This window comes from Monodelphis domestica, chromosome 5 (assembly GCF_027887165.1).
Source record: "Monodelphis domestica isolate mMonDom1 chromosome 5, mMonDom1.pri, whole genome shotgun sequence".
Lineage (NCBI taxonomy): Eukaryota > Metazoa > Chordata > Mammalia > Didelphimorphia > Didelphidae > Monodelphis > Monodelphis domestica.
In genome coordinates, this window is record NC_077231.1 from 131,909,712 (window position 1) to 132,043,489 (window position 133,778).

Sequence of the window (133,778 nt, forward strand, 5' to 3'; positions counted from 1 at the left end):
TTTTTAAAAAATGGCAATGGAGAAACAAATTTATCTCTCTTCACAGATGATACAATGATTTAGTTAAAGAAAACTAGAGAATTAACCAAAAGACTAATTGAAGCAATTAGCAAACTTGCAGAGTACAAAATGAAACCCACGTAAACCATCAGCATTTCTATATGCTGCCAACAAAATCCAACAACAAAAAAACAAAAAGAAAAATTCTTATTTAACATAACTGTAGTCAATTTAAAATATCTGGTAATCCACCTGCCATAAAAAACCCAGGAAATATATATGAACACAATTACAAAATGATTTTCACACAAATGAAGTCAGATCTAAACAACTAGAAAAACATCCATTATTCATGGTTAGGCTGAGCTAATAGAATAAAAAAAAATCTTTTACCTCAATTAATCTACCTATTCCATGTCACCATAATCAAACTACCAGAAAATTATTTCATAGGACTAGAAAAAAGTAATAACAAAATTCATCTGGAAGAACAAAAGTTCAAGAATATCGAGAATTAATTATTTTTTAATGTCAAGGAAGTTGGTCTAGCTGTACAAGAAAAGAAATATGAAAGTTTTTTCCTACATGTAATTGGGAATAAAAAAATACAATGAAAAGAAAAGGAAAAAGAAATGAAATTAGTCTAAGGACCTTGCTTAAAAACCACCTTAAGAAGCTCAGGAAAAGGATAAACTGTCAACAAGAGATAACAAAGATAAACCAGTTGGTGATATGAGAGAGTCATAACACCAGTGAAGCAGAGATTAGAGGTGGCAAGGACTTGGGGATAATTGAATCCAATCTTCTCATTCATAAATGAGATTCAGAAAGATGAAACTGACTGTCACTCAAGTATGATAAATACGAAAGCTGGAACTTCATCCAATTTCTCTGGACTTGAGAGATTTTTCTCATACAACAGATTGCCTTCTATATACAAGAAGAATCAAGAGAATGTGGTGTATCTGAATCCAAGAATGTAGTGGTCATGTGTGTCAAATATTCTGTAAACATCAGGAAAGGATTGAGGAAAAGGCCACTCTATTTAAGCAGTAAGAGATCAGCAATGAACTCTGAGATGTTTTGTTGTTGTTTTTCAGTATCAAGGTGGAGGTAGAAGTCAGACAGCAAGAATTTAGGGAGAGAATAGGTAATGAGAAATTTGAAATATATATATAAATGATTTTTCCATGAAGTTTTGCAGTGAAAAGGAATGAGCTGTAACTATAGCAGGCTACAGTTTTTTAAAAAAAGAACAAAGGAAAGATTTTTGTTTTGTTTTTAGAATTGGAGGGAACTGACCATTTTAACTAGGCATATAGTAAGAAGCCAGTGGAGATGCATGACAAAAAAGAATGACTTTCCAGAGCAGGGTCTCAGAGAAAGGAGTTCAAAGATTCAAACAGAAGCCCTAGCTTTAGTGAAGAACAGGCATAGTCCCATCATAAAACCATAGCATTTCAAAATGCGAAAAGTAGCTGAGAGGTCACAGATTCTCTATTCCTTGGGTCTATGACTTAGTCAAAAATATTTTGATATTTTATAAGTAATTCTTTTTTATTCCTATGTTGTTGTTTTTTTTTCATTTTACTCATTTAAAACTATTATTCTGGGAAGGGATCCATCACACATACAGACTTTACTATAGTTTTTAAATTTGTGAAGAGTGAAGCATGATTCTTAATCTTCACTATCATCACAGGTCAACTGCAATGTCCAATCAACAAACTAAGACCTTCAGTGGTGAAATCAGCTTCTAACAATGTGCAAAGGTAAAGAAGTCCTCTAAGCATGTACATTACACTTAACAAGTAGCTTTTGTTAAAATCATTATTCACTTAGCTAATGTGATTTATCTGCCAAGCTTTTCCTAGAGATAAGCCTCTAAAGATGAATTCATATAGCATATTGGTCTTTTGAAAATGGTAAAATTTTAATCATACTATAGACGAATGAGTAGTATTAGAGACCTTATAACCACTTCTCTTGTGCTTAGTCCTATAAATCTTATTAAGTTAGTTAAATATGTTAAATTAGTTAAATAGTTAAATTAAATAAAAAACCTATTAGTTAAAATATAAAGCATAAAATAAAACTGAGATCATGGATCTTTATGTGTGGTAATATAACAAACAGCTTCTACAACTTCAGAAGATATAAATGAAATTTTCTGTAGGCACAATAGCCCATAATTTCTAATGAATGAAAACTAATTGCACAGATCTAGAGTCCAAATTTCTTCTTCCCATTTTTTCCCATTCAAAGGCATAGTGAATTCATGCTAAGGACAAGCTCCTTGCATGGATAAATAGCCTTCTAGTCCTAGAAAGGAATTGAGTATTTATCAGCATCAGTCTTTGGAACTACAGGATTCATTAAAGTACAGATTTTAATCCTGAATTTATATTTTAAAAATATTTGAATAAATGTATTTCAATATAATTGTTCTTCATAATTCTATGTATTTTATTTTCTGCATTTAAAACCATCATTCTAAGAGGGATCCAGAGGTGTCAGGAAACTCCTCAAATGATTCATAAAAAAAAAAGTTAAAATTCCTACCTTAAGTTTTACTTTTCTATTTTGAGAGAGATGGAATGAATGTCATCTTCTTAAAAATGAAAATTAATTATTCATATATTTTTTCTAATAGCCTTGAATTCTTTTCTATATTGAATGGTTCAAACTATTTGCGATCATCTGAATGAAATACCACCCTGTATAAGAATACAAAGTGACCAGCTAAAATAAGTAAACCAATACTAACCAGTGGTAACTTCCAAATCATTCCAAAATCTCAAGCTTAGTCAGAACAAATGAACAAGTTTCATATTATCAGAAGCTTGGGGGGAAATTTCACCTGATTTGACCTAATTTTAAAATAATTTTGAAATTTGGTGAACATGTAATTATCACTTTTTTTAATAATATAAACTCATAAGACATAGAAGAAGCTGAAGAAGGGGGAAGAGCCATTTTCTTCAAAGTTTGCATTAACTCAGCAATTTATTCCTATTTACCCTTGATTGTGATTAGATAAGCAAGTTAATCATCACTAGAGTGATTAAAATAAAAAAAACAACTAGGAAACTGTCTATTTAAAGACAGGTCACTCAATAACAACAGAAAAAGGGATGGGTGTACAGCTGCTGAAGTAAAAGTCTAAGTCTAGGTAAGAACTTTCTAGATTTGTTCATTAAAATATTTTTTCCTATCCAACCAGTTTTAGCAAGCATTATCAATAATCATGGAAAATATTTTAATTTCCCCCATGAAACTCCTTTTAAGACTTTGCTTTAGTTACTCAAATCTTATTTTAAATGTGTCTATGCTTTGTTTTTATTTTGGGCTTAAATATAAATTTGAGAATTGTGCATATATCAATTTTGAAGTAGGATGTGCTGTTTCTATTCTTTAAGTTCCAAGCAGCTAAGACAAGGAAGGTAGAATGTCTGAGTGTAGTGCCAATTCCTTTTATCCTATTCCTATCATACTCTACCCCATCCCTCGTGTACTTGCATTCTATTCAGTCATCTAAATAATTCATAACAGAAGTTCTTCTTCCCATACCTTGGGAATTGTTTTTTACGGATTGAAAAGCATTTTAAAATATTTTCTTATTTTATCCTCACAACAAACCTGAGAAGTGGAATCTATTGTTTTCTCTATTTTACGTGCGAATAATCTCAGATAATTTCCTCAGATGAGGAAACTGAGGAAGAGGTTGAATGACTTGACTAGTAGAACTACAGTTAGTTTCTGAGGTTGGGTTTGAACTCAGGTTTTCCTGAAAAGAGTTCTATCTACTATGCCACTATCAAGTTCCTCTAGATTTCTTTTGACTCAGGTGCTGACTTTATGGATATTCCTCAGTCACTTCAGACACTTTTTTTATAATTCAAATATATTTTATTTTCTTACTTATATATGATAATTTTCAACATATATTTTCTGAAATTATAAGATCCAAATTGTTTCCCTGCCTCCCTGCCCTCTCCCACTCAAAGATAGTGTAATATGATCTTGATTATATATGTATTACCATGTAAAACATACTTCCATATTAGTCATTGTTGCAAAAGAATACTCATATAAAACCTAAACCACAATATGAAACCATAAATAAACTAATGTGGAAGATAGTATGCTTTGTTTTCATCTGACTCCAACAGTTCTTTCTCTGGTTATGGATAGCATTCTTTGTCCATCAGTCCTTCAGAACTCTCCTGGATCATTATATTGCTGAGAGTAGCTAAGTCTTTCACAGTTGATTATATGATAATACCATATCCTCCTGATTCTGCTTATTGAAATCATTATTGCATCAGTTCATGTAGCTCCAGCTTTTTCCTGAAATCATCCTGCTTATCATTTCACACATATCACAATTTTTTCAGTCATTCCACAATTGATGGACATCCTTCAGTTTCCATTTCTGTGCCACCACAAAAAAGAGCAGCCATAAATAATTTTGTACAAGTAGGTCCATTCCCCTTTTTTATGATCCCTTTGGGATACAAATCCAATAGTGGTATTATAGAATCAAAAGCTATGCACAATTTTATAGTACTTTTCACTAGTTCCAAATTGATCTCTAGAATGGTTGAGTCAGTTCATAACTTCACCAGCAATGTATTAGTGTCCCAATTTTATCACATCCTCTCCACTATTTATTACTTTCCTCTATAGTCATATTGGTCAATCTGATAGGTATGAGATGGTACATCGGAGTTGTCTTAAATTTCATTTCTCTAAACATGAATTATTTAAAAAATTTTTTCATATAATTGATACCTTTCATTCTTCATCTGAAAAATTATTTATTCATATGCTTTGAGTATTTGTCAATTGAAGAATGACTTGAATTATTATATCCCAGGTTAACTATTATATATTACCCTAATTTACTTTTGATACTGCTCTTTATATCTAAATCATGTACCCATTTTTACAGGGTGTGAAATATTAGTCTATTCCTAGTTTCCTCCTTTTCTAGTTTTCCCAGCAGTGTCTGTTAAATAGTTATTATCCTAAAAGCTGGAATCTTTGGATTTACCAAACACTAGGTTACTACAGTCATTTACTCCTGTATATTGTATATCTAATCTATTCCACTGATCTATCATTCTATTTCTTAGCCAGTACCAGACTGTTTTAATGATTAATGCTTTATAGTGCAGTTTGAAATCTGGTACTGCTGGGCTACCTTTGTTCACTTTTTAAAAAATTTATTCTCTTAATATTCTTGACCTTTTGTTCTTGTAATCGAATTTTATTATATTTTCTAGTTCTTTAAAATAATTATTTGATAGTTTGATTGGTATGGCACTGAATAATAAAATTAACACTTTTGAATTGTCATTTTTTTATATTAGCTCTGCCAACCAAAGAGAAATTAACATTTTCCAAATTGTTTAGATATGACTTTATTCATGTGAAAAATATTTTAATTGTGTTCATACAATTTCTGTGTTTGCCTTGGCAACCAGATTCCCCAAATGTTTTATCTTGTGTAGGGTTATTTTATTTCATTTTATTTGTTGATTTTTTTAAACCCTTACCTTCCATCTTAGAATCAATACTGTGTATTGGTTCCAAGGCAGAAGAGCAGTAAGGGCTAGGCAATGGGAGTTAAGTGACTTGCCCAGGCTCACACAGCTAGGAAGGATCTGAGAACAGATTTGAACCTAGGACTTCCCATCTCTAGGCTTGCCTCTCAATCCACTGAGCCACCCTGCTGCCCTATGTAGGGTTATTTTAAATGAAATTTTTCTTTCTACCTCTTAATGCAGTTTCTTATTAATGAATAGGAAAGTTGATGATTTGTTTGTTAATTTTTTGTCTTGTAACTTTACTAAAATTGCAAATTATTTCAAGTAGTTTTTAGTTGATTCTCCAGGATTCTCTAAGTACACTATCATGTCATCTGCAAAGAGTAATAGTTTAATTTGCTCACTGTCTACTTTAATTCTTTCCATTTAATTTTTCCTCTTATTGCTAATGTTAGCTTTTTTAGTACAATATTAAATAACAGAGGTGATAACAGACATCTAAGCCTTAACCCTCGTCTTACTGGGAAGATTTCTATGTCCATTGCAGATGATACCTCCTGAAGGTTTTAGAAATATAATATTTATCATTTTAAGGATTCCTATGCTTTCTAGTATTTTTAATAGGAATGGATGTATTTTACCAAAGGCTTTTTCTGCCTCTATTGAGATAATCATTTGATTTCTGTTAGATGGTTTATTGATATGATCAATTATGCTAATAATTTCCTTTATATGGAAATAGATCTGTATTCATGGTATAAATCTCATGTGGTCAGACAGAATGATCATATGTTGCTGTAGACTCCTTGCTAATATTTTATTTTCATTTTTACATCTAAAATTGGCCTATAATTTTCTTTCTCTATTTTTGTTCTTCCTGGCTTAGGTAACAGTACCATGTTCATGTCATAAAAAGAATCTGATAGGATTCTTTCTCTGCCTATTTTCCTAAATAGCTTATATAATATTGGGATTAATTGTTTTTTAAATGTTTGATAGAATTTACTTGTGAATCCATCTGGCCCTGGGAAATTTTTTCTAAGGGTGTTAAGTGATAGCTTGTTCAATTTCTTTTTTCTGGCATGGTATTATTTAAGTATTTTATTTCCTCTTTTATTAATCTGGGTAATTTATATTCTTGTTAATATTCATCCATTTCACATTGATTGTCAGTTTTATCAGCATGTAATTGGGCAAAATAGTTCCTAATGATGTTTTAATTTCCTCTTCATAGGTGATGAATTCATGCTTTTTATTTTATTACTAGTTTATTTTATTTTTTCTTTCTTTTTTTAAATCAAATTAATCAATGCTCATATCTATATTATTCATTTTTTCAAAAAACTAACTCTTAGTCTAACTTACTTGTTTAGTTGTTTTCTTACTTTCAATTTTATTAATTTCTCCATTGATTTTTAGGATTTTCCAATTAGGCTTTAATTGGAGTTTTTTGATTTGTTCTTTTTCTGTTTTTAATTGCATGCCCAATTTACTTGGCTGTTTTTTCTCTATTTTATGAAATAATGATTTAGAGACATAAAATTTCCCCTAAGTGCTGCTTTGGCTATATCCCACAAATTTTGACGTTTTCTCCTCATTGTCATTATTCTTAATAAAATTATTTATTGTTTCTCTAATTTGACCCACCCTTTTTTAAAACTAAATTATTTCATTTCAAATTAAATTTTCATTTGTCTTTCCATGGATCTTCATTGATTTAATTTTTATTGCATTATGATCTTTAAAAGATGCATTTATTATTTCTCCTTTTCTATATTTATTTATGAAGTTTTTACATACTGATACAGGGTCAATTTTTGTGTATATGCCATGTACTGCTGAAAATATAATTTATTCCTTTCTATTCCCATTCATTTTTCTCCAGAGATTTTTAGTTTTAACTTTTCTAAAATTTCATTCTTCTCCTTCACTTCTTTCTTGTTTATTTTTTTGTTCAATTTATCTATATCTGAAAGGATGAAGTTGAGGTCCCCAAGTAGTATAGTTTTACTGTCTATTTCTTCATGGAGCTCATTTAATTTCTCCTTTAAAAATTTGTAGGCTAAACCATTTGGTGCATGTATATTTAGTATTGATATTACTTCATTGACAAGATGTAATATACTTCCTTATCTCTTTTAATTAGATCAATTTTTGCTTTAGGTTTTTTTTAGTTGTTTTTTTTTAAGATCATGATTGCTATTCTTATTTTTTGTTTTATTTTGTTTTGTTTTTACTTTGGAGAATGCACAATAAATTCTGCTTCACATCTTTATCTTTACCCTGTGTATACCCCCCTATCTCAAAACTGTTTCTTGAAAACAATATATCATAGAATTATTTTTTTTTATCCACTGAACTATCTATTTCCTTATTATGGATGAGTTCATCCTATTTGAATTCATAGTTATGATCACCAATTGTGTATTTCCCTGCATCTTATTTTCCTTCTGATCATAGTCATTCTGTTTTTACTGTCCCTTCTCACAAGTGCTCTCATTTTAATCACCTCCCCTCACTTTTATTATTCCTCCTTGTCTTATTCACCTCCTACTTCTGTATAGGGTAAGGTAGTGTTCTATACCTAAAAGAGTGTGATTTTTATTCACCCTCTGAGCCAATTATGATGAGAGTAAAGTTTAAGCTTTGCCTGTTTCCACTTTCATCTTCCCCTCCAGTTAATAGTTTGGGGGCTTCTTTTGGTGAAATGATATACCCCAATTGACCTCTCCCTTCCCTCTTCTCTCAGTGAAATCCTCTTTTTTCAACCTTTGATTTTTTTTTTTTGCATATCATATGTTATGGTTAAATTTAGGGGTTGAAACTGAGTATAATAATTATGGGTCGCCAAGGATTTTACTTATAAGATCCTAAAATGAAACACTCAAGCCAGAATGGAGTTTTATGGTGATTTAATTACAATGGGGGGAAGAAACTAAAAGAGGGAGAGAGAGAGAGAGGAGAGAAGGAAAGGGAGTTAGCTCAATTGTTCAGGCTCAGACTGAGCTGGAGGCAGGAGCTCAAGGGAGGAGTTTTGGCCTGGGAGCCAAAGGGAAAAGGGGAGTCAGTCCTTATCACTTACCCATGTGACCCATTGAAGGAACGCTGTCTGAGGGGCTCCTCCAAGCTTGAGCTCCAGGATAGAAATAGCCTCTAGCCCTCTCCACAGGAAGTCCCTAGAATGCCAGAGACTGTTCTCTACCTCACTTCCTGCATCTCACATGTGCCAATGGTGGCTCAAGCTTGGCTTAGGACAGCCCAGGGGGGCAGTTAGTTGTTTCTGATTTGTCATTAGCTAGCACATGCCCATGTAGTGTGGGTGTGCACATTCCTGGGTGCTAGACTGAGCAAGATGGAGGAAATTTAAAATTCACACATAACATCCTAATCAGTTTATTCCCACATCCTCTGCCTTTATAAACTCTTAACTACTCTCCTACTGATAAAAAAAAAATTAAGAATTATAAATTTCATCTTTCCATGTGATATTAAACAACTTGACCTAATTGAATCTCTTAAATTTTCTCTTTCATATTTTACCTTTTTTGTTTCTCAAGTCTTCGACATCAAATGTTCTGCTTAGGTCTAATGTTTTCATCAGTAATATTTGGAAATCTTCTATTTTATTAAATGACCATTTTTTTCTCTTGAAAGAATATACTTAATTTTTGTGGTTAAGTAATCTTGGGTTATAAACCGAACTAGTTCTTTTCCTTTTTGGAATATCATGTTCCAAGCCTTCCAGTCCTTTAATGTGGAGGCTGCTAGGTCCTGTGTGATCCTGATTGTATCTCCATGGTATTTGAATTATTTCTTCTGACTGCTTTAAATATTTTCTCCTTGAGTTGGTGTCACTTGAGTTTAGCTATAATATTCCCTAGAGTTGTAATTTGGGTTTATTTCAGGAGGTGATTTGGATTCTTTCAATTTCTATTTTACTCTCTTGTTCAAGAATATCAGGACAATTTTCTTTTATTATTTCTTGTAATATGATATCCCCCTTTATTTTTGCTCATGGCTTTCAGGTAGCCCAATAATTCTTAAATTGTCTCTTCTGGACCTATTTTCCAAGTCCAGAGATATTGAGATATTTCAAGTTTTCTTCCAATTTTTCATTCTTTTGATTTCATGTTTTTGTTTCTTAATGTCTCACAAAGTCATTAGCTTCTACTTGCTCAATCATGACTTTTATGTCACAATTTCCTTCCTTGTGCTTTTGAACCCATTTTTCTATTTGGCCCATTCTGCCTTTTAAGCTGTTATTTTCTTCTTGCATTGGTTTTCTTTCTCTTCTGCATTTTTTCCTCTGCCTCTCTTAAATTGGTTTTTTAAAATAGTTTTTGAGCTCTTTCAAAGTCTGCAACCATTTCATATTTTTCTTTGAAGTTTTGCATGTAGTTGTTTTGCTTTTACTATCCATTTCTGAGTCTGTGACTTGTTCTTTTTCTCCACTATAATTTTCTATGATTAGATTTTGTTTTAATGTTTGCTCATATTCCCAGCCTTTTTCTTGACTTTTATTTTTATCTTAAAGGTAGGCTCTATTCTTGGGGTAAAGAGGGGACTCTTTTAAAATTGTTTGTCCTCATTGCAAACCTTAACTCTGTGGGTTTCTCTAAGTTTTAGTTCTTCCAAGCCTATGGTCTGGGAGTTCTGAAAGCCACCTCCTACTACTGATTCTATCACCCCCTGGGATTGTTGATGGCTTGCAGAGCTCAATGCACTGTAGGCTACTCTGTGCTAGGATTCAGGGTGCATACTGTGGAGGGCCTTGCCCTGTGGTTTGTAATTTAGTCTGGAGCTTAGATAGGGACTTTGGACCTAGCTCTGGGCTTACACAGACCAAGATACCAATCAGACTGACTTATCATGGCAATTAGGAACCTCTTGCAAATTTGCAAGGTTCTTTCCCAACTGCCTTGCATTGGCACTTGGTGTCTCTGTTTGGCCTTAAGTAGGGGCTCAGAATCTCCTTTAGGGCCTCCACCATAGAGACACACTGATGATTGCTATGTGCTAGGGCTTGGGAGCTCACTGAAGGTTTGGACTAGGGCTTGGAACTTTAAGACATGAGTGTAGGGTTCCACTGTTATTAGCTTAGGCAGGGTCTTCAGGTCTCAACATTGGCTTGGCCCAGATTTAGAACCTGGAACTGCAGATGTGTGGGTGGAGGGGGATGCTTGCTGTTGGCCTGAGCTGGTACTCCTTGATGGGGCCTTGTTCTCCCCGCTCACTATAGTGAACCATATCCTCTCTGCCTAATTTTCAAGTTTCGTTGTTGTTGTTGTTATTGTTTTTTCCCCCCTGCAGGAAAGTTGCTTCATTCTCTCCCTTTGTTGGTTTTGTCTCTTCAGAGTTAATTTTGAAACCTTACTTTAAGGTTGTTTGGAGAAAACTCTAGTGAGTCAAGCTTTCTCTCCTTCCACTTGGCCATCTTGACTCCACCCCCTAGTAGCATTTTCTTTTCAGGACTCAAAACAGTCACTAAACTTCCCGTCTAATTACTCCAAGGTTCTCAGGAAATGTGTGTGTATGCTGAGAGAGAGACTTGCATGTTTAATTATACATATGAATGCTATCTGAGAGGAATTTTTGTGCCTTAGAATGAACTGAGATTCCTGAGTATAGTCCCAACCATCTAACTAACTATGCAACCTTTAGAAAGCCACTTAACCTTGGATACCTCAAAATGAGAATAATTGATTAGATCTCTAAGCTCCTTTCCAGATCTAAACTTAAATTACATACCATATCATTCTCAGCTTAGCTAAGGGAAGTTCCAAAGTTGCAGCATTACCTTTGGTTTACCAACTGGAGATCTGAGGGAATCAGAGGGAATATGACCCCCCCCCCATAATTTTTAAGATAAGGAACTGAGCACAACGCATCTCAATAACTTGTCCAAGTTCACACAACTCGTTTGTGTCAGACCCAAAAAGAGCACCCAGGTATGAAAAAGATTTGGGATTTTGGTGAACTGTGAGCTCAGTTTAAGTCAGCAGTGGCTTTGGTAGCTTTTAAAGTTAATGTCATGTAGGATTACTTTAAGAGAGGTAAAGCATCTAAGAATAAGGAAATCAAAATAGACCCTCTGTATTTTTCCCTAGTTAGGCCACAACTAAACTGTGTTTAGATATGGGTTACACAGTTTAAGAAGAACTTTAATAAACTAGAATACATCTAGAGTAGGTAAGCCTAAATATTGAAGAGCCTACATTCCATGTTGTGTAAAGAGAAATAGAAGGAACTGAGAACTTGGAGCATTTAGAAGAAAAGATTCAAGGAAAACATAACTGCTTTTAAGCATTGAAGAGATTTACCTTGGAAGAGAAACTAGAGTGATTCTTTTTGGCTTCAAAGGGAAAACCAGGAATTAGGAGAGGATTTTTTTCCCATTATTTTTATTGCCACAAAAGATATACCTCCATTTTGGTCATTGTTGTAGAAGCAAAGTCACAAATAACCAAAACAGCAAAATAAAATAAAAAATACACTGATGCAAAAGATGAATCCAATAGTTCTTTCTCTGGTGTTTGATAGCATTTTCAGTCATAAGTCTTTCAGGATTGTCTCATTTCATTTCTGAGAACTGCCAAGTTCTCACAGATAATCATCATTTAATATTGTTATTGTATACAATATTCTCCCAGTTCTGCTTATTTCACTCTGGATCAGTTCCCACACAACTTTCCAGTTATTTGTGAAATTGTCTTGTCTATCATTTATTATAGCACAATAGTATTCCATTACCAACATGTACCATAATTTGTTCCACCATTTGCCAATTGATGGATATCCCCTCAAATTCTAATTCTTTGCCACCACAAAAAAGTAGCTATGAATATTTTTTGTACAAGTAGGTTCCTTCACCTTTTTTATTATCTCTTTGTGATACAGACCCAATAGTAGCATTACTGCATCAAAGGATATGCAGTTTTATAGTCATTTGTGTATAGTTCAGAATTGTCCTGCAGAATGGTTGGATCAGTTTACAGTTCCATCAACAATGCACTAGTGGCCCAATTTTGTCCTATCCTTTCCAAAATTTATCACTTTTCTTACTGCCAGATCAGTCCATCTGATAGGTGTGAGGTAGTACCACATGATTGTTTTAATTTGCATTTCTCTAATCAAGAGTTATTTAGAACATTTTTATATGAATATTGATAGATTTGATTTCTTCATCTGAAAAGTGTTTGTTCATATCCTTTGACCACTTGTCAATTGGAAATGGCTTGTAGTCTTATAAATTTGACTTCTTTATAAATTTGAAAAATCAGACCTTTATGAGAGACATTTGTTATTAAAAATTTTTCCTGGTTTGTTGCTTCCCTTCTAATCTTATTTATATTCATTTTATTTATATAAAAGTTTTTTAATATAATATAATCAAAATTATTCATTTTATATCCTATAATTCTATCTCTTATTTGGTCATAAATTCTTCCCTTCTCCAAAGATCTGCCAGGTAAACTATTCTGTGTTTCCCTAATTTAGCTATTGGATCATTCTTTGTATCTAAATCATATATTCACTTTGATTTTATCTTTGTATAAGGTGTGAGATACCTAGCTTCTGCCATACTGTTTTCCAAATATCCGAGCAGTTTTTGTTGAAGAGAGAGTCCTTATTCCAAAAGCTGGGATGTTTGGGTTTATCAAATACCAGGTTGCTAAGGCTATTTACCCCTGTGTATTGTGTATCTAATTTACTCTATTGGTCTACCATTTTATTCCTTAACCAGTACCAGATTATTTTGATGATTGATGCTTTACAGTATAATTAAAGTTCTAATACTGCAAGGCTTCCTTCCTTCAGATTTTTTTCATTCTCTTGATATAATTCGATCTTTTGTTCTTCCAGAAAATTTTCCTAATTATTTTTTCTAGTTCTACAAAATAATCCTTTGGTAGTTTGGTATGACATTGAATAAATAAATTTATTTAGGTGGAATTGTCATTTTAATTTCTTTTTCTTCTCTAATTGCTACTTCTAGTGTTTCTAGTACAGTATAAAATAATAAAGGTGGTAATGGGCATCCTTGCTTCACTCTTGATCTTATTGGGAAGGCTTCTAACTTATTCCCCATTGCAGATGATACTTGCAGATGGTTTTAAATACATAATGTTTATTATTTGAGGAATGGTCCTTCTATTTCTATACTTTCTAATGTTTTTCAATGGAATGTAGCCCATTTCTTCTTGCCCATTTGCTCATTTCTCTTCCCCATCTGCCTCTCTTAATTGATTTTTGAAATCCTTTTTAAGATCTTTGAGAATCTGAGTCCAATTCATATCTTTCTTTTGGATTTTGTGTATGTTTGCTTTGCTTTCACTGTCCCCTTATGTGTCTGTACCTTGCTTTTTGTCTCCAAAAAAATTCTCTATGATTAGGTATTTTTTTTCCTTTTTTTGAGTTTGCTCATTTTCTGAGTCTTTTTAAAGTTAGGTTCTTTTACCTGGGAGTTTAGGGCATTATCTTAAGCTTCAGCCCTTCCTTAATGCTATCCTTAGCCTTATTTCTAGGTTTCTTTAAGTTTCAGTTTTCCCAAGATGTTTATGATGGCCTGTGGGCTGGGAATTCTGAGATTCACCTCCTGCTTCATTTACCCCCTGAGACTGCTGATAGCTAAAATTCTAGCCTCAGGCTTGGGAGTAGGCTTTTGATCTCCTTCAACTCTTGATCAGGTCCTGCAGACAGCACACTGCAACCTGTCCTGCTCTGGGTCTCCACCTTAAGTTTTGGCCAGAGCCAGCCAATCTCCCTCAAGTCTGCCCCTGTCAGAGATCTACGTCCTCACCACAAACCTAGATTGGGTCTTTGGGCCTCACTCCGGGCCCATATAGATCAGGCTGCACTGCACAGACTGCCATGAGCAGGAATTCTGGACCTCACCACAGGTTTGCTTGGAACTTTAAGGGTTGTATGTTGGGTTGGGACTGCAATGGGTCTGGGCTGGGTCTCAGGATCTGGATGTTGGGTTGGACCCAGGTTCAGAACCTGGAACAGTAGATGTGGAGGGCATGTGAATTTTTTTTTGGCTTGCTCCTTACTCCTTGCTATGGCCTAATGGTTGTGCTCTCCTCTCATTCCAGTGCCCCACATGTTCTCTACTGACCTTTCAAGTTGTTCTCCATGAAAGTTGCTTAACTCTGACTCCTTGTTGGTTCTTTCCCTCCTATATTCAATGTGTGGCATTATTTTAAGAGTGGTTGGAGAGGATTCTCATGGTGTTTTTGAGCTTTCCTGACTCTACTCCACCATCTTGGCTCCAGACCTGGCAAAAAATGGACACTTTAAAGAAGAAAATTTAGGCTTGATATCAGGAAAAATGAAAACTAAATAAATATCTATTAAGTAGAGCTTTCCAAAAGCATAAAAGGCTACACAGAAAGGTGTAGTACTCCTTATATCTAGAAATTTTCACAAGAATACTATATGATCATTTGGGGAGGGGGGACAAAAAGGGTTCCTTTTCAGGGATAAGTTGGGCTAGAGGATAGGGCTAAATCTCTACCATCTCTAAAAATTTGTGCTTTTGTGATTTTTTTTTAAATTAAAAAAAATTTGTTCTCAATTAGACACATACACAAAATTTCATCTTTGTTTTTTCAAGTTTGAGCCAAATTTTACCCCTTCTTTCCTCTTATCACTGAGATGACAGACAATCTAATACAGATTTTGCATGTGTAATAATGTAAAACATTTTTCTATATTAATCATTTTACTTTTGGGGGGGACTCCCTGGTCACAATCTAATAAGTATCATTGTAAACATAGGAAAATTTAAATTTAAAAGGGGAAGCCAGAGACAAGTGAGAATAGTATCACTGTTCCCCTTCCTTGAGCATTCTTAGCATCCTATTTTGAAGACTCAAAACAGTAAGTAAACTTCCTTTCCAGTAACTCTGAGGGATAAAAAGATCTGAGATTTTTGATAAACTGAAAGCCAATGTAAGACAGCAGAGATCTGGGCAGCTCTTGGAGTTAATTATTTTAAGAAAATATAATTTCTAAGAATAATATCATAAACCCACTGTATTTTTCCTCTAGTCAGGCCATAACTAAACTGTTTTTAGATATAAATGCTAGAGTTTTGTTTTGTTTTGTTTTTCTCCCATCCTGACATACTTACACCAATTATGATTAAGGGAATGGTTGTCTCCATTGCAATCAAATATATTTTTTCTTCCCTTCCACAAATACAATTTCATGAAAGCAGGCTGAGAATTTTTACCAGTGATACTAGGAAGTCATTGCTGGTTCTCGTGTTCCTTTATATTCCTATAGTATTAGGCACAAATTCATGCTTCAATTCTGACTAAATAATGAAATTTTAAAATTCTTAATTTGATATATTATATTATACATATGCTATAAAGATGTATACATATGGATATTGTCTATGATACAAAAAGGGGAATCACCAGTATAAAACAAATATATAAAAGCATTTGGAAATAAATGTGTAGTCAAATTTCATCTACATGCAATACCATTTGATTTTTATATATGCATATATTATATACAATATATATACAGATATATAGAAACATGTTATAATATACTGATATATGAAATAGTTTCTCAACCAAATATAATTCTAGTATAGAAATTTGCTTTATTGATTCAAATGCAGCGTCTACTCTGCAACTCAGAGTCTTAGAGAATTTCCTGGGACACTGAGAGGTTAGTAGTTTGCCCTTTGTCACAGAGACAGTATATGTCTGGGACAAGATTTGAACCAAGGTATGCTAGATGCTAAGGGAAGTATCCACTGTTGAATAGCAAAAGATTTGTTAGCTCTGCTTGTTGAACTTCTATATATGATATTCAAGACATAACAGAAATGCCATCTCTTCGTGGCTTATTGATTTAGATCTGAAATTATATAGTTCAGTATCTCTTCATTTTAAAGATAAGGAAATTGAGGCCAGGGAGGTAAGCAACTTGTGCTAAGTACAAAAGTAATCTGCAAAATGGAGATTCATAGCTGACTCCTTTGCCTTCAAACCCACTGCTCTATGCAATACACTACAAACATGATGCTGCCAGATGATTTTTCTTTTATACTGAACTTCCTTAGGATATCGCTCATTATTCTCTTTAAGCAGGGAAATGTCACATTCTTTGTATTATGTTCTCATTTCTTTATGATCAAAGATCTGTGATTTCAGTAGTTTAGGAAAGTCCCAGTGAGAGAATCCCCTCTATCACTGCAGATCAGCAGTTGTTGAGAGAGAGATAAAGAGAAAAAGAGAGACATGAGAGTTTAAGTACTTTTACTCAAGTAGCATAGCAAGTATGTGACAGAGGCAGAACACAAATCCCTCAGTATCTTAATAGATGACCACATTTTTCCAAAATCTAGCAAATCTATGTACCAATAGGCAACTCCTCCAGTCTCCACTTATGTTATTAAATGTAAATGGAGGAAGGAAATAAAACTTGCTTAGTGGGGCCACTATAAATTTCAATAACTAATCTGAACTGGGACTTTACTACAACAAAGCAATCATAACTTTTCCCAAACTGATTCTCTAACCTTTTCAACATAGCATCTATCCAAACCTTTTTTTTTTTCCTTCAAGGCTCCCATGGCATTCCATCCTCTAACCATCTCTGCTGAAGACCTTTATCATTTCTTCAGCAAAAATTGAAGTTATTTAGCAAGTGTTCCCTCCTTTCCTTATCATTTCATATCCCTTAGACACCATTCTCCATTACTTCTCCTTCATTTCAGTCTCTGCTCACCAAAATCATCAGCTCTATATGTACCCCTCATTTTATCCCCATGCTTTTTCTCTGTCTGAAGACATTCTCCATCATCCTCATTCCCTCTCACATTAATGTCCTGTTTGAGGGGAGGGGGAAGTTGTGAACTGCTTTGACCATTCTGGAGAGCAATTTAACCTTATGCCTAAAGGATATAACAGTACATAACCTTTAACCTAGCAATTCCAATACTAAGTTTGTATCCCAAAGATATAAAACAAGGAGAGAGACTTATATGTGTAACTATATTTAAAGTAACTCTTCTTGCAGAGGCAAAGATTTGGAAAATGAGCAAATACCTATCAGTGAGAGGGTACGGCAGAGTAAGTTAAAGAATATGATTGTAATGGAAGAATGTGCTAGAAGAAATGACAAGTAAGAGCAGCTAAAATTGGAAAGTCTTTCTAAAGTAGAGTGAAATAAGCAGAATCAAGAGAATGCTAAACACATTAACAGGAGTAGTGTACAATTAAAATTTGAGAATAACAGCTAGGCTCAATAATACAATGATCCAAAACAGTCCCAGAGGACTCATAAAAAATTCCATCTGTTTCTAAAGAAAAGGAGCTGATAGAACCTAAACCCAGACCATAGCAAACTTTTTTTTTACTCTTTCTTAATTTTTCATTTGAGTTTCCTTTCACAAAAGGTTTAATATGGGAAAACATTTTACATGATTGCATATGTAAAAAGTATTTAAGATTGCTTACCAACTCTACATAAGTGGGGGAATAAAGGCTAAAGGAGGGAAAGAGAGAATTCAATATTCAATATTCTTTGAAAAATGTTGGAAACTGTTAAGTGTAATTGGGGAAAATAAAATAAAAATTAGAAAAAAACAAAATACCCACATATTTATAGATATGTAAATATTTTAGTGTTATTTGGTGTTTCTTTAATATAGGGAGATGTATCACAAATGTGGTTTGGGGGAACGAGAAGCAAGTGATTACTTGACTCATTAAAATGATGAAAAATTTTATTTTTTCTCCCTAGATAATAAGTTCAAGACAAAAGAATATGGCAGTCATTGCAGATTCCAGGAAGGACTCATATCAATACTCAACAGATGTACAGTCATCAGTCAAGAAGAAAATTCAGTGCAACCATGGATTGAAGGTTCTGAGTTTTATTCTTTTCATATTTAATAATTAAATTTGTAATTGTTCTTTAAAAGAGAAATTATTAATCTGAGAGGAATAACACTTTTAAGGAGACAGATTTGCAGAATGGGTTGAGAATTAGTCTAGGAGACACAAATCCTCACTCAAGTCTCATTTCAATATAAAACATCATACTATCTGTGTAGCCATGGAAAATCCTCTATGATTCTAAGTTTTAGAGAAGGTAATGTGATCTTCATGGGCAGATATTCTCTCCTTTCTGAAAATGTGTGATGATAATACCAGAGACCCCATTGAAAAATTAAATATATAACCTAAGCAAAACTTTCAATAGTAGTTCTAATTTGAAATAAATTCATAAATACTTAAATCTTCCTTCATAGCTTAGTTTAATTTTACAAGTTCCCAGAACTTTTAAATAAATCTGGTTCCCTGCAGGTAATGATTTATTGGTGAAATTAGATATTTAGAGCTGGCTATGACTGACAATCTGAAGATCAGAATTTTGGTACCTTCATTCTGATAGTTGGAAGATGTCAAAAAATATAGACATAAAATACAGGACATTTTTATATTAATAAATCAAGTGTGAGAAAGAGTTTGGATGGATTTATATACCAGTCAATATGAACAACATTAATTACAATACTGAACACTAAAATGAGTATGATACTTTATCAGAAAGAAGGGGAACTGGATCATCCTATAAAAAGCAGATCCTCTGCTTTAAAGAATGGTAACATAAGCATACAGGTAAAATTAGATGAAAGACCAATAATGGCCAACAGAAGAAGGGACAAAAAATACTTATGATTCCTTTTTGAAGGGTACCAAGATGGTTCATGGCTAGATAAACCTGGCTTTCTGTCTTACTGAGACAGATGTCTGAAAGATTTAATGAGTGGAGGATTGAATGAATAGGTGGTAAATCACTTACTATGGGCCAGAAATGAAGCCTTTCCTATGTGCCAGAAACTGTGCTAAGTGACGAGGATACAAATACAAAAACGAGATAGTCTCTGTCCTCAAAAAGCTAAAATTTCAATTAGAAGAGACAAAACAGGTTGGCCATTGGTGCCCCAGGAAATAAGTTTGGGTTTACAGATAATCACTATAGGGCTAGTTGCAAATAACCAGGGTCCATGGTGGGACTTGATATAAAGCATGATTTGATCTGGGGCCAATTAAATGGAGTGGGCTATGTAAGTTTGTGCACAGAAATTGGAAAAGTGTATATCTGTGTATGTATGTAGGCAGCATGAGAGATTCCAATCAAGATAACTGAATCCCATGGCAGGAGTTCTAAAGCTTAGTGCATTAAGTTCCCCAGGGACTGGAAACATGATTTCTGGAAGCTTCTAACAAATGAGAAAAATCATCAGAAGAAGCAAAGAAGAAGGTTTCACAAGAACCATGTGCTAGTCACAGTTCATAGAGGAGCCTGTGATCAACATAAAATGAACCTAGAACCATGGGAACCAGGAACCAGACTGGCTACCAAAATGAGAAGAATAGATTTATATCTGGAAAGAGAAGATAAAAGTTGAGTCTCCTGATTTGCAAGTTATACTTCAGACCAAATTATCTTTCTTATTCTTCTTCAGCCACTCATTCCATCTCTTTAGGTCTGTTGGCTCCTCTTTCTGCTTCATGAGGACATCAGTGCTAGATGAATGGAACCACATTTTCTGATTTGGAGTATGTTGATTCTTAGGTTCATATGGAAGTCTCATTGCTTATGCTTTGATTTTATCCATAGCTATTTGAGGAAAGTTTTCCTTACTTGACCCATCCTCTATTCAGGTTATGCAGTGTCCTTATTTCATTGGACAACATCCATTATCTTACCCTTCAATGAAAAACCTTTTTTGGCTTTCAAGAAAACATTTTGTTGAAATCATCAAAGAGGAGAGGTGAACATATATTTGAGAAACAATTTGAAATGCTCCTGGAGGTAAGATATATGGATCTTTTCAGCATCGAGCCAGAGACAATAGGGAACAATGAAGATGAACTATGGATAATGAAAGACAAAATGGTACCTGATTTCCTCCACAGAATTATTCCATTTGACCAGAAGCATATTGTGGCATTGTGGAAAGATCTATAATGACATACCTTAACAAGTAAAAGGTAGGTCGAATCAGTGAAGTTTTGCCACTGGTCCTGTCCTAATAGGTGGGCACCCTTAATTTCAAAACTTTTGAGATTCCAAGTTCCTGATAATTCTAGAAAGGCCATAGCAGGAGTCAAAAAATCAAGATAAATTCTCCTTTCACTCACATTGTGCAGTCTGGGGTTCTCCAGCAAGTCCAAAGCTCAGTCTGTTGGAAGTACTGTCCAAGTCCTCAATATGTCATGGTTTCAATGAATAGAAAAGAGAATTAGTAGCAAATTGTGTAAGGCTAATAGATGAAAGCACCCATAAAGGAAAGAGGTTGAATGAAGGGTCCATATCTTTAATGTGGTATAGCATAAAATCTTATCATTTTTTCATATCTACTATAATGGCAGATAATTCAGCAACTGCCAAGATGGTGAAGTGGGTACAAAACTTCCTCTCACAATACCACAAACAATCAAAAATAAATCCACAGAATCAATACATGTATTTTAGGGAAAAAAAATTTTGAACAGGTCTTATGTGAACTTTCTTTTTTTTTTTTTTAAAGCATCAGAATTCAATGGATTTATCAGGAAATTCTACTAGACATTCAAAGATCAACTAATTTCAATATTAAATCATTTGAAATTACAAGTAAAGAAAAAGTTTTACTGAACTCCTTTTATGAAACAAATATTACCTAAATGAGGAATAGTAAAAACAGAGAAAGAAAATTATTATAGGCCAATATTATTAATGAATATAGATGCAAAGATCTTAAACAAAATGCTAATTAGGAGAATAAAACAATATATCACAAAGATTACATACATTGTGACTAAAGTGGATATATACCAGGGAGTGTTTAAAATTAAAAAAAACTATCAATATAATTGGTTATATTACTAACAAAAGTATTTTTAAAAACATATGATTATATCAATGGATGCATGAAAAACCTTCCACAAAATACAGCACTCATTTCTGTTAAAAATACTGGACAGCATAGGCATGAATAGATTATTTCTTGAAATATCACAAAGCTTCTACCTAAATCCATCAACAAGTATTAACTGTAATGGGGTAGAAGCCTTCCCAATAAGATCAAGAGTGAAACAAGAACTCTCATTTTCACCAGTATTATTTAACTAGTATTAGAAATGCTAGCAATAGCATTAGGAGAACAGAAAGAAATTGAAGGAATCAGAATGTGCAAAGAGGTAACAAAACTATCTCTGCTACCATGGTAGTATGTGTAAAATCCTAGAGATTCAACTAAAATGTTAGTTGCACCTATCAATAATTTTAGCAAAGTAGCAGGATATAAAATACTCCGTGTAAATCATCAGAATTTTTATATATTGCTAACAAAGTCCTGTAAGAAATATAGAAATACTCAAATGTAAATAATCATAGGTACTATAAAATACTTGGCAGTGTACCAAGCAAAACAAACCCACCAACTGCATGAACATAATTATAAAACATTTTACATATAAAGTCTAATATAAATCACTGGAGAAACATTTATTGTTCATGGATGAGCAAAGCCAATGTAATCAAAATCACAATCTTACCTAAACTAATATATTTATTGAAATGTCATCCCAAACAAATTATGAAAAAAAATTATTGGGATAGAGGAAAATAACAAAATTCATTTGGGAGATCAAGAATATCAAAAGAATTAGTGAAAAAGTGAAAAAGAAGGAGGTCTATCAGTAGTTGGTTTTAAATTGTATTATGAAGCAGTAATTATCAAAACTATCTTATATTGGCTAAGAAATAGAAAGCTGGATCAATAGAATAGGATAAATACAAATAAACTATATTATAAGGTGATAATAGCCTTGTATTTGAGAAAAACAGATAAAGGTTTTTGAGATAAGAAATCACTATTTGGTCAATATTTTTGGAACAACTGAAAAGTGGTTTTGTAGAAACTAGGTATAGTACAATATTTTATGCCATTCTCCAAGATAAGATCAAAATGGATATGTGATCTAAGCATAAAAAGATATACCATAAGTAATTTGGAATAAAAGGGAATATATTACCTATAAATTTATGTATAGGAGAAAGACATTTTTTATTTGAAATTTTACCTATCTAAATAAAACAAGTATTGCCATATACAAAGAAAAAGGAGATTGTACACAAATGAAATCACATATTTAACTTATTTTTCTTCATATCTACATAATAAATTCCATCCACAAGTGTCCCAACCACTTTGCACACTCCCCACATCACAGAAGGTATCATCCAGGAGATAAACATGTTCAGACACCTTTCGGTTCACTCTTTGGAAAAAACATTCACATCCAATTTTCTTCCAGTATTATTTCTGTAGCTGTGTATAATGTTCTCTTGGTTCTATTCATTCCATTGTTAATTATCTCATATACCAAGTTTTTTTTTAATTAGCCTGCTCATTGCTTCTTATGGAACAGTATCATTCCATCACAATCTTATACCACAATTGGTTTAGCCATTCCCCAATTGATAGACATACACCCGATTTCTGATTTTTTTGCCACTACAAAGAGAGCTGCTATAAATATTTTGGGGAATTAAGGATTCTTTTCCTTTTTTTCCTTGTTCTTCTTAGGAAATAGACTAAGAAATGGTGGTTATAAGGATATTCATAATTTTACAACTCTATGAGTATAATTCCAAATTATTCTCCAAAATGGTTGGATCAGTTCACAATTAGGAGAGGAATTTAAGACTAAACAAGTGATCAAGAGAATTGTCAGATATGTAATGAATAGTTCTGAGTGCCTTGAATTGAAAAGGTTTTATACAAATAAAACAAATGTTGCTAATATTAGAAAGAAATCTGAAAATTGGGGGAAGTGTTTATAGAAAGCCTTTCAGATAGAGGTTTCATGTCTAATTTTTAAGAATAAAAGCCATCCCCTAATTGATAAATGGGCAAAAAAAAATGAACAGGCACTTTTTGGATGAAGAAATCAGTCATATAAAAAGTATATTAAAATTCTCTGAATTGCTACTGATTAGGGAAATATATACTCATACAATTTTGAAATATTATCTCATTCATCAGATTGGCTACTATGACAAAAGAGAAAAATGGCAAATATTGGAGGGGATGTGAAAAAATGGAGATACTAACTATTGGTGATGCTTTGAATTGATCCAATCATTTTGGAGACCAATTTGGAATCACACACAGGGAGTTATAAAATCATTTTTCCTCTTAGATCCAGCAATACCTTTGCTTGAATTGTTTCCCAAGGGTTAGGGTTAGGAAAAGGAAAAGAATTTGTATGTTCTAAAGCATTTATAGCAGCTCTCTTTGTGGTGTCAAAGAATTTGAATATGAAGAAATATCTATAAATTGGAGAACAGATAAATAAATTATGGTATATGACTGTGATGGAATACAACTGTGCCATAAGAAGTGATGACCAGGCTAATGAAAAAAAAAACAACTTGGGCAGAACTACATGGGTTAATGAACAACAAAATGAGTAGAACAAAGAAAACATTACACAGCTACAGCTTTAATATTTGAAGAATAACTTGTGAATGTCATCTCCAAAGAATGGAGTGAAAAATTGAAACATGAAAGATGTTTTAAATAGATAGATGGATAGATAGATAGATAGATAGACATATTATTCTCCTAGGTTCTACCTTCTATGATGCAGAGAAGAAAAGAAGAGATTGAGACACTAAATAAATTCTAATTAAAAAAAATAAAATTCAGCAATTCCCCAGAAATATTGGGTTAATTGATATTAAGGTTACAGAATGGTTTGGGCAAATGGAGCTTCCAATGAATTTACCTATTATAATAGGTAAGATTACAAATTATAGTCTGAACTAGGATAATGACCCACTCCATCTCCACCAACCAATAAATTCATCCCTATTTTCCATATTGACTGATTTATGACTTCGACAGGGGTACATATTGATGATATTACTCCTCTCTCCATATATCTTTGTTCCTTAGGTAGAAGCTCACCAAACATCTCATTTGCACAGGATTTCTATTTTCAATTAAGTGTTGTCCCCAGGGATGATGTTCAACTATAATCTTGTTTCTAACAGACTCCTAAAAGTCTGAAAATCTTCTACCTAATAATCCAAACTCAGGCATAGGGTCTATTATTCCCCTTATGCCTGATGTTAAGAATAGAGAAAATTTATGATAGATGTCCCCATATATCACCATAATCATATTGGAGGCATGTAAAGTTCTGGAAGAGGGGGAGTGGTACTAGATTCCTGATGACTCTCTGCTTCTTTTCTTGGTATTTTCTAAGCAGACAAGTAAGGGTCAAGCCAGTATCTCTTTTAATGACCCCATGTTTTAATAACTAAATTCATCATGTTCCTTTACATAAATCCTTTCTTTCTGTAGATAAAGTCTATGAAGACAATACCACTAAGGTCTGCATAAAATTGTGGAAGATCCTCCTGACCTCAATTTTCAGGAATGTATTTATTCAGTCCAGTAGAGAAATTGACACAGAAAGGCCCAACAGAAACACTTGTTTTCAGGAAGGCAGCTACAGTCCAGGAACTCAATTATAATGACCTATCATCCTGCCTCTGACCAGTCCCACACATTGAAACTTTGGACTCACTTCATTGAATGCTGAGCTGTCATATGTGAATATTCACTTTATATTATCTAAAGCCAGTTCTCCATGTAGCTTCCAATTTAGTTTTTCCAAATAATGTCACAACATGGGTACAAGCCCTTAACTCCTAACTCTTTTCTTTTTTTTTTTCTCTCTTCTTTTCTTTATTTTTCTTTACTTTCCTTAACCCTTACCTTCCATCTTGGAATCAATACTGTTTATTGGTTCCAAGGAAGAAGAGTGATAAGGGCTAGGCAATGGGGGTTTAGTGACTTGCCCAGGGTCACACAACTGGGAAGTGTCTGAGGCCAGATTTGAACCTAGGATCTCTTGTCTCTAGGCCTGGCTCTCAATCCATTGAGCTTCCCAGCTGCCCCCCTTCTAACTCTTTTCTATGTATTCATTTCCTTACTAAAATGTATTCTTTTTGAGGTCAGAATGTATTTGCTTCATATTATTTGAAGTTCACCTGCTTAACACCTTAATACCTACTTAAGGGATGTGTGTATTTGTTGTCATTATTATTCAGTCATTTCAGTCATGTCCAATATTTCATAACCCTATTTGGAGTTGTCTTGGCAAAGATACAACAATGGTTTGCTATTTCCTATTCTGGCTCATTTTACAAATGAGAAAACTGAAGCAAACATGATAAAGTGACTTGCCTATGGTCAAAGAGCTAGTGTCTGAAGCCAGATTTGAACCCAGGTTGTCCTGACTCAAGGCCTTATCTTCCTCCTCTGGGCACAAAGAAAGTGCTTAATATATGCTCCATCTAGCTGTGAATCTGTCTTCTATGAAATGGTTTTCTAAAGAAAAAAGAGCTTTTTAGTGACTTAGTATTGGATGACCACTCATTCTCAAATAGTGAGTGTCATCATAAGGCTGCCTGTATGTTAGAGTAAAATCATGGAATTCATACATCAGGACTGAACTCTCATGATTACTTTCCAAAATTACCAGAATAGAGATGTGATTCTATGTGGATACAAGGTGTCATCTTCCTCCTCCACCTACTCCTTTTTTCTATACATCTTCTGTCCTCTTAATTCTTCTTAATTATTAATATTATTATTGATTTTAGAATAAGCAAAATGTTAATTAGGAAAAATAAGTAATTCAAAGATTTTGGCTAGCTGATTCCTTAATTATTGAGGGGAGGGGAATCATTGAACTTTATTATCTGTAAAATTGTGATAAAGCTTGTCTGCTCCATTTCTTGTGATGTCAAACAATAAAATATAGACTAATTATTTACAGATTTTCAAAAAGAAGTCTATGTATTGTCAGTTAGTACTTTTTAGCCATTCTCTTCAGCTTAATTTGTACCTGAACAATTAAGAAAGGATCCAAAGGTCAGAACAAATTTTAAATAAATGACTTGCACTCTGACCTTTTACCCAGAAGATGAAAAAAAGTTTATTTGCCTTTGGATTAATAGAAAAACCTGTTCTGTTTAAATATTTAAGTAATATTTAAAGACTAAGGTAATTTGTTACCAGGACCACAGGCCTATGAAATATAATGTGCTACTATGCTTCATATTGTGTTCTTGTTGTATGTGCTCATTACTCTGCTTCCTATTACAAAGGCAAGTCTAGGAAAGTAGAAATCAGAGCAAATAAACTTGCTATGATGTACATATATTGTATGTAAAGAGAGAGCAATAGGGTTTACACATTCAATCTGTTAAGAGTGTCTTGAGAAAATATTAGGACTAAGCAGAGTTCCATAGTTCTTCAATCAATTTATAGTCACTGCCTCCACTCTCTATCCCCTGCCTAAGTTTTTCATCAGCTGCACTAGACAATCAGCTATACACACTTCTACCATTCATAAGCAGATGATAGACAAGTAGTCACAGCTTGGCCCCAGTTGCTAATAATCATTCTCTTCCTACACTAAATCCCTGTAATCACTGTGACTGAGATAGCTAAGTCATTAAACAATCATTCTTCACCAGGACCCATCCCAAACTCCCTATAGATGTCTACAGGAAAAATAGCAGGCAGACAAGTGGTTGTCTGTCCTTACCATAGGCTTTAACCATCTAATAGCTTTGAGCCCCCTACTGTCTACTGTCCCTTCCCTCTTCATCTTTTACCCAACCACAGTAGCAACAGAAAACTTCTCATACCTAATATGATCCCAGGCCAGTAGACTGTTATCTGTTATATTCATTTGCCTCTTAGTCTTAGTCAAGCAAGACTTTGTAATATATATATATATATATATATATATATAACCATATGCATATAAACCATATTAAATTATATATACATGCATATACATATAATTTAATATTGTATAATATATTTTCAACTCTAGTTATTTAAAATTAATTTCTATTTACTTCAAAATAAAATTTCCTTAGAAATTGTCCTTTTTTCTTCCAGATGAATTTTGTTACAATTTTTATTCACATACAAAATTAACTATAGATTAATTTGGGTCATTTAATTCTATGTCAGCATAGCTCAACCATGAATACTATGTAATTACTCAGATTTCTTACATATTTCTGAAAAAATGTTTTGCAGCTATTAATATGTGAGTCTTCTGTATAACTTCTAAATATTTAATGTATTTTTCAATATTAATAATATGTTCTATATTAATAGTATTTTCCTTTTAATATCTTCTTCCTTCTTTTCATTAATAATTGTCTTGGGTTTGTGGAAATCGTAAGCTCTCTTTTACTTATTCTCCCAACATTTCATGATGAATGCTATTTAAGTGAAATGCTTTTGAATGAAATGCTTTCCTAAGTGAAACAGAGTTTCATATCTGATCAACTAACTATATACCTTCCATTCTGTGTTATTTTCGCCTTCAGACCAACCTCCAGCCTCCTTTTGGAAAAGGGGTGGTGCCTTCTACTCAGGGTTGAACATTCTCACAGCTGATCATTTCCTTCATATCCATTGCATACCATTATGCAAATATCATTCTCAAGCCCATACCACTTGATTCCTTATTTTCATTTCCCTTCAACTCTCTTATCCCAAAGTATAAACCAAATAACCCCGCCCCAGCCCTTTCACTGTGCTTTGTGGAATGTCTGTTCCATAGACAGCCTTCCCTTTATCATAAATCTTTTCCTCTTGTATACCTTCATATTTTCAGCTATTAATGAAACTTGGCTCCCCCGATGGTGACACAACCTCCCTGTCTACCCTTTCCAGTATTGGCTGTACCTTCCCTCATTCCTCTCAACTGAGTGATTAAGTTGTGAAGTCTGAATACTCCTGGATTCATGAAAATCATCTTTATACCCAATAAAATCCTGGTAGTTATTTTTTACAGATCTCCAAGTTATTCCCCTTCTGCAATGATTTTTGTATACCTTTTCTCTTCCTTAACTTTTGCCCTCATACTAGGGTACTTCAACTTATACATTTATTCTCCCTCAAACACTCTAACTCAAATCCTCAACCTTCTCAATTCCTATGCCCCAGTCTTCCGTTTCATTTCAATAACACATAGAAATGATCAAATCCTTGGTCTTGCCAACACCAAAAGGTATATCAAGTTCAAAGTATTAAAAACTCCTCTTGTCCAAAGTTAACTTTCTGCATGTTACATAGCTTCTTCCCTCTTCTTTCTGTCTTTCCTTACTAAATCCTACCATTCATCCACAATATTACCTCTAATTCCTTGATCTCTCATTCCCTTCCCAGGCTATTTCCTCTATACTAACCATTCAATCCACTTTTTCACTATCTGGAGCCCTTGGAGAAACAATTCAGAGCTATTTTGTCCTACTCTCTAGAGTCTCTAGCTCCCTTATCATTTTATTGATGACATTCTGCCAAAAATTAGCCTTGAATCATTTCCACAATTGGTTGTCTTCACAGCTATCCTGATGCTCCTGAAGTTAGATGGAGAAAATCACACAACTATTGTAATTCGGTGCACCACAAACTTGTGTTACACAGTCTTAATTGATCCTTCATTGAAACTAGACAATATTACTATTACTCTATCATCAACTCACTATCCCACTCTATGAAGTGATTCTTCCAAACCTTTTTTACCCTTCTTTGAACTTCCCATAGGTCTCCCTTCCCTTACTATTCAGTTTATAAAATTGTCTCATATTTTGCAGGAAAAAAATAATGAAATATTTGCCTGGTGCTCTCTTCTTTGCCATTGTTCCTCATCTCATTGATTATATCTCTTCTGCCACTCTCTCTTCTGTAAAGCCTATATCACGTGATGAGATAAACTTACTCCTTATCTCAGCTAACCTTTCATCCTGCTCAACTGATCCAATCCTATTCTGTAACCTCCAACTCATTGTCCTCTCTGCCAGCCACGCTTTATTATTTGTTTTAAATCTCTTCTTGTTTGCTAGATCATTCCCTATTGCCTATAAACATGCCCATACCTTCCAAATCCTGGATTCTTCCATTCCTGCTATCATTTCATATCTCTTCTGCCTTTTGTGGCTAAACTCCATGAAAAGGCTGTCTATGATAGACTCCTACACTTTTCATGTCCCTACCTTCATTTTTAACCTCAGAGAAGCCAGAGAAGTCAGTAGTCAGACTGGAGGATGGAGAATGTTCCAGATATGAGGTATAACTAGAGAGAATATCGAGAACCAATAGATGGAGTATCTTGTTCATCAGATGTCAGATCAATGTCACTGAATCAAAGAGGACATGTCAAGTACCCAGGTGTAAGAAGACTGGAAGAGTAGGAGGAAATTATATTATGAATGATTCTGAATACCAAGCTGAACATTTTGCATTTGCTCCTGGAAGTAATAGGAAGCCACTAAAGCCAGTCTTTTAGAGGAATTTATCTATAAAAGCCAAAAGAGATAGTGGATAACATCAAGCAGGAAAGGAACGTTCAAGGGATTGTTTTTCAGAATGGGGGAAACATAGGCATGTTTGTAGGCAATAGGAAATGATTCAGTAGACAGCGAAAAATTGAAAATGAGTGAAAGGGGGATATCATAGGGACTAATATATTGAAGAATATGAGATGTTATGGAATCTGTTAAATAATTAAAGAGGTTAGACAGTAAAGAGTGGGGTCATTTATTCATGAGATAGGGGTGAAGCAGAAGATGGATGAAACCACCTGAGTGATAAATGAGGAAGAGGGAAGAAGAGGAAGTTCAGGGTGAATGGTCCCAACATTTTCTGGAATATATGAGGAAAGGTCCTCAGCTAAGGGGTTGAGGAAAAGGGAAAATCAGGGGCAGTTTGAGAGGGGATGAAATGATTAGAGAGAGCCACTTTGAAAGTTGGAATTGTGAGCTGATAAGAAAAGTACAGTAGAGTTGTTTAACAGTATTGAGGGCACAGTTGAGGTTACTTAACCTAAATTTGTAGTGGACCCAGTCAGAACAGTTGTGTGATTTTCTCTACCTTCAGTGAGGAGAATATATATAGGAATAAAAGTGATAAATGGTTGGAGAAAAATGAAGTTGGGGCTTAAAAGATCATTATCAGTGATATGATATGGACATAGTGATTTAAAATATGAGATTGAAACTTCTACTTCCAGAAGTCAAGATAGTAGAATAAGAAGTAATCTGAGATCACCCAAATCTACCTCCAAAAAAAACACAAAAAAGCTTCAAAACAAAATCTAGAGTGGCAGAACCAAGGAAAGAAAGAGTAAAGCAGATATTTAACTCAAGAAAATGTAGAAGGAAAAAGAAAGTACCTATCTCATCGAGATAAGAGGGAAGAGCAGTAGAATCTAAAGAATGAAGAGCCACCCAATACATATAGAGAAGCACAATGCATGCTGAGAAGTAGTCCACTACATTCAGCACCTGGAGAACTGGGAGTGAAAGGAACTGTCTAGTAAGTGTGGTGCCCAAGGGATTCAGAAACAAAAGGAGCAGTCTAGCCCATGCTGAGGATCAGTTAAATGCACTCAGCACCAGGAGAACCAAGAGGGAGAGGACCAACTAGTATAAGCACTCCAAGGGGAGCCTTCAAAGGAAGAAATAATCAGGAAAATGTGACATCCAGGTAAGATGCAGGTGAGAAGCCAAATTCAGCTCAATCCAAGGCATATAGCAGCATGGAAAGCCCAAGAACAGTATTCCCTCTATCCCATAAGTTGGTCTGAGATTCAACATATAGCCAAGGTTGTGAAAAAGTGACCCGACCACCATCAAATAAGAAAAGAAAAAGAAAAAGAAAAAGCCTTATCCTGGAAAATTATTTCAGCAACAGAGAACATCAAAATACAGGCTTGGAAAAATATAGCAATGCCAAAAGATAAATGTGTGGAGCCTCAGAGAAAAATGTAGAAGGATATAAAGCCAAAAAAGCTCCTTAAAGAGTTCCAAAATGTGATTAAAAAAACAATTAAAAAAGAGAAATAGAGGGAAAGTTGGGAAAGGAAGTAAGAGATAGATTCAATAGCATTGAATGAAAAGATTCACTGAAGAAAGTGATTCTCTAAAAAAAATGAAGTACAAAAGTTCAAGGGAGAAAATGGCTCCCTAAAAATTATAATTGAACAAATGGAAGCTAATGTCTCCATAAGACATCAGGAAATAAAATGAATTCAAAAGAAGAAAAGATGGAAGAGAATCTGAAATATCTCATTGGAAATTAATTAGCCTAGAAAACATATTGAGAACAGAAAACTTGAGAATCATTGGACTACCTGAAAGACATGACCAAAAATATAGCCTGGACTGTTGCAAGAAATAATCAGAGAAAAATTCCCATATGTTTTCAAGCAAGAAGACAAAATCAAAATTGAAAGAATCTACTTACTACCTTCTTAAGGAGATCCCAAACTAAAAATTACTAGAAAATGTGGCAAGCAGCCAGAAAAAAATTCAAATACTGTGGAGCCATAGTCAGGATTACAGAGCATCTAGAAGTGTCTACATCAAAATGAAAGCGGGCATGAAATATGATATTCTTCAAGGCAAAGGATATAGGATTACAAATAAGAATCACCTATCTATTTAAACTGAGTATAATGATCCAGAAGAAGAAATGGATATATTAAAATAAGCATTCCTAGCAAAATGATATAATCAGAAAAGAAAATTTGATGATCAAATTGAATACTAAAATGAAGTATATAAGCTAAGCAGAAAAAAGAAAACTTAAACTACTCGGTTGGATTAAACTAATTATATTCCTACACTGGGCAGTAATTAACTGGGATACTTAAGATAGCTATGATATAAGAAACACGTAAAGTACTTAAAATATTAAGATACTGTAGGTACTAGGGATCCCAGTGGGGTTAAATCAATCATATTCCTACATAGGAAGATGATAACTAAAAACTTAAGATTTCTATGATACCTAAGGAACTTGAAGTACTTAAGATATTTAAGGTGCTCAAAGGAATAAGTGGGATCAAACCGATTACCTTACTACATGTGAAAGTAATAATTAAGATATCTAAGATATCTATGATCCTGGAGCAACTTAAAATACCTAAAGTACTTAGGATACTGAAGATACTTAAGAAATTCATCAGTTTAAGGACAGTGAATAGGAGCATGCATAGACAGAGGGCAGAGAATAAATTGAATATGATGGAATTATATCCTAAATACAGAATTAAGGAATAAAAAAGAGGAACACACTGGAAAAGAGAGACAGGGATAAATCATTTCATTAAAACATCAATAAACTTGAGGGAAAGATAAGGAAGTATGATCATGCTTGAACCTTATTCCTATCAGATTTAGTATGAAGTGGGAATAATATCCATACTCAGTTGACTAGAGAAGACTCTCTTAACCTACAGGAAAGAAAAGAGGGAAAGGGAATAAGATAAGCAAGAAACAAAAAGGAAGATGAACTAGGGGTGTCAGTTGTCAGAAGCAAAATATTTGTCAACATAGAAAGTTTGAAAGGAAAGTAAGAGAAGGAAAAACAGGTAGAAAATTATATGAAAAGGAATACATTGTAATCACAATTGTGAATTTGAATGGGATGAAATCACCCATTAAATGGAATAAGATAGCAAAGTAGATTAAAAGTCAGAATCCCACAATATACTTTCTACAAGTAATATATTTAAAGTAAGGAGACACACACAGAGTACAAATAAAGGGCTAGAACTAAATCTATTAAAATTCAGCTAAAATTTAAAAAGTAAGGGTTTTTTATGATCTCAGAAAAAGCAAAAGTGAAAATTGGTCTAATTTAAAAAGAGATAGGGGAGAAAATTATATCTTGATAAAAGGTATTACAGACAATGAAGTAAAATCAGTACTGAATATATATTCGCCAAATGGCATAGGGTCAAAATTTCTAAAAAAGAAGTATTATAATTAAAGGAGAAAATAGACAATAAAACTATTTAGTAGGGAAAATTAACCTTTCCTCTCAGAATTAGTTAAATCAAACAAAAAAAAAAACAGGAAAGAAATTAAGGAGGAGAATAGATTTTTAGAAAATTCAGAGATAATAGACCTCTTGATAAGCAGCCAACTTTACAAAAATAACAATAAAATTGATAAATCACTGGCTAATGTGATTTTAAAAAGAAAGAAGGAAACCAAATTACCAGTATTAAAAAATGAAAGGGGTGAATGCACAACCAATAAAGAGGAAATTAAGACAAGTATTATGGGATTATTTTGTAAAACTATACATAAAATTCCTACAATCTAAGGGAAATTAAAAAATATTTTTAAAAATACAATTGCTCAGATTAATAGAAGAGATAATATAATAAAGAACCCTCTCTCAGAAAAGAATTGAATAAGCCAGCAATGAATTCTCTAAGAATAAAGGTCTATGTTCAGATGGATTCACAATTGATTTCTACCAAACATTTGAAGAACAATTAATTCCAACCTACCTAAACTATCTGGGAAAAGAGATGAAGAATTAATTCTATCAAATCTCATTAATGACACAAATATTGTGCTGATACCTAAACCAGAAAGAGGAAAAGAAAGAAAGAAAAAGAAATAAAACTATGAAATCATCTTCCTAATTAATTTTGATACAAAATTTTAAAATAAAATATTATTAAAGAAATTAGAGCAATGTGTCACAGAAATTCAATATTAGGAAAACCATTAGCATAATTGACCACATCAGTAGCAAAATCATATGATAATTTCAGTAGATGCAGGAAAGCTTTTGGCATGACACCACATTCATTCCTATTAAAATCACTAAAGAACTTTGGCATAAATGGAACATTATTTAGAATGATAAATAGCATCTCTCTAAAACCATCAGCAAGCATTGCCTGCAATGAGGATAAGCCAAAAGCTTTCCCATTAAGATTAAGGATGGAACAAGGATGCCCATTATCAACACTATTACTCAATATAAAACTAGAAATTCTAGCTGTAATAGTAAGAGAAGAAGAAGAAAAAATAAAATGGAGGAGGAGGAGAGGGAAAGAGAAAGGAAGGCAGGGAGAAAGGAAGGGAGAAAGAGAGAAAGGATAAAGGGAGTAATGAAAGGAGGAAGGAAAAAAGGTAGGAAGGAAGGGGAAAAAAGAAGGAAGGAAAGATGGATAAAAGATGGATAAAAGAAAGCAAGGAAGGAGTTAAAATAGGCAATGAAAAAACACAATTCTCATTCTTTGCAGATCATATTATAATCTTAGATCTTAGATATTCCTAGAGAATCACCAAAAAAAAAATTAACAACTTTAGCAAAAGTTGCAAGAGTTAAATAAGCCCACATAAATATAAATCAGTATTTTATACTACCAATAAAGTCCAACAGCAAGAGACAGAAAAATAATATATATATATATATATATAATGTAGATAATATAAAATGCCTATAAATATACCTGTCAAGACAAACCAAAGAAATATATAAATACAACTACAAAACACTTTACAAAAATAAAGTCAAATCTAGATAGTTGGAAAGTATTAATTGCTCCTGGGTAGACCAAACCAATATAATAAAATGCTAATTCTACTTAAATTAACCTACTTATTCAGCACCATAAGAATCAAACTACCCAAAAGTTATTTCATAGAGCTAAAAAAAATAAGAAAATTGATCTGGAAGAGCAAAAGATCAAGAAATCAAATAAATTAATTTTTAAAATGAAAGAAGATGGTGTAGTTCTACCAGATATCAAATTGTATTATAAAGTGGCAACCATCAAAACAATCTGGTCTTGGCTAAGAAATAGAGCAGTAGGTCATTGCAACAGATTAGACACTCGACACACATTAGTATATGACAATAGTAACCTAGTGTTTGACAAACCTAAAGATCCAAACTTTTCAGAGAATAACTCACTATTTAACAAAAACTGCTTGAAAATGGGATAATGGTATGGCAGAAATGAGGCATAGACTAATACCTTGTGCCATTTATCAAAATAAAACCAAAATGGAAGCATGATTTAGAAACAATGAATGAGACCATAAAAAAATTAAGGGAACACAGAATAGTTTACCTTCACACCTATGGAAAAGCAAAGAATTTATGACCAAAAAAGAAAGAAAAAATGATAACATGTAAAATATATAACAAAATATGTAACTTTGACTACATTAAATTAAAAAAAGATTTTCCACAAACAACACCAATACACCTAAGATTAGATAGGAAACAACAAACTGGGAGCAGGTGGAAATTTATAACCCTAACAAGGTCCTTATTACTCAAATAGAGAGAACTGAGTCAAATTTATGAGAATACAAGCCATTCCCCAATTGATAGATGGTCAAAGGATATGAACATTCATTTCTCAGATGAAAAAACAAAAATTTTCCTCATTGATATGAAAAAATGCTCCAAATCAGTATTAATTAGAGAAATACAATTTGGCACCATGTCCAAATGGCCATAAAATTATATATATATATATACTTTGACCTAGCAATACCACTACTAGGTCTCCTTCCAAAGAGATCAAATATATGGGATAAGACCCTATTTAAAGAAAACAGTACCATCACTTTTGTGATGGCAAGAATTGGAAACTAAAGAGATGTCTATCAATTGAAAAAATGGTTAAAAAAGTTGTGTTCTATGATTGCAATAGAATATTATTGTGCCACAAGAAATGATAAATAGGATGATCATAAAAAATAACCTGGGAAGACTTACAATAGGTATTGTAAAGTGAAATGAGAGGAATGAAGAGAATGCTGTACTTAGTAACAGCAATAATTTACTGTGATCATTTTTTAATCATTTAACTATTATTAACAACGCAGGGATCAAAAAAAATCATTTAGACACCTGATGAAAAAGGCTATATACTGCCATAGAAAGAACAGATGGGGTTTGAATGTAGGTTAAAGCAAACAATTTTACATGTTATTTCATTCACTATATATATATATACATATATATGTTATATGTGTATATAAATATAGATACATTTTTTTCTTCTTTTTCTTTAGAATATTTTTCTGTGGTTCATGATTTCCATCCCCCCATTTATCCCCTTCCCAGAGTTGACAAGGAATTCCACTAGGGATATCATTGTTCAAAATCTATTTCAATGTTATTCACATTTGCAGTAGAGTGATCTTTTAACATCAAAACCCTAATCATATCTCTATCAAACTACATGACTGATCACATGTTTTTCTTCTGAGTTTCTGTTCCCACAGTTCTTTCTCTGGAACTGGATAGCATTCTTTTCCATAAGTTCATCTGAATTGTCCTGGGTCATTTCAGTGCTGCTAGTAGAAAAGTCTATTACATTCGATTGTGCCATAATGTATCAGTCTCTGTGTACAATTTGCTCCTAGTTCTGCTCCTTTCACTCTGCATCAATTCCTGGAGATCGTTCCAGTTCACATGGAATTCCTCCACTTCATTATTCCTTTCAGCACAATAATATTCCATCACCATCAGATGACACAATTTGTTCAGGCATTCCTCAATTAATGGACACCCCCTCACTTTCCAATTGTTTTGCCAACACAAAGAGAGAGACTATAAATATTTTTTTACAAGTCTTTTTGCTTATTATCTCTTTGGGGGTACAAACCCAGTAATAGTATGACTGGTAGAAGTAGGTAGGTAAATCAGAAGGTAATTCTTTTAAAGCTCTTTGCACATAGTTTTAAGTTGCCCTCCATAGTGGTTGGACCAACTCACAACTCTACTAGAAGTGTATTAGTGTTCCAATTTTGCCACATCCTCTCCAATATTTATCACTTTCCTTTGCTGCCACATTGGCTAGTCTGTTAGTGGTACTGCAGAGTTGTTTTAATTTGCATTTCTCTAATCAGGAGGGATTCAGAACACTTTTTCATGTACTTATTGATAGTTTTGATTTAATCATGTGAAGACTGCCTATTCATTTCCCTTGATCATTTGTTGATTGGGAAATGGATTGGATTTTTGTAAATTTGACTTGGTTCATTATATATTTGAAAAATTAAACCTTTGTCAGTTTTGTTATAAAAATGTTCACTGAGTTTGTTCCTTTCCTTCTAATTTTGGTTACATTGGTTTTGTTTGTACAAACCCTTTTTAATTTGATATAATTAAAGTAATTCATTTTACATTTTGTAATGTTCTCTGTCTCTTGCTTGGTCTTAAATTTTTTCTTTTCCCAGAGATCTGACAGGCATACTATTCTATGTTCACCTAATTTATTTATGATTTCACACTTTATATTTAAATCATTTACCCATTTTGAATTTATCTTGGTATAGAGTGTAAGATGTTGAACTAAACCTAATTTTACCCTTATTGTTTTCCAATTTTCCCAGCAGTTATTTTCAAATAATGAGTTTTTGTCCCCAAAGCTGGGATCATTGGGTTTATAGAACACTAGCTTGCTGAGGTCATTTATCCCTTGTCCATTCCATTGATCCACCCTTATATCTCTTAGCCAGTACTATCTGGTACTGCTAAACCCCAATCCTTCACAATTTTTTTTCATTATTTCCTTTTGATATTCTTGATCTCTTATTCTTCAAGATGAACTTTGTTATAATTTTTTCTAATTCTACAGAAAAGTTTTTTGAAAGTTTTATAGGTATGGCACTGAATAAGTAGATTAATTTGGATAGAATTGTCATTTTTATTATATTAGCTTATCCTACCCAGGAGCAATTTATGCTCTTCCAGTTATTTAGATCTAGTTTTAATTGTGTGAAGTGTTTTATAATTGAGTTCATATAATTACTATGTTTTGGTAGATAAATTACTAAATATTTTGGTAGATAAATTCCTAAATATTTTATATGTAAATTGTAAATTTGTAAGATTGTAAATGAAGTTTCTCTTTCTAACTCCTGTTGCTAAATTTGGTTGGAAATATATAGAAATACTGATGGTTTATGTGGGTTTATCTTGTATCCTGCAACTTTGCTATAGTTGCTAAATATTTCCACTAGTCTTTTATTGATTTTCTAGGATTCTTTAAGTATATCATCATATCATCTGCAAAGAGTAATGCTTTAGTATCCTCATTGACGACTTTGATCCTTTCAATTTCTTTTTCTTCTCTAATTGCTACTGCTAGTGTTTCTAGTACAAGGTTAAATAATAGAGGTGATAATGGGCATCCTTGATTCATTCTTGATCTTATTGGGAAGGCTTCTAAATTGTTCAATTGCAGATGGTACTTGCTGATTTTTTAAATATATACTGTTTATTATTTTGATGAATGGCCCTTCTATTCTTATAATTTCTAGTGTTTTCAACAAGAATGGAAGTTGTATTTTGTCAAAGGCTTTTCCTGCATCTATTGAGATAATCATGTAATTTCCGTTGGTTTTATTATTGATGTGGTCAAATATGTGAATGGTTTTTCTAATATTAAACCATCCTTGCATTCCTGGTATAAATCCCACCTAGTCATAATGAATAACCCTGGAGTCTTTTTGCTAGTATTCTATTTAAGATTTTTACATCTATGTTTATGAAGGAGATTGGTCTATAGTTTTCTTTCTGTTTTTGGTCTGACTGGTTTTGGAATCAATACCCTATATGTGTCATAAAAAGAATTTGGTTAGACTCCTTTGCTTATTTTGTCAAATAATTTGTATAGTACTGGGATTAGTTCTTTAAATGTTTGAATTAATTCACTTATGACTCTATCTGGCCCTGGGGATTTTTTCTTAGGAAGTTCCTTGATGGCTTGTTCAATTCCTTTTTCTGAGATGGTATTAAATATTCTATTGCCTCTTTTGTTAATATAGGCAGTTTATATTGTAAATATTCACCCATTTCACCTAGATGGTGTGAATTTTAGATTTACTCCACCCTGCTTAGTCTTTAAAATTTTAGCAACCAGAAATGTATACACCCCCACTTAAGGATTAAGTGTGGGGGAGGATGGTCTGTGACCCATGTGTTTTAGCAAGTGACAAATCAGAAACTGACTGACCCCCTGGGCTTTCCTAAGCCAAGTTTAAGCCACCATTGGTACATGTGAGACACAGGAAGTGATGTAAAGAACTGCCTTTATATTTCACATCACTTTCTGTGAGGGGGGGTCTTGGGTGGCTCTTTGAGGCAGTTCTTGACTTGGAGGGCTGGAGCAAAGAGACCTAAGATTGCTTTCCTTAGGCAACCACATGGTGACTCTTAAGGCTGAATCCTCTTTCCCTGGCTTTCTGGAGGCACCAGTCTCCAAGGAGGCCCCTCATCTTGGAGGAAGCTTTGTGGCTGGAAGCCAAGCTAGATTTAATCTTCTGGGAAGGCCCCTTGGCTGAGGCCTTGAAACTCCCCCTGGGTCAGGCCAGGCAGGAGTAGATCTTCTAACCTTTTCCCTCTTTCTCCCTCATTCTTAATTTCTTCCTTCTATTGTAAATAAACCACCATAAAATTCTATTCTGTCTAGTATTTCATTAGGATTTAGAATTTAAATCCCTAACGATTATTAAATAATATATTCAATCTCAACTCTACAAATTTATTCTTAATAGTCTGGCTAATTCACGAAAGTTGTGATGACTACCCTCAATCTCACTGAAAAATTTCATTCCTTTTTCTCTCTTTATTACCTCCTCTTAAGCCTACAATTAAAACAGTTGCAGGATCAGGTGAGTATAAAACATTTTTTTCTTTTCTCCTTAAATTGCAGTGAACACAGTCATTTTTAACCTTATATTTATTGCCATATAATTGGGCAAAATAGTTCTTAATATTTACCTTAATTCCTCTTCATTAGAGGTGAGATCACCCTTTTCATCTTTAATACTGTTAATGTGATTCTCTTCTTTCCTTTTCTTATTAGATTAACTAGTACTTTATCTATTTTCTTTGTTTTTTTCAAAGTTCCAGCTCCTATTCTTATTTAATTAGTTCAATAGTTCTTTTGTTTTAAGTTTTATTAAATTTCTCCTTTAATTTTTAGGATTTCTAATTTAGTTTTTATCTGGAGATTATTAATTTGTTCTTTTTCTAAATTTTTAAGTTGCAAGCCCAATTTAATGATCTACTTCCTCTTGATTTTGTTATGCTAGGCACTCAGAAATATAAATTTTCCAAGTACTGCTTTGTCTATATTGCATGGGTTTTGATTTGATGTCTCCTCATTGTCATTCTCTTTAATGAAGTCTGTAATTGTTGCTATGATTTCTTTTTTGACCCTCTCATTTTTAAGAATTAGATCATTTAGTTTCCAATTAATTTTAAATTTGCCTTTCCAGGGATCCTTGTTAAGTATAATTTTTTATTACATTATGATCTGAAAAAGTAGCATTTATTATTTCCCCTTTTTTTGCATTTGATTGCAATATTTATATGCCCAAATACATGTTTGATCTTTGTATATGTACCCTATACTGCTGATAAGAAGGTATATTCCTTACTATTCTTATTCAAGTTTATTCATATATCTATTAACTATAATTTTTCTGGCATTTCATTCATTTTCCCTTACTTCTTTCTCATTTATTTTTTGGTTTGATTTATCTAGTTCTAAAAGGGGAAGTTTGAGATCCCCCTAGTAATATGGTTTTGCTATCTATTTCCTCCTTGAGCACCTTTAATTTTTCCTTTAGAAATCAAGATGCTATGTATGCTATTTGGTGTATAAATGTTTAATAATGATTACTTCATTGTTTATAATACCCTTTAACAAAATGTAATTTCTCTCCTTGTCTTTTTTAATCAGACCAATTTCTATTTTAAATTTGTCTGGTATCATGATTGTTACTCCTGCTTTTTTCAATTTAGATGATCCATAATAAATTCTGCTCCAGCCTTTTACCTTGAATTTGTGTGTTACCCTACCTCAAATATTTTTCTTGTAAACAAAATATAATAGGATTCTGTATTTTAATTCCATCTACTACCTGCTTCCATTTAATGGGTGAGTTAATTTCATTCACATTCAGTGTTATGAATACTAATTGTGTATTGTCCTCCATCATATTATCTCCTTTACATCCTGCTCTATTTCCTTTTTCTCTGTTCCTCCTCAGTAGTATTTTGCTTTTTGTCACCCCAACACTTCCCCTCCCTCTTTCCTTGTCTTATTCCCTCCTACTTCTCTGTGGGGTAAGATAGATTCCATACACCACTGTTACCCTCTCTGAGCCTTTTATGATTAGATTAAAGTTTAAGCATTGCCTGCCACCTCTTTATTATCTTTCCCTCTTTATCTTCCCCTCTCTATAATTATTTTTCACTCCTCTTGATGTTATATAATGTACTGGATTCGATCTTTCCCTTCCCTTTTCTCTTATTGTAACCATCTCTTTCAGTCCTTGATTGATTTTTTACATAACATTCATATGCATATATATCATATCATATGTAAATATTGTTCCATATCATAATATTTACATATATATCATACAATCATAATCAGTTTACTTTTCCACCCTCTTTCTGAACAAATTTTTTCTATCTTCTCTACCATTAAGAGTAGTTTTTGAGAATTACAGAAATTCTCTTTCCATGTGGACTTATAAACATTTTTACCTTAATGAGTCCCTCAAATTTCCTCTTTCTTATTTACCTTTTCAGGACTTCTCTTGGATTTTGTGTTTGGACTTCATTTTTTTTGTTGTTTAAGTCTGGTTTATTCCTCAAGAATGCTTAGAAATCTTCCATTTTCCCCCTGAAAGAGTATTCTCAGTTTTGCTGTACTGATAACTCTGGGTTATAAACCCAGATCATTTGCCTTCCTGAATATCATATTCCATGCCTTTTGATCCTTTAATGTGGAAGCCATTAGGTCTTATGTGATCCTTATTGTAGCTCCACAGTATATGAATGGCTTCTTTATGACTACTTCATGTATTTTTCCCTTGGGTTGGTAGGTCTTGAATTTAGCAATTATATTCCTGGAAGTTGTCATTTGAGGATTTCTTTCTGGAAGTGATCTGTGAATTTTTTCAACTTCAATTTTATTTTATTGTTTGAGGATCTCTGGGCAGTTATTTTTGATAGTTTCTTATAAAATGATATCCAAGATTTTTTTTTTGGATCATGGCTTTCAGATAGTCCAATAATTCTCAGATTATCTCTCTTAGATCTGCTTTCTAGGCTAGTTGTTTTTACAATAAGATATTTCAAATTTTCCTCTATTTTTTCATTCCTTTGATTCTGCTTTATTGTTTTTTAATTTCTAATGAAATAATTAGTTTCTAGATAGACAACTCTGATTTTTAATGTCTGATTTCCCAATGGTGAAATTTCCAATGTTTATAAGTCTAAGAAATTTTAAGGTTTACAATCCCCCCTGATGATCGTTGGGAGACTAGTCTCCCCATTGATCATTTAACATAATCATTTTGTAGTTCTAAATTCACTTCTAACTAAAGATATACACAATATTCAATTTTCTAAGAGAAATTAGAATAGTGAGAGAGGAAATAGAAAAGAAAAGAAAGCAAAACCAATGTTTGCTAGGCGCGTTGACAGAAAGCCAATTTAGGGGCAGTCCCTTCATGGTCGCCACAATGTGACAAGGAAATCACTTTAAAAGACTGATATATATTAATTTAAGGTCGCCAAAGAATTCAGCTATGTAATTCCTAAATGAAAACTCAAGTCAGCCGTCAACCTTTTATAGAGTTTAATTACAAACAGGAGGAAGAAAGGAATTAGAGATATAGAGAGAGAGGGAGAGAGAAAGGGGAGAGAAGGGAATAGGGCTTAAATACCCCTTCTGTTTAGTCTGGGCCAAAAGGCCCTAGCCCTTAGATAGCTGAGGCAAAGAAAGGAGATCAGTCCCTATTACTCACGTGACCAAAATGGAGAAACAGTCTCAGAGGCCTCCACCTCCGGCTTCCTTCAGAGCAGCACAACCTCTCAGAGCCAAAAAACTCTCCAACCCACCACCACCGTCCTCAGACCCCTCTATCTTTAAGGAAACCATCCAAGTTCCCTCCCCTCAGTTCTCACATCTACCAATCACTGTCCATCATTTTCCCTGTGCCACAATTTTTGTTTCTCCTTTTCAATTGACCCATTTCTTTTTGTATTAATTTCATTTCTTCTTGCATTACTTTTACTTCTCCTGGCATCACTTTTATTTCTCTTTCCCACTTCTCCTCTGCCTCTCCTAATTGTTTTTTTTTTAATCTTCTTTGAGTTCTTCCAAAATGTGTGTCCAGTCCATATTTTTCTTTTGGACTTTAAGTGTGTTTCCTTTGATTTCCCTATCCCCTTCTGTGTTTGTCTCCATGAAAGTTCTTTAGAGTTAGATGATTTTTTGCTTTTTTCATTTTTCCTATCTAATTGTAGGTAGGCTTGGAGGGGATGATATGATGGTCTGAGGGTTGAGAGTTCTGAAAGTGCCCTTCCCCTGATGATTAAATTGACCCTTGAGATGGTGATAACTTAAAAACTTGCCTGAGTCTTAGGTGTAAGCTTTTGATCTCACTCTTATCTTGATCAGTACAGGGGCTGGTCAATTTCTAGCCTTAGGTTTAGTTTCAAAATTTTGGTTTCACTGTGTACTTGATCCAATCAGTCACACCCTTGATTGTCCTATCTTGGAGCTCTGCCCTGAACCTTAGACAAAAAGATTAGTACTAAGTACTTTGTTCTATCATCCACCACAAAGTGTGAATTAAGGCTTTGTCCCATGACCAGAGTAGAATTCCTTGGGCTGGGGCTCTAGACTTCCCTACAGGTTTGAAATTTATAGAGGTATTCTTGCCTTATACTCTATTTTCTCAGGCAGGATCTCAGAGTCGAGGGATAATAAAATATATAAAAATGCCAGTCTCAGCATGCCTTTGTCTCCTTAGAAGGTTGACTCCTAGAGTTCTCTACATTCTTCCAGATATCTGGATATAAACTCTATATCTGCCCCACTTATTCCTCTGGTTATTGCCATCTCTAAGGTCATATTGTTTAGAGTATGTGCAAACAGGATTCTGTTATTGCCATTTTATGGGATATCCACCACCATCTCTAGGGATTGTAGTGTTTCCCCTTCTCATAGAGCCATCTAATTTAGAAGCTCTGCTCTATCTCTCATAGATTTCCATTACCATGATTCCCTTTAGAAAGACAGTGCAGATTATCACCTTACACAGAGACCTATTTCCATGCTTAGATCTATTCTCCTCTCTCTCCAAATATCTTGATTGACCACCTGGAGCCGAACTATCTGTCTTCTTTCAATAGCCTGAGCCAATCAAATCATCACTGGTGCTAAGGCTTAATCATTGATATTCAATGAAGAATTAAAGGGGTAACAAAAACCCAATTCCATACATCCCAAGCTTTGTCAATAAAATATCTTTATTCATCTGAATAATCTCTATAAGGTGATCTGATCAAGGTCAGAAACAAATGGTAAAATGGTGAGGTCAAATTTTTGTTTTTTCAAAATCTTTGGAAAAGCTTATAGGTCTCTTTCCAAACAGGCCTACTGTATTAGTTTTATAAATACTAAAATAGGCCACTTTAAAAGTAGAATAATTATTTGAAAACGTCTTTTGGTCCCTTATCAATAATTTTTCCTGATGTCCTTTTCTTCTATCTTACTTTATTTTTGCCGGTCTCCCATTTAACCTTTCCCTACTTTCTCTTCAATTTTCATAACTCTCTTTTCTTACTAGAATGCAAACAAAGCCTTAAAATGTATGATTTAAAAGTTGTTCTGATAAAAAAGATGTATAATAAAAATATTAAATGAAAAAGTGTTTTTCTAGGTTCTGTTCTGTAACTCCTTAAACCCTCTAATAAGATTTTATTTTAACTTTCGTTTTTTTTTGTTTTGAATTCCAAATTCTCTCCCTCCCTCCAACCCTCATCCAATCCCTCCTTCTGACCTCTCCCTCCTCCTTGAGGGAAAAAATACCAATCTTTTGTTTAAGGTGAAATTTTAGCTGGGATTTTTTAAAAGTCATGAGAAGGTAACCCAGGAAAGGCATGAAGTGAAGAAATGGAAGAAATGGAGAAAGAGCATCATGGACATGGGGGAAAATAAGCAAAAACACTCAGAGTGGGGAAATAGAGTATCTTAGTCAAAGAATACCAAGGGGGTCAGTGACATTGAATGTTGAACCGTATATTGAGGGACAGTAAGTGTAAGATGTAAAAAAGTTGGGAGGGCAGGTTATTAATGACTGTGAATTTCAGATTATCAAGTAAGGGAGTGGCATGGTGAGATATAAAATAGGGGAAGATCACTTTGGCAATAGAGTCAAGGATGCAGTCAATACGGGGGAGGGGAATATTAGATGCATTGTGGAGAATAGGAATGATTTCAAAAGTACTCTAGTCACCCTTTCTAAAAAACAGCAACAAAAAAACTTATCTTTCTCTTACTCCAATAAAATACCACACCATTTCTTTATCTATTTGTAGAACAATAGAATTTAGTGCTAGAAGGTGACTTAGAGATCAACTAGTCTAAAGCTATTTTACAGATAAAGAAAATGGGAAAAAGAAGAGAAGTGGTTTTCTATAGGTTACACAGTAAATAATCCTAAGTAGCAGAACTGAAATTTGAACTTAGCTCCTCTACAGTCAAATTCAGAGCTTAAGCTTGGGTTTTTTGACTCAATATCATTTTACAAATGATTTTACGAGGGCAACTGATCTTTAAGATTCTTTATGGGTCTAATGTTCTATAATACTATGAACCCTCAATTCTTTCTGGTATACTTTTAGGTTGAATTCCATCTCTGGTTGTTACTATCTGTATGACAACATTTGATTTGTCTAAATTCCCTCTCTCTGCATATTGCCTTATCTAGATCAGAGTTCAACACCTCACTTGTAAACTTCTAATTCACCCCAAACTTTGACTGCATCCTTAATGATTTCAGTATTCATCTGTGGAAATGCCCCAGCCTTCCAGTTTGTGGGCCTTTATCTTTACCACAGATACATTCAGTGGCGGTCTCATTTTAGATTTAGTTTCTTCACTTGTAAAATGTAAAAACCAGTTGGCCTTTCAAATTCCCTCTAGTTCCATGCCTCTTATCAATCATTGTATTTTTCTTTTCATCCAGGAACTCTAGAATCTCTTGAACAAGCAGATACTTAGAGAAGCATTTCTCAAGCTCTCTTGTCTACTTCTCTAGCAGAGAAATATGATTACATATACAATCTTTGGTTCCCCAAAATGGAAAACAAAAACACATTTGTTGAATAGCACTGGGAGAATTTCCTCAATGTCCATCTCTTCCAAATTTCAGCTTGTACTGTAACCTTTTGTAGTTCCTCTAACAAATTTCCCCTGAATAGTACCATAGAGAAATACCCATTTTTCTCTTGGCTCATGGTTATATATATGATTAGGACTAATTCCCTTAAACCAACTTAGCTTCTTCTCTCACTTCCACTATGAGCTTCAGTTTAATACATTCAGTGTTGGGAAGAAAACATTGATAATTGCCATGGCTGTCTTTGGCCATCTAGTGACCTAAATATTGGTCATAATTGATTTTAAAATAGCATCATCCTGAGTATTCTTTCTGTGAATATGTGAAACTTGAACCAAAGAAATTCTTTACAGGCATGTTTGATGGGAAGGTTCACATTCTTTCATTACAATCTTATTCCAAGCTTGAAAATAATGAGAAAGATAAGGTAATATTTGTGAAAGTGGAGCATGCTTTTAAGAATAAAAACAAATGTCATATTTTGAGAGAAGTAAAGGTTGTCTTAAATTGATATATGTAAACACATAAATACCTCTGCTTATGTATTCATTATATATGTTTTCCTTTCCATTCTATCCCTTGAACAGATGTTCATCCTAGCCCTGTCATTCAGCTTTATTTGCAAATCTCTAGGAGGAGTGCTCATGAAAAGTTCCATCACTCACATAGAAAGAAGATTTGGCACAACATCATCTGAAGCCGGATTAATTGATGGAAGTTTTGAATTAGGTATTTTTTTGTTTGTTTGTTTCATCACAAACAAGTCTCAAGCCTTGAGAAGAAAAATAACTTCACAGTTCTGACTTCCAACAAATTGTTTTTCAGTTCCATGGCAAGTGTTTGATACTTTCTCTACTTTCCTCCCTCCCTCCCTCCCTCCCTCTATTTCCCTCCCTCCCTCCCTCCCTCCCTCCCTCCCTCTGTCTGTCTGTCTGTCTGTCTGTCTGTCTCTCTCTCTCTCTCTCTCTCTCCTGTCCCTCTCTTTCTCCATCTCTTTCATTCCTTTTCTCTCATTTTGTCTCTCCTCAATAACTTCTGCTATTAAATATACACAACATTCCATTTAATAACAACAAATTGTAAAAACACTATATTTCATCCCATTACCATTCTATGTGTCCTTTTTTTGCTCTGCCAGTCTTCTTAAATAAATTTTTAAAATGTTAAAGTGACAGTAATATAAAGATGGTTGTCTTAACAAATAGAATCATATAAAAAATGAATTGAGGGGGCAGCTGGGTGGCTCAGTGTATTGACAGCCAGCCTAGAGATTGGAGGTCTTGGGTTCAAATATGATCTCAGACACTTCTTAGCTATGCGACTCTGGGAAAGTCACATAACCCCCATAAACTAGCCCATATTGCTCTTTTGCCTTGAAATGGAACACATTTGTTGATTCTAAAATGGGAGGTAAGGGATTTTTTTTTTAATTTGATTGAGTTCTCTCAGGATATAATTGATTTCTTCCTCCCTAAAAGTCCTCAATCAAAGGATGTATATGTATGGCAGAGAGAATTCTTATTCAGCTATGGATTAAATAAGATAACCTCTGAATCTCTTTCAAAACTGAAATTCTAGATCAGGAATAAAACCTCTATCATCATTTTTAATCCTCTCAACAAAAAATGGTAAAGGGACTACTACTCTCATTATCCAACCAATTGCTTAGCAACAAAAGTCAGTGACCAGAGAGTTACTGTATTTCTTGGGTGCAGTTCTGAAATCTGTTCTTTCACCACTCTCCTTAAGTTAACCTTCTTCTTACATCAACTAGGTCTCTCTATGAATGATCTCACCTTACCTTTCTGTTAATAATAAAATTCTCATTCCTTGTCTATGATCAGGTAAACTATATTTGTCTCAAATTCATGGAACAATATAGGTAAGTGTGATATAGATAGATAGATAGATAGATAGATAGATAGATAGATAGATAGATAGATAGATATCCATATAGCAAAACCCCAAATCACATATCCAAATAAACAAGTGATAAATCATATTTTTCTTCTGCATTTCTACTCCCACCATTCTTTCTCTAGATGTGGATGGCATTCTTTCTCATAAGTCCCCCAGGACTCTCCTGAATCATTTCATTGGTATCAGTAGCAAAGTCTTTTAAATTTGAAAATCCCATAATGTTTCAGCTACTGTTCACAATGTTCTAATAGTTTCTGCTCATTTCACTCCACATCACTTCATGGAGGTCTTCCCAGTTTTTATAGAAATCAAGTAGTTTTTCATTCCTTTGAGCACAATAGTATTCCATCAGCATCATATACCACAATTTGTTCATCCACCCAACTGAGGGACAACCCCTCATTTTCCAATTCTTGGCCACCACAAAAAGCATGGCTATAAATATTTTTGTACAAACAGTTTTTTATCTCTTTGGGGTATAAACCTAATAGTGGTATATCTGGATCAAAGGGTATGCATTCTTTTAAAGTCTTTTGGACATAATTACAAATTGCCTTACAGAATGGTTGGATCAGTTCACAACTCCACCAGCAAACATTAGTGTCCCAATTTTGCTACATCCTCTCCAATCTTTATTATTTTCCTTTACTATGATATTGGCCAATCTGCTAGGTGTGAGGTGGCACATCAGAGTTATTTTGATTTGCATTTCTCTAATCAGATTGGATTTATATTCCATAACAAATTTACCAAGTATACTAGTCTATCCTTAGACATATGCTGGTAATTGTCTTGACATAGCATTTTTATTCTCATTTAAATCATTTGGTCATCATAAATAACACAACATATTCAGTCTCATTTTTTGTAAACCTTTACTGATTTTCTTTTCTTATTAATACTTTTAACCAAACAATTAACTAATTTTTCTATTTCATATATATTTGTTTGTTACCCTGAATTACAGTCTATATTCCTTGAGTTCAGAGACAATACCTACTATACTTTGTTTTCCATTTTTACTTCCTTTTTTGTTCATTTGTTCTCAGTCATGTTTGTCTCTGTTATTGGGTATTTTCTTGGCAAATTTACTTAACTGAATTGCCATTTCCTTTTCCAACTCAATTTCCAGCTGAGGAACTGAAAAAAACAAGGTTTAGTGATTTGCTCAGGTCAAACAGCTAGTAAGTGAATTCAGATTAAAACTCATGAAGATGAGCCTTCCTGATTCTAGGTCTAACACTCTATCTTCTGTGCCACCTAATTGCCCTCTCCTCCCTTCAGTAACTACCAAACACAATGGCCTCATCTAACAAGTTGTCAAGTCATACTGTACTTAAAGAATTTAATTATGCTGAAATGCAGTTGTTCTTCTTCCAGGCAATTTACTGGTGATTACACTGGTAAGTCATTTTGGAGCCAAATCACACATTCCACGGTTAATTGGAACTGGATGTGTCATTATGGGAATTGGAAGTTTTATAATTGCATTACCTCATTTCTTCATGGGATAGTAAGTGTTAAAGAATTGTTGTTCAGTTGCTTTGATAATGTTTGATTCTTCATGGCACTTTTTGTGGCTTTCTTAGTAAAGATACAGGAGTGATTTGTCATTTCCATCTCAGGCTAATTTTATTGCCCTAAATATTAAACAATAATCATTTACAAATATAGCAAAACAATTCCAAATCTTCAGACTGGTAACAAAATAATTTCTCTTTTAAAATAAATTCTCTAAGTTTATAAAAGTATTTATGAAACTTTGCACATGTTTTAGTATAGATGATAGTTACTTTTATATCCTAACTAGGCTTATGATGGGGGAAAGGAAAAGGTTTGAGGAATCATAGGAAAATGAAGTGTTTATAACTTTCCCTCCAGTATGTACATCATGTCTGTTGTCATGTAGTATTTTAAAAACCAGTAGAACTTGTAATTTGAGTGAGGAGAAAAAAACATTAGTTCAGAAGGGTTTTTTTTGGCAATTAAATAAATCAATACTCATATTAAAGAGAAAGAAATCAGATGTGGTGGTTGGAAAATCTCTAAGATAACTGCTACTATCTAAAATTCTATGCATGAAATTGACAGAAACATCTAATGTTGACAGTTTCATACTTTTTTCTAATGTAGGTTTTGGTAAATACTTTTAAATGTAGGATTATTATATGTAGAGTCTATTGTACCTTTAAATAACCATTTTTTTTGTTTTTAATTTTGTATTTTGACATAGAATATTTATGCCACACTTATGAAGCCTTTAATTTTCAGAATTTATAATGTGGGGTTTTGTTGAGGCATTTAATTTTTTTCTAGTTTTTTAAATTGTATTCCCAATTCATTGACCTGTTCTTTCTCTATTTTATGTACATAAGCAGTTATAGATAACAATTTTCCTCTGATTACTGACCTTTTGTTGTATACCATTAGGTTTGGGTAGGTTGTATTATCATTTTCTTTAATAAATTTGTTGTTTCTCTGGCATTTTTTTAAGGCACTCATTCTTTAAGTTATTGTCTCCAATTAATTTTACTTTGTGTTTTATTATCCCTTATTAAATATTTTTATTGCATGATAGTCAAAAAGGATGAATTAATATTTCTACTTTTCTGTATTTAATTATAAAGTTTTTGTGGCCTACTATTTGGTCAGTTTTTGTAAAGGTATCATGTACTGCTGAGAAAAAGATATACTCTTTTCTGTTCCCACTCAGTTCTCTCCAGATTCTATTAATCAGTTTGATTTTTTAAATTTATTTTTAGTTAGACTTCTCTAGTTCTGAGAGAGGAAGGTCAAAGTCTCCACTATTCCTGTTTTGCAATCTATTTCCTCCTATAATTCATTTTGCTTTTCCTTTAAAAATCTGGATGTTATAATACTTTGTGAATTTAATATGATAGTGCTTTATTACCTGTAGTACCTTTTCATGTAACATAGTCTTTCTCTTTATCTTTTTTAATTAAATATATTTTAGCTTTAGCTTTTTCTAAGACTATGGTTGCTACCACTGATTTTATGTCTATCAACAGAAGTAAAGTATATTCTGTTCCTCATCTTTAGTTTCACTCTATGTGTTTCTTTAATTTTTAAATTTGTTTCTTATAAACTACATATTGTTAGATTTTGGTTTTTGATCCATTCTTTTATCTCTTTCCATTAAATGGGGGTATTCATCTCATTCAAATATAACGTGGGAGAAACATACCTAAGTCTATAGCAGGGTCTTGCCCCAGGAATGGGAGATTCAAACTCCATTCAATACAGAAGTAAGAAAAGAATTTTATTTGAATGAGATGTGATTTTTGGTGGTATAATAGCCTAATAGTTGGTGGCATAGTCTGGAAACTCATCAGGCAGCCTTAGGGCTAATAGATAAGCCCAGTAGCTAGAAAAGTAGCCTCTTTGGAGTTGATTCTATAGAGTAGCATCTTTTTCATAGAATGGCAGCCTTCACTGTAGAGTGGTAGCTTCCACTATAGCATGGGCACCTTCCACTGAGGAGTGGCAGTTTCCACACACCCTATGTATCATGGTTGGCCTATTTATCAGGGTTTAGTTATTTAGCATCTCCCTTTCCAAACTCAGGTGGAGGTATGTATTGATGTTTGTTACCATAGGGGATGAGAAAAATGTGCAAGATTGGGAGATTCTTCTGGAATGCCAGACACCCCAGTGAATAGCTTCCATGTTCCTCCATTGACCACCTAGTCATCATTTGTCAACATGGGAGACGACTTGCTGCCCTTCTATAATGAGGACATGGGGGGGGGTAGTACATTGGAGGACCACTGTAGGTAATTAATCATTTCTAAGAACAATATAAATAATTAATAAAAGAAAGTAGCCAGAAAGCTGATGCCCAGAGATCCAGTACACAGAGTGGGCAATTGAACAATCTACCATTTGTGCTTGACTACTATTGAAACTATAAATTTTGTAGTTGATGTTTAACCAGGGCTGAGAAATGTAAGATTTCAGATTATGAGACTCCTATTCCTCCTATCTGCCCTTTACTGCCTACTGTCAACCCATATCACATTTAAAGTCATAATTACTACTTCGGTATTTCCCTCCATTCTGCTATTTACTCAACTTTGCCCTCTTGCTTTGTCCTATCCCTCCTCAGAAATCTAATTTCTTCTGACCTCCCTGATCAGCACCCCTCAACATGTCCTCCCTTATTCTGTCCCCTTACCCTACTAATTCTAAATGAATCCTCTCTTTTAAGGGTCTCACCCTAATTGCCTCACTTTTTCCTCCTAGTTCTTATTCTGTCCTCTCTTTTTAAAGAATCTATCACTTATCCTCTTACCGCTTTTCCCTATTTCTTGATATGAACTATAGAGTTCTATATTTGAGATTCTAAGAATGTCTTTTTTAATTCTCTTCTTCTTTTTTCTCTTAATCTACATACCTTTCCATTATTCTATAACCTCACCCTCCTATTGCTTTGTAAGGTAAGATTTTATTCCTCTAGTTAAATGTGTTTTTTAATCCAAATCTGATGAGAATAGAGTTATAGCAATACTGGCCATACAGCTCCTGATCCCTTTTACTATAACAGTTTTTCCACTCATACCTCTTTTGAATGAGATAATTGTTCCATTTTACCTTTTTGACTCATTTCATATATTCAATTCAAACTCATGCCTTATAGTCTTTCAAACTACACAAATAGGGACATCATTTCTAAGGGTAATAGATAACATTTTCCCAAACAAAAAGTAAATGGTTTGGCTTTATTAAATCCCTTATAATTAATCTTTCATGTTTACTTCCTTTTGGTTCTTATAGATAAAATGTTTCTACTCATTTCTGGTCTTTTCCTCAAGTACAGTTAAAAGTTGTTAAATATCCACTTTTCCCTCATACTGAGCTTTGCTTGGTTTAATACAACATTTATTGATTGCAAACAGTTTTATAAGATATATGCACACCATGATCACATTGCCATCCCAGATCCTCCCTTAGATCTTAATTAGAAGAAGTAGGATCAAAGATATGCTTGATAAATGATGAAAATGCATCGAATTGGGGGGTAGAAAGGGAAGTAAAATAAGGGTGGGAACTATGGGAACTGATTAAAAACAAACATTGGTGTAGAAGGAAATAGTGAAAGAAGAAAAGGCAGGACCAATAGTAGAAATCAAAATGGGATATACACAACTAGTAATCATAACTCTGAATGTGAATGGAATGAACTCACCCATAAAATGCAAGCAAATAGCAGAATGGATTAGAATCCAAAACCCTACTATATGCTGTTTACAAGAAACACACATAAGAAAGGTAGATATGCATAGGGTGAAAGCAAGAGGATGGAGCCAAATCTATTGGGCATCAACTGATAAAAAGAAGGCAGGAGTCGCAATCATGATATCTGACAAAGCCAAAGTAAAAATAAATCAAGTTAAAAGGGATAGGGAAGGTAATGACATCCTGATAAAAGGCAGTATAGACAATGAAGAAATATCCGTACTCAACATGTATGCACCAAATGGCATAGCATTCAAATTTCTAAAGGAGAAACTAGTGGAGTTCAAGGATGAAATAGAAAGAAAAACTATACTAGTGGAAGACCTGAACCCTCCTCTATCTGAACTAGATAAATCAAACCAAAAAATAAATAAGAAAGAGGTAAGAGGAGTGAATGAAATCTTAGAAAAATTAGAGTTAGTAGACATGTGGAAAAAAATAAATAGGGACAAAAAAGGAATATACCTTCTTTTTAGCAGCACATGGTACATTCACAAAATTGACCATGTATTAGGGCATAAAAGCATTGCAAACAAGTGCTAAAGAGCAGAAATAATGAAGGCAACCTCAGATTACAATGCAATGAAAATAATAATTAGTAAGGGTACATGGAGAGGTAAATCAAAAATTAATTGGAAATTAAACAATATGATTCTCCAAAACCTGTTGGTTAAAGAACAAATCATAGAAACAATTAGTAGCTTCACTGAAGAAAATGACAATGATGAGACATCCTTTCAAAACCTATGGGATGCAGCCAAAGCAGTACTCAGGGGAAAATTTATATCCTTGAGTTCATAGATTAACAAATTAAGAAGGGCAGAGGTCAATGAATTGGGAATGCAAATTAAAAATCTAGAAAGCAAACAAATTTAAAATCCTCAGATGAAGACTAAATTAGAGATCCAAAAATCAAAGGAGAAATTAATAAAATTGAAAGTCAAAGAACTATTGATTTAATAAATAAGACTAGAAGCTGGTACTTTGCAAAAACAAATAAAATAGACAAAGTACTGTTCAGTCTAATTTTAAAAAGGAAAAAAAACCAGATTGACAGTATCCAAGATGAAAAGGGAGACCTCACCCCAAATGGAGAGGAAATTAAGGCAATCATTAAAAACTACTATGCCCAATTTTATGGCAACAAATATGGCAATCTACATGATATGGATGAATAATTACAAAAATATAAATTGCCTAGACTAACAGAGGAAGAAATAAATTACCTAAACAACCCAATATCAGAAAAAAAAAAAAGAACAAGCCATCAAAGAACTCCCTAAGAAAAAATCCCCATGGCCAGATGGATTTACAAATGAATTCTATCAAATATTCAAAGAACAACTAATCCCAATATTATACAAACTAGTTGACAGAATAAGCAAAAAAGGAGTTCTACCAAATTTCACTTTACAACACAAACATAGTACTTATCCTAAAGCCGGGCCGGTCAAAAACAGCGAAAGAAAACTATAGACCAATCTCCTTAATGAATATAGATGCAAAAATCTTAAATAGGATACTAGTAAAAAGACTCCAGAAAGTGATCATGAGGGTTATTCACTATGACCAAGTAGGATTCATACCAGGAATGCAAGGACGGTTCAATTTTAGGGAAACGATTCACATAATTGACCATATTAACAAGCAAACTGACAAAAATCACATGATTATCACAATAGAAGCAGAAAAAGCCTTTGATGAAATACAACATCCATTCCTATTGAAAACACTAGAAAGTATAGGAAAAGAAGGGCCTTTCTCAAAAATAATAAACAGTATACATCTAAAACCATCAGCAAACATCATCTGCAATGAGGATAAACTAGAAGCCTTCCCAATAAGATCAGGAGTGAAACAAGGATGCCCATTATCACCTCTATTATTTAACATTGTACTAGAAACACTAGCAGTAGCAATTAGAGAGGAAAAAGAAATTGAAGGTATTAAAATTGGCAATGAGGACACCAAGCTATCACTCTTTTTGGATGATATGATGATTTACTTTAAGAGTCCTGGAGAATCAACCAAAAAGTTAGTCGAAACAATCAACAATTTTAGCAAAGTTGCAGGATACAAAATAAACCCACATAAGTCATCAGCATTTCTATATATCTCCAAGCCATTTCAGCAGTAAGAATTAGAAAGAGAAATTCCAATTAAAATCACCCTAGACAATATAAAATACTTAGGAATCTATCTGCTAAGACAAACACAAAAACTATATGAACACAACTACAAAACACTCTCCACACAATAAAAACTAGACCTAAACAATTGGAAAAACATTGATTGCTCTTGGGTAGGATGAGCTAACATAATAAAAATGACAATCCTACCCAAATTAATCTACTTATTTAGTGCCATACCCATTGAACTACCAAAAAACATTTTTACTGAATTAGAAAAAACCATAACAAAGTTCATTTGGAAGAAGAAAAGATCAAGGATATCCAGGGAAATCATGAAAAAAATGCAAAGGAAGGAGGACTTGCAGGCCCAGGTCTCAAACTATACTATAAAGTAGTGGTTATCAAAACAATTTGGTACTGGCTAAGAGACAGGAAAGAGGATCAGTGGAAGAGATTTGGGGTTAATGACCTCAGCAAGACAGTCTATGATAAACCCAAAGATCCCAGTTTGGGGGACCAAAACCCACTTTTTGATAAAAAAAAAACTGCTGGGAAAATTAGAAGACAGTATGGGAGAGATTAGGTTTGGATCAAAATCTCACACCCTACACCAAGATAAACTCAGAATAGGTGAATGACCTGAATATAAAGAAGGAAACTATAAGCAAATTGGTTGAACACAGAATAGTATACTTGTCAGATCTTTGGGAATGGAAAGACTTTAAAACCAAGCAAGAGCTAGAAAAAAACCACAAAATGTAAAATCAATAATTTTGATTACATCAAATTTAAAAGGTTTTGTACAAACAAAACTAATGCATACAAAATTAGAAGGGAAGCAACAAATTGGGAAGCAATCTTCATACCAAAAACCTCTGACAAAGGTCTAATTACTCAAATTGATAATGAGCTAAACCAGTTGTGCAAAAAATCAAGCCATTCTCCAAATGAAAAATGGGAAAGGGACATGAATAGGCAGTTTTCAGTTAAAGAAATCAAAACTATTAATAAGCATATGAAAAAGTGTTCTAAATCTCTGATAATTAGAGAAATGCAAATCAAAACAACTCTGAGGTATCACTTCACACCTAGCAGATTGGCTAACATGACAGCAATGGAAAGTAATGAGTGCTGGAGGGAATGTGGCAAAGTTGGAACACATTCATTGCTGGTGGAGTTGTGAATTGATGCAACCATTCTGGAGGGCAATTTGGAACTATGCTCAGAGGGCCATAAAAGACTGTCTGCCCTTTGATCCAGCTATAGCACTGCTGGGTTTGTACCCCAAAGAGATAATAAGGAAAAAGACATGTTCAAAAATATTCATAGCTGTGCTCTTTGTGGTGGCAAAATATTGGAAAATGAGGAGATGCCCTTCAATTGGGGAATGGCTGAACAAATTGTGGCATATGTTGGTGATGGAATACTGTTGTGCTCAAAGGAATAATAAAGTGGAGGAATTCCATGGGTACTGGAACAATATCCAAGAAGTGATGCAGAGTGAAAGGAGCAGAACCAGGAGAACATTGTACACAGAGACTGATACACTGTGGTACAATCGAATGTGATGGACTTTCTCATTAGTGGCAATGCAGTGATCCTGAACAACTTGGAGGTATCTACAAGAAAAACCACTATCCACATCCAGAGGAAACACTGTGGGAGTAAAAACACCGAAGAAAAACAACTGCTTGAATACATGGGTCAAAGGGATATGGCTGGGGATGGAGACTCTAAATGAACATCCTAGTGTAAACAATAACATGGAAATAGGTCCTGATCAAGGACACAAGTAATACCCAATGAAATTGTGCATTGGCTGAGGGAAGAGTGGGTGGAGGGGAGGGAGGGAAATATTGTGATTATTGTAAACAAGGAATAATGTTCCAAATTGACTAAATAAACTTATTCAAATGGGAAAAAGAAGAAAGAAAAAGAAAAGAAAGAAAATGGATAGAATTCAAGTTCCTAGTGCTTACCTCTCCAACTCCACATTTACCATGTATATAGTTTGTACATATTTTTATATACTTATGTGTACATGTTTTGTCCCAAAATATAATGTAAAATTCTTGAAGACAGGAAATGTTTTTATTTTTGCCTTTTTCCCCTTTACTTGAAATACAATAGGCCATTTCATAAATTTGTGTTAGTTGAATCAAAGATCCATCAGTCACTGTAACTGTCACTCTGAATGCTCCCTTCTTTCAAATTTTGAGCAAAAGCTATGATGTCTAATTGGCCTACATCAACTAAAGCAAATTGTACTTTCAGAAGGTTATGCAATTTTCTATTTTTCCATTTTTGTATAATTTTACATCTGGTTATTTGTGAAATCTCTCCAAGACAACTTCTTTGTTCCTCCACTGTCCAAATGACTATGATTTGCCTTTTTGATCAAGTTAATGTTTAAATAAGAACTAATATATTTCTATAAAAGTCAATGAGCATCACCAAATAAAATAATGTTAAAAAAATAATGTTCCTTTTTGTTAAGAGTTAGAGGTAATTGGCAGGTCAAGTACAACCTCTGAGACATATAGGCTAAGTGACAATGGGCAAACCCCTTCAACCTCTCAGAGTTACAGGTAATCATCAGTTAGAGATGAGTTGCCCATTCTAATTGGTGAAAGGAATTTTCATGCCAGGAGAAAATACTAGTACTGAGTGAAAACACATAAAAACCAATAAAGCAAAAATCACTGATGTTATTTTTTTAAAGGCATCCAACTGCAACCATGAAATGGCCACCAAAAATCCTAAAAAAAAATCAATGACCATCCAAATCCTTGGGCCCATCTATATTCCTATATGCCTAATAGAATGTGCACACACACACACACACACACACACACACACACACACACACACACGAAAAAAGTTTTATTTTTATCCTTTCAACAGTGTTTAAGGGTTCCTTTAGTCTAGGGTTGCTGGTTCTACTTAAGAAAAGAAATGATGTTATTCCCGGTGGGCATTCCAAACATATTGTTATCCACCAAATTTACTAATATATGGAAAGGAAAATTAGTGGAATTAAGCCTAATTTTAAGTATGTGGTGGCAATAAAATAGTGTATCATAAAATTAGTCTATATGATGATGGTATATAAAATATAAATAACTTATTTGGTAATGCTTTCTTTTATATTCCTATTGTATTATCATAGTTACAAGTATGAATCAGCATTAAACGTTAATCCATTTGAGAACTCAACAGTAGCCTATGTTCCTTGCTCAACTGATCTCAATTCAATCGGCAACAATAAATCATCCGACATATTAGAGTCAGGTAAGTTTTAATGATTATTAATGCAAAAAATTTTAAGAAAAAATTTCAAGGGCAGACCTTGTTTTATTTTTCTCTTAAGGTAAAATTATTTAATTGAGTATGATATTATTTCTGAGATCTAATTGGACCAATAAAGTTAAGGTTAAATTAAAGAGCTAGAAAGATAGTAATATATTCAAGTATAACTATACATAGGTGCATAAATATATTATACTAACTGATCAAATTTCTTATTTTCACAGGTTGCAAAACTAAATCTGGTTTGCCCACATGGATATATATAATGATGGGAAACATGTTGCGTGGGATTGGGGAAACTCCAATTGCAACCCTGGGAATCACATACATTGATAATTTTGCTAAAGAAGGACATTCAGCTTTTTACATAGGTAATTTTTACTTGTGATGATCCTTTGCCCTATTCTATCCTTTGACTCCATTCCTGTGTCTAGGAACAAATAAGCAAATGATTCATTGGAAAATTCTGTTGTGATTAACTCTTCAGTTCACCTTTGGAAAACAGTTTTCATTTTGCTCTGATCCCTGATCCCTAAAAATAGTACATGAACCCTTTTTTAGAGAAGAGTAAGGAGTATTTAAATGACTTCACTACCAAACAAAGTAAAGAAATATATAGGTGGTAAAATAATGAAGAGCAAATTTTTAGGAGGTATAATTATCAATTTTCCTATATGCATAAATAAGGGGGGAAGCATATTCTTTCTTAATTCTACCTCACTTTTCCTTACCCATTTATTTGATTTATCTAGGCTTAGCAAGCACATCTCATGTAGGCTGGATATTAATATACTTCTATGTTTTTAACTGATAGAAATTAAATTTCACAGGAGTGGTAGCCTTTCCCCAACCATAGATATGTCTATGAGCATTCCAAGACTGAAGGAAAAAAACCTTTTTTTCTTATTTTCACTTTTTCCAGATTACATGTCAATATATTTTTAAACATTTGTTTTCTCAAATTTTGAAATCTATGTTCTCTCCTTCCTTCTTATCCTTTTCCCCTACTCAAGGAAGATAATATGAAATAGGTTGTATATGTATATATATATATTTTCATATAATGTATATTTCCATGTTCATTATGTTGTGAAACACATATTTCTTACACTTGAGAAAAATACATGGAGAAAATAAAGTGACGAATGGTATGTTTCAAACTGCATTCAGACTCCATCTATTCCTTCTATGATGATCAATATCCTTTTTTAGCATGAGTTCCTTGATCCTTGCCTTGTTGATAATAGTAAAGTCATTCACAGTTGATCATCATGCATTATTATTGTTACCATGTACAATGTTTTCCTGATTCTGCTCACTTCATCTTTGTATTGCTTCATATAAGTTTTTCATCTTATTTGTCATTTCTTATAACACAATAGCATTCCATTACAAATATATACCACAATTTGGACAGCATTCTTCAACTAATGAACATCCTCCAGTTTCCAATTCTTTGCTACCACAAAAAGAGAAAAAAAAAATTTTTCATCTCCCTCATCTTGCCTGTCTTTTTCCTGTTTCTCCAAGAATTTTTTTTTCCTGGGCCTCTGGCCTATAAGGAATTTAAAATCAACTTCTTATTCTTTTTATATAATTTACTTGTTTATATTCCTATCCTTTTAAAATATACTTTAAACACACCCCTAAGGAAATTGTAGCCTTGATCCTAGCTCCCTGGATGAAAAAAATCTCCTATATTAAGGAATTAAGCTTCTGCCTTACCCTATTCCTGACAGTCATCCACCAGTACCTCCTGGAGTTGTCCATGAAAAAATATGTAGGAATCTTAAGTTGACCCTTTTTAAACCACATTTATAAACTGTTTGTTAGTATGTGGCTCTGTGTATTGAGAAATAATTGTCTCTGTTATGTACCATTGTAAAGTCATCCCTGAACTCACTACTACTAACTATGCATCCCAAAACTGCGAGATGAACAGTGTCCTCATGATTGAAATGACCCTTCAATATCATTCTCTTTTGCGTTTTTCATCTCTAATGTTCATATCATTATCATATCATTATCATATCATATCATTAACCAAAGGGTAAATAAGAACATTGGTCTTCCACCAATAAGGGGATTGGAAGAAGCTATCATCACAGATTTAGAATGTTTAATAGTGTAATCACTTTTTAAAAAATCTATTCCAACTTGATTACTCTCATAATAATGTTCCATCAATGTGTTTTTCTGATGAAAAATGAGTTGTTTTAAAGTAGCCTATTTCTCTATAGTATTTATTTACATAATGACATGCTAAAGACATGGTAAAACTATATTTCTCATAATGATTAAATTGTTTTATAACGTTTTTAGGCATTTTGCATTCGTTGGCAATGGTTGGCCCAATAATAGGTTTTCTGCTGGGATCATTATGTGCAAAACTATATGTGGACATTGGATATGTAGACCTAAGTAAGTTAAAAAAGATCAAATCAATATTTTTTTTCATTAGTCATTTTTATTCATTAATTTTATTCATTAGTCATCATTCTCCTGAGGTACTTATTAATATGTCTTGTGATAGAAGATAATTATTTTTCTTATTTTACAAATAGGTAAACTACAGAGTTGGTAATAAGAATAAGTTTTGTTGTACATATAATTCTAATAAAAGCAATTGAAAGTAAAATAGTTAAATAATAATTTCAGCACTTTTTATGTCATCCAATAACTAATGTGGACAATTTCTCCTAACCTATATTCATTAGGCATTTGTTTGACTAAACCATTCTTTGGTGGATGACAAGATAATCCAAATATTTCACTTAGCACAGAAAGGATATTAATCAAATATATCATAACACTTAGCATGGGAAGACATGAGTCCCCTTCACTTCCTTGAAGAAATGTGCCTAATTAGCAGGGCAGGGTGTAGTAACTTCCTGGACTTGAGACATCTGCAAAGTCTAAAGGACCCTGACTCTAAATAAGAGGGCCTTTTATGCTCAGACAGTCAGGAAGCCACCTCTATATGAAACTGCATCAAATAAGATATAGCTTGAGCCTTTGCTCCCTGAGCTAATCAAGTCTTGATAACTTCCTTATCTTTTAATTAAAATACTAGCTTTATCTACTTTGGGGGAAGAGGCTAGTAAATAGTGATCCTATTATAAGGTGTATAGTAAAAAGAACACTGGATTTGGCCTCAGGAACCATGGATTCTAATTCTAGTTCTAACACTATCTGTATGGCTTGGAATACATTGCTTCATCTCTCTGGATATTCTCATATATAAACTGGGTGTAATAAATTTCATACTACCTAACTCAAAAAAAAATCCTTGGGAAGAAGACATTTTGTAAACATTAATGACTTTTGAGGAGAGAAATAGGAGGGATTATTCTTATCTATTTTTTCATTGATGTAAAGAGGCTTTGGTGAGGAAACTCCAACCAATTCAGATCAGAAACTATCATTCAATGTATAGTCTGATAATGTATCCTAGGACACTGAAAAATTAAGTGACTTGTGTAGGATCAAAGTCAGTATATGCCCCAGGCAGGACTTTAACTCAAGCCTTTCTGCCTATGATTCTTACCCTCAAATTCATTTTGCCATATTAAATTTATGAAGAAATATACCAATGTATAATTGTTTAACTAAAGAAGTTGTTAAATAATATCTTAAAGGCATTTTCTGTTTCTAAAACTTTATAGTTCTAGGACATTATTTGGGATTTTTACTACTCAGCATTACTTGGGGATTAACTGTTTACCCTCACACAAGCCTGAACCTCAAACACTTGAAGACAGGGGCTGGGTCTTGCTTTATTTGTGTTAATTTGTTATTGTGGGTCACTTTGCACATAGTAGGTACTCCAGAAATATTTGGTGTACTGTTTTATTGAATTGAATTTCATGATTTTTTTTCAAATTTTTCAAATTTCAAAAATGAGTAGAATTATTCATTCCTTTTTCCATATGGATTTGAATTATTGAAGTTTTATTGATATTCACATTTTCTCGGTGTTTTCATTGCTTTTTGTATTCTTCATTAATCTATTATTCACATTAATTTTTGTTATGTGAATGAGTTTTCTCTTTAGATAAAGATAATGGAATGATTTAAGCTTCAGTTAAAAAATGGTAGCAAGTCTTTAAATGACACTGTTCCATTGTAATTTTTTAAAAATTTCATTATAGGCACTATAACAATAAAGCCAAATGATACCCGTTGGGTTGGTGCTTGGTGGCTCGGCTTTGTCATATTGGGAATACTTAGTATTGCTGCTGGAACACCATTCTTTTTCATTCCTAAGAGTCTGAAGAAAGGAATAAAGGAAAGAAAAATTTCAGTATCTTCGGAAGCACCTAGTACCAGTGAAAGTAGAAGGCAAAGGGAGAATTTAAAAAACCTTAAACCAACAAAGGAGTCTAAAGAATTGGCAGGTGAGCACTTCTCACTTAGAATTAACTTTTATTTTTCTATGTAAATTAAGAAAAGCAAAAGATAATTCACATTTACATTAAATCAGTAATATTTTACTGTGGAAAACACTGTATAATAATTATTGTAAACCTAGGCATTCTGACTACAAGAGCTTCTATTAGGCACCTATTAAAATTGGTGTGCATATATGGGCAATGGGAGGGAAGAGAGAATCAATTTTATTTGAATGGTAGGATGAATTTTTTTAAATCTCTCACATAAATGTGTAATTCACAGAGGGAAAGAAACAGAACATGAACTCAGAACCAAAAGTAAGGTAAAGACCATCTATTATGTAGTCTTTTCATTTAAGAAATGAGAAAACTGAAGCCCAAAGAAGATGGTTTGTCCAAAGGCATACCAAATTAGTGGTAAAGTGAGGACTTTGTCCTCTTATACTAAAATAAAGTGAAAAAAATTCAAAGCAACTTCATCTCACAGTCTGTAATTTGACTCAGATGTGAATAAGAACTTTGACTTTTATCCTCTAGTCTGTGAAGAAACAGCTATATATTTTATGTATATTTGTCAATGCCAAGAGAAATATGTTTTGTTTAATATGTATAAAGAATATTATCTTTTCATTGGATCATAGGATCTAGAGTGGAAAGATCATCTAGTCCTGACCAATTTTATAGTCTAAAAAGTTGATGACCAAGTTGCAGAGTAATTTGCCCAAGATGACCTGTGGCAGAACTAGATTCATACTCATACCATCACATTCTAAATCCAAGGCAATTATGACATTGTCATTCGTTAGAGATTGGTTTAAATTTAAACTCAAATTTTTCTGACCAGAATCCATGGTATAATTAGACACATCTGGACAAACAAAATTATTCTTTTCCCCCTGATTCCCCAAACACCAAAAACATTTTAAAAGATGGTTCTCATACTCTTTGTACCTTCTTCTAATTGTACTGATATAATGGATTTTCTTCCTCCTCTTGCTTTCTTACCTCACCTCTTATCCCCCAGAACACACACACACACACACACACACACACACACACACACACACACACACACACACACACACACACACTGGATTCTTTGCCAAAGATGTTGAGCTGTTACATTTTGTCTGTTAAAGGAACTAAAAATCAGGCTATTTAAATAATAGCATAATATTTAATTAATAATAGTAATTATATAATGAAATCAATTGGGTTGCAGTATATTTATAATCATCAAGAAGTGGATGAAGATATAATACCAAGGAAACATATGCCCCAAAATAAGGAGTTTTTGGTGAAAACAAAGAGTTATACTTGAATAGTCACCATGCTGCTCAAATCTTCAAAATACATAGTGTCCCAGAAAAAGGCCAGCTGTCTCTTGTTTGGGAGAGCTATTGAAGAACATGGCCAGAGGCTCACAAAATGAGAATGCCCTTCTAGTCCCCACAATCTGCACTCTAACAATGGCGAGTATCAAAATTAATAGGAATATAGTGGATGTAAGTACCAATATAATGATACCATCCCAATAACTCTCCCTGATGGAAAGACAGAAATATCTAATGATGAACCATTCTACAACAGAAAAAACTATGAAATTGATCTTTCTGGAGCAAATCAAAAGAGATGGATTTTAAAGCTATTATGCCAATTGCTAGTTTCATGACCCTGGGCAAAATATTATCTCTCTGAGCCATAATTTTGTCATCAGTGCAATGAGATAGCTTTGGTATATTTTCTAACATTAGCATATCATGATTAATTAATTGTATTTTCCTGCAAACCTACCAGTAAGCCTACTATAGACAAGAAAACATCTATTTCTTGACTATGCTGAATTACCTTTTCCAATAAAGTCTTTTATTTATTTTCTTCTAGGTTTTTTATATTCCTTGAAACGTATCCTGGGTAACCGGATGTATGTTATCTACTTGATTGTGTCATTCCTCAACTTTAGTGCCTTTATTGGCTATATTACTTTCATGTCAAAATATTTAGAGCAACAGTTTTCACAGTCAGTGTCTAAAACCAACTTTTTACTAGGTAAGTCTTCTTTTTTTAGGTATTAAACTTTATTTTATTTTTCACCAATTGCATGTAATAACAGTTTCCAACATTTTTCAAAGAATATTGAGTCTCAAATTCTCTCCTCTGTTCCCCTCACCCCAACTCTCACTTCCCTTGAGATGGAAAGCAATATCATATAGATTTTTACATGTGAAATCAGGTAAGGTTTTTTTTTTTAAACTCAAATAGAAAAAAAATTAATAAAGTAATAGAAAGTTTGCTTTGTCTGGATTCAGAAGCAGTTTTTTCCCTCTGGAAGCAGATGGCATTTTTTTATCATGAGTCATATGGGATAGTTTTAAAACATTGTATTGCTGAGAATTGCTGATATTCATAGCTATTCTTGTAAAGCATTCCTGTCACTGTATACAATGTTCTCTTGGTTCTGCTCATTTCACTCTGTTTTAGTTCATGTAAGTCTTTCCAGGTTTTTCTGAGCTCCCCTGCTTGTCATTTCTTCCAGCATAATAGCATTCCATTACAATTATATACTGTAACTTGGTCATTCCGCAATCGATGGGTATTCCCTCACTTTCCAAATATCACCCCCCCCCACTAAAAAGACCTGCTTTAAATATTTTTGTACATATAAGTTCTTCCCCCTAGTTTTTATCTCTTTGGGATTCAAACCTAATAATGGTATTACTAGATCAGAGGCTATGTACTGTTTTATAGCCCTTTGGGTATAGGTCCAAATTGCTCTTCTGAATGATTGAATCAGTTCACAACTCCCCCAACAATGCATTTGTGTCCCAGCTTTTCCATATTCTCTCCAAGTTTTGTCAATTTCCTTTTCTGTCATAATAGCCACTCTGATGGGTGAGAGGTGATAGTTCAACTTTGTTTTAATTTGCATTTTTCTAATTAATTGTGATTTAGAGCATTTTTGCATAACTAGAGAGAGCTTGGATTACTTTGTCTGAGAATTACCTGTTCATATTCTTTGAAAACTTTATCACTTGTGGAATGACTACTATTAAATTTGGGCTTATAATTCTCATGAAAGGAGCAGCATTCCAAGCTTCAAGTTCTTTGCACAGCTCCCTCCTGAGCTGGCACTGGGGATCTATCTGATTTCAGTTCTTCAAAGGTGGTATGATGTAAGTAGAGGTATGCTTAATACTCTCCCCACCTACACTCTTTCACCCCTTAGAACTATAACCATAGATCACTGGTCCACTGTGTCTGCAAGTGCTGGTGTATGGTGTTCGTCCTCACCCTGCAAATGTGCCCTAAGGTTGATTCCTCATTCCATTTGTAGAAGTTTTGACAGTGGGCAGTGCCAGGAAAGGAATTCTTGTAATTGTCTACTGAGCAGTTGTCCAACCTCCCAACCATCTGTTGCTAAAAGTTCTAGAAGCCTTGGCTGCTTTCATTGTGCCCAAGACCTGTTGCCATGAAGGAGTGTGCCCAGGGATGCTTTGTCCCACCTCCACCCTGGTGCACTTCTAAGCTGTTGTGAGCTGAAACATTATTCCACCTTGCCTTTTTGTGGGTTATGCTGCTCCACGATTCATTTTGAGGTATTATATCATTGCTTTTGGGAGGGTAATTTGTCAGAAGCCAGATGGATCTCCCTTCAATAATTAGTCTTTTTTAAAAATCTAAATATTTATCTCTTTGGTTGCTATATTAAAACTGCCAGGTATCTCCCATTGACTCTCCTCTCTCTTGCCAACAGTAGAATAGGCATCATCTAAGAAAAAGATATATGTGTATGCAAAACCAAGTCTCACTTGTTTCCATTTACCAATTCTTTCTCTGGAGGTGATATATATAAAAGGCAGTCATCAAATAATATTTCTATTGTTGTATATGTTGTTTTCCTGGTTCTGCTCATTTACTCTTCACATTCTCATGTAAGCCTTTTTTTAACTTGGTAAGACTTACTTCTTTGATTTTACTCTGTGAATCACATAGACAGAGTAAAATTAAAAATTCTGTGCTCTGTATTCAAGGTCCTCCAAAAGCCAATACCATCCAATCTCTCTAATGTTAGGTCATATTATTCCATTCTCCCAAGTATGTGTTCTAACTGTAGTAAGGGAACTAGGATATTGATTAAGTATTGATTAAAATAAGATATTTGAGGAAGATATCTCTGAGGATACAGGCAAGACAGGGCTGTGCATGAGATCAGAACTTGGAAGGAGGAACACAGGGAAGAGTTCTCACAGTTGGTGAGGTTTTCTCACTGAATCACTGACTTTCCCTCTGGCTTTGGGTGAAGACAGACATCTAAGACCTTGCTCTGTGTTGCCTGAGAGGGAAGAGACCTTTGAAACCATTTGAAGAGGTTTCTACTTTCCTGACCAAGAGAAATCATCTCTAAGAAGAAGCTGATAGATCTGGGTTGCTGGAAAAACAGTTTTGCGGGAAGAAGGACTGAAGCCTGTGGGCTTGGGCTCTGGGCTATCTGAGAGTTACCCTCTGTTCAGCTGGCCTCTGGCATTTGGGGCTGATTGACTCTGTGGTTACTTGGAGACATCTTCAACAATGTTAAGTTACTGAATAAAGATTATAGTTAGGTTATCGTCATTTTGGATTTTAGTAAGAAGCTAAGTAGTTTTAGTGTAGCTGGAAGAACTGAAGGCTGTCATAGTGTTAAGGTTTCCTTGTTATTGATCCTTATACTTCTAGCTTTTAATTAATAATAAATAGATTTTTATGTATATTTAGTCTCCAAGTAAAAAAAAAAACATCCTGACCTGGAGAAGGGAAGTCACTCCTGGCTTTCCTTCTGAGAGGAGAGCTGCAAGATATGTTTCTTTTTCAATTTTTAAGAATCATTTTTGAAGTATAAGTATTAACTGTTCCTTCAGAGTTTGATAGAATTCTCCTTTTATCAATTAGTTCCAGTAGTTTTTATTTTTCACTGTTCCTTTAGACTAGATCTATTTCCTTTTGTTTTCATGTTCTTTAAGGTCCAAATCTGGCCTTCTGATAGTTTTGTATTTTATATTTTTGAAAGTATTCCTTTATTTCCTTTGTGTTCTCAGTTTTATTAGCATATACTTGCGCATAATATGCTTTGATTGTTCTTTTTAATTTCTTTAAGTTTTGCTATAGTTTCATCTTATACATTGGCTAATTTATTAATTTGATTTTCTTTTTTCTTTTTCTCATCAGATTAGCTGAAGTTTTATCAATTTTATTAGTCTTTTTTAAAGAACCAGCTTTTAATTTTCTTTATCATATCTATGAGTTCTTTTTCCTTCATAATTCATTGAATTTCCCTCTAATTTTTAATATCTCATCTTTTGTACTGATTTTAAGGATATTTGTTAATTTTCTGTTTTTAAATGCATATTCAGTTAATTAATATTCTCTTTTTTCAACTTTGTTAATTTATCATTATAAGGATATGGGTTCCTCACTGTGTATTGCATTATCTGCCTACCAGAAATTTTAGTATATTGTTTCATCAGTATAATTTTCTTTCAAATAGTTATTAAATGTTTCTATAAATTTTTATTTGACCTTTTCAAGATTTCTTTGTTAATTCTCCATTTAGGTTTTTATCTTATGTTCATGGTCTCTAATGCAATTTCTATTTTTATTAAGCTATTCACGTAATCTGTCCTAGACTTCTTTATGACTTTTAAAATATATACTATATTTCAGATTCCTATTACATTTTGACATCTTCCATTGAAATGCAAGTTCCTTGGGAGCAGTCTGCTTTTCTTTGTGCATATATTTTTATTCCTGGCACTTAACCCCATTGCCTTGTATATAGCAAATGCTTAATAAATATATGTTGACTTACTGACTAGCATGAACTCAAAAACTTTATGCCTTCACTAAAAATAATATTAGAGTGGGCTCATGTTTTAAGGTAGAGATCATTGGGTTAGAGAGAAATGAAAAGAGACTATGGCCTCTATTGGAAGAGAAAAAGCATCTTTTCCTGCCAGTTGGGCAAGTATGACCTATGCCTGTTTACTATCAAATTTGAATAGATTGGTCCTTTTTCTATGTGGAACTAGTTTTTCAGAAAATGTGAAAATGCATTAGTGAGTTGAAGGCTTCAATAATAAAATGGCTGTATTGTCCATCATATGCTAAAGGAGCTATGATTATATACTCACATTTTTCCCTCTTCTCTTCTTTCCAGGAGTAACAAGCATGCCTGTAATTGCTATTTCATTTTTATGTGGAGGATATATTTCTAAAAAATTCAAATTAAGCATCCTTGGAGATGCCAAAATATTCATCTTTACTCAGATTTTAAATTTTGCTATTCACATTACACTTTTTTTATTCACCTGTGAAAGAAGACCTGTAGTTGGCTTAACAGTAACTTATAATGGGTATGTAGCTATTATTGGTCACATATAATAAAATTAATACAGTGATATATTTTTATCAGATTTGATTATATAAGAAAATGACACGTGTATGTATAATGTATAATTAAAATTTTAATATACTATATTATGCCCTATATCATAATATATGATATATTTCATATATTATATTTATAACAGTAAATTATATATCTGCTTAACATATGTTATGATAGGTGACAATTCTATGCAATAGCATGTAATGGCCTCAATTTTTAATATTAAACAGAATGATATGTAAATAATATAGCTTATAAATGCCATATAATTTTATATTATATAATTATTTTATTATATAACATAGCTTATTAATTCCAGAATAAAATAATAAATAAACAGGCAGTTACGTGGCAGTGGATAGGACAATGGACCCTGAGTCAGGAAGACCTGAGTTCAAATCCTATTTGAGACACTTACTAGCTGTGTAACCTTGGGCAAATCATCTACTCTCTTTTTACCTCAGTTTCTTCAACTTTAAATCATTACATTAATAGCACCTGCCTCCCAGTATTGCTGTGAAAATCAAATGAGGCAATATTTTTAAAAGCACTTAGCAAAGTGCCTAACACATATTAAGTGCTAGATAAATGTTATGTAATATGATAGTTTTTTTATTAAGTATATACTATGAAATAAAAGTCTGTATTTTGTACTACATAGTCACAATTAATCAATTTATTTCCATCATAAAATATATAGGAATCATGGGGCAGGTTTTATGCTTACCTAAAACATTTTAAATCAAGAAGAATTTTCAAAGGACACACTATTTACATATTGAATAGAAATATATGGATCTCAGAAAAGATTTTTCATGGTATAAATCTTCTTTCAAGCACCTAATGTACGCATATGGATCACTGTGATTTTTTAAAGTCTTCAAAGGAAGATTCCATCATCACACTATCAGTCCACTTTGTTATTTTTCCCAATATTTTTTCCTTTTCAGTTACATGTAGAATCCATTTTGACAAATATTTTTGACATTTTAAAATTCAGATTTTCTCCCTGTAATCCCCCACCCCTTCCTTAAGGTGGTGAATAGTCTTATGTAGACTATACCCAATCTTTCATATAATACATATTTCCATATTGCTCACATCATGATAGAAGACACATATCAGACATACAATAGAACTCTCAAAAAGAAAATTTAGTGGAAGATATATGGTTGATATACATTCAAATTCCAACAATTCTTTCTTTGGCTATGGATAGAATTTTCATCATGAGTCCCTTGTGATGATGTTAAGAGACTTGCTTTGCTGATAATGATTTAGTCCTTCATAATTAATAATCTTATACTGTTTCAGTTATGGTATAGATCATTCTCCTGATTCTGCTCCCAGCACTTTGCATCAGTTCATATAATTCCAGGTTTTCTGAATCCTATTCATCATTCCTTCTGCCACAAATTGTATTACATTACAATTATTTGCCATAACTAGTTCCTCCATTCCCCAATTGATGGACACCTCCCTCAGGTTCCAATTTTTCAGCATCACAAAAAGACTTGCTAAAAATGTTTTGATATAGATCATCCCTTTTCACTTATTTCTGAACTCTTTGGCATATAGAACCAGTAGTGATAATGCAGGATCAGATTCTGGTTCCATATTGCTCTCCAGAATTGTTTCATCAGTTCAAAGTTCCAACAACAGTGCATTAGTGACTCAGTTTTCCCACATTCCCTCCAACATTTATCATTTTCATTTTTGGTCATGTTATCCAATCTGTTAGGTGTGGGTGATATCTCAGAATTGTTTTAATTTGCATTTTTCTAATCAGCTGTGATATGGAACACTTTATTCATCTATGGATAGTTCTCATTTCTTCCTCTGAGAACCACCTATTCATATTTTTTGATAGAGAAATTCTTTGTATTCTTTTGCATTTTAATCAGTTCTCTATATATCTGAGAAATAAGTCTTTTGTCAGAAACCCTGGCTATACATTTTCCCCAAACTTATTGTTTTCCTTTTAGTTGTGGTTGCATTGCTTTTGTTTGCACAAAAACTTTTTTATTTAATGTAATCAAAATTATTTACTTCATTTTTCATATGTTCTCTATCACTCATTTGGTCATAAATTCTTCCCTTATTCATAAGCCTTAGAGATAAAATTTTCCATGTTCCCCTAATTTGTTTATGGTGCCACCCTTTATCCTGATGTATGGTATGTTATGTTGATCCATGACTAGTCTCTGCCATTCTTCTTTCCAGTTTCTGGGCAGCTTTTGTAAAATAGTGAGTTCTTTTCTCAAAAACTTGGATTTGGGGGTTTATTGAGAACAAAGTTGCTATGGGCATTAACTGTCATATGTTGATTCCTAATCTGTTCCCTTGATCCACCATTTTATTGCTTAGCCTGTACCATATTCTTTTGATCATTATTGCTTTATAATGCAGTTGGAGACCTGGCATACCCAGGCTTCTTTCCTTAATTTTTTTTTTTATCAATTCACTTGAAATTTTTCAGTTTTGTCATTGTCACTTTTTCTAGTTTTATGAAATAATTTTGGGTAGTTTGGATTGGTATGGCACTGAACAGATAAGCTAATTTAAGTAGCATTGTCATTTTCACTATATTGGTTCAGCCTATACATCAGCAATTAATGTTTTTCCAATTAGTTAGATTTGACATTATGTGAAAAGTGTTTTATAATTGTGTTCATATAGTTGCTAGGTTTGTTTCAGTAGGTATATCTCCTGTTATTTTATATTGTCTAGAGTTATTTTGAATGGGGTTTTCTATTCTATCTCTTCCTGTCATATTTTGTTGATCTTAAATAGAAATGCTAATTATTTATGTGACTTTATTTTGTGTATTGTTACTGCTGAAGTTTTAAATTATTTCTATTAGTTTTTGTTTGATTCTCTAGGTATACCATCATATCATCTGCAAAGAATAATAACTTTGTTTCTTCATTGCCTACTATAATTTTTTCAATTTCTCTTTATGGTCTTATTGCTAGAGTAATCATTTCTAGTACAATATTAAATAACAGTGGCGATAATGGGCATCCTTGCTTTACACCTGATCCTTTGGGGAAGGATTTAGTTTATCCCCATTACATATAATGCTTATTGAGAGTTTTAGACATATGTCATTTACCACTTTGAGGAAGATTCCATCTATTCCAATGTTTTCTAATGTGTTGTTGTTTTTTTATATATAAGGAATAGATTTTGTATTTTGTCAAATGGTTTTTCTGCATCTATTGAAATAATCACATGGTTTCTGTTGGTTTTGTTATTGACATGGTCAATTATCCTGTTAGTTTTCCTGATATTGAACCAACCTTGTAGTCCTGGTATAAAATCCCCCTGATTATAGGGTATTATTTTTGTGATATGATGTAATCTCCTTGCTAGTATTTCATTTAAAATGTTTGCATCAATGTTCATTAAGTAGATTAGATTCTGCTGTATGTCTTCCTGGTTTAGGTATCAATTCAATATCTGTGTCATAAAGAGTTTGAAGGGATTGCCTCTTCCCTTATTTTTTTTTATGTTGTAATAGAGTTAGTTGTTCTTTGAATGTTTGGTAGAATTCACTTGTGAATCCATTTGCCCCTGGGGGCTCTTTCTTGGGGAATTCTTTGATGGTTTGTTCAATTTATTTTTTTGTGATAGGTTTGTTAAATTATCCTATTGTCAGGTTTATTGGCATATAGTTATGCAAAATAGAGTCCAGTACTTGCATTAATTCCTTAATTGGTGTGTAGCATGCCTTTTTCATTTTTGTTACTGGGAATTTGGTTTTCTTTTTTTAAAAAATTAAGTCAATGAGGGGTTTATCTATTTTTATTTATTTTTTCACAAAACAACTCCTTGTCATATATATTAATTCAATGGTAACCTTCCTTTCAATTTTATTCATCTCTCCCCTGATTTTCAGGATTTCCAATTTGGTGTTTTATTGGAAAATTTTCATTTGTTCTTTTACTAGTATTTACTTGCATACCCATTTCATTGATTTGTCCTTTCTCTATTTTATTGACATAAGCATTTAGATATATAAATTTCCCCTTAAGTCCCACTTGGATGCATCACATACATTTTTATATGTTGTCACCTCACTGTCATTTTCTTCAATGAAATTGTCATTTCCATGATTTGTACTTTATTCCATTCATTTTTAGGATATAATTATTTAGTTTTGAATTGATTCTTAGTCTTGCTTTCTGTTGCCCTTTTTGAGTATAATTCTTATTACATCATGGTCTGAAAAATATGTACTTAATATTTCTGCTTTTTGACATTTGGATGTGTGGTTTTTAGACCCTATTATGTGGTCAATTTTTTGGAAAGTGCCATGTATTGCTGAGAAAAGGTGCATTCCTTTCTATTCTAATTCAGTTTTCTCCAGAAGTTTATTATTTTCAACTTTTCTAAAGTTCTATTTACCTCTTTTTCTTCTTTCTGGTTTATTTTTTATTGGATTTATCTAATTCTGAGAGGGGAAGGTTGATAATCCCACTAGTAATGCTTTTCTATTTATTTTCTCCTATAACTCAAGTAAATTTCCTTTAGGAACCTGAATGCTATGCCATTTGGTGCATATATATATATATATATATATGTATATATATATATATGTTTAATATTGATACTGTTTCATTGTCCATGGTACCTTTTATAATGATGCAATTTCTGTCCTTATCTTTTGATTAGATCAATTTTTACTTTTTGCTTTGAGATCATGATTACTACCCCTGTTTTTTTTTTTTAACTTTAGCTGTAGCATTGGGGATTCTGTTCCAGTCTTCTACTTTTACTCATTTATATCTCCCTACTTTAAATGGGTTTCATGTAGCCAACTGTAGGGTTCTGGTTTTTAATCCATTCTGCTATCCTTTTCTGTTTTATGAGTCAGTTGAGAACACTAATATTCATATTTAGAATTATGTTTCCCTTCATTTTATTTTTCTCCTTTTTCCTCTTCTTTCTCTCTGCCCCGTCTCTGTCTCTGTCTTTGTCTCTCTCTCTCCTTTTAGTCTTTTCATTTACAGATGTTTTCAATAACTACCTTCCCCAATTAACCCTTCCTTTTTTACATCCCCTCCTCCCTTATTCTCTCTACCCTTCTACTTCCCTATTAGGTAAGGTAGGTTTCTATAGGTGACTGAGTATGGGTGTTATTCCCACTTTGAGCTAGTTCTGAAAAGAATAAGGTTCAATCATAGCCATCCTTCTATCTTCTCCACTGTATTTGCCTCTTATGTACCTCCTGATGAGAGGAAATTTAGGTCATTCTATCTATCCTTTTCTCTTTTCCCTAGGAGTTCCTCTTTCCCATGCCCTTTTTATATTATTTTATTATATTATATACATATTATATATTTTATATTATTTTTATATTAGTCCTCCTTATTCCTTATACACACACACACACACACACACATATTCCTTTTTGTTTCTCTAATAGTGATAAAGTTCTAAGTATCTTAGATATTTTAGGTATCTTGCATACTTTAAGTACCTTATCTTTCTCAAGTGTCATAAATATATTATTTGAAGTATCACTTTCCCAGGTATGAATGTACTCAATTCAATCATTGCAAAACCATTAAGTTTTCAGTTTGTTGTCAAATTTGCTAATCAGATTTTCTTTTCAACTGTGTTTTGTATTTTTTTTGGTTTGTTTTTTTGTCAGGAAAGTTGGAAAGTCTTTTCCATTAAATGTCAATCCACCACCACCACCCCTCAGTGGATTATGCTTAGTTTTGCTGAGCATATGGGCATGTAAGTCCAGGTTGTAATCCTTGATCATTTGCCTTTCAAAATATCATATTCCATGCCTTCAAGTCTTTAATAAAGAAGTTTCTAGGTCTGGTCTAGTGATTGTGGCTTCTCAATATTAAATTGTTTCCTACGAGCAGCCTATAGTACATTTTCCTAGGTCTGGAGTTCTGGAATTTGGCTTCAATAGTCACAGGTATTTTATTATGGTGTCTCTTTCAGAAGGTGATTGGTGAATTCTCTCAGTTTCTATTTTTCTCTCTTGTTTGAGGATATCAGGCCAGTTTTCCCTGATGATTTCTTGTATTATGGTGTCTAGGATCTTTTATTATTATTATTATTATTATGGCTTTCAGTTATTCTGATGATGCTTAGATTATCTTTCTCCAATCTATTTTCCAAGTCAGTTATTTTCCCAGTCAGGTTATTTAGATTTTCTTCTATATTTTCATTTTAAAAAGTTTTATATTCTTATTTCCTGATGTCTTATAGTTTGCTTCTATTAGGCCAATTCTAATTTTATGGAATTATTTTCTTCCTTGAGTTTTTGTATTTCCTTTTCCATTTGGCCAATTCTACTCTCTAATGAGCTGTTTTATTCAGGGTTTTTTTTTTTAAACTTCCATTTCCATTTGGTTCATCCTATTCCTTAGAGAATTGTTTTCTTCAATGAATTTTTGTGCCACATTTTCCTTTTGGAATAGTCTAGTTTTTAGGAAGGTGATTTCTTCAGTGAATTTTTCCATATTTTTCTGTCAATTCTCTTATTATTTAGTCTTTTAACTTTTTTTCAAATTCTTCTATGAATTCTTTTAGGGCCTGCCATCATTTTTACACTTCTCTTTTGAGTCTTCACATATTTTCTTTTTGTCATTGTTGACCTCTTCTGAGTTTGTACTTTGGTCTTTCCTGCCATTAAAGTAACTTTCTAAGGTCAGGGTTTGTAGGGGGGCTGGGGTTGTTTGTTTGTTTGTTTATTTTTGCTCATTTTTTCATTATTTTTTCTTCCTCGTCATGCTATCTATCTGGTGAGGTTCTTCTCTGTTCCTCAAGTAGAGGATGACTGCTTCAAGCTTGCAGAGTAGTAACTTCTCTAGTAGTTAAGATAAACCTTGTTTCTCACATTGGTCTGTTAAGGAGATTGACTTGCTCTGGGGATGCTTGCAGCTGTTTTGTCCAGGTATATTCAGTACCTCATTCTACTAGTTCTCCCATTTCTTCATGGGTTGGTCTGATCCCTAGTCTATTGCTTCCCAGTTTCTGCTAAGTGTCCTCAGATGACCAGGTTCCCTGCTTTGGGATCTTCCACCTCAGACATTCTGCTTCCATATGGGAATGAGTAGGTTCCTGTAGTTCTAGTTCCCCTTTTTGCTCCCTTGTGCCCCCAGGGCTCTGATGACATGTAGGATGAGTAGAGTCCTGCAATTACCATTCTCCCTTATTGCTCCCTTGTGATCACATGATATTTTGTAGGATTCCTGCCTTTTCTGACCTCTATATTTGTGCAGAATTACCCAGGATGGGTTTGTTCTCACTCTGCAGCTTTGTTGCCTCTGGTAGAGTCTATCGGGCTGTATTGGGCTGTTCCATGTGCTACTGGTTCTCACAGATGATATGCTTCCTGGTCTGCTCTAAAATTGCCACATTAAGACTTGTTCCTCCAGATCTCCTTTGAGTTGAGGTGATTTATTTTCTTTTTTCTCTGTGTGTGGAGTGATCAAGGGAGTAGAGCATCATTTACTCTAGCTTCTTAGCTCCCAGCTTGCAAGTGTAGTCCATTCTGTATTAAAGGAAATATTCATAATAATGAGCTAAATTCTCTTATTCTGTCAGATAATACCATTTGCTAATTCGTTTTCCCTAAAAAAGATAATAATAATAAATATCTAAATTTTATATAGCACTTTAAGGCTTATAAATCACTATATGTACATTTATGTGTGCATATGTATAAAAATAAATGTATATTTGTATGTATATTTTTATGTTAAAAATATAGCATCTCATTTGATACTATAACACTCTGAAGTACATATTTTTATAATGTAAAACACAGCCTGAGAATTTAAATTATTTCCTAAGGGTCACATAGCTAGTTAGTGTCTTAAGGAAAATTCAAACTCATGCCTTTTAGTACACAGCATGGTATATATAAGATATTCCAAAATTTTAAATTATTAAAGCTTAAAACATCACTTAGAGTTTAAGGTCATCAGCTACATCAAGCTGAAATACATTTTGAAAATATTCTTAATTGTTCATGGATGGGCAAAGGCAATATAATTAATATGACAAACCTACCTAATCTACTTATTCAATATCATCCCTATCAAATTACTAAAAACAATCTAACTAAGCTAAAAATAAAATTAACTTGGAAGAACTAAAGATTAAGAATATAAAAAGATTAATAACAAGAAATATATTCTAGCAGGACTGGATTCTAAATTGTATTATAAACCAGAAATTGTCAAAAATATCTGGTATTTCCCAAGAAGTAGAAAGGTGAAACAGAATACACACACACACACACACACACACACACACACACACACACACACACACACAAACCAAACAATAATAAAAGATTATAAGTATTTGACAAAAGTACAGAATGAGGTTATTGGGATAAGAAATCATCATTTGGTAAAAATTGCTGGGACAACTAGAAAGCAGTTTGGGAGAAATTAGGTATAAACCAATATCTTACACCATTCACTAAAACAAGATCTAAATGGATACACAGGGAACACATTGCCTATAAGATTTATGGATAGAAGAGGAATTTTTAATGAGTAACCAAGAGATGGAGAGTGTTGTGAGATATAAAATGGATAATTTTAAATATATCAAATTGAAAAAAAGAGTTGCACAAATAAAACAAATGTTGCCAAGGAGGAAAGCAAGAAATTGAGGGAAATTTTTAGAGGCATTCTCTCAGATAGAGGTCTCTTATCTAAAAAATATAGAGAACTTTGTCATATTTTTAAGATTAAGAAATAAATGGACAAAAGATATGACCTCATGGTTTTTGGATGAAGAAATCAAAACCATATAGAGGTATATGAAAAAATTCTCCAAATCATTATTTTTAGGAGAAATGCAAACCCAAACAACTCTGAGATATCACCTCATATCCACTAACTAAAATGACAAAAGGGCAAAGTGACAAATGTTGGAGCAGATTTGGAAAAACAAATACACTAATGCACTGTTGATGAAGCTATGAATAGTTCCAACTATTTTGGAGAGCAAAGTGAAATTATACCCAGAGAGTTATAAAATGATGTATACTCTTATACCCAACAATGATATTTCTAGAAATTGAGAGCATGTCCATCAATTGGGAAATGGCTAAACAAATTGTGGTATATGATTTTGATGAAATACTACTGTGCTCTTATCAAAGGATGAATATGCTGGTATAAAAATACTTGAAAAGAATTGCATGAGATAACAAAAAGTGAAATAAGTAGAACCAAGAGAACATTATATATGTAGCTCTAAAATCAGTATTTGAAAAATAACTTGTAAATGTTCAGCTCCAGAGAAGGACCTGAAAAAATAAAAGCACACAAAGCATAATTGATATATACATATATATTTTGGGAGATCATAATATCTTCTGTAGTATTGGGAGGGGAATAAGTGGCTGAGATACCTGGAAATAAATTCTAATAATAAAAAAATAAATTAAAATTCATAAAACTGTCAAAAAACAAAACCATTCTTAGCTATATTTTAGCCTCCTTTTTCTTGCTACTTAATGCTTTGTGAAGTAATCAACATTTTTTTCTACAATAAATAAGGTTTATATACACACCTTCAACTCCCTTTTGAGGCTCAGGATTTCCTATACCAGTCATGTGCAGAATCAGAAATTACCTGCATAATAATTGTATTATTGGTTTTATAACCTCCTCAAGTATATTCTGCCATTGGCTATTCCTTTTGACTATTCAGATAGAGGAGGGAAATTGCCTAATGAGAGGGTAAAAAATGAAGTCTAGGTGGAGATTTTAACAGCATCATGAAATAAGAGTAGCCCTTCTGGAGAGCTCACAGACTACTTGAATTAGTTTTTCCTGGAGCTTAAATAAGAATCAGTACAAAAATAAAGCAGCAATTTCATTACAATCACCACCATCTCAAATGCTAACTTCATTACTACATTAGCATTTACTTATTTCAGGCAAGTCTTCTCACCTCCCAGCCTAGATCATTGACTTAATGTCATTGGTATAAATGTTTTCCATGGCTTCATGTCTGCTCTGAAAACTACTGCTTTTTGAAGGTCCAATGAATGTTTACTGGACAAATAACTGTTGGTCCTATAGTTTGACTGCAGGGATAGCCGTGTCATTTTAGCAAGGAATCCCTTTTTTCTATGACTCAAAAAGGAACAGATTATCACTATTTTCAGACTACATTAATTGGGCATGGTATTGTGATCTTGTACCATGATTAATTTATGCAAAGCCAGATAATACTCTTCAGGAAAATTTGAACACATTCAATCTCCCCTGATTTTTCAAGATTTATATGATACAGGAAAATGACAGAGGATTGTAAATGAAATCAGGAAAATTTAAGTTTAAATACAGTATGAGATGCTTAGGACTTGATTGATCCAAGAAAATCCCTTAACCTCTGGTTATCTCAGTTTTCCAATCTGTAAAATGGTAATAATAACAGCACCAGCCTCCTCATCCCCACAGATTGTGGAGATAAAATGCAATGATATTTGTGAAATGCTTTGCAAACCTTCAAGCACTAAGCAAATTCTGTTATAATTATAATAGCTAATGATGTTGTAATGTGTTTATATGTTAAAAGCTATTGATTCAAAATACTGTGTCATAGAAATATATTTTATACATATGTATATATGTGTATTTATAAAAATGCATATATATATATATATATATTTCTTCTGTGCAAATGGCATTTATAGAATATTTGAGTTGGATAAGAAGAGAAATTGAGATCCAGTGAAAGGAAATAAGTTACCCAGGATGCTTTATCTCATTAACCTCAGAATGGAAGCCCAAATCCAAGAAAGCCTTATGAATTTGTTACTCCCCTTCTAGGAAAATGACCTCTCTTCAATGATTCATAACCAGTTACATTTGTTTTTCTCCTTAATCACATTTGTTTTTTGTGAGAGTTTTCAGGTTTTTTTTTAAATATATAGTTTTGTGATAATTCTCAACTTTTTTAAAATATAGAGGAAAATAATATTTTTAAATATTGACTATGATATCTTTATCAGCTTAGTTTCTCTGTCAGTTTAGAAAATAACTTTCTTTCTCTTATCTCTGATAACTCTACATTTTAACTGCAGGAGTCAGCCAGAGACACATCCTCCAAACATCTCATTCTCTTTCTGCAACTCAGACTGTAACTGTGATGCCAATCTATGGGATCCTGTCTGTGGGGATGATGGACTCACTTACATATCTCCTTGTTTGGCTGGATGTAAATCTTCAGTAGGCCATGGAAATGACTTGGTATGTGTGGTGATTCTTATTCTCTCTTCTTCTTCATAATTCCAAATCCCTGAAATGTAGTCTGGTTCCACAGCTTTGCTGCCCAATATCTCACAATCAACATTAAATCAACAAATACTTATTAAACATGCACTTTGTACCAGGCAGGGCATCTAGATGGCTCAGTGAATAAAGTGCCAGTCCCAACATCCAGAAGATTCAAAAGGTTTCAGACACTAGCTGTGTGAGCCTGGAAAAGTCACTTAACTCTGCCTCAATTCTTCATATGTAAAATGAGATGAAAAACAGTTCCAGTGTCCCTGCCAAAGAAACTCCAAATGGGGTCAAGAAGAGTTGGACAGACACAAATGAACAACATGTACCAGGCATTGCAGTTGTTTCTAGGAATACAAATACAAAAGCAAAACAATCCCTGCCCTTCAGATTATGTTTCCAAAAGTTTTTAAAATAATATTTAATCATCCCTCCATCAAACCTTGCCCAAGGGCCAACTGGTCCTCATCTAGCAGTTGCCTCTATTGCCCATTATATCTGTATGACTCCAGCCATACTTTACTTAACTCTCTGGCAATTTGCTCATCTGTTGCCTACCTACCAGGCATGTGGCCTCCCCTACCCCTTCTACTTCTGAAACATAACTATCATAGCTCCAGAAATGGGTGTATTAATCTATTTCTGCATTGTTCCATTCAAATTCCCTGTAACTTTCCAAAAATAAATGCCCCTCCTATGTCTTGACTCCCCTTTATTTGTTATATACCACTCTTAGAAAAGAAGTGCCATAAGGACAGAGATAATACCAGTGTCCCTACCGCATCATTACCTTCCCCATCTCAGTTTTGATGTATTGTGGGTTAGCATAAGAAATTAAATGGGATTTTGGGGGTAGTTTTGCAAAAGCTATAATCAACACTCTGAAGTTGAGGAGACAACAAAGAAAACATTTAGAAATTAATAAATGTATGCAATATATGTATAATATTGAATATCAACATATTTTATCTTTTAATACCATAAATAAAAGAATTTCTTTTTTAAAGGTAAAATATGTAAAAAGTTAGAATTCATGAAAATAACATGAAAGCCAACAGATGACACAAAAAGACAAGACATGTAAAGATAGTTTTTAAAGTTTAATAACTCATAATTGTATACAAAGTATTGTAGACACATTATTAAAGAAAACTCATACTTATCTTGTATAAAGGGATTTGTACAAATTTTGTACAAAATTATTCATAGATTTTCAAGATCACAGGGGTGCCACACACTCAATCTCCATGATATAGAAGGAATATATTTATTTCTTCTTTTAAAATTTTATCCCCAGGACTAACCCAATGTTTAACACATTATAAATTCTCAACAAATGCTTCTTTGTTATTTAATCTATTTTTTCATCCATATAACTATATGAAAATCATATTTAACTTAAAAATGAAAAGTCCTAATAACAAAAAGTAGGCCTGAATAAATTATTAAAGAATGAATAAGTTACAGTGATGTTAGATAAAGATGAGATATTAACTGTGAGCAAAAGGGGCATAAAAAGTTTAAAATGATGCAATTTTGACATTTAATAGTAATATTTTATTGTTAATATGAGTAAAAGGGTAATAAGTTTCTTCCAAATATTTTTTCAACAATAGTTTAAAACAAAGAGAATAAAGGAAGGATGCTAGGAAACCTATTTACCTTTCTAGTAAGGCACAGTAGTATTAGAAAGAGCATTGAATTTATAGTCAGAGGACCTGAGTTCAAATCAAATTGCAATCCTATTAATTATTACTTCTATGATCCTGATTAATTCACTTCCCTCTCTGAGTTTCAGTGTCTTTATTTATGAAGTAAGGATTGATTTCTTTTTTGTAGTTTATCTCTAAACTATAAAACTGATCAAATGAAAGACTATATCTATCAAAAGATACTTTAGATTTATCCAGTATACAATAATTGATTGATATTTTATTTTAAATATAAAGAAACATTCTATATCTTTCACTGTGCTTTGCAAATACATTTTATAATGTATTTTTAATATTTTAGGTATTTCATAACTGTAGCTGTGTTGCTGCTAATAATCTCCTCTCTAGAAACACCTCAGCTCATTTGGGTGAATGTCCAAGGAGAGATGATTGTTCCAGAAACTTAATTTATTTTATGGCAGTGCAAGTTTTGAGTTCTTTTTGCTTTGGATTAGGAGGTACTTCTTCAATAATGCTGGTTTTTAAGTAAGTAATATAAAAATCATGATTATAGATATGAATTCATAAAAATTCTATTTTAATAAGAATCAAACAGATAAAAAGATATATTATTTTCATTTAACAAGGAAATGCTGAATTGATAGAATTAAACATTTCTCAAAAGTTAAATTCTAGCTGTTTTTTTCTCATACAGATGTGTGGGGTATTTTTGTTTATTTGTTGGTTTGCTTGGTTATTTTTTTCTTTGTTTTACAAAGGAAGTCTTTCATTAAGGTAAAAGTCCATACTCTGATGCCAGTGATTGCTGGCAAAATCTATTTTCTAAATTATTGAACTATTTTAAATATTATATCATCATCATGATATACCTTTCAAGAACAATAAGTGACCAAAAATTTATATAGATTTCTCAGACACTTCCAGTTTTAACATCATAAATACATCAAGAAAGGAGCTGTGAATGGACTGCATATGTGAAGCACCAAACAATATCTTTGACTAAGAATAAAGTAAATTTCACTAGAAAGGAAAGGATCAGTTGCTTTTTGGCAGTCTCTTTGAAATCACTTATTGAGGACATGGAGATATGCACTGTAGAGAAAAGAAAGTAAGAAGAACTAACTCTTCAAGCATTTCAAAGCATATAGCATGGAAGATGGATTAGACTTCTCCTTAAACCCCAGGATAGAGAACTGGAGAAGAAAGGTGATAATTGCTGACAGGCAGATTTAAAGTTGATATCAAGAATGCCTTCTAAACAATTACAATTAGAGCAATTCATTCAAAAGTATAATTAGCTGCCTTAGAAGACTGAATATTTCCCTTTTCTTTAGAAGACCACATGTTGCAGAATGAGTCCTTGTAGTTAGACAAAAAAAGGTTCTTTCTTTCTGATTCTTATTCTGTGAGCTTGTACAGAATCATACCATTGTTTACTTAAAATGAAGGTTAATATTGATAGCAAACTGAATGAAAGCCTCAATCACTTAATAGTTATTAAGCATGTATTATGATACAAAAACTGTACATTGTCTGGAGGATATAAAGACATTGCAAAAACAGTCCCTGAACTGAAGGTGTTCACATCTTACTGGGAAAGTCAACTTAGAAAAATCAAACCATATTAGATAAATATAAAATTAATGGAAGGTAATCATATAGGGTGGGGAGCTAGGTGACACAGTGTCAGGAAGTCTCATCTTCCCGAGTTTAAACCTGGCCTCAGACACTGGCCCTAGACCTGTCACTTAACCTTGTTTACCTCAGTGTCCTCATCTGCCAAATGAGCTAGAGAAGGAAATAATAAACCACTCAAGTACATTTGCCAAGAAACCCTCAAAAGGGCCATAAAAATTCAGATATGACTGAAAAATGACTAAACAACAACATTTACAATATAACAGTGGAAGACCACGAAAGACCTCCTGGAGAAGATGGCTCTTGACCATTTCTAAGGAGGAATAAGACTCTGAGAAAAAACTTTGGAAAGGAGAATATTTCAGGCATGAAGAAGAAGTGAAAAGTCACTGCAACAAGATAGTATCTTGTGGGAGAGAAGCAGCAAATAGACCAGAGTGGCTGCATCATGAAGGACATAATGGAGAGCTGAATAGAAGAAAACTGAAAAGTAGAAAAGGATCTATTTTAAAAGAATTTTAAATGGCAGGCAAAAAATTATCCTAAAAATAATAAAGAGCTTCTAGAATTTACTGAGTAGAAGTCTCAGGAGGTATATGTGCCTGTGTGTCTATTTGCATGTGAATATATATATATATATTATATATATGTTATGTCACATGGACACAAATGTATATATATATATATATATATATATATATATATATATATATATATATACTCAGAGTCTTATTCCTCCTTAGAAATGGTCAAGAGCCATCTTCTCCAGGAGGTCTTTTGTGGTCTTCCACTGTTATATTGTAAATATATATATATATATATACATTTGTGTCCATGTGACATAATCAAACCTGCACTTCTGGAAAATCACTTTAGCAGCTGAGTGTGGGATGAATTAGAATTGGGGGAGAATCAAAACAAGGAAGTCCATTTGAAGGTTAATGTGTTATTCCAGAGAGGAGATATCAATGACCTGAATTAAGGAGGTTTTGTATGAGTGGAGAGGAAGTGGGTGTGAGATAAGTTGTAAAGAAAGAAATTACATTTGGCAACTGATTAGATATATAGGATAAGTGGGGGTTTCAAGAATAACAGTAAGATTATGAACTTGGATGATTGAAGGAATAGGGGTGCTGACAATAGAAATTGGGGTATTCAGGGGAAGGGATGTCCTGAAAGTAACATAATGAATTCTGATTTGGACATGATGAGTTTGAGATGCCTACTGTAATCTAATATGAAATATCCCAAAGGCAATTGGTACTGAAGGACTCAAGATCAGGATAAAGAATATGACAAAATAAACATCTAAAAATAATATGCATATAATTAAATTGAAGTCCTAGGAGCTGATGAAATTATCAAGTAAGAAAGAACAAAGAAAAAAGAGAACATCTAGTGTAAATTATTGGGGAACATCCACATTTAATTTAAGAAATAGTGATTTAGGAAGAGAAAAAGAAGAAGCAGTTAAATTAACAAGAGAACAGTGGAGAAAGAAACAGCAAAAGAGATAGAAAGACAAAGAAAAACAGAAAGAAACAAAAAGGGAGTGAAAGAGAGAATAGCATCACAAAAACTTTGGATAAGAGGGTATCCAGAAGTATATGAGGTTCAACAAAGTATAATAGAGCAGAGAAGTTAAGAAAGACGACTGTCAAGAAGAATACACTGGATTTTCCAAATAAGGTATCAGTAATTTTCAGAAAGTTAGTTTCAATCAAATTAGGGATTGCATAGGGTTTAGAGGAGAGTAAAAAAAAAAAAGTAGAGGCACTGATTATAGTCTTTTTTCAGTCTTCAACTGAGAATAGAATGAGAGAGAATGATTGCCAAAAACCAAGGTAGGATCTAGGGAATCATTTTTTTTAAGATAAAGAAGAGTTGGTTTGATTATATGCAGCATATATAGAGGGAATAAAAACTAGAGAGTGAATAGAGATAATGCTAAAAGACAAAGCTTTTAGCAACTCCATGCTGGACTTTACAAGTAAGCTAAAAATACTTTATTGAATGTTTTTAAGTGAACCACTTCCAGAATCCTAAACTTGTATATGTGTCCAGTCTTGCTTAGACATTGTCCAAGATTTTATTTTCTTCAGGTCAAATTTCCTTCTCACTTTGTACAATTAGGTATTGAAATGATAAAGTTCAGATGAAGGGGAATGAAGAGTCAGCATTCTGACCCAGCATTTTGGCCCAGTATATGCAACCACCTCCACATAAACTTAGGAAATGTAATCTATTGAATTCTAATTAAAAAAAAAAAAAGCTAAGAAACAATCAGAGAGTTGTTTTTTCCAGTTCAAGGTAACTTGGGAAAACAGACAAAGAAGTCTGAGGGCACTGAGAGTGGAGATTTACTCAGTATACAGGTAGCATAGCAGAAGCAAAGATGTTTTAGAACCCAGAGATAGAAAGGGGTCTAAGACAGAATACCAGGTCTGGAAATATCAAAGCAGAGATTCCATGGGACCCTGAATCCTTGATAGGTATACCTCTGCTAACATGAATGAGTCCCAAGTGGCAGCTGTGTCACCCTTTATGCTGTTCCAAGATGTGATTCCAGGGTTGGGAGTGGGGGATAAGAAAGTGGTCATAGTCCCAAGAAATGGAGGTCTTATCTGTGTGGAGAGCAACAAAGAAGCTCCAAAAAATTTTAGTGTGTATCTGAGTTGAGAAAGGACTCCGTTCTAATCTTAAATGACACACACACATAAGAATACAATAGCATACTCAGGACAAGAAACTAATACCAAAGGAGAATTGAGCATTTTATTCACTAAATCTGCAGAACTCAGGCTAAATCAACCACACACATTTCAACAGTCAGAACCCAGCAAATTCTGTCACATGAGGATAAAAAAATCCTCTCCCCAGAACTAACCACCATGGAAGCATTACAAACTTATAGAGGGGGCAGCTGGGTTGCTCAGTGGATTGAGAGTCAGGCCTAGAGATGGGAGGTCCTAGGTTCAAATCTGGCCTCAGACACTTCCTAGCTGGGTGATGCTGGGCAAGTCACTTGACCCCCATTGCCTAGCCCTTACCACTCTTCTGCCTTGGAGCCAATACACAGTATTGACTCCAAGACGGAAGGTAAGGGTTTAAATAAAAAATAAAAAATAAATTAAAAAAAAAACTTATAGGCCCTAAGACTGAACTGTGAAAATTGCAGGACATAAAAAATAGAAGTTTAGAAGTGATATTCCCTCAGAAGTAAGCAGATCTCTATACTAACATAAAGGCCAAAGTCAATAATAGGCTGAAGAACTGAGAAAACAACAACAAAAAGAAACAGATGGTAAAAAGCTATTATAATCACAAGAAAGCTCAGACACAAACACCAAAGAAGACAATACTTTAAAAACATACATAATCAAAGTCTCAAGAAAAATGCAGTTATAATACAAGCCCAATATAAGTTCTTAGAAGACTTAAAAGAAGAAATGTAAAGAACAAACAATGATTTATAAAACATAACAGAAACAGAAGAGAAAAATTGGGTAAGCCATGAGAGTTTTGCAAGAAAGGTATAACAACTTACTAAAAAATGTATAAAACATAATGAAATAAAATAATTTGTTAAAAATTAGATTTAACCAAATAGTAAAAGAGGTTAAAAAATTATATTGAAGAAAATGACTTCCTAAAAATTCGAACTGGACAAATAGAAGCTGGTAAATCCATGAGATAGTAAGAAATAATTTTAAAAAGACAAAAAGCTAAAAAATAGAATAAAATTTGAAACCTCATAGCAAAAACAATTAACCTAGAAAGGAGAAGGAGGAGGTATAATTTAAGAAACAATGGATTATCTGAAAGCTATAAGCAAAAAAAAAAAAGTCTAGATATCAGATTTCAAGAAATAACGACAGAAAACTGCTCAATTTCAAAGGAAAAAATAAAAATTATCAATAGCTACATTTTTAAAATGCAAGCACCTTAATTTGAGAAATAAAATTAAACTAAGTTTAGGGAACTACCTCATCAGATTGGCTAAAATAAGAATAAAAGAAAATGACAAATACTGGCAGTGGTGTGGGGAAACTGGCACACTAATACACTTTACTGGAGCTCTGAACTAATACAACCATTTCAGAAAGCAATTTGGAACTATATACAAAAATATATTAAAATGTGAATTAAAAGATATTAAAATGCCCTTTGACCAAGCAAGACTACTATTAGGGTTATACGCCCAGTACATCAGAGAAAGAGGAACAGGATCAATATGTACAAAAATATTTATAGCAGCTCTTTTATAGTGGCGCAGAATTGGAAACTAAGAGGATGCCAATCAGTTATGGATGGCTGAACAAATTGTGATATATATGACTGATGAATTACCTGTAAAAAATGATGAAAGAAATGATTTTAGAAAAACTTAGAAAGATCTATCAGAATTGAAGCAAAATGAAGTCAGTAGAACCAAGAGAATAATTTACAATGTAATAGCAATATTATAAAGATAATAAACTTTGAAAGACAGTAACTATGATGAACAAAATTACCTACCATAATTCCAAAAGATTCATGATAAAAAATATGCTTTCCACCTCTAGCTAGAGGACTAATTGACTCAGGGTGCATATTAAAATATATTTTTCTTGCATTTTTAAATTGTGGAATGTGGCTAATGTGGAAATTTATTTTGAGTGACTACATACTCATAATAAAATTTGTTTTTCTTGCCCTCCAGTTGGATGGGGATGGGGAGGGGGAAAATTGGAACTGAAAAATAGGATAAAAATCTTTGTACTTTAAAATACGGCTCAATGAAACAAGGAAACAACATTTTTTTTTTAAGTAGACAGTCTTAGTCCCTGTGGAATACTTAAAGATTTTTAAGTCCTGTCCTACATATGCCTGTGAGAAGTGGAGCATTTTAGAGCATTATATAGTTAGACTATTGGCCCATATTGCATATATGTGAAATGCATTAAGAATGTTTATAATATGGAAATATCTTACTACTCTTTGTCTTTATTTCAGGAATGTTGAGCCTGAACTGAAATCACTTGCAATAGGTTTTCATTTCCTGGTTAATCGAATAATAGGTATGAGATATATATTTTATATATAATATATGCACATAATATGTATGCATATATGTATGTAACACATACATATACTAAATTAATCAGTTCTTAACATGTTTATGAAATTGAATACAATGAATATTTATTAAATGAGAGAATGGTTATTAGAGATTAGAGAGAGGCCAACTTGGACAAAGACAAAGTTCATACCCTCAAGAAGTATATAACCTAATGTTAGATGATTGTATCACACACATATATGAAATTCAAAATAAAATGTGAAGAAGACAAAGTGTGGATTCAAAGTGTTCTGGTAAAATTTGAAGAAGGGAATTTATTGGTTTTTTTAATTGAGGAAATCAATGAAGAACTCATAGAGGTAATTTCTAAGCTTCACCTTGAAGAACAATTTCAACAGTTTTATGAAAGGAAAAATTGAATTTCAATCAAGGAAAATAGCCTCATAAATACCCAGAGGAGGAAGACAGAAAGGCAAGTTCAAAGTTGACCCAGTCAAGAGTTTGTTACTGAGTTAATCAGAATTTGTAGCCTTTTTAGGTTTTCTTTTTTCTTTTACATAATAACTCAAATCATTATATATGACTATTTAACAATCCCTTAATTTTTAATATTCACAATCTCTTATACATCAATTACTTCCCTTTACATTCACAAAGCAAAATTTGTTCAGTCACTCCCCAATGTTTTCAGTTTTTTCCCACTATTGAAAAAGTTGCTACTATAAACATTTCTACATATTTGGGATCATCACCTCTGTCACTTAACAGATGAGTAAACACAAATCTTTGAAGTCAATTGAATTGCAAAATACTCTACATCCAATAAATATAAGTGCTAGATTTTGAAGCTAAGCCTTTTCAATCGAAGACTTATTATGCCAAGAATATTGGAGGGGGGAAATTTTATTAATTTTGTTTTGAATACATTGCATTCAGGTGCCATGACCTTTCAATATTAGGTAGGAGAGTTCCAATGCCAGATATTTTCCAATGAGAGTTGATATAGTAGGTATAGAAGGATTATCTAGTTAAAATTATGCAATATGAATTTATACTGGATCCATTCAGAATGGTTGAATGATTTTCTTTACCATCATTCAACAACATGTATATTTATGAAGATGAAAATGGTGTGAGTAATATAAGGTTGAGGCTTGACTGGCATAATCATTGATAGGATGATGGGCAAGGGGATTCAAGAGAGAAGTATAGTATAGAATTGAATTGGTTCATCAAAGAGTCAAGAAGGGAAGAAGAGGAAAAAGTTGCTTGTGAAGGGGAAATGTCCACAGGTAGAATTGAGAGATCAGGGAATTGGAGGTTACAGTGAGGATAAAGAGTAATGTAAAAGAAGTCAGAGGGAGCTGTGAAAGACCAAAAGCCACTTTTCCTTCTAATTTTCTGTCATTCTGAGGTACTATTCTAAGGTTGTTTTCAGAGGATTCTCAGAGCAGTTCCAGCTTTTGCTGCTACTAAGCCCACCAATTCTACTTTTTAAGGAGTTGTTTTCTTTGGAAAATATTTTATATCTTTCCCCATTTTTTGTGTGTTTTTACCAACCTGTTGAGTTTTTTCATAGTTTTCCTATATTACTCTCATTATTTCCTCCAATTTTTCTTCTTTCTTATTTTATTTTAAAAATCCTTTCTAAGATTTTTATTAGTTGTTTTTTTTTTACTTCAGACCAATTTGTAATTTTCTTTGATGTTTCCCATGTAACTTTTGTTGATGCTATCTTGTTCTATGTCTGTATCTTGAACCTCTCTGTCACCACAGAGAGCTATTGAAAACTAGAATTTTTTGGTTGCTTTTTGTTCATTTTTACCAGCTTATTTTGTGATTTGTTGCCCTGCTTGTGGATTGAAAAGAGTGCTACCCTAAATTCCTTGTTCCGAGGATAAGGGCTTTTCTTCTGGATTACACCAGGATTTAGGATCTAGCTGTTGATTTATATTTGTAGGCAGTCTCCCTGCTGGCTTGCGCTGATAAGAAGCCTCACTCTGACTTGCACTGGTGGGAAATCTCATTGCTGTTTGTATTTAGGGCATAATCTCCCTCCTGGACAGCTCCAGGAGCAGAGACTGTTGGGCAGCTCCAGGGACAGACACTTGCTGTTGGCTGGCCCCATGGGGTGGGGCCTTAATGCTGGCTGATCCCATATATGGAACTTCATCAGGAGGGGGTCTCACTGCTGATAGGGTCTTGAGTGGCCTACTGAAGTTCAATCTGCCTTTGCAAGAGGTTGCTCAGACTCTACTCCTCTCCCACTACAAGGAGAGAGAACTCTTATGCTGGTCCTCCAGCCTGCTCTCATTAGGAAACCCACTTCATTCCTCCAAATTTTGGTATAAGGTTTTTGTTTGGGATTGTTTCGAGGGGCATTTGTAAGAGCTTAGGAAGATGGTTTCCTTACTCTACTATTTTGGCACCAGAAGTGCCCTGTTAAAAATATTCTATATTCTCTTCTTCTGTTATTTATATGTATTTATAATGTAATTATATTATAAATAAAATATTCATGTATTTCACTTATATTATTGGCATACAAGTTGCTTTTATTTCTTCTTCTTTGGTGGCAAATTCACCCTCTTCACCTTTGATCTAGTAATTCTGTTTTCTTCATTTTTTAAAAAAATGAAATTAATCAATGGTTTAATTTATTTTATTGTTCTTGTTTCCCATAAAGCTGCCTACTTATCTTATTTATTAGTTCAATGATTTTCTTATTTTCAATTTTATGAATCTCATTTGACTTTTAGGATTTCCAATCTGATGTTTAATTGGCAATTTATGATTTATTCTATTTCTAGTTTTTCTACTTGCATGTCCAATTTATTGATCTGCTCTTTTTCTATTTACTGATGTACTCATCTAGAGAAATATATTTTCGCCTAAGTATTGCATTGGCTATGTCCCATAAATTTTTATAGGTTGTCTCCTTGTTGTCATTGTCTTTAATGGAATTACCTTCCTCATTCTTTAGGGGAAAAAAGATTATTTAGTTTCCAATTAATTTTTAGTCTTTCTGCCACCCTTAGTTGAATGTAATTTTTATTACATTTAATATTTCTGCTTTTGGGTATAAGGCTTTTATGCCCTTATGTATAGTCAATTTTTGTGAAGGTGCTGTGTAATGCTAAGGAAAAAAGAAAGTATATTCCTTTCTATTCCCATTCAGTTTTCTCCAGAGGTATATTATATATAATTTTCCAAAACTTTATTTACTTCTATAATTTCTCTTTTTTAATTTTTTGTCTATATTTATCAGGTTCTGAATGTTGAAGTTCCCTAGGAGTAGAGTTTTATTCTTTATATCCTCCTGTGACTCATACAACTTCTCCTTTGGGTATTTAGATTTTATGTCATTTGGTGTGTACATGTTTACTACTGATATTACTTCATTGTCTATGGTACCTTTTATGAATATGAAATTTCCTTTTTATCTTTTTTAATTAGATTGTTGGAATTAAATTGTGATTGGACTGATAATATATTAATTAAGTAGTTGCCAGGGATTTAATTTCTAAAATCCCAAATATGAATTACTAAACTAAATGGAATTTATGGTAGTCTATTTACAATATTTTCAAAAGAAGGAAGGTATTAAGGAATGGGGGAGAGAGAAAACTCTGACTTCTTCTTATATCAGTTAGAATTTCTAAGCCCCAGCCAGGGGAAGAGAGTCTCAAGAAGATGGGCCTTACCTGGAGGCTTCATGCCTCCAGAAAGGCAGGGTCACTAAATCATCTAGAATTTCTAAGCCCTAGCCAGGGGAAGAGAAAAGCAAGGTCCACTAAGTCAACCTTTCACTCACCAAAGGTGACAGTCTAAATAGAAAGAAGTCTGGGTGTCGGTCTTCCAGTGGCTCCTCCATCTTTCACTCCAAGCCCAGATGACTGACTGTCCCCTTCAGTCTTTTTTACCTCTATTTAAAGACCTTATTATCTTGTGTCACCTCCTCTAAATTTTCACATAAATTTTCACACAATCACAGCAGATGCTTTTCTCTAGCACTGCCCATTCTTTAGTTCTCAACTTCTCTGGTTAGATTATATCTTTTTGGGTTACTTAATACCTCTTTTGTTAAGTTCACCTTTTGTAGTTACTAAACACCTTTTTGAAGTTAAAATCTAAAAATAGATTGTAGCTTACAATTCTAGCTTCACTATAAAGGAAGAGCTAAGTACCTTCATTGATGAAATCAGGAGATTACAATTCTAGCTTCACAATAATCTCCCTCTTTTCAGTCTTTCCCTATTTAAAAATCTTTTTCTTGACTACCATCTCCTGCAATTCACCTTTCCTGTTGAAATAAACAATCATGGGAGGGATAGCACAGTGGATAGATCACCACACCTGGAGCCAAGAGAACCTGATTTCAATTCTAGCCTCAGATATTTCCTAGGTATGGGTCCCTGTGCAAGTCATATAATCTCAATTTTTCAGTCTATTCTGTCTCAGAATTGATACTAAGAAGTTAAGAGGCTCTTTTTTTAAATAAAAAAATAAACAGTAATGGTATGGCCCCAAAAGATTATTTACAGTATATTTAAACCATTTCTACCTTCTCCATTGGCATATCTGAAATTATTATGTTAAAAGACAGTATGTTGGTTCCCAGAGCTTTAATGCAGAAAATTTTGTCAAAATGCTTTCCTTAAGATGTTGTCCATTTTTATTCCTTCTTTAATTTTCAATTTTCATGCTTGAATGCCCATTAGATAATTTTTCTTAACTTGAGATTTCACCAAATTTTTAAGACTTTTATCATCCACTGCATCACTGTTTTATGAAATCACATTGCTCATAATTATCTTTCATCCTTCATAAAATTTTACAAATGAGTTTATATTTAAAAATTCATGACCTCCAGGAATCCTTCCTCAATGTGGCAAGAAAGCCAAGTGTTTGCTAACTAAGGAGCTTTCAGAGCTTCTTTTTGGTCTTCTAGTTGTGGAAGTTAATTTCATTAGCTAAACATCTAGATGGAATTATTATTAAATGTGGATGTCATTTTTGTTGTCTATTTTTCCATTTTAAGTTTTCAGTTATGCTTTTAATTAATATGAAATATACAAAGAACTTTCAAGAGGGAGAGAGGACAGGCAAATGGAAGCAACAGGATAAGCCTCATGTAGAAGAATCAACAGAATTTTAATGTGTCCTCTGGCTGCCTTCCTTTCTTTCTTACTCTCTCTTGATCTCTCTTGCTCTTTTTCTCTTTCTCTCTCTTATTTTCACCTCTCATTCATTCCTTCTTTTCTTCTTCCCCCCATTCTTTTTTATAAATGCTACTTCATGATACATCTGTTCACACTATTCAAATCACGCCTCATAGATGACCATCTTATCTATAATAGGTCCAAAAATAATCTCTAATGTTTTTGATGGAAACCAAGTTGTCCTAGTTTTCTCATCTATTTGAGTCTGAAAAGGGTAGAATTAATAATTGTTTTCTTATTAAAATTTATGAAGTTAGAATATAAAACAGTTGGTTCTGAAATATAAATCCTTTATTTCAAAAGTTCTTTACCAGGTGTCTGTGAATCTGCTTTTTAAAAAATATTTTTATAACAATGGATTTCCTTTGTAATTGCATATATCTTATCTTTACTTTAAAAAAATATTCTGAAAATTGATCTATAGACTTCAAAAGATTCCAAGAGAAATCATGGCATAAAAAGGGTTAACAATTTCTGCTTTAGTATAATGCTTGGTATTTTTATTTTTACAGGAGGAATTTTAGCCCCCATCTATTTTGGAGCAATGATAGATAGAACATGTCTGAAATGGGCCACCAATAAATGTGGAGGTAAAGGATCTTGTAGAATATATGATTCCATGTCATACAGGTAAGTTAATATTAAAAAGTTTCAAAACCACTTAATTTTCCCATTAACAATGCTTTTTCCAAACAAATGACATTACATATTTTTACATTTAAAGCCATGTTCAATGTGTTATAGCTTGTTTAAAAGGGCTAAAAAAAACCAGACTAATTATGGATTGCATCCTATCCATGAACTTTCAATGAAAGGGCAAATAGAAAACAGATAGCAATAGAGAACTCCTTTCTATATTCATTCCCTACAGCTATTGATTCATAGAAGTCATAAAGATAGATTTCCTCATTTTTTTCCTATCCCACAGAGAGATAATATGTTCTTACAGGAAAAAACTGGCATTTTAAATTTTCATGGTACTTTATAGCATATGAAGTGTTTTCACATTAGATACATTATCTCATTTAAAAATCATAAGAAAGAGGCTAGTGGGGCAGCTGGGTAGCCCAGTGGATAGAAAGCCAGACATAGAGATAGGAGGTCCTGTGTTCAAATCTGGCCTCTGACACTTCCTAGCTCTGTGACCCTGGGCAAGTCACTTAATTCCCATTGCCCTTACCACTCTTCTGCCTTAGAATCAATACATAGTATTGATTTTCTTATAATACACCAAATGTATGACCTTGGAGAAATCACTTAATCTGTCAACTTGTTGTATACCTCATCATTAAAAATTAAATATAGTCCTTCCTCTACATACCTCAATGTATGATTGATTAAATTTAATCCAATGAGGATTTATGAATTGTTTTATGTACATAAGATATTGTACTATGTTCTAGGAATACTAAGATGAAAAATGACAAGTTCTTGCCATAATAGTGGTTACAGACTAGGAAGAATTTTGAGGTAACTAAACAGATTACTTGAAAAAACTTTTAAAAAAGTAATACACACATGGAAGTCAAACAGTGCTAGGGAAGGAAGGCTCAATTCTAGCTGAGGGAAGAGTGAAGAAGAAAGTATCAGGAAGGAAGTAAAACTGAAGCTGAGCCTTGGCAAATGCGAGAGACTGGAAATTCACAGTACTTGGAAGACTGAATAAATGAATGTATGAACAAGAATTTGTTCAGTGCTTTCTATGTGCTGAGCACTTGGACAAGTGTTAGGGATACAAATAGAAAAAAGGAGGGGATAATACCTGTTCTAAAGAAGCTTATTCTCTAACTAAAGAAGATATTATTTACAAGAGAAATCATGTACAGAGTTTATGGACAGCCTTGGGCATTATAAGGGAACAAGGACACAAAGAAGGTTAAGGTTGATGGGTACTCAGGATTCATCAACAAGCCAAATAATAGGGCACTAGGAACACTAGGAAACAGTGACAGATGGTAAAGCTTGATGGCCCTCAATCTCCCATTAGATTTGTTGTTCCTATCAGGTCTGGGTGCCCAGAGATCAGATAAATGGTAAAGGATGTACACAGAAGAAGGCTGCCCTGTCACAAGTTTTCCTATAGCTGGTGGGTAGAAGAAAGACTCACCATGAGCAGAGTCACTCCTCTTTAACTTCCATGATAGGAAAGGGCAGAATAATATCAGGAAAAAAGGAATAGTACAGTTTAGCTAGAGCAGTGAATAGGCAATTACACATTTTAGAAAGCAAAACAATATTATTAATTGAACCTTGATCTTTAGCTGGTTGGGTCAAAGTTGGTGCTTTATTTCAAACCTATAGGTAACACAGTAAATGAAGTGAAGAATTTCCATATATGTAAGATAGAATCAGGGACAGTTAAGAGGTGCAGTAGACAGAGTACCAGGTGTGGAGTCAGAAATACTCATCTTCCTAGCTTCAAATCTGGCCTCAAACACTTACCATCTGTGTGACCTTGGGCAAGTCAGTTAATCCTATTTGCCTCAGTTTCTCATCTATAAAGTGAACTGGAAAAGGAAATGACAAACTACTCCAGGATCCTTGCCAAAAAATTTTCAGAGTGGATCAGGAAGAGTCAGACATGAATAAAATGACTGAAGAAGCAACAGAAAAAGAATGAAACCCCTCTTTGTGGATCAATAATGGCAGCACGAAATCCTCACAATGAAGAAATGGCTACAATAAATCAAGTAAAAGATGTGTGTAGTCATCTAATATGCAACCAAAAATACTAGTATACATAACCTCTACTAAACCACATGATTAAAGAGGAATTCTCTAGATCAGGTATAACAAGTATATCAAAAGTATTTTTTCTTAAAAGAAGTAACAGGGGTATTTCATTTATAAAGAATTAGAAGTAATAAATAGACTCCTCTCTAACAGATAGAAATCTTACAAATAGCCAATCAATAAGTTAAAAACTTAGTCAGTGGTCCAGCTATTTGGACAAAAATTAAATCACTAAATGTAGATCTTTGAGTCTGGTTTTCAGTGGATTTAGGATCTCATTGTTGCACAATGACAGATTTGAATACATGAGTTTAAATGTTGCCTCTGACACTCACTATGTCCAGATAACAAAGTCATTCAATCCCTCTAAACTTCAGTTTCCTCATATGTAAAATGGGGGCATTACTGAACTGTTGGGAAGATCATTTGAGATAACATATGCCAAGTGCTTTGTGAACTCTAAAGGGTTCTATAAATTTCAATGATTCCATGATCCTATACTTTTCTGGTTCTACTCTTAACTATCTGGTGGAACTTTTCTCAATTTCCTTTGCTAGATCTTTCTGTCCTGCCATCTCAACATCTCAACCATCAACAAATACCTAGGATGTGCCTAGGTATCTTTTCTCTGCACATTTTGTTATTAGGGGATCTTTTCTAGTCTTGGGGATTCAGTTATATCCATTCAGATGGCTACAAAATGTATGTATTTAGCTCAAATCTATCTCATAGACTCCAGTTACACATCACCAATTACTGGACAAAATCCATAAATGAGAGAATTTCAATATTGGAAGGGACCTCAATGGGAATCAAGTCCAACTCAAACTCCAAAAGGAATCTCTATTGACAAATGTTCATCATAAATGTATGTGTAGCATCTGCCACAAACCCTGGCCTTTCTCAGGCCCCTCAAACACTATACCAGGGCTTCCAAACTTGAACTTAGCATACCCCTAAGAGGTATGAAAGACTGATCAAGAGAGCATGAAGTATACTTTGATTTAATTTTTTAAACTAAATTCTAATGAGCAAAGTTATAAAAGTTTTTTAAAGCATATCCCATTCTTACTAAAACTGCTTATACGGATTTAATTTAATTGTCTTCTATTTTACACATGATGAACTCTTGGATTTACTTCCTTTCTTATTGAATACAGGGCGCTGAAATTTGTTTTTAACTTTATGGGATACTAAGAGTGAAATAGTTTGGAAACCCTTGCTCTACCTACACTCAGGGACATGGCAGTGTTAACCTTTTCTTCTGGGTTTGCCAGCAAGTATGTCCCAGTTTCTATGCACTCCTGTACAAGTCAACCAGTCATAATTTGAAGACTTCCAATAAGGAGAAATCTATTATTTTCTGACATCCCATTTCCCTTTTGGATATCTCTAAATGTTAAAAAATTGTTTTGTTTATTTCCCGGGGTTCAACTTAAATTTACCTTTGAAATTTCCACTGATTACTCCTAGTTCTTCCTTTGGGACCAGAAAAATCAAATTTAATTCCTTTTACTCATGACAGCCTTTTAAATATTTACTACACCTGCCATGTATTCTCTTCTACAAGTAAATCACATTTTTCCAAAAAAAATTTTATATGGCCTTTACACTGTATTTAATAATCTTTTGCTGACTTTTCTTGCCTTTATCAGAATTTTATTCTTGAAGTTGTCCAACTTATTTTGAGCTACTTTCCATTGTAATGCCTTTGATTTCAGCTCTGCTTCTCTGGAATCTGAATTCTGCTCTATTCATTCCTCTAAAGATTCCTCTTATTTTCACTTTAGCAACTATTTTCTCCTTATTGGTCAAATTTAAGCATGGAATACCAATTAATCTTTCCAAGCTTTTGAAGATTTTCAGATCATTAAGAGATGTTAAAATTTTGTTGGTTACTTTCAACAATAGAGGAAATTTAGTAAAATCATAACATATTAGATTAAAAGTTAAACTTTGAAGATCTTCTGATCTAACCCCATTATTTAAAAGGTAAAGAATTAAGAACTTGAAAAAGTCAATATCAAAAGGGAATTTAGCCAGGGTTTTAATCCAAATTCACTGACTTTAAAGCCAGGAATCTTTTTCCTACATAATTGTCTGAACAGTTAAAATTCTCTCTCCTATTTCCCTTGCTTCTGTGCCACATTTGCAATTTGTTTCTGTCTTCCTTTTTCTAAGTGAGCTATAGTATATTTATACCATAATGCTCCTTTTCTATTGCCAGTGATCTTCACATAAAGGTTACCTACCTCTAGTTGAAAAATTTCTCACCTAACCCTATCTTCCTATTAAACAATGCTACCCTATAACCCCATGACTCTAATTTGTTCATTCTACAACTCAGAGATATTGATGTATCCCTTGGGTTAGAGATGTTCACCACATGAAAATCACAAAATCAGCTTTGGATTTTTTTTTACTTCCTTTGGCAGACACTCTCAAATTGGGGACATTGGAAAATGTAACTATTTTACCACCAAATGCACTGAAAATGATTCTCCACTTGTAAGCACAATATTCACAACATTTTAGGACAAAATAAGTATTATTATAAGGAGAAAAACAAAGTAGAGTTTCATGAATAAGCAAAAATTAAATTAAAAATTATGTGGAGTAGAGTGTCATGGATATAGGATGGATATGGAATAATAAAGACTTGAAATTAAAATCTAAACCAGGCATATTGAGACTATAGGATACAAATTTATCTTCTCTGTACTTTGCTTTATTAAAGGACAGACTAATAATTGAGCACATAGTTCTTGTGAGTATCAAATGAAATGGTAAATGTAAAGCACTTTGTAAGCCAGAAAATATTCTACCAAGTATTCCAGAAATCTAAGGGAATTTTTAACATTCACTAAACACTTAGTAAGCACATCTTGTGTGCCAAGCACTGTGATAAGCTATTAGAACTGAAAACTAGAATTGCTAAAGGACAGAGCCAAGATGGCAGCCAGATAGCAGTGAAAGCTCAAACCACTCTAAGAATCCTTCCCAGTCTCAAAATAGTGCCTCAAAATGACTGAAGTCAAAAAACCAATAAAACAGAAGCTCTCTTATAGAAAATAACTTCAAAGGTAGCCAGAGATAGTCAATTTTCATTGAATAAGGGGATAACAGAAGTAAAACTGCACACATAGGAGTGCTGGCTGACCAGTCCCCCACCTACTGTGCTAGGTTCCAAGTCTGGACAAAGGCCAACTTTGGGAACCCAGGACCCTATCTAATCCAATAGCAAAGCATCCCATACCCACCCCTTGAAGTCCCAAGCTCTATCACCAGCCTGTAGTGAGGCCCAAAAGTCCATAATAGCACTTGTCCCTTTCAAGCATGCATTGTGAAGCCCCTATCCTCATAGCAAAATAGGTCACAGTGCTCTAAGTCCTGCAAGTCATCAGCAGCAGAGACTGAATCAGCAGTTTTCAAAACTCCCAGTCCACAGACATTAAAAAAAAAAAGCTGGGAAAATGAGCAAACAGCAGAAGAAGCACCTAACCTTAGAAAATTCTTATGGAGACAAAGAAGAGCAAAGTACTGATTCAGTAGAGAACAGTGAGAGCAAAGCAACTAAATGTAAAACTTCGAAGAACAATGGAAATTGGTTTCAGAAACAGGAAGAACCCAAAAAGGAATTCAAAAATCAAATGAGAGGTAGAAAAAATGAGGAAAGGGGGAAAAAAGCTATACAGAAAGAAAATAGCAGCTTAAAAAGCAAAATTGGTTAAGTAAAAATAGAGGCACAAAAATCAAATGAAGAAAAGAGTTCTTTAGAAAATAGAATGGACCTACTGGAAAAAGAGGCCAAAAAATTCAATAAAGAAAAGAGTTTCATAAAAAAGTATAATTGACCAACTGGAAAAGAGAAAATACTGCAAGCAGCCTAAAAGAAAAAATTCAAATATCTTGAATTTAGAGTCAGGATTAAACAGGATTTGACAACTTCTACATTGAAGGAACAGAGGGCTTGGGATGTGATATTCCAAAAAACAAGGGAACTGGGTTTACAACTAAGAATCACCTACCCTTCAAAAGTGGCTATATTCTTTCAGGGGAAAATATGATCATTAATAAAATAGAAGATTTCTAAGCATTCCTGAAGAAAAGACCACTTAAATAGGATATCTTATGTTCAAATATAAAATTCAAGAGAAACATAAAAAAGGTAAATAAGATAGAGAAAACATTTTAGGGACTCAATAAGGTCAAATTTTTTATATTCCTACATAGAAAGATATTTATAACTCTTAAAATTTTTCTTATTATCATAGTAGTTAGAAGTAGAATACATAAACAGAGAGTGTGGGAGCAAGGATTTAGGATGCTAGTGTTTAGGATGACATGCAAGAAAAATTGAGGGGTAAAAAAGAGACCTTAAGTGAGAGAAATAGGGAGAGAAAGGTAAAATGGGAGCAAATTATATCACATAAAGAGGCATGGGGGTAAAAAACCTATTACAGTGGAGGAGAGGATGGGGCTGATGATGGGTAATACTTAAATCTTACTTTCACTGGAATTGGTTCAGAGAGAGAGAATAGCAGACAGATTCATTGGAGTATCGAATCCTTTTTTTACTCTATAGAGAAGTAGACTAGAAATAAGAAAGGAGTGGTGGGGAGGATAATGACAAAATAGAGGGGGAAGTTGGAGTGGTGACTAAAAGACCCTATAAAGAAGTAGGATGAGAATAAGAGGGGGGGATTGTAAAGGGGAATAATACAAAGCAGGGGAATGGGGGAGGAGTGATTAAAAGCAAACCACTTGTGTGGAGGGATAGAGTGAAAGGAGAAAGTAAAGGTTAAAAGGGGAGAGCAAGATGGAAGGGAATACACAGATAGCAATCATAACTGTGAATGCAAATAGGATGAATTTGTCCATAAAATGACAGTGGATAGAAGAGTAGATTAAAAACCAGAATCCTATTATATTTTGCTTATAAGAAACATACTTGATGCAGGTAAATATGTACAGAATAAAGGTAAGAGGATACAGCAGAATCTACTGGCTTCACCTAAGATTTAAAAAATAAGCAGGAGTAGCAATTCTGATCTCAGACAAGGTTAAAGCAAAAATAGTTCAGATTAAAAGAGATAAGGAAGATAATTATATCTTGATAAAAGGTAGTATAGACAATGAAGTAAAATTAGTACTTAACAATTAGGGTTTATAGAAAAGCAAATTAAAAAGTAATTGGAAACTAAAGAATCTAATTCTTCAAAATAGGTAGGTCAAAGAATAATAGAAACAATCACTGTTATCATTAACAAGAATGACAACCTATAAAAAAAACCTATCAAAATTCATGGGATAAAGACAAAGGAGTTCTTAGGAGGAAATTTATATCCCTGAATGCTTATATCAATAAAATAGATTTCAAAAAGCAAATCAATGAATAGGACATGCAACTTAAAAAAATTAGAAAAAGAACAAATTAAAAATTCCCAACCAAAGACTAAATTAGAAATCCTAAAAATCAAAGAAGTTAATAAAATTGAAAATTAAAGAACTATTGAACTAATAAATGACTAGGAGTTGGTTCTGTAAAAAAAAATAAAATATTAGAATGCTTAACTAATTTGAAAGAAAAAAATCCAATTTTCAACATCAAAAATTAAAACAGTAAATTCACCTCAAATAAAGAGGAAATTAAAGCAATCATTAGGAGCTATTTTGCCCAATTATATGACAATAAATTTGAAATTTGGGTGAAATGGATGAATATTTACACAAAATTGTAAATTGTCTAAATAACAAGAGAGGAAATAGAATCCTTAATCATCCCATCTCAGAAAAAGAAATTGAACAATGAATTTTCTAAGAAAAAAATTTCCAGGGCCAGATAGATTTACAAGTAAATTCTATCAAACATTTAAAGAACAACTAATCCCAAAATTATATAAACTATTTAGCAAAATAAGCAAAGAATGAGTCCTACCAAATTCTTTTTATGACACAAATATGGTGCCTCAGGCAGGAAGAGCAAAAACAGAGAAAGAAAATTACAGATGAATTTCTTTAATGAATATTGATGCAAAAATCTTAAAAGAGGGAGCAGCTGGGTAGCTCAGTAGATTAAGAGGCAGGGCTAGAGATGGGAGGTCCTAGGTTGAAATCTGGCCTTGGACACTTCCAAGCTGTGTGACCCTGGGCAAGTCACTTAACCCTCATTGCCTAACTCTTACTACTCTTCTGCTTTGGAACCAATACACAGTATTGATTCCAAGATGGAAGGTAAGGGTTTAAAAAAAATCTTAAAAGATCACAGCAATATTTCACAAAAATTATTCACTATCACAAGGTGGGATTTGTACCAAAAAAACAAAGCTGGTTTATTAGGAAAACTATCAGAATATTTGATCATATCAATGACCAGACTAACCAAAATCATATGATTAACTCAATAGATGCCAAAAAAGCCTTTGAAGAAATACAACACTTATTCATATTAAGAACACTAGAAAGAATATGAATAAAAGGGGCTTTCATTAAAATAATGAGTAGTATCTATTTTTAACCATCAGCAAGTATCATCTACAATGGAGTTTAGTTAGAAGGCTTCCCAATAAGATCAGGAATGAAACAAGGATGCTGATGATCACTACTATTATTTGATATTATACCAGAAATGTTAGCTATAGGAAGAAAAGAAAAAGAAAATTAAGGAGTTCAAGAAGGCAAAGAGGAAACTGAACTATCACTTTTGTTGATGATATGATAGTATACTTGGAAAATCCTGGAGAATCAATTTAAAAAGTAGTTAAAATCATTAATAACTTTAGCAAAGTTGCAAGATACAAATAAACCTACAAAATCATCATTTCTATGTAGTTCCAACAAAGTTCAGTAATAAGTTAGAAAGAGAAATTCCATTTTAAATCACTCTAAACAACATAAAATTCTTGGGAATCTATTTGCACAGATAAACATGGGAATTATATGAACACAATTACAAAACACTTTTCACACAAAAAAATTAGATCTAAATAGTTGAAAAATATTAATTGATCATGGGTGAGCTGAGCATATTACTATAATAAAAATGACAATGCTACCTAAATTAATTTATTTATTCAGTGCCATGTGTGTGTTTGGAAAGTGGAAGGAAATGAATAAAAGTGAGACATTGGTATAACATTGACTTCTTGATCCAGATCTGCTGTTCATTCACTATGGCTCTTTCATCTGAGACATGAAGATAATGATGAAGTTATTTAAATAAACAAGACTCACTTTCAAGTCTCAAAAATTTAAGCTTCAAAGTGCCCTAAAGATGATTTTTGGAGAACTCAGTATTTGGGAGCAAGAACTTAAACTTGAATCTTGGTACTTCTAGTTATGACCTGCATTTTAAAAGGAAAAGTTATATTCTATATTCTTTAATTAATGTCTGAGGTCATTACTTTATGCTAGCAAGTTAAACCATACCACTCTAGCTTATATAGTAATGAATGCACAAGCAACAAGATGGAAGCTGGGCAAATATCAGAGTGTTTTGTGTTGTTTTGTTTTGTTTTTCATTTCTAGCCTAACAGTGATTGAAAAAGCAAAAAATTACAATGAACAACTATTAAAAAATAAATTGAAAACTCCTCTAATTCTTTGGGGACATAATACATGAATGTTAGCTATAATGATCACATATATAATCCGAGATTCACAGTCCTCATCATAAGGCTTCTCCTGACAGAAACTTTTCTGTAAGTTCTATTACTACCAATCAAAGGTAGAAAAAAAGAAGTAAAATATGGAGGCTTTTGTTTTCATTTTCTGCCTCTTTTTCATGGTTCTTACAAGTCTATAATAGAAGCAAGTTGCATAAAAGTCTTTAAGGCTGTCCAGTTTTCTGGTCCCAACTCTTATTTTTATGAAAGATGATGACAAAACCTCTAAAGGCCTCTTCTCATCTCCTGATACAGATTGCCTTTCTTTAATTCTTCCTTTTTTCCCCTCCTATTCCACCAATAATCAGTCTCATCATCTACCATGCATGCCATCCAATAAATATCCTCTTAGTCACTCATATGAGAGGAAGAGAAGGAATGGAAAAAAAGACAACCTGAACAAATAGATCTGTTTGATTAAAAGCTCTAGTTCATCATATTTATTAACTTTTCTTTTAAAGCTTGTTCCAGATGCAAATGAGCTAGTTTCCTATAGGAGTTAATTCATGACAACAGATAAATTCATGGAAAGAATATGCTTTGTTTACAAGAACAGAAATTCATAAACTGATTTTAAACTATCCTTTTTTAAGAAGATTCTATAGTCTGTCTGAGACATTGAGATAGGGATTTAAATGTAATTCTAATTTAATAGCATTCTAATTTTATTATTCCTATAATTAATAATTCATCATAAATCCTCTTGAATACTTCTATTTAGTACATAAATTGTTCTATTGCATTAACATTTTTAATTGGGGGGTAATCTTCTTTTACAGAAACACCTTATTTGGCTTGAATTTAGGGATAAAATCACCAGTGTTCATCTTATATATCATTTTATTCATAATTATGAAGAAACACTATGAAGAAAACAACACAGGATCATTAAATAATGGAGAAATAAATGTGGACGAATCAAACCTTAAAGAGCCTTTAAAAAATAACAAAGAGTTTGAACCCTCTGCTCATGAAGACAGTGAAACACACATTTAGAAAAGGTTGTCCTATTACTTCTTCACAACCAAGATTTTTTGGTTCCTTCTTTAATGAGATCCTATTTAATAAAATCAGCTAGGAACAGATATTTGATTCATTTATCATGCTCTTTTTAAGGTGAAATTCAGACTTATTATTGAATATCAGATAATTCTCATGAGAATAATTATACTTTTTTTCTTAGGGTATATTAATTAGGGATATGGAACTGATAATGACATAAAACCTAAATGACAAAAGAGGTGTTGGAACATGTCTTGCATCAGTATAGCTCTTTGATTATGATGAAACCACATTGTTCATAAATTAATAACTAAAATGATTGTGAGATTTAATAAATAACTGTAAGAAAAAGATTTGTTCAGTTAATTATTTTTTTGAATTATTCAAGTAGGTAGATATTCTGAGCACAGTTCAAAGGAAAGTTGAAAGAAGAACCTATGGGAGCAGTTTATTCATGCTAAACAAAAAGAAGATGCTGTTCTAATTTGACAAATTTGGCACTCCATGTGAGAGTGTATCTTTCATTCTCTTGCACTGGACAAAAGCATACTAATACATGAGCAGTAGAAGAGATATGAGAGAAAGGCTAACCACTACATTTTAAAAACTCTAATGGAAGAAATGAGGGCCCAAATATTTGTGACACCTTTTGAATTGCCTTCTGTTCCCTGGAATCAGAAATTCTTATCCAACATTATTCACTTCCTGGTATCCAGTAATCCTGATTAATTTAATTTATGAATAGAGCATCAACAAGTTTTGTTTTTCTCCATCTACCATCCTAAGTCTCACATAGTTCATTCATTAATTCCACAATTAGAACATTTGGTGTCTCATTAGTCATTCACCCATACACTGTAGTGATTTAATGATAATTTAAGCTTCTTGAGTGTAGGGATTATTTCATTTTTCTCTCTATCCAAGATATCAAGCACTGTTTGGCATTTATTCTACACTTAATAAATGTTTGTTGATTATTAATGCTTACTAAAATAGGTGTATGGGGTGTTCAGGGAGGGGTAATATCTCTGATATGGAGGGCTTGTCGTGTCCTCCTAGGGCAGCTCTTCAGCCACTGACCCTCACTTGACACCCAGCTCTCACTTGTGGCTCCCAGTAGCTGCTAGCATGCGGCAGCGGCCACACCACGGGCAATGGCTTCGACAGGCTGGCTAAACCTTGTGAGGGTAGCCATCAGGTCGTAGACCCCTGGTGAACCAGGGCTTTGCTCACCCAGCATGTGAAGACTGCTTCGGCCGAACAGATGGAAGAAACCAACAAGAAAGTTCAACGGCTGAAAGGGTGACACAGCAAAGCACTGTGGAGTGCTCAGGGCGTGTTGGAGCACAAAAGACAATACGGCCATCCAATGCAGCTGAGGAAGTCTCCAGGTGTAACGACTTTTCATACCCCTGGACCCAGGCTTCCAAAGCCGAGAGAGTGGGACTGTCTCTGTGCATCGACTTTTCCACTTAAATCTTCATGCACAGGTGTCTTTGTGCACAAAAACGCACAAAGACAATCATCATACTTGGTTACCGAGAGACTACGACAACAACAACAACTAAAATAGGTTTTGACAAGAAGGTAGAAAGAACATGATAATAGTTGAAGTCTAAGAACAATCAAGGAGAAGGCAATGGAAGAGGGAAAGAATAACGATAATGAAATGGGTCATTACATAATCCTTTCACTATTTCAGATTTTTGCTAAAAAAAAAAGTCATTCCAAAGAGGTTAGATGATACAGTAGTTTATGTGTTGGTCCTTACTATATTTCACTTCTTTCTACTTCTTTTTTTCCAATCAAGATCTCTTTCATGAAAGGACTAATATTGAAAATGCTTTTAAATGATTGCATTATGTTAAATTTGTTTTAGATTGTTTACTATCTCAGAGAGAAAGGAAGAGGGAGAAAGTAAGAAAGTGTGGAAAGGAGGAAAAGAGTTTGGAACTCAAAAAAATTTTAATGAATGTTGAAAATAGTTTTTACACATAACTGGGAAAAAATAAAATATTATTTTAAAAAAGAAATATCTTTAGAAAGAACTGTATCTTCTTTGACCTAAAAATTAGCTTTGGTGATCATGATACAAATGGAAGAGGGAAAAAAATTATATAACCCTTTTCCATGGGTTGTAATATTTGCTTCAATATTCCTTGGGGCCAACTGTGCAGATTTCAGATATAATTTGGACTTCACTGATCCCTAACCCCTAACTACTTTGGCATCTTTTCTTTGTAATTAAACTTTGGACTCTTTAGCAGAAAAGAATAACTTGAAATTGGTAGTAAAGTCCATTGCTACTGCTTTAATTTAACATGTACTATATAGTTTGTTCTTTCAGATAGCCAGTGCAACCTTTACTGAAATCTTATTCAGATGCTTCATTATAGTACATAAAGGTTATCACAGCAAAACAATCTCTGCCAAGAATATCTGCACATCAAAGTCATGACAATCAATTGATGTTTACCTTGCAACAATGAACAAACATAACTGAAATCACAGAGGATTTTCAGATGATTTTTTGTTTGTTTGAAATAACAGCTATTGAGTCATGAAGAGGTTGTGATCAATTATGAAAGTGCTCAAACTGATGAAATAATGAATCCTTGAACTGTGGTCAAGCCATGTTAGGACACACTGTTCAATTCAGCAAACAGTTACATATCTATTAGATCAAGTCACTGTCCTACTAATCATTGAGGTAGCTTTAAATCCAGCTAGGAAAACAAAATATACTCACAGAATTATAATGCAAAATAAAATTTATTATATAGATGATGGACATGAGTTATAGATTTATGACAGTCCAGAAAACAGTGAGGTCCTTCCTCGTAGAGAAATATTGTCAATTTTGATAGAGAAAGTAATATTTGATCTGATTCTTGAAGGGATATACTGGGTTTGAACTTCACTGATCCCTAACCCCTAACCCCTTTGGCATCTTTTCTTGGTAATTAAGCTTTGGACTCTTTAGGGAAATAATTCAAGGAAATAACAGGCAGTGTTGCAGAGAAGTCTATAATGGCATTCCCATTTGTCTGAAGTACTTGTGTAAGTGAACTTTCATATTTGGATAGTTTGGTTCCTGAATGTTTTAGGAAAAGAACATTTTTGTATAGAAAACTAATGAAATCCACTAGCAAAGAAACATAGATAGCTTTGAGAATCTGATTAAGAATTATCTCTCAGATGAACCTATTGAGAGCACCTACTTGAAAATTGAGTGAAATCTAATGATAATGGTAGGTATGACAGTGTGGTCCATTATGTATGTTACTGTTTTAAGATTTTTTACATTCAAAATTAACAAAATTATGACTTTTATGGGAAGATCACATAAGAACTGTTGGGTTCTTGCCTATCAGAAACATGGATTTCTTAAGTGTACTTTCTAAGGTAAAGATGAATTGCTTATTACCAGAAAGCTTTTATTTGATGCATTTGGAAGTGTTGGGAAACCAATGAGAAAATAAGCTACAGGATGAGATAGAAGAAAGAACAGGAGAAAAGTTGTCATAAGAAGCTGGGAAGAGAAGATAAAGGACTCTCAGCAGGAAAAGGGAAATCTTCAGTTGCTTTTTCTAAGAACTTACTAATTGGAAGATAGATATTGCTTCTCTGATTGGCTGGAGAAAAACTGGAACAGCTGCTGGAAGCTCCCACACTGAGAGCTATACCCTAATGCTGTGTTGAAAGTTATTGTGCTTATTGCTCTCTGATGCCACCTATGTCCTGAGAAAGTAAAGTCTCTCAGGTGCCCCCAAGATGCTTTCTAAGGTACTCTCCAAGATGGGCTTTAGCATGTGGTTTTCTCTATGCCATATCAGGAGATCAATTGGAATTGTGAAGCATGGGAGAAATGGCTCAGGACAATCTAGCATGGCATGCCCTCATCAAAGAAACTGCTGTGCTCTATGAGCAAAGTAGATTTTTAGTAACTCAAAAGAAATATGAGATTTGCAGATTTAAAGACATCTTCATACGAAATGTTCATATAGGTTATTTGTGAGTCTTGTGAGCTTATATTGGTCTGATCAGTTGCAAATGAATAACACTGCTCACTGACCTCAATGTAGTAAATCATTTTGGTCCTTTTCCTGTATAAAGGACAACAACCAATTAGTAGGAGAAAAGTCTTGGGACTGACTGGACAAAACAGAATCCTCTCCTATATTGTCCTCTGAGGAACTCAGCAGTTCAGTACTTTACATATAGTCACCATGTATCTTTTAATTCTTCTCTGAGTTATTAGTGATTTTAATACTTTCAGTATCATTAGGTTCCATGACTTGCAGACATATGCAAAAATACTAATATTCAAGGGATTGCTTTTTCAGTTAGTGAACAGGTTGGAAATATTTAAAACATTGAAGTATTTTCCAAAGCAATCTAATTAAACATTGCCTACAATTATTTGGACCCTAACTCATGATCCTCCTATAGTGCATGTCCAAAATGCACACATTGATGAAATAATTCTATAGTCTGTTAGACTCAATTCCATAATCTGAATGATATACACTTTTCATATTTTTTGTGTTTATATTTCATATGGTTAGACCAATCTCTTGTATAGGGATAAGAGTACTAAACCTATAATTTCGTTGACAGAGAAAAGTCCTCTACCAATGTAAATTGTCACTTTCCCTGTAACTGGTAGACTTGCAAACATTGTCTAGAGCAGTCAGAGGTAAATTACTTGTCCAATGTCACACAGTCAGTTATTTGTCAGAGACCTACTATTTGAAGATAGCTCTCCATCCACAATTTACCACTATTTAATTTCCTTTATAATCCTTATATTTTTCACTGTGAAGACTTTGTAGTACTTCAGAGATCAATGAAATTTAAAGCTTTTATTTTAAGCAAATAGGAATATCTGGAAAACTTCATCATCAATAGAGAAATCCTTTTGTTCTTACTATAAACAAGATACCTACAATTTCATTAACACCTTTGGCAAATATATTTTTTGTTTACCTTATCAATTAATATTAATACTTGGGCACAGAAACGAAGGTACATGGGGTTTGAACATTTCCACACTATAAGGAGGAGGAAAAGCTCGCACAAAAACTTGAACTGAGCCGCCCCTCCCCCCACCCACACCAAACCAGAGTAAGCTATCATAGTGCTCACTGGGAGAGTGAGTGAGTGAAAAGCGTCTCTGTCTGGGGGGGCACACCAGTGTCCTTGGGATCTAAAGACTGCAAGGAAATGACCTCTCAGGGTGGTTTCTCAGGAAAATTCTGCTCTCAGCAAAGGGGCAGCGGCTGTGAGAGGCTGCGCTGAGCAAAGGGGCACTGAGAGGCTATGCTGAGCAAAGGGGCGACCTTACTGAGAGGCTGCGCTGAGCAAAGGGGCTGCCACGCTAAGCACAGGGGCCTGCGCTCAGAGGCTGGGAAGAACTAGTCTGAGGCAACCTAAATTCACAGAAAACCCACCCACATCACCCAGACCCTAGACCAAAAAAAGAAAGTAGAATAAAACCACCAAAGGGATAGCTCACATGTCCCAAAATCAAGCCTCCAAGAAGAAAGGGGGGAAAAAGTCACTATTGAAAACTTTTATGGAGGGAGTACCCAAGGAAAAGAAGAGAATGAGGATGAAATCCAAACAAAATCAGAACATGCCTCCCAAAATGGAAATTATCCACAAGCTCTGAAAGATCTCAAACTGGAGCTTACCCAAAAGATGGAAAACTTTTGGGAAAAAAATGGGAGAAAGAGATCAGCAGTCTGATAGACAAGACTTCACAATTGGAGAAGGAGCTGGAAGCATCTACTAGAAGGGCAGACAAAGCTGAAAAGTAAAACCAGTCCCTAACGACCAGAATTAAGCAAATGGAAGACAGCAAGATTACAAAACAGCAAGTATCAATAAAGCAAAGCCAAAAAATTAATGAATTAGAAGAAAACATAAAATATCTCACTGGAAAGGTCACAGACTTGGAAAACAGAGGAAGAAGAGACAACCTCAAAAGTATTGGTCTCCCCGAAAAACCAGAGAAAAACAAAAACCTTGATGCTATTCTACAGGAGATTATACAAGAAAATTGCCCACATGTTCTGGAGCAAGGGGACAAAATAGAAATAAAAAGGGTTCATAGAACACACTCTATACTAAATCCCCAAAAGACAACCCCCAGGAATGTAATCCCCAAATTCAAGAGCTTCCAAGAAAAGGAGAAAATCTTACAATAAGCCAAGAAGAGGAGCTTCAGATATGGGGGGGGGGACTCCCATAAGGATCACACAGGACTTAGTGGCTAACACACTAAGAGACTGCAAAGCATGGAACACGATATTTAGAAAGGCAAGAGAGCTGGGTCTCCAACCAAGAATCAACTACCCAGCAAAACTGACTATATAGTTCCAGGGGAAAGTATGGGCATTTAACAAAATAGAAGATTTCCAAGAATTTGCTAAGAAAAGACCAGAACTTAGTGGAAAATTTGACATCCAATCACAGAAAGCAAGAGAAACATGAAAAGGTAAATATGAAAGAAAGTGAAAAGGAGATAAATCTTATCTTTTTCTTTAAGTCAAACTCTTCTATAAGGACTACATTTATAACAAATTATATATATATATATATATATATTAATATGTGGGGAAAATGTATTGTTTAACTCTCAAAAATTGTATGCATCATAAGAGTAGTTAGAAGAATCATGAATAGGGAAAGATTTAGGCATCAAGAAGATTTGGTGAAAGAGGGGCAAAGAAAGAAAAAGGGAGAGGGGAATCGTCGATAATAATATTTACTTCAAGAAATAGGGGGGAGGGGGACTAAATAGAATAATCTGAACCATACAAAGATACACATGAGAAGGGGAGGGGAAGAACTCTCATATGAGAAGGAGAGGAAGAGAGTGTGAAGTGGTATTACTTAAACCTTACTCTCAGTGAAATCAAATCTGAGAGGGAAAAACATCTAGATCCAGTGGGATTCTGAATTCTATCTTATCCAACAGGCTAAGAAAGAAAGGAAAATCAAGGAGGAGGAGGGGGAGGGAGTAAAAAAGGGAGGGAAGGAGAGGGGGGAGTGGAAGGGACCATAAAAAGGGAGGGGCTAGAAAGGGAAGCATATCAAGGGAGGGGACTAGGAGGACTGAACTAAAGTAAATCACTGGCTCAAAAGGATATAGCTAAAGAAGAAAGGTCAGAACTAGGGGAAGTTATCAAAATGCCAGGGAATCCACAAGTGACAATCAAAACTTTGAACGTGAATGGGATGAACTCACCCATAAAACGTAGACAAATAGCAGATTGGATTAGAACCCAAAACCCTATCATTTGTTGTCTTCAAGAAAGACATATGAGGTGGGTTGACACTCACAAGATTTGAATTAAAGGATGGAATAAGACCTTTTGGGCCTCAACTGATAGTAAGAAGGCAGAAGTTGCAATCATGATATCGGACAAAGCCAAAGCAAAAATAGACCTGATCAAAAGGGATAGGGAAGGTAAATATATTCTGTTAAAAGGGAGTATAGACAATGAGGAAATATCACTAATCAACATGTATGCACCAAATGGTATAGCATCCAAATTTTTAGTGGAGAAACTAGGAGAATTGAAGGAGGAAATAGACAGTAAAACCATATTAGTGGGAGACTTGAACCAACCACTATCAAATTTAGATAAATCAAACCAAAAAATAAATAAGAAAGAAGTAAAAGAGGTGAATGAAATCTTAGAAAAATTAGAGTTAATAGACATATGGAGAAAAACAAATAGGGACAAAAAGGAATACACCTTCTTCTCAGCACCACATGGCACATTCACAAAAATAGATCATTCACTAGGTCACAGAAACATGGCACTCAAATGCAGAAAAGCAGAAATAATAAATGCAACCTTTTCAGATCATAAAGCAATAAAAATATTGATGGGAAAGGGTACATGGAGAGCCAAATCAAAAATTAATTGGAAATTAAATAATATGATACTCCAAAATCAGTTAGTTAGAGAAGAAATCATAGAAACAATTAATAATTTCATTAAGGAAAATGACAATGGTGAGACATCCTTTCAAACTTTATGGGATGCAGCCAAAGCAGTACTTAGAGGAAAATTCCTATCCCTGAGTGCATATATTAACAAATTAGGGAGGGCAGAGATCAGTAAATTGGAAATGCAAATCAAAAAACTTGAGGACAAACAAATTAAAAAACCCCAGAAGAAAATCAAACTAGAGATCCTAAAAATTAAGGGAGAAATTAATAAAATCGAAAGTGATAGAACTATTGAGCTAATAAACAAGACTAGAAGCTGATACTTTGAAAAAAACAGACAAAATAGACAAAGTACTGGTCAATCTAATTAAAAAAAGGAAAGAAGAAAGGCAAATTAATAGCATCAAGGATGAAAAGGTGGACCTCACCTCCAATGAAGAGGAAATTAAGGCAATCATTAAAAACTACTTTGCCCAACTATATGGCAATAAATATACCAACCTAGGTGATATGGATGAATATCTACAAAAATATAAATTGCCTAGACTAACAGAAGAAGAAATAGATTTCTTAAATAATCCCATATCTGAAACAGAAATCCAACAGGCCATCAAAGAACTTCCTAAGAAAAAATCTCCAGGGCCTGATGGATTCACCAGTGAATTCTATCAAACTTTCAAAGAACAACTAACCCCAATACTATACAAATTATTTGACATAATAAGCAAAGAGGGAGCTCTACCAAATTCCTTTTATGACACAAACATGGTGCTAATTCCAAAACCAGGCAGGCCAAAAACAGAGAAAGAAAATTATAGACCAATCTCCCTAATGAATATAGATGCAAAAATTTTAAATAGGATACTAGCAAAAAGACTCCAACAAGTGATCAGAAGAGTCATTCACCATGATCAAGTAGAATTTATACCAGGGATGCAGGGCTGATTTAATATTAGGAAAACCATCCCCAAAATTGACCACATCAACAAGCAAACCAACCAAAATCACATGATTATTTCAATAGATGCAGAAAAAGCCTTTGATAAAATACAACACCCATTCCTATTAAAAACACTAGAAAGCATAGGAATAGAAGGGTCGTTCCTAAAAGTAATAAACAGTATATATCTAAAACCATCAACTAATATCATCTGCAATGGGGATAAACTAGATGCATTCCCATTAAGATCAGGAGTGAAACAAGGATGCCCATTATCACCTCTATTATTTGACATTGTACTAGAAACACTAGCATTAGCAATTAGAGAAGAAAAAGAAATTGATGGCATTAAAATTGGCAATGAGGAGACCAAGTTATCACTCTTTGCTGATGACATGATGGTCTACTTAAAGAATCCTAGAGATTCAACCAAAAAGCTAATCGAAATAATCAACAACTTTAGCAAAGTTGCAGGATACAAAATAAACCCACATAAGTCATCAGCATTTCTATATATTTCCAACACAACTCAGCAGCAAGAACTAGAAAGAGAAATCCCATTCAAAATTACCTTAGACAAAATAAAATACTTAGGAATCTATCTCCTGAGACAAACACAGGAACTTTATGAACACAACTACAAAACACTCTCCACACAACTAAAACTAGACTTGAACAATTGGAAAAACATTAACTGCTCATGGGTAGGACGAGGCAATATAATAAAAATGACCATCCTACCCAAACTCATCTATCTATTTAGTGCCATATCCATGGAACTTCCAAAAAAATTTTTTTACTGATCTAGAAAAAATGATAACAAAGTTCATTTGGAAAAACAAAGGATAAAGGATATCCAGGGAAATCATGAAAAAAAAATACAAAGAAGGGGGTCTTACAGTCCCAGATCTCAGACTATATTATAAAGCAGAGGTCATCAAAACAATTTGGTACTGGCTAAGAGACAGAAAGGAGGATCAGTGGAATAGACTCGGGGTAAGTGACCTCAGCAAGACAGTATATGACAAACCCAAAGATCCCCGATTTGGGGACAAAAATCCACTATTTCATAAAAACTGCTGGGAAAATTGGAGGACAGTGTGGGAAAGATTAGGTTTAAATCAATACCTCACATCCTACACCAAGATGAATTCAAAATGGGTGAATGACTTGAACATAAAGAAGGAAACTATAAGAAAATTAGGCTAACACAGAATAGTATACATGTCAGACCTTTGGGAAGGGAGAGGCTTTAAAACCAAGCAAGACTTAGAAAGAGTCACAAAATGCAAAATAAATAATCTGGAATACATCAAATTAAAGTTTTTGTACAAACAAAACCAATGTAACTAAAATCAGAAGGGAAGCAACAAATTGGGAGACAATCTTCATAAAAACCTCTGACAAAGGTTTAATTACTCAAATTTACAAAGAGCTACATCAATTGTACAAAAAATCAAGCCATTCTCCAATTGATAAATGGGCAAGGGACATGAACAGGCAGTTTTCAGATAAAGAAATCAAAACTGTTAATAAGTACATGAAAAAGTGTTCTACATCTCTTATAATCAGAGAGATGCAAATCAAAACAACCCTGAGGTATCTCCTCACACCTAGCAGATTGGCTAACATGACAGCTATGGAAAGTAATAAATGCTGGAGGGGATGTGGCAAAGTAGGGACATTAATTCATTGCTGGTGGAGTTGTGAATTGATCCAGCCATTCTGGAGGGCAATTTGGAACTATGCCCAAAGGGTGATAAAAGACTGTCTGCCCTTTGATCCAGCTATAGCACTGCTGGGTTTGTACCCCAAAGAGATAATAAGTAAAAAGACTTGTTCAAGAATATTCATAGCTGCTCTCTTTGTGGTGGCCAAAAATTGGAAAACGAGGGGATGCCCTTCGATTGGGGAATGGCTGAACAAACTGTGGTATATGTTGGTGATGGAATACTATTGTGCTAAAAGGAATAATAAAGTGGAGGAATTCCATGGAGACTGGAACGACCTCCAAGAAGTGATGCAGAGCGAAAGAAGCAGAACCAGAAAAACATTGTACACAGAGACTGATACATTGTGGTACAATCGAAGGTAACGGACTTCACCATCAGTGTTAATGCAATGCCCCTGAACAATCTGCAGGGATCTAAAAAACACTATCCACAAGCAGAGGATAAACTATGGGAGTAAAAACACCGAGGAAAAGCAACTGCTTGACTACAGGGGTTGAGGGGATATGACTGAGGAGAGACTCTAAATGAACACTCTAATGTAAATACCAACAACATGGAAATGGGTTCGAAACAAGAACACATGTGATACCCAGTGGAATCGTGCATCGGCTATGGGAGAGGTGGTGGGAAGGGGGTGGGGGGTGGGGGGAAAAGAAAATTATCTTTGTTTCCAATGAATAAAAAAAAATTAAAAATTAAAAAAAAATAATACTTGGGCAATGAATCTGACAACAAATACATAGTTTTTTAGTAAGAACTGTCAAAGTTTATATTAAATTGTACCCCTTCCCCCACTCCTCCCTCCCTAAGAAGCCTTTTGATTTTAAAACTCAACTGGTTTGATTATTATGCTGAAAACTGTCTCTCCTCAAGGCTATGTTGGGTCTTTTGTCCAGATGTAAAAACTTACAGAGTGGAGTTCTGCTTCTTATTTATCAGGAAATGATAATTCTGTAGGGCAGCCTTGAAAGTCCCAGGCAAACATGTGTAATAGTGACAGTATCAAGAAGCCTCCCCAATTCCTATAAAGATGTCTCTTGTGTTAATTTCCTGTGAAGCTATGGCCCAATGAGAAACCTCTAATCTAATGATGTTCTAGGGAGGGATTGGATGATTGCATCATGAGGAACATGTATTTGTGGGACAGGAAGTGGGATCTTTTTTTCCCTTTTTTCTTCCCAAGCCTGGCAACCCAGGTGTTCATGTCTTTCTTTTCTGTGGGCCTCCCTTGAGTTATTTTAACATCCATTTGGACTAAATAGAGAGTTTAAAATCTTGAGCAATCTTTTAATAAAATATTATAAAACTAAAAAAAAAAAAACAGCCTGCAAAGAATTTCATTTGTCCCAGAGCCATCATTTTTTTAATTCCAAGTTTATTTGACAAATGGATTTAAAGCCATCAAAGAAAAAAATTACATTGAAGTGAGTAGGCTTATACTGATAGATCCCTTGACATGTTGGAGGAATATAAGCCAAATAAAATCTCTAAACATCAAATGAAAAATCCTAAAAATTAAAGGTGAGATCAAGGAAACCATTGAATTAATAAATAAATTTCAGAACTGTTTTTTAATAAATCAACAAAGTAAGTCATTGGTTAATATATTTTGTAAAATAGAGAAAAAAACAAATTGCTAACATTAAAAATTAAAAGGGTGAATATTCCACAATGAAAATAAAATTAAAGAAATTACTAGGATTTTTTTCTGAATTACATACATACAAATTTAGCAAGGTAAATGAAATGGAAGAATATCTACAATAAGTTTCCTATACTATCAGAGGTCAAAATGGGATATCTAAATAATCCTACTTTAGAAAAAGAAATTGAATAGGCCATATTTTTTTAAGTATTGGGACTAGATGGATTAACAAGTGAATTCTACCAAATATTTCAAGATCAACTAATTCCAGTATTAAATAAATTATTTGAAATAACAGGTAAAGAAATTTTACCAAACTCCTTTTATGAATAAATATTTTGCTGATACCTAAACAAGGAAGAGCAAAAATAGAGAGAGAAAATAATAGACCAATTTGATGAAGATATATGGAAGTAAAAATTCTTAATAAAATGCTATCTGAGACCTCAACAAACTATCACAAATATACATTATGAACAAATAGGTGAAGGAAAACTATCAACATAATTATTTGTATTTACAACAAAAGCAAAAAATAAACATAATTATATCAATAGGTGAAGAAAAAGCCTTTAATCAAGCACAACATTCTTTCTAATTCAATACACTGGAAAATATAAATGGAGTCTTTCTTAAAATGACATGAAACATTTGAATGAAACAAGGATTCCCATTATTAGAAATATTATTTAACATTGTATTAGAAATGTTAGCAATAGCAATAAGAAAAAGAAATCAAAGGATCAGAATGGGCAAAAACTTAATAAAACTATCTCTTTTATGGATTATATATATTATGGATATGTGGAAAATAGATATCCAACTAAAAGTTAATTGAAATTATCAATAACTTTAGTAAAGTGGAAAATAAAAAAAGCACACATAAATCATTAGTATATTCATATATTACTAACAAATTCCTTCAAGAAGAGATAAAAGGAGCTACTCCATTTAAAATAAACACAGACAGAATAAAAGATCTGCAAGCATATCTGCTAAAACAAACCCAGGAACTATACAAACATAATTTTAAGATGCTTTCTTACATACATTAATTCAGATCTAAATAATGAGAGATACACTAATTGTTCATAGATGGGCAGAACCAACATAATTAAAATTATAATCTTACCTAGGCTAATTTACTTATTCAATTCCAATCAATTTGTCAAAAAATTATCTTATTGAGCCAGAAAAAAATGATAAAATTAATTTGGAAGCATAAGGGATTAAGAATTTCAAAAGAATTAATAAAAAAATGTAAAGGGAAAATTTTAACCTATATCATAAAGCAGTTATTATCACAGATATCTGATACTGGCTAAGAAATAGAATGGTAAATTAATGGAACAAAATAGACAAACAACAAAGAGGAGTAAAAGATTATGGTAACCTTGTATTTGACAAAAGTATTGCTCCAGATGACTAGGATAAGAATTATTATTTGATAACCATTGCTAAGACAACAGGAAAGTAATTTGGAAAAAACTGAATATAGACCAACATTTATGCCATTCACAAAGACCAAAATGGATTCATAATCTAGACATAAATGGAGACATTGTAAGCAAATGAGAAAGGGAACATATTACCTATAAAATTTATGGATAGAAGAGGAATTTTGAGTAAACAAGAGATGGAGAGCATAGTGAGATGTAAAATGGATAATTTTGAGTATATTAAATTGAAAACATTTTGTACAAATAAAGCAAATATCAAGATTAGAAAAAGCAAAGAATAAAGGAAAGTTATTCATAGGCAGTATCTTAGAGAGAGGTCTCATATCTAAAATATTCAGATAACTTTGTCAAAGTTACAAGAATAAGAGTCATCCCCTAGTTGATCTGGGAAAGATATCAATTGACAGTTTTTGGATACAGAGGTCAAAGTCATATATGAAAAAATGCTCTAAATCACTACTGATTAGAGAAATCATCTCACACTCATTAGAATAATTAAAATGACAAAAGACAAAATGACAAATGTTGGAGGGGATGTGGGAAAATAAGAATATTAACACACTGATGGTAGAACTATGAATGTATCCAAACTTTGGAAAGCAATGAAGAATTATACCCAGAGAGTTATAAAACTGTGTATATCCTTAGACCCAGAAATAAAATTGCTCAATCTGCTTCCCAAGGAGATCAGAGAAAAAGGAAAAGAACCTATATGTTACAAAATTAGTTATAGCACCTTTCTTTTTGGTGGTAAAGAACTATAAATAGAGGTGAATGTTCATTAACTGGGGAGTGATTAAACAAATTGTGGTATATGATTTTGGTGGAATAGTATGCAATGTAAGAAATAAGTTTAATTTTTTTTAAACTTGGAAAGAAGTACATGAGAAAATGAAGAGTGAAACAAGTAGAACCAAGATAACACTATGTGCAGCTACACATTTAATATTTGAAGAAAAAAATTATTATTTACCTCCAGAGAATGAACTGTAAAATGGAAACATGAAAGACATAATTGGCATATACATATCTGTTTGCTGGATAATGAATTCTATTGTGTATGAAGGGTGGGGTTGGATGAAGATAAATAAATTCTATTTATTAAATTTTTTTAAAAATGAAAAAAGTTTTAAATAAGAATTTACTAAGTGGAATTTATAAGGCATACAAATGTCTTCAGTGAAAGGAGAGGGAAAGAGAAGAATAAACAGGTTAAGAGTAAAATGCAGGGAAATATACAATTCATTACCATCACTTTAATTTGAATGGGATGAAATCACCCATAAGATGGAAGAAGATATCAGAAAGGGTCAAAATACTGAATCCTATAATATTCTGTCAACATGAAATACATTTGAAATAATTCTGGAGCAGAATTTATTTTGCTTCAGCTGAAGTTTAAAAAAAAAAAACAAGAACAGCAATCATGACCTTGGACAAAGCCAAAGCAAAAATAGATATAATTTTAAAAGACAAAGGAAGAAATTATATCTTCCTAAATTTACCATAGATAATAAAATTAAATCACTACTAAACATATTCACCAAATAGCATGGCATCCAATTTTTTAAATAAATTAAATGACTTGGAGGAAGAAATGGACAGTAAAACCATACTAGTGGTTAATTTCAAATTTTCCCTCTCAGAACCATATAAAAATAATCAAAAATTAAGGTAGAAAAAATTTAAGAAGGTGAGTAGTAAAAAGATTAAATTTAACTCTCCCCTTTTCATTTTTTCATATCATGAAAATGAAATTAATTACCTCTCTCTTAATTGTGAATATTAAATTGTAACCCCTGCCTATTTTTAGATTTAATCACCAAAAGTGTAAATACCCTACTTAAAAGTTGAGTAGGGAGATCTGCCCATTTTTAGTTTTAATCACCAAAGGTGAAAACATTCCATTCACACTTGAGTGGCAGAGGTCTGTGAACCACATGTGCAAGAGTGGATGATGAATCAGAATTAAACTGACTTCCCCTGGGCAGTCCTAAAGCAAAGCTTCAACTGTGATTGGTTGACATAAAATTAGGGGAAGGCACAGGGAGCGACAGAAAAGAAAATGTTTTTAAAAGAGAGTTACAGCTTCCTGAGTGGAGTTTTTACTCAGAGTCCTGAGTTCAAGTCGAGACTGGAGAAGAATATGCTGACTGGACCTGAGACGAGACCCTGTTTATGGTTAGGCTGTTTTTAAATCTCTTCCTTTGGACTAGAGCTGACTCCTTTTCTGGATATTTCCTGAAGAGACTAGTCTCAGGAGAGACCTATTCTCTTAAGAGAGGCTCCCTGTATCCCCAGGTCCTCGGCTACAAGGGCCAAAGACTCTCTGGTTAAGAGTTAAACTAAAACTCCCATGCCTGGTTTTGAGCTAGGGCCTGGGAGTAAATTACTTAGTACTTAGGCTAGATATCTTACCCTCTACACTCCCTGATTTTCTAACTTCACTCTTTCTATATTTTGTAAATAAATTGTAAATAAATCTCTTTGGAATAAATTGAATTCCTGGCAACCCTATATTAAAATAATCAAGTCCAACATTTTAGAAATAGACCCTTTCCCCCCCTTACAATAGACTGTTAGAAAAGTTAAATATGCTAGACCACTGGAGAAAACAGAATAGGAATAGATAAGAATAAACCTTTTTCTCAGTGGTATGTGGCTGCTTCACAAAACTGACCATGTATTATGGCATAAAAAAATCTCACAACCAAATATATAAAAGCATAAATATTAACTGCATCCTTCAGATCATAATGCAAAAATTAACAAAGGGCAGTGGAAAGATAGATTAAAAATTTAATTGGAAATTAAGCGATCTAATTCTGAAGAATAAGTTGCTCAAAGAACAAATCATAGACACACTCAATTTCACTGAAGTGAATAACAATTTACTTTAAAGGGTCTTAACCCCATTCGCCATTCCTATATTATAGAAGATATCTTCCAGTAGATAGATATGTATATTGAGATTATATTTTCATGTTTCCATTTTTCAGTTCATTCTCTGGAGGTTATTTTTCAAGTATGAAATCGGTAGCTACATATAATGTTCTCTTGGTTCTACTAATTTCACTATACATTATTCCATGGAATTTTTTCTAAGTTTTCTAAAAATTAGCCTGCTCATCATTTCTTATGGGAAATGGACTAATATTTTAAAATATATAAATTGCCCATCTTAATAGAAGTAGAATACTTAAATAATCTCACATGAGAAAAAGAAATTTAACTAAGAGACAGAAAGGAGGATCAGTGGAATAGACTTGGGGTAAGAGGCCTCAGCAAGACAGTCTATGTATGAGAAACCCAAAGTCCCCAGTTCTTGGGAAAAAAATCCACTATTTAATAAAAACTGCTGGGAAAACTGGAAGACAGTGTGGGAGAGATTAGGTTTGGATCCACACCTCACACCCTACATCAAGATAAACTCAGAATGGGTGAATGACTTGAACATAAAGAAAGAAACTATAAGTAAATTAGGTGAACACAGAATAGTATACATGTCAGATCTTTGGGAAGGGAAAGATTTTAAAACCAAGCAAGACTTATAAGGAGTCACAAAATGTAAAATAAATAATTTTGACTACATCAAATTAAAAAGGTTTTGTACAAACAAAACCAATGTAACTAAAATCAGAAGGGAAGCAACAAATTGGGAAACAATCTTCATAACAAAAACCTCTGACAAAGTTCTAATTACTCAAATCTATAAAGAGCTAAACCAGTAGTACAAAAAAATCAAACCATTCTCCAATTGAAAAATGGGAAAGGGACATGAATAGGCAGTCTTCAGTTAAAGAAATCAAAACTATTAATAAGCACATGAAAAAGTGCTCTAAATCTCTTATAATCAGAGAGATGCAAATCAAAACAACTCTGAGGTATCACCTCACACCTAGCAGATTGGCTAACATGACGGCTATGGAAAGTAATGAATGCTGGAGGGGATGTGGCAAAGTAGGGACATTAATTCATTGCTGGTGGAGTTGTGAATTGATCCAACCATTCTGGAGGGCAATTTGGAACTATGCCCAAAGGGTGATAAAAGACTGTCTGCCCTTTAATCCAGCCACAGTACTGCTGGGTTTGTACCCCAAAGAGATAATAAGGAAAAAGACTTGTTCAAGAATATTCATACCTGCTCTCTTTGTGGTGGCCAAAAATTGGAAAATGAGGGGATGCCCTTCGATTGGGGAATGGCTGAACAAATTGTGATATATGTTGGTGATGGAATACTATTGTACTAAAAGGAATAATAAAGTGGAGGAATTCCATGGAGACTGGATCAACCTCCAGGAAGTGATGCACAGTGAAAGGAGCAGAACCAGATGAACATTGTTCACAGAGACTAATACACTGTGGTACAATCGAACATAATGGACTTCTCCATTAGTGTCAATGCAATGTCCCTGAACAACCTGCAGGGATCTGTGAGAACAAACACTATCCACAAGCAGAGGACAAACCATGGGGGTAAAAACACAGAGGAAAGGCAACTGCTTGACTACAGGGGTTGAGGGAATGTGATTGAGGAGAGACTCTAAATGAACACCTTAATGCAAATTACCAACAACATGGAAATGGGTTCTAACCAAGGACACATGTGATACCCAGTGCAATTGCAAGTCAAACATGGGAGGGGTGGAGAGAGGGGGGGAGGAAAAGAAAATGATCTTTGTTTCCAATGAATAATGAATGAAAATGACCAAATAAAATGATGTTTAAATAAAAAAATAAATAGATTATGGTTCCAATAATTGAAAAAAAAGAAAAGAAAGAAAAAAGAAATTGAACCAGCCATCAATGAAGTCCCTAAAATAAATATTTAGGCGTAGGTGGATTTCCAAGTGAATCCTATCAAACATTTAAAGAATAATTATTAATTAAATAAAGAAAGAATAAAGAATAATTTCCCATATATACTATATGGGAAAATAGAGAAAGAGGGGAGTCCTACCAAATTCTTTTTATGAATCAAATGTGGTATTGATACCTAAACCAAGAAGACCAAAAACAACGAAATCTATAGATCAATCTCCCTAATACTTATTAATGCTAAAATTTTAAATAAAATATTACCAAGGAAATTACAGTCAAATGTTAAATGGATCATTCACTATGACCTGGTGGGATTTATACCAGGAATGCAGGACTGGTGCAATATTAGGAAAATGATTAGTATGATTGATGATATAAAAAATAAAATTATCAGAAATCATAAGATTATCTCAATAAATGCAAAACAAAAGCTTTTGAGAAAATACAACATCCATTTCTACTAAAAACACTAGATACCACATGAACAAATTGAGCTTTCTTTAACATTATAATTATAAGCACTATCTATCTAAAATCATCAGCAAGCATTATATGTATTAGGGACAAGCTTAATGCCAATAAGAAAAGGTGTAAAATAAAATTGCCCATTATCACCACTATTATTCAATATTATAATACAAATGCTATCTGTAGCAATAAGAGAAGAAAAAGAAATTGAAGAAATTAAAATAGGCAATGAAGAAATATAACTACTAATATTTACAGATGATATGAGAGAATCCTAGAGAATCAAATGAAAAAAATAAGATTAATAACTTTAGCAACATGGCAGAATAAAGAACAAACCCACATAAATCATCAGTATTTCTATAAATTAACAACAAAATCCAGCAGCAAGGGAAAGAAAAAGAAATTCCATTTAAATTAATGGTAGATAATATAAAATACTTGGAAGTCTGTTTACCAAGACAAACCCAGGAACTGCGTGAATTCAATTAGAAAACACTTTCACCCAAATAAAGTCAGATCTAAACAACTGGGGGAAAAATTAAATTGTTCATGGGTAGGCTGAGCAAATATAACTTTAAAATAACTTTACTTAAACTAATCTATTTATTCAGAACCATACCAAACTGCCCTAAAACTATTTTATAGGGCTAAAAAAAATAAGATAACAATAATAATATTCATCTGGAAGAAAAAATATTAAAAAGGCCCAATGTAATCAATGAGAAAACATGGAAGAAGGTGGCCTATGAATACCAGTTTTCAAAATGGATTACAAAGCAGTTATCAAAAAAATAATCTGTTATTGGCCAAGAAATAGAGTGGTGGATCCATGGAATAGATTAGGTCCACAATACCTAGTAATAAATGGACAAAGTAATTTGGTGACTGATAAATCAAAGATCCAGAATTTTAGAACAGTGCCTTATTATTTGACCAAAACTTGAGAAAATTGGAAAACAGTGTGTCTGAGACTGGTAATAGACCCACAACACGAGTACATTTAAATATAAAAGGTGATACCATTAGAAAATTACAAGTGAATGGAATAGTTTACCTGGCAGATTTATGAATAAGGAAAGAACTTATGAACAAATAAGAGATGCTGAGCATTATAGAACACAAAGTGAATAATTTTGATTATATCAGATTAAAAAGGGTTTGTACAAAGAAAATCAGTGCAACCAAGAGTAGTAGTAGTAGTAGTAGTAGTAGTAGTAGTAGTAGTAGTAGTAGTAGTAGTAGTAGTAGTAGTAGTAGTCCCTCGGTAACAGAGGATGACGATTGTCTTTGTGCTTTTTTGTGCACAAAGACACTTGTGCATGAAGATTTAAGTGGAAAAGTCAATGCACAGAGACAGTCCCACTCTCTCGGCATTGGAAGCCTGGGTCCAGTGGCACGAAGAGTCGTTACACCTGGAGACTTCCTCAGCTGCACTGGATGGCCGTGTTGTCCTTTGTGCTCCAACACACCCTAAGCACTCCACAGTGATTTGCTGCATCACCATCTCAGCTGTTGAACCTTCTTGTTGGTTTCTTCCACCTGTTCCGCCGAAACAGTCTTCACATGCTGGGTGAACAAAGCCCTAGTTCACCAGGGGTCCACTACGACCTGATGGCTACCCTCACAAAGTTTAGCCTGCCTAAGCAGTTGCCCGGGGTGTGGCCACTGCCCTGCCGCATGCTAGCAGCTACTGGGAGCCACAAGTGAGAGCTGGGTGTCAGGTGAGGGTCAGAGGCTGGAGAGCTGCCCTAGAAGGGCACGACAAGCCCTCCATACCAAAGATATTACTCCTCCCTGAGCACCCATACACCCCTGATTGATTACATCAAAACAAAGTGACATAATGGGGGGAGGAGTTCCCTTCCCACACTACCTTGTGTCAACATGGAAATATAGAAACCCCCAGTTTATTTAGTTTGAGTGTAGAAACCCCAGGTTTTGACCTTGTCACAGGAGAGGTTTCCCCCTGAGGGAAGGTCCCTCAAGGAAGGTCCCAAGATTAGAGGGAAAGAAGAAAGAGGGGGTATATTTTATAGCAAGTACTTTTCATAAAGGTTTTATGTCTCAAATAGACAGAAAACTAAGTCAAATGTATAAAAATGTCATTCTTCAGTTAATAAATGATCAAAGAATATGAAAAGATAGTTTTCAGATAAAGAAATCAATGTAATCTATAGTAATATAAAAAATGCTCTGACTCTTGATTAGGGAAATACAAAATTTTTAAAATTTTAAATACCACTTTAAACCTACCAGATTAGTCAGTACGGCAGAAAAGGAAAATGACAAATGTCAGAGGGGATGTGGGAAAATTGTGACATTGATATACTGTTGGTGGAGTTGTGACCGTTCTTCAGAGTCAACTGCAGAGCAGTTTGTAACTATACCCAATGGACTTTAAAATTGTGCATACCCATTAATCCATTAATATCACTTCTAGACCTGTATCCCAAAGAGGTCCAAAAAAGGGAAAAGGACCTATTTGTACAAAAATATTTCATGCAGTTCTTTTTGTGGTGGCAAAGAATTGGAAAATGAGAAATTTTCCATCAATTGAAGAATGGTTGAACAGGTTGTTGTAGTACAACAGGTTTTGTGAAGGGCTATTTTAATTTTGTCTGCATCTCTAGCATTTAGCACAATAGTTTTCACAGAGTAGTCACTAAATAATATTGGTAGAATTGGATCACATTGGATATAAATGGATAAGTAAGTAGATGAAATAGGTAGATATACTAATTTGAAGAGTGAATCAAACTTTCTTTGTCTATCAACCAGCAAGTTTTAAATTAATCAATCAAAAACTTAAATACCCCTACTTAACCACTAAGTAAGAGAGTTTACAAGTTATTTATTAAAGTGGGTGACAACTCCAGAGGCCACTGCCCTACCCCTAGACAGTGCTAAGCAAATTGAAAGATTGCAATTGGTTCTTATAAAGTGGAGGAAGGGACAGGAAGTGATGTGGGAAAAGGACTATAAAAAGCTCTGAACTTCCTGTCCAAGAGACCCTTGGACATTGGCTCTTAGGCTGCTTCTTGGAGGAGTGTACCTGGACCTTTTCCTTTGGACTCTGGTGTTGGAGGACTTCACTTTGTAAACCTTAAAATTTCTTAGACTTATGAATGTTGGAAATTTCCCCATTGGGAAATTTCATACTTGAAAAAATTTACTACTAATAGTAAGAACTCTATTGGAATATGAAACTCCTTGGCATGGGAGGATCCTTCTCCTCCCTACTTAAGACTACTTTAGGACAGAAACCTTTTGCTAAACAATGGAAAGGGCTTTGACCTATGCTTAAGCATAGAACAGGAAGTTCTTTGAGTCATGATTGATTTTAGAATTGATACAATAGAGATACTTGGAATGACAGAACCAGGTCTTGGAAACTACAATCTCCACCCTACTCAGAGTAACAGGATTTAGGAAGGGCTGCAGCAAAGATCAAGACTTAATTATTTGAGAATATGACCTTCAACATACATGTGCAAAGGTCTCAGACCTCTGGGCGGTCCTGGGTTAAGCTAGAGCCACCATTGGCACAGGTAAGACATGGACAGTGATTGGTAGATGTGAGAACTGAGGGGAGGGAACTTAGATTGTTTGCTTAAAGAGGAGATTGATGCTCTGAAGGAGGTCTGAGAGGAGAGGTCCTGGAGGGAGAGCTCCTGGAGAGGTCTTGAAGGAGGCTGTGGAAGGAGAACTCAGGAGGAGTCAGGAGGAGGATTCTGTGGAAACATTTCTTGAAAGGAGGCTCTCTTGAAGGTGGAGCCTGAGGTTGGCATGAGAAGCCTTACCTAGGGAGATCTGGGGTGAGTGATAAAACCAACTGACTGATTTATCTCTTAGGACTGAGGTCTAGGCCTTATTGGCTTGAGGCCCCTCATTCTTATTCCTTTCTTACTTTCTCTCTTTTTCTATTGAAAAATCAGTGTATTATAAATTAAATTTCTCTATAAAACCCAGTTGGCTTGGGCATATTCATAAATTGGGAATATATTTCCTGGCGACCATCTTATATTTATATAAAACCAAGACACAGTAGAAAACATATTTCAGCGGTCATAATTGTTATATATTTCCCTTGCTCCCAAATATTTTAATTATCACAGTTTATGGCTCCCACTCTCTTATCTACAACTATTTAATGCTCAAAACTATTTTAAATCTAACAGCTTTGAGACTTGGCCTTTAGCCTTCTCCTTTGGAGTTCATCTTGGGTAGCTGAGTAGCTGGCCATCCTTTCCTAGCTTCTGGAGAGATTGGTTCCAGAGATTCCTGACTTGGCTTTGGAGGAGGCTACCTTGGTGGAACTCTAGCTGAAAACACCACCAGACATGGGAAAGCCCCTGTGGGGCTGAGCCTCAGTTCACCAGAGAAGGGCTAGTAGGCTTGTTAAAACCTGTCTCTTTAGCTACCTTTTTCCATTTTCACTCTTTCTACCTCTACCTCGCCATAAATGGGTGACCATAACATTACTATAGAATTCTCATAGTAGCATAAAAACCTAAATTCAATTTCTTACATTAATGTCTCTATCCAAACTAAGTGTATATTTATAAAACATATTAATGTGTATATATATATGTATTTATGCATGTATATATTTGTGTATCTTTTAAGATAAGTTGGAGAAATACAAAACTTAATCACTGATTCAATATTGGAGAACTAACAAAAAAGAAAGGATTAAAGACAATAACTCAGAGTTGACAATTTTTAATTTTGTCTTTGTATTCCCATAACCTACCACAATATATTTTGCATAGTGGACATTTAATAAATACATTGTGGATTGAATCACATTGGGGATAAATAAGCAAATAGGATAGATGATTGATATAAATTGAACACATGCATACATAGCATATTGTTTAAGCCAATTCTATATCCAATACAACTGTATATGTGAAACATATACCTATATGTATGCATCTATATATGCAAATATGCATGTACACATGTATCCATATATGCCTATAAGATACTTTGTAGAAAGAGAATTGATAAGACTTGATCATTGATTGGATTTTGGAAAGATAAGGTATTAAAGGCAACAACTGAGGTTGTGAACCTTGGTGACTGGAAGGATAGTGATGCCTTCCACATTGCATTTATAGCTCTCCATACTCTGACATTCAGTTACCTTTTAAATCTTACTTCATTTGGTCTTGATTTGAGATACTTCCTTATGAAAGGTTTGTATTGTGAGGGAAAATAGAGGAAGAGAGGGCCTGGATGGAGTGTTTTCAATGTGCTGTTCACTTTAGTCCTTTGCTCTCTAGACAGCTGCACCTCCTGACCACAACTGCATTGCATGGTTGTGGGAACTCTCTTCCTCTCCTTTCTCTCTTCTTCTAGGTCCCCCTTGGTAATCCTTCATTAGAACATGAGCTCTTGGAGAGTAAGGATTATCTTTTTGTTAGTGATAGTTTTTATGTTTTTGTTGGGAACTTTTTGTTTCTTTTAGTATTTGTATACACAGTACTTGGCAAAGAATCTGGCACATAACAGGTCAAATCAATAAGCATTTATTGTCTACCATGTGCCAGGTATGTGCCAAGTGCTGGAAATGTGAAAATAGTCCTTGACCCCAAGAAGCTCACAGTCTAATGTGTAGACAAAGTACAAGTAACTATGCACAAACAAAATATATACAGGATAAACTAAAGATAATCTCAGGGGAAAAGGCATTAACATTTAGGAGGACTGAAAAAGGCTTCTTAGAAAAGATAGAATTTTATGGGATGCTTGTAGGGAACCAAGTATGCCAGCACGTGGAACTAATGAGGGAAAGAACTCCAGGCATTGGGGATAGTCAATGAAAATATGTAGTTAGAAGATTGTGTGTCATGTGAGGCCAGTGTCACGGAATTGGAAAGTAAGACATATGTTAACAGAAAGGTAAGAAGGGGCCAGATTATGAAAGGACTGAAAAGCCAATCAGGATTTTACATCTGATTTTGGAGATAACAGATTGCCCTCTGTCATAGACCTGGGCTAGGTGGACAATGATATCCTTGACAGTAAGAAAGAAGGTAAGAAGAAGAGAGTATTTAGGGGGAAGATAAGTTCAGTTTTGAACATATTGAGTGTAAGAGGTGTACATGACATGTATTCGAGTTGTCTAAAGTACAGTTAGAGAAAGGAGACTAGAATCTGAGAGATTAGGCCTGGATAAATAGTTCTGAGAATCATCGACATAGAGATCATAATTAGATCCATGGGAGATAATAAAATTACTAGGTGAAGGAGAATGTAGGGAAGAGAAGATAGCCCTAGAGGGAGTTTTGGGAAACATTCATAGTTAGCAGTAATGACCTGGATAAAGGACACTGAAGAAAATTGTCATGAAAACATAGAGGAGAATTCCATGAGGAGACAGTGAATGATAGTGCCAAAAACTTCAGAGAGCTCAAGAAGGATGAGAATTAAAACCATTAGATTTGACAAGTAAGACATAATTGGCAATTTGGGAGAAAGTATTTTCATTCAAATGACTCTCTCAAGGAGCTTGCAGTCTAATCGAGCAGACAATATGCAAACAAGATATATGTTCACAGTGTAGTAATGGACATGATTCATAAATGACAACAAACAAACAAAATATGTACAGAGTAAATTGGAAAAATTAACAGAGTGAGAGCACTGGCAATAAGGGAAGTCAGGAAAGGTTTCCTACTGCAAATGGAACTTTAGTTATAACTAGAAGGGAGCCAGAAAAGTCAAGAGGTAGAAGTGAGAAAAGAACAATCCAAGCATGGGGAATAGCCACTGAAAGTGCTCCCAATTGGTAGATGGAATATATTGTGTAAGGTATGCGTAAGATAAGGTGTAAAAATTTGGAAAGTAGAACTGAGGAAGGTTAAGAAGGACTTTAAATACCAAAGAAAGAGTTTTACATTTGATCTTGGAGTTATAGGGAGCCACTGGAGTTTATTGAGAGTTTTGGGGAGGCAGGTCACCTGGCTAAAGGTAATAGTTCCATAATACATTGGCATGGACAGGCCACAAGCCTCATACTGTGTTCAGTTCTCATCACCACATTTGGGAAAGACATGAACAAGCTGGAACATAATAAGGGAAGAGCAAACAGGATGAACAGAATATTTGAAAATATGTAATGTGAAAATAGAGAGAAGGAACTGATAATGTTTAGCCTAGACAAGAAGAAATAGTGGTAGGGGGCAGCTGGGTGGCTCAGTGGATTGAGAGCCAGGCCTAGAGATGGGAGGTCCTAGGTTCAAATCTGGCCTCAGCCACTTCCTAGCTGTGTGACCCTGGGTAAGTCACTTAACCCCCATTGTCTAGCCCTTACCACTCTTCTGCCTTGGAACCAATACACAGTATTGATTCCAAGACGGAAGGTAAGGGTTTAAAAAAAAAATAAAGAAGAAGAAATAGTTGTAGCATAAGAACTAAAATATTTGAAAGACTGACATGTGAAAGAGGGATTAGATTTGTCAGCTTAGTAGATGGCATGTACAGGGAGACAGATAACATAAGTGGGATACAAACAGAGTTTGCCTAGAGGCAATTAGATGGTGAAATGGATAGAAGGCCGGACCCCAAAGCAAGAAATTCTGAGTTTAAATCTTGCCTCAAACTATAAGTAACTGTGTGTCACTGAACAAGTTATTTAACCCCTGTCAGTCTAAATCTCTTTTACATAAATAAAGATCAAAATAGCTTTTATCTCACATGGTTACTGTGAGAAATAAATGAGATATCTATAGCATGCACCACATAGATACAACCTATTATTATTATTCTGCTTGGCCTCAGAGAGTAAAACTAGGAGAAATGAGTAGAAGTTGTAAAGAAACAAACAGATTTAATATAAGGAAAAACTACTATACCATTAAAGCTATCCTTTTAAAGAAACTTGCGGCAAATTAGGACAGCAAACTAAAAAGCAGAGACATCAACTTGACTACAATGGTCTTTATAATCAAAGATATGGGATTTTTAAATAAATATCCATATTTTTGCAAATATTAAAACCATATGTGCATATGACCACTGTTCAGACCCTATTAGCTTGCTAAGATGGCATCTACTTATGCCTTCCCAAAGACCTCAGAGAACTATTGGCTACTGTACTGATTGAGGACATGGACATTGTGTTTGAAATACATTCCTGACTATTTGCCAGGAACACCAAAATTTTTAAATAGGGAAGATTTGGAAATAAAAGGAAGAGCCTAATGAATGGATCCACACCAGTTTTTTAAGACAGCATCTTCCACCTGGAGATTCTTTCTTAGATAGTCAATGAGGTCTACACATGTTCTGTATACCATTATACAACACCATTTGAATGATTATTTACTTTTCTTAACTCTCCTT

General features: G+C 33.7%; 1 protein-coding gene across 4 annotated transcripts; it reads left to right on the top strand.

Annotated features, from left to right (window-relative positions):
- Window positions 1-1,752: 1,752 nt before the first annotated feature.
- Window positions 1,753-106,740, top strand: LOC100618576 (solute carrier organic anion transporter family member 1B1). Of its 4 annotated transcripts, none has more exons than XM_056799343.1 (15): window positions 1,753-1,772; window positions 18,324-18,446; window positions 47,264-47,405; window positions 49,977-50,109; window positions 59,154-59,275; window positions 59,518-59,664; window positions 61,616-61,714; window positions 63,445-63,690; window positions 65,569-65,733; window positions 69,875-70,070; window positions 81,195-81,360; window positions 83,407-83,591; window positions 89,700-89,764; window positions 95,501-95,618; window positions 106,165-106,740. In XM_056799343.1, exons 2-15 carry the CDS (start codon window positions 18,348-18,350, stop codon window positions 106,379-106,381), a joined length of 2,100 nt encoding a protein of 699 aa, XP_056655321.1. In that variant the 5' UTR covers window positions 1,753-1,772; window positions 18,324-18,347; the 3' UTR covers window positions 106,382-106,740. The 4 variants fall into 4 exon arrangements, with proteins under 4 accessions (XP_056655321.1, XP_056655320.1, XP_056655323.1 ...); XM_056799342.1 differs by lacking the exon at window positions 1,753-1,772 and adding an exon at window positions 3,076-3,172; XM_056799345.1 differs by lacking the exons at window positions 1,753-1,772; window positions 106,165-106,740 and adding exons at window positions 3,076-3,172; window positions 105,249-106,100.
- The last annotated feature ends 27,038 nt before the right edge of the window (window positions 106,741-133,778 follow it).

Excerpts from the sequence above, each read along its gene's own strand:
- LOC100618576 (XM_056799343.1), top strand. The coding sequence starts at position 18,348 with ATGGCAGTCATTGCAGATTCCAGGAAGGACTCATATCAATACTCAACA. Across the intron at positions 18,447-47,263 it reads AGTGCAACCATGGATTGAAG|ATGTTCATCCTAGCCCTGTC; the intron begins GTTCTGAGTTTT and ends TCCCTTGAACAG. Across the intron at positions 81,361-83,406 it reads TAGGCCATGGAAATGACTTG|GTATTTCATAACTGTAGCTG; the intron begins GTATGTGTGGTG and ends TTAATATTTTAG.